Source organism: Cnephaeus nilssonii (genome assembly GCF_951640355.1).
Source record: "Cnephaeus nilssonii genome assembly, chromosome: 12".
Taxonomy (NCBI): Eukaryota; Metazoa; Chordata; class Mammalia; order Chiroptera; family Vespertilionidae; genus Cnephaeus; species Cnephaeus nilssonii.
Window position 1 is genome coordinate 66278696 of NC_137083.1, and position 116562 is coordinate 66395257.

General features: G+C 38.6%; 1 protein-coding gene and 1 pseudogene across 2 annotated transcripts; both read left to right on the forward strand.

Moving 5' to 3' along the window:
* Positions 1 to 13713: 13713 nt before the first annotated feature.
* Positions 13714 to 16465, forward strand: LOC307107853 (large ribosomal subunit protein uL11-like; annotated as a pseudogene). The gene is made up of 2 exons (XR_013815275.1): positions 13714 to 14040; positions 15173 to 16465. The product of XR_013815275.1 is annotated as a large ribosomal subunit protein uL11-like (transcript).
* A 6251-nt stretch (positions 16466 to 22716) lies between these two features.
* Positions 22717 to 111973, forward strand: WASL (WASP like actin nucleation promoting factor). Its single transcript, XM_079786437.1, has 11 exons — positions 22717 to 23226; positions 59819 to 59953; positions 62754 to 62840; positions 65940 to 66036; positions 73359 to 73382; positions 82422 to 82590; positions 84055 to 84097; positions 85300 to 85453; positions 91153 to 91676; positions 101707 to 101815; positions 109405 to 111973. Exons 1-11 carry the CDS (start codon positions 23113 to 23115, stop codon positions 109464 to 109466), a joined length of 1518 nt encoding a protein of 505 aa, XP_079642563.1. The 5' UTR covers positions 22717 to 23112; the 3' UTR covers positions 109467 to 111973.
* Positions 111974 to 116562: the final 4589 nt, after the last annotated feature.

The window sequence follows — 116562 nt, forward strand, 5'->3', positions numbered from 1 at the left end:
ATGGGTCTCTAAACAAGAATGCACTTTAGCACACAAAAAGGAAATCATTAAAAGAATGAGGAAGCTCATAAAGACTTTACACAGGACAGAAACAAGGGCAACAGGAACTAATGGACAATCTCAGCTATGAATCTCCTCAGAATGAATCAGTTCCTGTTTTGCTTATAGAGTAACTCCTCTTGAAACTCAAATTTCAGGGAGGAATTGTTTGATGGCCTGGCTTAGGTCACATGCCTACCTGTTCACAGATGGTGGGACACCTAGACTTACCATCCTACCAAGACTGCCTATGTAGGAAAAGATGTAGCTCTTCAAATGACAACTGCAGTGGTATTACTAAAATCAGGGTGGTAAACACTGATTAATTCACCTGTCTTACACAAGGCTGTCACATGACATAAACAAAAGCCATCCTGAGAAACCAAAAGTCTCGGGATGAATCAAAGAACCATTGCTCAATAAATGCATTATAGTTTCATATATGCAGGTGTGCTAAATAAGTGGAACTATATTAATAAATGAGTATTTATCTTAAACCAGAAAATGGAAAATGGAGATGCTTAAATGACATCAATTAAACCTACAAAAATAAAATGAGGGCATATTTCTTGAATTATTGGATCATTATTCAATTTTTTTGTTGTTAATCCTCAGCCAAGGATATTTTTTCCATTGATTTTTAGACAGAGTAAAAGGGAAGCAAGGAGGGGGAAATAGGGAGAGAGTGAGAGAGACAGTTTGATTGGTTGCCTCCCACATACGCCCTGATCTGGGGCCAGGGATCAAGCCTGCAACCCAGGTACAAGTCTTTGACAGGGAATCAAACCTGAGACCCTTCAGTTTGAGCTCCGACACTCTAACCACTGAGCAACATCGGCCAGGGCAATATTTTTTCCTTTGGATAATGAAAATTTGATTTAAATATATGCTATTTTTACTATAGTGATGTAATCTTTACAACACCTATTATTCTGGATGTATTAAGTGGCTAGTATAAAATTACTTATATCTTATTTCTTTAAAGTGAACCTTAATTGTACATGCTTTGTTCTTTTTCTATTGAATTTATTTACATACCTTTGTGGAAGAGTTGTCCAGTTAAATATAAATTACTTATAAATAACAAATAATTTTTTAGTATGAGCAGTTCCAAATATTGCATGTGATGCACTTATACTAAAAATGACTCATTGTTTATCTGAAACTCATATTTTACTTGTTGTCTAGCCTTCCCCAACCCCCACCCCTCCCACCCCACATCTGGCAACCCTACTTTATGGTATACACCTGATGTTTTTTCCTATTTAGCACTCATTTCCCCTACCACTGGCATGTTAGTCAGTTCAAGCTGCTATCACAAAATACCACAGACTGGGTGGTTTATAAGCAACAAAAATGTATTTCTCATTCTCTGGAGACTGAAGTCAGAGATGGATGCCAGCATGGTTGAGTTTTGGAAAGGCCCTCTTTTGGTAGCAGAGTGTTGACTTCTCGTTTTATTCTCACCTGGCAGAAAGAGGGCAAGGGAGCTCCCTGGGGTCCCTTTCATAAGGGCACTAGTCTCATTGATGAGGGTTCCATTCTCATGACATAACTACCTCCCAAAGACCCCACTTCCAAATACCATCACATTGTGTGGGGTTAGGATTTCAACTTATGCGCCTGAGGCAGAGGATACAAACATTGAGTCGACTGCACTGGTAAGCACACCCCTTTCCTTTAGAAACTATCTACCTACCATATAGATGATGTGGGTGGAACTGACCCATGATCCAAACTTTACCCATCAGAAAGACTGCAAACTCCATGCCATAGTGATTGGTTCAGAAATGAGTACATGATGCTGGTCAGGGCAGTGAGGACCAGACATAAAACTTTTGCTTTAGTTGTAGGGAAAGAGAAGCTTATTTGCTTTTTGCTGAAATTATTGCTAAGCTGGTAGGTGATAAGTCCTGGGGCTACAGGGAGAAGGACATAGAGAGAGCCTACCCAAGAATCATGGCTACAGGATTCAAAAAAGCTGAAAGGTGAAGAATGAAAGGCTGAGACCTACTGATTATTGAGCCCTGGATCCATTAAGATGTCTATCTTGTACTTTCAGTTATGACAACCAATAGACCCAATTAATTACTGTTATCATTTACATAAGCTAGTTGCATTTGATTTCCGCCAACTGCAGTTAAGAGTCCCTCTTAGCAAAGCTATTTTGAGGCAACAAAAGACATATACAATGAAGTTATTAAATAGAAAATGAACCAAATATATGGAAGCAATATAAGCCAGTCCTAAGGTTCATACAGTCCAATGTTTTTCAGTGTATAATATGTATACCACTGATAGTATGTGAGATTGTTTAATATTTATTTTAATGTGAATTAAAAATATATCAAGCACATCAAACCCAACTCTTCTTTTATAAAAAAAACAAGTTTGTTAAGTTAAAAATGATTTTATTAAAATTAGAATATAAATTCTTCTAGAAGTATGAGGAAATGGCAAACATCGTGAAGGCCTAATGCAAATGTCTGAAATTTTGAAAGCGTTGACATAGTTGATATGATTGATCATCAAATGCTGCTCTGAGTATACCAGCAGGCTGAGGTGGAGCAGGTGGGCCAGGTGGAGGTATGGAGAGAGAAAACACTTTGCAACTATCATGAGAAAAGAGACGTTATGCCAATGCTCTGGAGAGCCTGTTCTCTGCAACTAGGTTCCAACCAAAATTTCTCATTTAGCACTTTTAATAGAGAAACTATTAACTTATGTTACTTAAGAAATATATACTGAACAATAGTTTTACAATCAATATGAAAGTGAATTCATAATATTTTTCTTGCTCTTCTATTAAACTCACGAGTTTTTAAACTATAATAGTGCATTTGATTCTACAAGAGCCTTAAGTTAATAAGCACATCCATACAGCCTTCCAGGGATCTAAGTTATGCAAAAATAAAAGCTAGGTTGCCCAAGGGTTTCAATGGAGAACATTTCCATTGACAACTTTTCTTTTAAATCCCACATCTCTTACTGGGTTTTTGAGAGTAGCTGAATAGCAAAAAAATATGGTTTATGCTGCCTGAGATGGTTTTGGAGTACTGGTGTTCTACATTTTTAATTGTGGGCAGACTCGTATGCTTTGAAAATCAAGGGAACAAAAGGCAACAATTATTGACGAACAACAAAAAATGATTTTTGCTATTCAAAGAGTTCTATAGCAACTACAATTAGGAACCTTCTATATGGGGAGAGTAGGTAAGATATGAACATAATGTCCCTCAGAACAGAATATAAGTTATTAAAAATCCAAATTGAGTAGGCCTTTTCAATTAGGAACTAAAGAAATAGAAGTTGGAGAGTGGAAAATAAAAATCTATTTGTTGAAGAAAGAATAAGTAGTATAATGGAATAACAGCAACAAGCAAATGAGAGAAACATCAGGAATTGGCCTTGGAAAGCATATCTTTGGAAGGAAATTCAAATAACTTAAGGAAGGGTGAAATGATAAAAAATGAAACCTGATGAACATGAGAAAGTGATAGAACATATCCAGAGAATCAACTGTCTTGAGACAATGTTTTGCTGTAGTAAGAAAACAGGAAGAGTATATTGTTTACTATTTTTAGGTATGAAATATTTTCAATCATAGCCTTCATTGAAATAAAAATGAAGACTAAGATAAAAGCTTGCACTGTTTTGGGAGTGAATGAGTTGAAAGCAGTTGTTCCCTTAAGCCATAGTTTCTGATAATTTAAACATTTACAAGTTATTTTTTCTTTTACTTACATAAATATTTCCCGTCGAATGGATTAATTTTGAAAAGACAAACTATTTCATTAGCAGATATCATTTCTGAAAAAAAAATTATGAAAAGAATGGAATAAAGGGCAAAACATGAGAGTCAGAGACCAGAAGTCCCTTTCTCACCACATTTCCCATAGAATGAACCGGTACCCAATACCCTTGACATGCAAAAATCCCTAATATATTGTACCCCCAAAAAAATTGTATACTGTCAATTTCTCACTTTACTTCTACTGACATGTCCCTCTTCCCTACCCATGTCCCAGCTTGCTTAGACAACAAGATTGTTCTGTATAGGCGATAGCTTCTCTTGGTTATCATCTTTCTTCGCCTCAGTGACAATTTACTTTATCACTTGTAGCTTTGTTAATTCCAAAGAAATAAAATGCAAGAAATTCCAGAAAAATCTATATCAATTGTTTCCTTGACAAATTGACATTTTAAAATTAGTATATATTTTGAAGGATGAATAAAATGTAAAATGTTTTGCTTATAAGTCTTTAAAGGTGCATTCTGTAGTAGAATAACCTGGGCAAAAGTAGGTTTACAGTTGTTCCTATGGCTTGATTTGGGGCACAGACAGAAGAGATGAGAAGATATGGGTAAAGAATTAATAGGAATAAAATTGACCGGATATGGTGACTGGAGATTAGAGGGCAAAGCAGTGTGAGAGACAGAACAGGATGGTTTTGTGGCTTCTGATTGGCAAAGAGTAGAAGGCAGTGTTATTCACTAAGAGAACACCGGAAGAGGAAAGATTTGCAACAAAGATCATGAGTTCAGAAGCATGCATGATGACTTTGAGGAGCTTATCAGTCGCTCTAGATCTAGGCCTCAGGAGAGAGATTTGTGATTCACAAAGGTGACGGTAAGAGCCGTAGTGTCATTGTTAAGGGTATAGAGGCTCTCTGTCAAAAGACCCAGGTTGAATCTGGTTCTCTCACTCACCTTGTGCAAGTTGTCTACATGTGAAAAGTGGTGATAATAATACCTCCCATAAGGCAAGGAAGAATTAAATTAAATGAGAATGTATCTAAAGCACACAACAAGGCAATAAGTGCTCAGTAAATGCTAGCTTATATATTCTTATGAATAGGATTAACAAATTAGATTTAATCTATTCACTAAATCTTGTTAGGATTCCTAATATATTCAACACCAAAGAAAAGAGCAAAATGATAAAACTTTGAGTGGGTCAATATTAAAGCTGCAGAGCCCACAGATAAAATGAGTGGGTGAGTGATCACATAAGTAGGAGAGAGACAGCATCTTAATTGATGGTAGAGCGCCTTCAAAGAAGAGGAAATGTCAAATTCCACCAATATGCCATAACTAATCAATGTTTTGGGGATTTAATAGTTACTAAGTCATTGGGGAACTTAGTCACTGAAATGTTGCTTGATGAGTGAAAGAGAAAGAAACAATGAGTGTAGGTTACTCTTTTTAAAGCTTGACTGCGAGGAGGAGATACATGTTAGTGACTAAACAATCAAGGTAGTTTTAATTTGAGAGATAGTTGAGCAGATTTATACTTTGATCAGAAGGAGACAATGTAGAAAAAATATTTATAGTATAGAAAAGGTAAATCATTGATGGAGCAAGTTTACAGAGACCTGCCGAGCACAGCAAAGCAGACTTTAGAAAAGACAAAGTTCGGTGCCTCAGTGAGCACAGAGATACCAGAGCTAATGGGTGCTTGAGTAACATCCTAAATTCAATGATTCTTATAAGAAATTTACAATAAAATAACCAGTGACTTTATTTTTATAACTGATTTTAGTGGTCACCCTCTATCTCATTACAAAGTATTTAAGATACTATAATCCATAAATCATTAATTCAGCAATTCTGAACACACAACTATCCAAGGTAGTTTTTTAAATATATTTTTTATTGATTTCAGAGATGAAGGGAGAGGGGAAAAGAGAAATATCAATGATGAGAGAGAATCATTGATCTGCTGCTTCCCACATGCCCCCTACTGTGACTCGAGACTGCAACCAACCCAGGCATGTACCCTGACCGGGAATAGAATCCTGACCTCCTGGTTCATACATAGATCAATGCTCAACCACTGATCCACACTGGCCAGACTTTTGATTTTTTTTTTTTCAATTATCACAGAATGTCCCTGACTATCAGGCTATGCTCTGAGATAGGAATTCATAGACTAGAGTTTGTCATTCTTCCTGGTTACTTTATCCATTGTTATCTAACAGTTCTTGAATTTCTCATACCTTTATTTGATGTTGAAAAAATATGCAGTTACCTAGAGCAAGTGTCAGCAAACTTCTTCTCTGGAGGGCCAGATAGTAAATATTTGAGGCTTTGTGGGTCTTATGGTTTCTGTTGCAAATTTCAGCTCTGCCATTGTAGCATGAAAGCAGGCAAAGACAATACTTAAAATAATGAACATGGCTGTGTTTCAATAAAACTTTATTTACCAAAATGGGTAACAGACCAGATTTAGCCCCAGCCATAGTTTGCAGACCTTTGCCCTAAAGCATTCTCTAATTTCAGTAGATGCTAGATTTTTATTTTCCAATTACAGTTAACATATAATATCATATTGGTTTGACATTTATATAATTTATGAATTGATGACCCTAATAAGCCTAGTACCCATCTGACACCATACATAATTATTACAATACTAGAGGCCCTGTGCATGAATTTGTGCATGGGTGGGATCCCTTGGCCTGACCAGTGATTGGGGCCGATTGGGGCCAATTGGGGCCAGCTGGCCAGGGGGAGGGACCGCGGCAGGTTGGCCAGCTGGGGGAGGTTGGCTGTGGGAGTGCACTGACCACCAGGGGGGCAGCTCCTGCATTGAGCATCTGCCCCCTGGTAGTCAGTGCACGTCATAGCGACCAGTTGACTGATCGTTCAGTCAACCAGTCGTAACTGTCGCTTAGGCTTTTATATATGTAGATTTAATAATTCCCTATTCTATACTTCACATCCCCATGACTATTTTGTTGTTGTTGTTAATCCTCACTCAAGGATATTTTTTTTCCATTAATTTTTAGAGAGAGTGGAAGGGAGGGAGATAGAGAAACATCGATGTGAGAGAGACACATTGATTGGTTGTCTCCCACACATGCCCCGACAGGGACCGGGAATCGAACCTGCAACCCTTCAGTCTTCAGGCCAACACTCCAACCACTGAGACAAACCAGCCAGGGCTCCCCATGACTATTTTTATAAGTGACAATTTGTACTTCTTACTCCCTTCACCTTTTTTACCCATCCCTCAGCTCTGCTCCCATCTGGCAACCATCAATTTGTTTTCTGAATCTATTAGTTTGTGTTTTATTTGTTTGTTTGCTTTGATTTTTTGATTCCACATGTAAGTGAAATCACATGGCATTTGTTTTTCTCTGACTTATTTCACTTTGCATAATAACCACTAGGTCCATTCATGTTGTCACATGGCAATAATTCATTCTTTTTTTTTTTTTACACCTTCTTTATCCATTCTTCTAGGTAGATTCTAAATGATAATAACCAGAGAAATAATGTAATGCTGTTTCACTGCTATTGCCATTTTGAATATGAATGGCAGCTTCGCTCTATCTTGTCTCATCACAGCCAGATAACCAATTCCAAATAATTTAATCTCCCTGAAGATCTGCTGCTTTCAAGCACCTTCATGGTACAAAATTCAGACTCGCCTAATTTTTCTAGTTCCAGAAACTGATCCTGGAGAACTAAAGCAAAAGGAAATTTATTGGGAGGATATTGTGGGGCTCATGGGTCGGCTCATTTCTCAAACATAGGTCAGCTCTCTTAGACCATCTTCCCATTCTACTTGATATCATGCTAGTTCCTGGCATAAAATAACATCACGCTGAAATGGCCTGAGATTAGGAAGTTTCTAGTATTCTAAGTGCCTTGGTCAGATAAATGAATGCTTGGGGAGATAGATACTACTATCAAATACAGGAGCCTGATACTTCAGGGATACTTCTGGGGGACATGTACATATACCTCCTTCAAAATGAAGGATAGGTTGCTATTCCTTTTGTGTCTTTCTAATGAGACTTGGTGGATCTCTTTGGATTCTTATGCCTATAGATACGAGTGCCTTGTTTCAATCTAGTTATCCCATTATCTCAGAACTATATTGGAATGGAACCAAGAGTAAAAGAAGTTTCTCGAGTAAGTATGGACTGAGGTGAAGTTGTCTGTCAATTGTCCCTTCTGACACAGTAAACGCCATGGTGCTTGGAAAGCCTGAGGAAGACTGGGATGTTGTCTGCGTCTGCATTAAAACAGGAAATTGTGACAGGATGACACATTCGCCTTATGTGTCAGATCCTTAACATGTGTATACGTGTAGATACCATCATTATGTAGGAACTGAGTCAACATACCAAGTCAGTTTTAATGCTTATTGATGAATTTTCCTCCTTCGTAAAGTCAAAGTCCCAGTCTAATTGAACATACTTTAAGCATGCAAAAGCTTTAGTATGAAGAGTACCCAGGGGGAAAGAAAAGCACCGATATTCCACTGTTTAGATCTTCATAACTATCTGAAAGGAGAAGAAATGGAAATGCAAGAAAGCAAATATGTAACTTAATTTCATCAGATTAGTTTTACATGTTAACTTAATCAAAGATCCTTCTGTTGCAGGTAATAGAAACCCCCTGGAATAAGCCAAAAACTAGGAATTTACACAGGATAATGGAGTATTTCTCAGAATCTAAGAACAGGAAGTGAAACTGGCACCTCAAAAGATGAAAACTAGTAAGGGGAAAGCTAGTAGGATGCAGACTACTTTTCCTGTGTCTCTCTCTGCGGGGGGTTAGGGAGGGAACGAGGGGGTCACATGTCTCCCATCTATGCCTCTTGCTGTAAGTCTGCTTCATTCTGATTTCTCTCTGAGAATTATTTTATCTTTCGTGCACACAGTAGAAAATGGCCACCCCACATTGTTTGTGTTTATATGTCTTTAGTTCATGCAGTTAGCATACATGAACATTTAGAGCGTATGGTTCTCAGATCTCAGGAGACAAATTCAATTGGTCTAGCAGACACTAGGTATTCACTCCCAGGCCAATCTGCTATGGCCAGAAGGCAAGGTCACAAAATATACCTGGTAAATGTGGCTGCCACTACTCAGGGGCATGAACATCAGATTTTGTGGAAGAGGAGGTATCTATTACAGGAAAATGTAGAAGAATAAAGATGACATGTGGAGTCCAGTTATAGGTAAGTCATTTGAAGGCTAGTAATGAGCAGAAACTCTGAATGGGAGAAGTATAGTCAAGAGAAAATGAATTTGGAAATATACCTATGTTGTTCTTTCTGAAGGAGATATATGCTGGGATTGGAAACTCAGAAGACCCAATACAACCTTTTAAGGTTATGTCAGCAACTATTGCATCTGTCCTTGAGAATTTGTTCTCAAACCTATTTCTCACCCTTCCTCTGCTCTGTCCTGCATTATAGAGATTGGGGAGTGACCCCTCCAATGTAAAATTCCCAGCCTTCAAATCAGCTGACTTCCAGCTGGGTTTGGCCAATGGGAGGCACTGGCAGGACTGGAGGACGGGAGAGAGAAATCAGGAAGTGCTCCCCTCTTTCCTGTGAGGGCCTGACAGCATAGAATAGGCCAGCTGTGGTTCCAGCTACTGCAAGGTGACCGGTTCCACCTTCTCTCTTTCCGCCTCCAGCCTCACGTCTGCAGAGACTTTCTACTGTTGATAGTCTGTTTTTTATAGCTTCCTAGTTTTTCAGCATTCCTATCACCTGTGGGAACAAGTTCCTGAATTAAATTCATTCTGTCTTAAAATCTTAAAGAAACTTCTGATTTCCTGGTTGGACCAGAGCCTTTGAGATTTTTTTCTTTTTTGATTGCTGACGTTTCTCTAGTCTCAGGGCACTACAGAGTCAGAGCTGAAGCAAGAATCTAAACCTAAACTAACACAAGCCTGCACGTGCTTTTGGGACTAAGAAGCGACAGGTTTTGTTTTTTTGTTTGTTTTTAACGTATCCCTAGTTGTAAGTGAAATCAAGATTAAGTGATGCAATCATTAGACTTAAGTGACAGAACAGTTTGTATCCGAGTATTATTTTTCCTTAAACATTAGTATTGCCTTCCTTACCCTGCTGAGCAGCATTGAGACCTTTCAATCGCGGCTTACACTTAGAGTTGTCACTAGTCTATTCAGTGCTTTGTAGGAATTAGCCAAAGGTCTCTCCTCTGAGTGCTAGGGCCCGCACACAACTTGGCCAGCACAGTGTGAACTAGATTTCAGCTCATATAAGCCTAGTTATTGCCATTTGACATGCTGTGAGTGCAAAGGAAAAATCATAGACTTGGAAACCTTCCAGTAAAATGAACGACAACCCCTGGACCAGTCCTTGCACCCAGCTCCCCGCTGCTGAGAGTGTTGCCTGCTAATGGCTCACATTTGCTCCCTTCTCCAGAGATCTGGCACTGTCCTGGCTATCGGGAGCCACCACCCAAACCGCTCCCTCCTCCCAAAGCCAATGGCTGTGTGATAAATGGCATACAAAAAGTTAATCCTCTTGCCTCAAGGTGACATTTCTGTGGAATGACTTATGATCCAGAGCCTCATTTTCTGTGATCAACCTAGAGGTAGCCTTCACCTGAGACATAGCAGATGTCATTTGCGTGACTATTTCCTCTCCCCTATGCAGTCTCCTTCATTCCCTTACAAGTGTTTCCGGAAGAACATGCCCTCAATGAATCACATGGGCCTGAATCCCTGTCTCGGGTTCTGCTTCTAGGAAAACTGGTTTAATACAAACACTAATTATGATTTCTTTAATCTCTAGAGAAGGACAAATAAATAGACTCTGGAGAAAGATAGTCACAATTATACAAGAAGTTATATTCAGTAAACTAGTATTAAGATTTAGGGCTCCAATCTTAAAATAATAGGCAGATTTGTAATTATTGATGAGATGGCAAAATATGTTTTTTATTTTTATTTTTTTTAAATATATTTTATTGATTCTTTACAGAGAGGAAGGGAGAGGGACAGAGAGCCAGAAACATCGATGAGAAAGAAACATCGATCAGCTGCCTCCTGCACACCCCCCACTGGGGATGTGCCCACAACCAAGGCGCACACCCCTGACCGGAATCGAACCTGGAAGCCTTCAGTCCCAGGGCCGACACTCTATCCACTGAGCCAAACCAATCAGGGCCAAAATATGTTTTTTAGTATTGGAAACTCAAGAAATGAGAGAACAGAGCAGGGAAATAAGCTTGAAACTTTCATACATTTTCAGGCTAGACATGTTTGTGTGTTTAAAGTATATAAGTATGGCTGAATAGTTTGATCTAATATTCTTGAAAATCATTTTTGTGGGAAATCCTTGGACTTTACACTGAGTGGCCAGATTATTATGATCTCTGAACAAATAATAATCTGGCCACTCAGTGTATATCCTATATAATAAGAGGCTAATATGCAAATTGTCCCCTTGACCAGGAGTTTGACCAGCAGGCAGGCCAGCCAACTGCCCATGTCTCCTCCCCCTGGCCAGGCTGGCCAGACCCCACCCATGCACGAATTCATGCACCGGGCCTCTAATACACACACACACACACACACACACACACACACACACACACACGCTGCACACTGAGTGGCCAGATTATTATGCATTCAGAGATCATAATAATCTGGCCACTCAGTGTAGTTCTATTTAGTAGTAACAGCTACAATTTAGTAGTAATAGCACCTTTAAGTGCCAGGCTTTGCAGTAGGTACTATTACATACATTATTTCATGTTTATTCCCTACAACAATCTCATGAGATGGGTATTATCACCATTTTACAGAGGAAAAACTGAAGTACGGTGAAGCTAACTTGACCACTGTAGAGCTTGTCTTCAATGTAGGTCTGTCTGACTAGAATGCCTGCATTATTTTCATTACATTATCCTGCCTCTCAATGAAATTTTATTCAACGCCTGTTGCAATGTAACACACCAATATATCCATATATTGTTTTACATTTTTGCCTTTTCCATTTTTAGGCATAGGTGAATGAGACATTTGAACTGCATAATTGCTCTCCACCTCTGACACACTGACTCAAAGCAAAGCTATTGAACTGAATGACTTTCAAACAAGGAACAATGAATTTATTCTAATATGACCACTGACTCTGGCTAAATTACTTGAGTGTTCACTGTTTTTCCTTATCTAGTAAAAAACCTAATAATATTAACTATTAGCCATGGAGAATTGAGAGGCATAACAAATATCAAGTATTATACAATCCAGTTTTGAATATAAATGATACATATTAGATCAATAATTTCATGAAACTATAGTCACCAATTATGCATTCCTGTATGCTGAGGTAATTCATAGTAGGATTTTTATGCTCAGGGGCTTATAATTTTTACCGCTCCCTATTCCAATAGAAGTGGGCTTACCACCAAAATGGTATTTGTCATAACGAAAAAAAATAACATTGTTTACATTCTCCTAAGCACTGCCACTTTACCCATTACTTTTAAAAGAAATAATTTTATTTATGCTTTTTTTTTTAAGAGAGAAAGAGGAAAGGGGTGGGGGAGAGAGAGACACAGAGACAGAGAGAGATTTTGTTGTTCCACCCATTCTTGCATTCATTGGTTGATTCTTGTACGTGCCCTGACTGGGGATAAACCCAAAACCTTGGCGTATCCGGACAGCACTCTAACCAACTGAGCTACCCAGCCAGGGATACACATTAGTTTTTAAAATGCTGAAAGTCTTTTAAATCCAAAAAGGAATGAGATTATATCATTTGAGCTGAAAAGAACCGTAGCAATCATTCATTCATTCCTTTCATTTCACAAATCAGTAAATCGAAGTATTCAGAAGTTGTGACTCTACTAAGGTGGAATGGCTAGTTAATATAAACTCAGAACAGCTAATCTGCTTGCCCTAGAAGCTGTTTTGCCAGGTGTGAACAATGAACATACTGTGTGTACAGACTCTACCTTATCTTGGCCTTAAATTGACAAGAATAAATCCCAGTGGTTTTTATGAGTTCCCTCCCCAAAAAGAAATAGAGGAATGGGATTCACATACAATCTGTATAATGCTATGTCTTCTGTGCTGGGGGAGAGGGAGGAAGGTGTTTGTTGGTACAGGTGAATTTAATCACCTGGAAGGTCAGTCCATCATACTCACCAGGAGGGCTTTTTAAACATAAATTGTTGAATCCTACCACCAGCGTTCCTGATCACTTTCGGACTCAAGAGTGGGGCCTGCACATTTGTAGTTCCAATAAGTTCCCAAGTGAAGCTACTGCTACTCATCAGTTGGGGGAACCACATTTTGAGAAATACTGGTCTATCTTCCCCAGTTCCTATGGATGGCCAGTCTGCTTTTATCCTGGTTCTTCTTTTCACTCCAGTGTCCAATACTCCTGGGTACTGGACTTGCTTTCAGAGTTGCTCTCCCAGGTGAAGTCAAGCCTTGATTTACTATTCTGGCAATTGTATCAGACTGAAAACTATTATTTGCAGAAGTTCCTGACAATATACCCCACATTTCTCCTCTCAAACTGGGTCCCTGGATACCTAAGCCTGCTCGAGAAAAAAAAATCGTTACATGTTCTGGAGTTGAATTAGTTTGCTGGGCCATCTAAAGTGGACACCAGCCCTAACCGGTTTGGCTCAGTGGATAGAGCGTCGGCCTGCGGGCTGAAGGGTCCCAGGTTCGATTCTGGTCAAGGGCATGTACCTTGGTTGTGGGCACATCCCCAGTAGGGGTGTGCAGGAGGCAGCTGATCGATGTTTCTCTCTCATAGATGTTTCTGGCTCTCTGTCCCTCTCCCTTCCTCTCTGTAAAAAATCAATAAAAATATATTTTAAAAAAGTGGACACCATCCCTGTCTATTGCTATTAGCTACAGCCCCCTTTTCTGCTCCCATTAGGTTGTGTGAGGTTTCTGCATATTGTATTTTCTATCCAGATGCTCTCAGAATTATTACATGCTTAGTACTATGTGGAAGAGTTTGGACGTGGTTATACGTTTTCTTGACTTCAGAGCATATCTAACTAAATGTGTACCTTATAAAAATATATATTTTGTTCCTAAAATATGTATATTAAATCAGAAATGATCACTTGACATACAAATATACACTCAATATTGTATAGGTTCAATATTAAGAAGAAGATATAAAAATGAATAAGACCTGATTCCAGCAGTCAAAGAACCTTCAGGCTAATGGGGGAAAGAAACATTTAAAAGGTAATTTTAAGTTCCAACTGGTAAATCTGTATATCACTGGCTTTGACAACATATTAAAATGACATACTACAATTTTAATAGATCAGCTAAACAGCTATTCATAGATAAATGACATAAAAGTGTATGAACTTTTAGTGTTATCGGTGGGGTGCCCTCCATGTCCCCTCCTGTTGCTGGTGGGAGTGGGCTTCTTGCAATGTCACGAGAAAAGGGATTTCTGAGACTCGCCTGGGAGAATGAGCGGTATTCATTTGCATGGAACTAAACCCCCGAGTTCCCAAGGCCTTCTCTCCTTCCATCGCACCCTGGAAGAAGTACAGTGCGCTGTGTTTTCAGCAGAGCCGCAGCCCCTTTTCCTGACTAAAGCCACTGCTCAGAGTTTCTGTCCTATATTCGCACAGTCCAGTCAAGAATGACTCGCTTAGCTTGTTTCTAGCTGCAGTCCATTGTGTGGGGGGTCTGCATTGCCATGGATCACGTGGCCTCTAGCACCACATGGTTATGGAAGAAATACAGGCAAGTGCAAGGAAGCAGGAGCAAAGCCAGAGGAACAGAGAGAGAGAATTCTTTGGGGATTTTAATCTAAGATTTCTTCGTGTACTTGCAGTGGCTCCATCCCCTTTAGCCAATCCACGGTTTCCCAGGCTAGACTGACAGGCAAGTGTTTTTCCTCAACTTTACTGTGCATGTGCCCACCCTCCCCTTTGTCCAGTCCCTTCCCGCAGTGATTTGCAGGCAATGGACTCACGGTTCCCTGGGGAGGGTAAAGTTGCAGCTCCCCGATAAAGGTGCCCAGATGGCCACCCTTATAATGCCTGGCCTTCCCTTTGCTCCTTTCCAATTACTATTAATAACTAGCTAATTACAGTAGTAACAATAGTCCCAACCCATTTAACCATTACTAACTTTCCAAAGACAAATAACCTAGTTGATGTACAGGAAACAAAACACTGCTAGCTGTTATTAAATTCAAAAAAATGAATAAAATGACTGCTTACTTCATAGAGACAAAGTTTTACAATTCTTTCATGTATGTGATATGCATGTAATGCAGTTCACAAAACACTATCACCTTGATAAAACTAAAAAGCAAATTTATTTATGTTTAATATATTACTGTTTTGCCTTTAAGAAAGACATCCCAGTCATTTGAAAGGAAGCAAAGTCTGCCACCCCCAAATTTTGAGATATTATTTTAAGCTGGTTATTTTTAAGAAATAGAAGACTCAGAAGACTCAGGTGCAACTTTCTTCAGCCATCCTGAATCCGGGTTCATCTGACATCAGTTGCCTCCACCATGCCGCCGAAGTTCAACCCCAATGAAATCAGTCATGTATCTGAGGTGCACCAGTGGGGAAGTGGGTGCCATGTCTGCCCTGGCCCCCAAGATCGGCCCCCTGGACCTATCTTCAAAAGAGGTTGGTGATGACATCGTCAAAGCAACCAGTGACTGAAAGGATCTGAGGATTACAGTGAAACTGACCATTCAGAAGAGACAGGCCCAGATTGAGGTAGTGCCTTCTGCCTCTGCCCTGATCATCAAAGCCCTTAAAGAACTGCCAAGAGACAGAAAAAAGCAAAAAAGCATTAAGCACAGTGGAAATATCACTTTTGATGTGATTGTCAGCATTGCCCGACAGATGCGATACCGATCTTTAGCTAGAGAACTCTCTGGAACCATTAAAGAGATCCTGGGAGCTGCCGTCTGTGGGCTGCAATGTTGATGGCCTCAATGTTGATGGCCGCCACCCTCATGACATCATAGATAATATCAACAGTGGTGCAGTGGAATGTCTGGCTAGTTAAGAACTACAAAGGAAAATGTTTCAATTAAAGATTATTTGACAACAAAAATAAATAAATAAATAAACAAACAAACAAACAAATAATTCAGAAGAAACATTGACCCTACCTAAAAGAATTTATATAGAAAGACCTGCTTAAAGGAAGGGAGCTAGCACCTTATCATCGTAATATAAACTAAATGTTACAGACAGGGAGAAACCAAACAAAATCTGCTAGACTTCCATGTCCCAGTGTTTTTGGGTGGCCAAGCAAGAATTTGTTTACCAAATATTTGCTCCTTTGTCTATCCGTTAATTGACTGCTTTCCCTCTGTAGTCCCAGACCCTGCCTCCCTCTCCATAGTTCAGAATGGCATATAAGCCTTACCTACCAAATGCGTCCTAAGGTCTCATATTCTTATGGAATCTCTGTAGTGTACAAGCATAATAAATTTGGTCATTTTCTCCTGTAAATCTGTCTCATGTTAATTTGATTATTACTCCAGTCAGAAGAACTTAGAAGGGTAGAAGGAAAATTAATTTTCTGCCCACACATTCAATTCCTTGAAGTTCTTACTATTTGTTGCCATCCTCTCCCCAAACTTAATGAGTGCCTATGAATAGCCTTCCTATGTTCAGAGAATTTCTGATCTTGTGAATCTGTAGATCCCTAAAGTTGCACTTGAAATCTCAGGCTATCTTGCAGCTAGGATACAAGTATTTGACTTTTCTCTAAACAGTCAACCCCATGGGCAATTGTGATTTCTAATACATAAAGAAGCAGGTGGCACAAGGAATCCATTCTGGCAAAGACATACGCAGCTTTTAGAAACCCAGGAGAAATTCTAGTTTCTAGTTCCCAACTTTAACAGTGAATTTATGGTGTCTGTGTCTAGAGATGAGAGTTCACTGGTGTAATTCCAGAGTGAAACTCAGGGGTACTTTCCAGTTGCATAGAGAATGAATCAGGAGGTCTAACATTTGACAAACAGGCATCTGAGAGAGAGAAATAACACGAGAGAACTTTCCAATACTAAAATACATGAATTTTAGATAGAAGGGGCCTTAGGAATATCCAGTACAATGAACGTAAAAAGATCCCAATATGGAACATCATCACATTTCATAATTCCATGAACAAACAAAATATTCTTAAAACTTCTAGAGATAATAAAAAGTCATACACAGAGGATCAGAATCAAAATAACATCATCGTATGTCAACAGCAATGTTCAAAATTAGAAATCAATGGAATAACACCTTCAAATTCTGAAGTAAACTGATTTTCAATCTGAAATTATATATCCTGTTAAACTATCAGTCAAGGATGAGAATTAGAATAAGACATGATCTGATATACAAGATCTCAAAATGTTACTTTGTATACATCTTTTCCCTAGAAAAAAGTATATATTACCAAAACAAGGGAATAAAGCAACATATATAACATAGATCCAAGACATAGAGGTACAACACAGAATAGAGGTTACACAAAACCCCAGACAATAGCCATGTAGCCAAGACAGCATATCTAGATTAATATAGCAGCATGGAGGGCGTTGGGAAGTCTCTGATTAAAAAAACAAAAAACATAAGTGGATCTAACATATTTCTGATACATTTGATTACGTGGAAAATATATGAGATGAGAGTTTATAGTTGTTGAAAATATAGAAAAAAATGAAAAAATTAAACAAAAAAAGATGATATCAAGGGGGAAAAAGAACAAAATACTAAAGTGGTACAAGAATGTAACTATAGTCATAGTGCAAGACTTGTATCACTAGAGAATACATTGTTCTATGTAATAATAATTAAAACGCAAATTGTACTATAACTTATACCAGGGGAGGAGAAAAGAGGAAGTGGTAGTTTAAGGAGAGAATTCTCACCACTTATAATAGGAAGTTAATAGGTAATGCTTTAAATTAATTGGTCAATACATAGCAACTTACCATATTATTTAGAAGTGCCTAGGTAAATTCTAGCAGAAAGTATAAAGAAGAAGTGTCTGGGGAGAGTAAATGGAGCTTCTGTTTGTTTTGTGGTTTTTTTGTTGTTTGTTTAAGTTTTGTAGTACTATTTTATTTTTAAAGTTATGTGCATATATCACTTTTATAAATCATCATGAGTATTCACACTGCCAACTCCTCCATAATGCAAATTGTCCTTGAGCACATTATAATAAAGAAGCCAATGTTTTTCCCTCTTATCTGGAATAATTAAACTGAGAGCCATTTAATATTCATTAAAGTTAAGGAGCAGAGATGAGAAAACCAGTAAGTAGCATTCTGGGAACTATAACATACTTAATAACATACTTAGTTCTTCAAATCATTTCTTAAATAAAGGTACATACTAGGTATCTGGAGACTAGGCCATATACTAGTAGTAATTGGTGGTAACTATCACTGGTAATGAACTAGCATGAGTAAGAATTCAATTTTTCACTAACATCAATAAGAAATCAGAGTGGGCTGTAAATAAGCTATGTATTCCTAAAAAAGAAAGCCCCAAAGAGGCTTTGTGAAATGAATTACAAAGGGAGAAGGAGAGAAAAAGTTTGGTAGCTTACTTTTCAAGATTTTAGTTAATGAAAAAGAAAACATTGAACATTTAACTTGGGAAAACAAGTACTAGGACAAATTCTCTAAAAAACTGCCATATGCAACATTTACATAAAAATGTACACAGATATTTTACAATGTGAACATTTTAAACCCACGGCACTCGGAGGGTGCACGGGAGAAGTGACATCTCCTGCTGTCTCCAGGTTTGCTGGCTCTATAGCTCAGCTCTGTCTCCAGGTTTGCTGGCTCTATAGCTCAGTTCTGCCATAGTCAAGCCAGTATCAGTAATTATGGCTACAATGGCTGCTGAATGGCATAGATCCCTGGGTGTAGCTGCCTCTACATTGCCCTACAATGAAGGGCGTCACTACCTTTTAATTAACATTAGCAAGGGGAACAGGGTGTTTCGGAGGACTTGTAACAGTACATAAACAATAATATTTGTAAAGAAGAAAAGTGTGCTGTATTAGCAAAGGATCAGGACAGAAGAAAGTGCACGGTATAATGATAACAGTAGGAATGCATCTGAAAATTTGCCCTCATGTCTATAAATAAACTACCCTAATGTTTTCTGTTAAAATGAGGACTTCACCTTAAAGGATTACAGCAAAGAAAGAAGACAATAAAAGTCCTAAGTAGATTCTAATTGAGTTAAGGAAAGTCAAATGGAAGAAATAGTCATAATACAGTATATTCATTTTATCCTATATAATAAAGAGGTAATATGCAAATTAACCCTCATGCCCTCACAAGATGGCTGCCTATGACCAGGCTGGCAGGGGGGTTAGTGAGGGACAACCAAACAATTGAACAAGCGGGCTGCGTGGGGCAACCAGGCCAGCAGGGGTGGGGGGGGGCAGTAAGATGTGACCAGGCCAGTTCGGGGGGGGGGGGCAGTTGGGGGCGATTAGGCCGGCAGGGGGGCGGGGGCAGTGAGGGGCGACCAGGCCAGCAGAAGGGGACAGTTGGGGGAGACCAGGCTGGCAGGGAGGGAGCAGTTGGGGGCAACCTGGCTGGCAGGGGGGGCAGTTAGGGGCGACCAGGCAGGCAGGCAGGTGAGTGATTAGGAGCCAGTGGTCCAGGATTGTGAGAGGGATGTCCCGGATTGTTGAGGGTGCAGGCTGGGCTGAGGTGGACCCCCCGCCATGCACGAATTTCATGCACTGGGCCTCTAGTATGTATATAAAGATAAAAATTCCTAGTCTTCTTAATCTAGCGTACAAACTTAGTTGAAGGGAAATAGAAACCTTATTTCCTGGATCAAATCCAATCTCTAAAAAGAATTTGAGATAAGAAAATAACTTGAGAAAGGAAACAGAAAGATGTCTTATGTTCTGACAAAGAGAAGATATGCTATCAAAAATGAAAGGAAGAAAGGACTTGCTAAAACTTTTGAAACAAATACAGACAGTACTGCTTGGTCTCAGGATGGACATGGAAAAATAAGATGCTTGTATGCATTGTGAGGGGGAATCACCCCAAATATTGCCTGTTCAAGTGTTCCAAAGAGGAAGGAAGTCTTACTTCCAATATAGGGTTCATGCTTACATTTTCCACATTTTAAGAACAAGGAGCTGGAAAAAACCCAGATAAGTGCAAAAATAACGACTGAGCAGGAAATAAGAACTTAAATTGCAATTTTGTGGACAAAATACCATATTTAAAATTTTGAGGAAAAGTTAAATAGTTTGGGCTTGAGAAAAAAAAAGTCTCTGGTGGTTATAATTTTCTATCTTCATTTCTAAAGAAAAAAAACAAATGGCAAATAGTCATAAAATTCACTTAGAAATAGATAAGACATTTAAAATTTCCGGGGGGTGTTGGGGGGAGTAATGAAAGCAAATAGTGTCAGCTAACAAGAGGTTATGAAATGATTGGAACCCAATAGTTCTCTGTGTGGGAGTCTTCAACTCATAGCTACTGTCATTCACCCATCCTCCCACAGCTTTTTTTTCCTTAACCCTCTTCCACATCTTTCAGTGGACAAGTTTTAAAGCTGGCATTGTAGCATAAAAATTGCTATCTTTCGGTCTTTATTAATTAGAAACTAATATGATTCTGTCTTTAGCTTTCTAGTTTTAAAAGGCTTTGTACTTTTGGAATGCTGGGACATATAGCCTATTGGCATAATATATTGCCTAATCAGAAATTCTGCTGGCAAAGGAATTATAGCCCAAAGTAATCACTATGTATTTGGAGAATTACATAGAATTCTAAATATGAAGGACAGTTTTCAAAGTATCAGGTTTAGATAGAACAAAGGTTAGAAAAAATAAAATCCCCATTTCAACACAACTTTGATCCTTTAGCCAAGGGGAGGCAGAGGCTATAGACAATAATGGTCAATGACAGATGAGTAATATTTGAGAACCATGATATATCAGGTATTTTACATGTTGTCTTGGTAAATCTTACAACTTTGAAGTAGAGTTAATTATCTCTATTTATATTATACCTTTATTAAATAAAAATTATTTTCTATTTTATGGATGAGGAAATGAGACTCAGAGAAGCACTTATCCACAGTCCATAAGGTTGTTAAGTGGTAGAACAAGAACTCAAATTCAGGCCTATCTGAAGCCTGTATTTTTGTTACTATCCTGGTTCACAGGTTTGATATTAGGGATCTAATTCCTATCATCCCACAAGAATCTGTAATGCTTTCCACTGTTACTGTGGTTTGAATGTATAAGGACCTCAAGCTTGATTCAAGAGACAATCTGCTTTAGCTTCTGGTTTATTTATTTAGCTCTGTAATTTAGAGAAAACTCCAGGTTTACATTTCTACCACTGCGTTTATAAACCTAATTACTTAATAAAAAGTCCATTTGCTTTTGTAAAAAATTGATTTTAGAGAGGAAGGGAAAAGGACAGAGATAGTAACATCAATGATGAGAATCATCCAGATCTGCTGCCTCCTGAACGCTCCCCACCAGGTACCCTGACAGGGAATGGCACGACCTCCTGGTTCATAGGTCGATGCCCAACCAACTGAATCACACCAGCCTGGGCCCACTTGCTTTTTTTTAAAGTCATCTTTCCCCTAACATTATTAATCAAGTGTAATTTTGAAATATCCATATTTTATGTGAGGGCTCCAAGGATTACATGATCTCCTATTCCTTTGCAGATTTATTCCTACTTGGCTAATGTTATTAAGGACAGCTTTAATGTTTAATTTTTATACTTTCACGAAGTGCACTGATCAATGGTTTATCAATCCCTGTAGTACTTTCAAGATTTGTATTGTATCGGAGATGTTACAATCAAATAGTTTTACCAAATTTGATTTGGCATAGGATAGATGTCTTAAGTTTAATACATGGTAACTTTTTTATTGAAATTGAATAATTAGCAAACATGATGGTTAAAGTTTATGCAATAAATGCTCATTTGTTTAAAGCGGGTTAAGTCAGATGCTTAGTCTAAAATTCACTGCTGTGGGTAGTATTTATATACCCATATTCCAAAACTTCCGTTTGACAACAGTTGTTTAGTATTTAATTTACTGAACAAAAGGGTTCCTCTTAGGTAACCTTTAATATTCTGAGACATACAATTTTTTCTTTTTTTTTTAGTTCTTGAGATTTACTTCTAAGTATTAAACCAGATGTTATTTTCCTGTGTGACATTCCAAAACGGGCACAATCACTTTGGATAAAAAGAAAACAAGGTCTTCGGGGTTTAAGAAAAACAAAAAGATGAAAAGAAAAATAATGAATATTTTCCAGTTCACCAGACAGGGGAGGGAAACGTGTTCAGGATCCTTAAGAGAAGAGCCTGAGTTTAAACGTTACAAATACTTTTCCCCTAAGAGAGACGCGGGAGGACTCCTTCCCGGCCGCGTCTGTTTCTGCAGCAGCACCAGCCGCAGGATCGCTCACCACCCGGGGCGAGGCCCGGCGCCCCTCCACGCCCGGCACCCAAGTCCGGACACAGTGGAAGGAAGCCCAGGCACCTGCGGCTCCGACCGAAGCCCGCGCGGGGCGCAGGGCAGCGCGCTTCTCCCCGGCGTCCCGCCCGCCTCCGGATTCCACGGCGGAGTGACGTCCCGCGGCCGCGCCCCAGAAGCAGGAGCCGCGCCGGGGGCCGCACGGGCGCTTCGCAAAGGCGTCCGCGTGTCCGAGAGGGGCCCGCAGCTCCGCGGCGGCGACCAGCCTTCCCTCCCGGCAGCAGCCGCCAGCCCGGAACGTCCCAGAGCGGACCCCACCGGGCCGGCCCCGCTCCAGGACCGCAGCCCCCGTCGGACCGCGCGGCGCACGCCTCCGCCGGAAGGGGGCGGGGCCCGGGCGGCGCGGCGAGACCCGCGGCGCACGGGGTGGTTCCTCCCGGCCGGCCCGCAGCCGCGCGTTTCCGGCGCGCTCCCCCGCGCCCTGCGTCCGTGGTCTCGCCCGCCCCGCAGCCATGTTGGATCGTGCGGCCGCCGCCGGCGGAGGAGGGCTGGCGGAGTTGGGAGTGTAGCGCGGTCGCCGGAGCGCGAGGACTGCGGCCCACCGGCCAGAGCCTCGCCGGGCGGGAGCTGGGGGCTCCCCCCTTTCTCCGCGCGGCCCGCCGCCGGCTCCTCCTTCCCGTGGCCGCCGCCGCCTCCTGGCGCCGGAGGAGTGGCGAGATGCTGAGCCTGTGACTCCCCTCCTCCCGCCCCTGTCACCGAGGGGAACGCGCGCTCGCCCACTCGCCGGAGGAGACGGCCCTGGACTCCGAGCCGCGCCGGCGGAACCATGAGCTCCGGCCAGCAGCAGCCGCCGCCGCGGAGGGTCGCCAACGTGGGGTCCCTGCTGCTCACCCCGCAGGAGAACGAGTCCCTCTTCACCTTCCTCGGCAAGAAATGTGTGGTCAGTGGCCGAGACCCGCGACGCCGGGAAGTGGGAGTGGGCAGGAGGCGGGAGCGCGCCGAGGGTCGGGCTGCCGGCCGGGCCTCCCCCGGCCTCTGGCCCCGCGTCGGCGCCCCGGCCCCGCTCCCTAGGTCCGCTTGCCCGGGTGCGGGCGGTGCGGGGCCGCGGCCCCGGACGCCGCCTCCGGAGCTGCCCGGGAGTGGGGAGTGCCTGTCCCGGAGCCCCGCTCGGCCGGGTCCGCACCCTTGTTGCCGGCTCAAACTTGATCGCAGGGAGGTCCCGACGCGGTTTCCTTGCAAGAGCGGCTGGGTCTCTCTCACCGGGCCCCTGTCCTGGCCCTCGCTTCACCTCTTACCGCTTGGTCTGCACAATACCAGAGGTCTCCGCAGTGGGTCGATCGGAAAAAGAAGCCCAAATATGAATGAAACGGACCATAAAGTTGTTTTTAATCCCACTTTAGGGTTTCAGGAGGCAAGTGAAGTCGAGTGCATCGGTTCAGGACGAGGGCAGGCAATGCTCCTGCTTCCCATTGCAGAGCAACGGGGTTTATTTCTCTAGGAATCTCGCCGAGGCCTGGTTATTACTCTCCTCCCCACTGGTTTTTCTTTTCTTTTCTTTCTTTTTTTTTTTTACCTTGGTGGTAGGAGGGGCTGCTCTCCCCACAACCATGTGCAGGGGAACCGAACTCTAGTAGTTCTTGACCTTTGGGGGCCTGCGAATGGTTCTTAGGTTGGTGTTGTGCGGCCTGTTCAGACCCCAGATGGCTGGTTGGGAGCAAGCAGTTCCGCTGTGGGAAGGGGAATGTGTGTTGTTGACGGAAGCATTCATTACATTGGCTGCTGGCACGTCTGGGGGTGGGGAGGCTCTGTTCCGTGGTGCAGGCCTGGTCCAGCTGCTGCCGACTGCGGTGGCTGGGTGAGCTGTGGCTGAGTTTGCTGAAACGCTGCGTGGGTCCCTTTCTCCCCCTCGCTGCTTGTTAGCACCTGCAGGGTGGGTGCCGCTGGAACCCAAGAAACACCTACAAAAAATGTCCATGGAACAGGTCTGCATCTTTGCAGAGTAGTGGTCAATGTGTCAAAACAGGCTACACCTGCCTAGGAGTAGTTAGGCTTTGACAGTTTCCGGAAAATTACTGCATTAATGGTTAACTTCATAGGAGTCTCTACCCTTTGTATCCCGTCCTATCCAATTGGACATTGAATCAGTACATTCAACTCAGATGTGTTTCGTATTTCAGAAGTTAGATCTTAAAGGACAGACGTTGAGTTTACTTATGGAAAGAATGAAATAAGAGAGGTGGCTTAAAATGGGAATTTTGGGAAACTAAAGACAATCAAGTTTCCCCCACCCCCCAGCTTTTTGTAAACAAATGAGAAAACTGTGCCAGTGAACCCTAAGTCACACAGCAATTTAGTAATGTGGCCAGAACTAGGAAACCAGGACTCCCGATGCCGAGGCTCTTGTCCTTTCCACTACATCACGTTGTTTTAGAAGTGGTTTTTCTTTCTTGTTATTGGTTTATTTCTGGAAGTGGTATTAAAAGATTAATAACTTTTGTTTAACCCAAAATTGATGTAAAGTTTAAGATTCTTATTTAAGCCCTAATTTATTGCATATTTTCAACTTAGGTAAATCACTAGCACTTTAAATGTTCAGTTATCTGCAAATGAAAAATAAAAACATTGTTGGTTTATTACATTTGCTGTCAGAAAGTAGTTGTATGTACTTGGTTTTACATACCAAACACATTAGCTTTAGGCAGGAAGGACATTGCAAGTATACTGACTAATTGCTCTGTGCTTACCTGTAAGGAGTACTGGTTTCAATAAATGACAGATGTGGAAGAATACGGTGATAAAGATAATATTTTTTACTAGTTAGCATAAATGGATTACCAAATAAACTGTCTGTATTCAGTGTTTAATTTCTTTATGTCATTTATTATTAATAAACTTTACCTTTTGAATTTCTATCATTTAAAATCACACTGCTATAGTTACCTGCTCTCCTGGTATGAAATTATTGCAAAGATTACTTTAATATTTGACATTTCCAGTTACTAGAGAGTAAAGTAAGAATGATATTTTAATTTTTGGAACAATCTCCCCCACTGCCCCTCCCCCACCCCCTTGCTGACTATGCAGGTTTTTTGTTTGTTTTTTTGGTAGTTTAAGATAATACTGAAATACATTGTTTCATTTTTAAAAAAAAGTTCAGCAATAAGATTTACAGGTCAGACCAAATTTGTTAAGCAACTGTATTCAGAGGAGTAGTTATAGTGCCAGCTCTCAGGCATTTCAGTCTTTCATTCACTCAACAAATATGTATTGAGTAACTAAATGTTGAGGTCAACCCAGGGTTCATGCCTACCCTCAAGAAGCTTTGTGTATAAAAAAGGGAAGCAAATGTATAAACTGATGTGTAAGTCAATACTTCAGAGTGATATGTAAGAAGCTGCATGTTACAATGGAAAATGTGTTGCTTTGTAGTCAGGAGACAGGGGTTCAAACTCATGTGGTCACTTTGGACAAGTTAAGCTCCCTGTCCTCAAATTAGTTTTCTTATCTCCGAAATAGGGATACCATCTTATGGGGGCAGTGGGGTTGTGGATTAGAAGGACTATATAAATATATGGGCTATTATTTTTATAAAGATTTAGGGGACCAAAAGAGGATGAGTAAAAGCTTTTTTAGAATGGTGTATACTTAAATATTTAAGATTAGTGGGTACTCCCCCAGGTTAATGAGAGGTCTGAAACAGCTTGGAAAGTCAGGGGACCTACTAATAATAGTATGTTATGGAGCAAAGAGGGTTTCTGCTTGGGTTCTCAAATTTAGTTTGCATTGGATTTATGTGGAGATGATATTACAAATGCATAGAACTAGGCTGAATTCCTAGATAATATTCAAACTCAGTGGGTCTGATGTGGAACTTGGGCATTCGATTTTTAGCAGGCTTAACAGAAGACTGGCATCTATCACAGTTTGAGAACCACTGCTGATGTCCACAGTTTTCTGATAGGGTAATCCTGAAGCACATTGGAAATGTTAATAGGTTTCCCCTCAATCTTTGGTCTATATTTTGTGAATTAAGGTTAAATTAAGTTAAAACAAGTTATTTTAGTATGGCATTTCTCCATCCCTTTAAGATATCAATGTGTATTTATTTCATAGATGTGAGAGAGATACAGTTCAAGTATTACACTGCAAGGTCAGATTTGGCTTTTAGAAAGTTTAGGGAGGAAGGGGGAGGCACCATAGGAGGTGGATTGAGGATTGTGAGAGTGAAGACAAAGGAGGTCAGGTAGGTGTTTATATAGTCAATGTGAAATATGTTGAGGGCCTGAATTAAGGCAGTGCTGGTAGGAATTTAAGGATAATTAAAAGACCTCAGTAGGATTTCCTCCCCTTCAGATAAAAGGAGTTGGGGAAGGGAATTGGTATAAAGACAAGTATAACCACCAGCAGGAGTATGCAGAACTTTCTCACTAGATGAAAATATACTCAGATGTCAGTTGAGACTGTATTGATGACTGGTTTCATGGAGAAGGTGAATCTTCAGTAAATCTTTGTTTTTTTTTAGTTTTTAAAAATAGATTTTTTGAAAGTTGAAGTTTCATTTAAAGTTATCCTATATAATAAAGATGTAATATGCAAATGGTCGTTATGCCCTGAAGCATAAGGACTGACAACGTAATGACCAGATCATGGATCAGCAGGAAGGTGGGGCAGAGAGCTACAGGAGGGGACAGGGCAGCAAGCTATGAGGGGGGAGGGGAGGGGGGAGCTACAGGGCAGCAGGCAGAGAGCTACTGGAGGGCGGCAGCGAGCTACTGGTGCATGGATTCGTGCACAGAGCTACTCATATGTAATATATGTGTTATGTACTTCCACATAAAGTAAATAGTTCATTAGATGGTAGTATTTTCTAGAATAATTAAAAAGGGTTAAAACAAGATTATCAGGTTTTGTTTTATAGTTAGTTTTGTTGTCTTTCATGTAGTATGGTTTAACTTATATTCTATAAAGAGTGAGTATGTGCTCTCTTGCCAAGTGGAGTTTAATATATAGTCCTGAGTAAGAAATTAGGTAAGGGTTGGAAAAAATAAAAACCTTTTACTAGCCCTCTGCAACCAACCATCTCTGGCCTAAAAGGATTGGGGTTTAGTAATGTTGTTGGCAGTTACCTTTCCCTGTCCTACTCACCTGGTTTGTTTGTTTCAAGATTTAATGATACCATTTTTATTAACCAACTTTAATCTTCATTTCATTTAATTCCTAGCACTTGCTTATATTCTTTAGGTGTTTGTTTTCTCATCCTGTATATAATTCTGGGAGATTGGACTTCATGCCTGTGTAGTTTTCTATATAATTTTTATAACATCTAGCATACAGATTACTGAATACTCATTGAATTGTTCTAATTGCTAACTTGTTTATTACTTAGGAGCTCATTCAGCATTTCTTATTGCTTCATCAGGTTGTTAAGATCTTCCATTTCTAATGTTCTACTAATAAAGTCTTTATTTGTTAGGGAAACAAAGTGGTTTAATGTTGCTACTGATAGAGGTAGTATCAGTAAGTGTCCAACAATTACTTGTTTCTGTTCTAAATCCTTAAATAGGTCTAGACTGAGGGAAGGGTGCTTAGAGTGGTCATTGTGTTGATGAAGGCCTGAATTAAGGGAGTTAGGGGTGGAAATGTATTTCACCTTGAGTAATGTGGAAGGAAAAAGGTTAAAAATTCATGGGCTTTGGAATATACAAAGCTGAGAAAGCAATCTTGCCTAGTATAGAGGAAAAAGGTGACTACAAAGTGCCAGAGTAGACATTTAGAAGAATCCAGATCTGGGTTATAAATCCTGTTTCTTGTTATTCTTAGCTGTATAACATTGGTTTTCAACCTTTTTCATTTCATGGTACATATAAGCTACTAAAATTCTGCAGCACACCAAAAATAGATTTTTTGCAGGTCTGACAAAAAAAAAATAGGCATAATTTTGATTTCTTTTATACTGGACTAGAGGCCCGGTGCACAAAATTTGTGCACGGGGGGGGGGGGGAGGGGTGTGTCCCTCAGCCCAGCCTGCACCCTCTCCAATCTGGGATCCCTCTCACAATCCAGGACTGCTGGCTCCCAACTGCTCGCCTGCCTGCCTTCCTGATTGCCCCTAACCGTTTCTGCCTGCCAGCCTGATCACCTCCTAACCACTCCCCTGCCAGCCTGACTGATGCCTAAACGCTCCCCTGCCAGCCTGATTGATGCCTAAACGCTCCCCTGCCAGCCTCTTTGACCCTAACTGCCCTCCCTTGCAGGCCTGCTCACACCTAACTGCCCTCCCCTGCAGGCCTGGTCATCCCTAACTGCCCTCCCCTGCAGGCTTGATCGCCCACAACTGCCCTCCCTTGCAGGCCTGGTCCCTCCCAACTGCCCTCCCCTGCTGGCCATCTTGTGGCGGTCATCTTGTGTCCACATGGGGGCAGCCATCTTGTGTACTGGAGTGATGGTCAATTTGCATATTACTCTTTTATTAGATAGGATAGAGGCTTGGTGCATGGGTGGAGGCCAGCTGGTTTGCCCTGAAGGGTGTCCCGGATCAGGGTGGGGGTTCCCTTGGGGTGTGGGGCAGCCTGGGCGAGGGGCCTGTGGTGGTTTGCAGGCTGGCCATGCCCCCCGGCAACCCAAGCGGAGGCCCTGGTATCTGGGATTTATTTATCTTCTATAATTGAAACTTTGTAGCCTTGAGTGGAGCCAAGCTTCCTGCTTGCTCCGTGGCCACAGCCATTTTTGTTGGGATTTATTTATCTTCTATAATTGAAACTTTGTAGTCTTGAGTGGAGGCCTGGCCAGCCAGGGTGTGTGGAAAGCTTAGCTTCCTCCATTGCCCAGGAAACCCAAGACTCCTGCTCGCTCTGTGGCCGCAGTCATCTTGGTTGGGTTAATTTGCATACTCACTCCTGTTTGGCTGGTGGGCGTGGCTTGTGGGTGTAGCAGAGTGATGGTTAATTTGCATACTATTCTTTTATTAGATAGGATGGCTATTGTTGTGTTGGCTGTTGTCACTTTTTTTATTTGACAATCTAATTGAAAAGAGGTCATTGCCCTTGACTAAATAGTCAGGTATTGCATGTTTTAAAAATTCTTGTGGCACACCCATTGAAAATCACTGCTTTATAATACATGAAAAATTCTTAACCAGTATGAGCCTTAGTGTCTAGATTTGTAAAATGGGCTTAGTCAAGGATTTAGAAAATAATGCCGTAATATATGTAAAGCACTTAGAGTGCCTGACACAAAGTGTTCGGGGAGTTTGGAAAAGCATATGAAAGAATGCCATCATTAGTACCATTCCTGTTACTGGCAAGAAGGTTTTAAAGTAAAAAATTTGAACTCTATATTGTATTTGTTTTGATTTAGGCAAATTCTCACAATTGTATTTAAATGTCAATTAATTACAGAGTTTATAAATTAGAGTTAAGCCGTAGCTGGAACTGAACTCTGGGGAATTCTAGGCAGCCTTAGCACCCCTGACCAAAGAGGAAAAAAGGGATTCTGGTATAATATAAGAGTTAGAGTTCCTGGGTTTTAGTCTGTGCTCCACCACCAGTTAATTGTGAACGTGAACAAGAATCTCTGCCTTCCTAAACTTCATTTTCCTAATCTGAAAATGAGGGCTTGGACAAGATAACACCAGTCTTTCCAGCTTTAATATTCTATCATTATAACTATTCTAGATGCCAGGGACTCTGTAGCAGGAAAAGAATAGCCTTCTGTTAATTTTGGCATACATGTGTTTTGCACACTAGAGACAAAGATAATATATATCTAAGTAAAAGGTAGATAATCAGAAATTTCATTGCAAATTCCCATTTCTTACTAACCTTTTTCAAAGCATAACAATTTAATAAATGTTTTACTTTGAAAAGTCGGGTGAATATCATTAAAAGGCATTAGTAATAGGATTGTCAGTCTTAACTAATTTGAATTATTATGAATTATTTCTTGTGATTGCAAGGAATATTTGGCTTATTAGAAGTATGGTGCCTTTTAATTAAGATGGAGTTGTTTCTAAGAGTTTCTCTTGTTGACAAATTAATTCCAACTAGAACCTTATTTCTTACATGAAATTTTATTAGTGATATGATATTTAGCTGTTACATTTTGTTGCTTATTTAAGGTAAAAACGGTTTTTAAAATTTTTAGTTTGTGCTAGATTCAATAGTTACAGTGAACAGACTTTATTTTAGAGACTGATTCAAAGTTAAAGTTTGAAAGAGCAGATAAAGTTGAGCTTCGTGTAAATTACTCTGTCCAATAGATGAGAACCCAGCATTATTAATAGAGTTCACTTTTACTGTAAAGCTTCTGGAAGCAAAACAAGTTCATACATTCTTGTCTACAGTAACATATATTACTAACTGTAAATACACTTTTTATTGGTGTATGACTGAACAGTCTAGTATTTTTAAGTGTTAAGTATTTTTAAGTGTTTAGTAATTAGAAGATTTTGGCATATTTAACTTTATTCATAAATACAGTGTAACAAAAGTATATTCTGCTTTTATCCATATCAGTATTCTTAGAAGAAGTAGAAGATTACAGCACTATAATAACAGTATAAGAAAATGAAATTAATAAGGAAACATCAGTTTCATTTTGGAATCAGTGTTAGAGAGGCAATCTAGAAAAGCCCCCTTTAGAAAATAGAATCAAATGAAAGGTTTATAGTCACTTCATATTTCAATTACTATGATTATTTGTTACTTTAATTGTTCCTTAATATTCTTGGCCACTTGCTTCCTCTGCCATAGTGATTTTCTAAAACTTATTTACTACAGAAATCTGTCCCTGTAAAAGGAGTATTCACTAAATATCAGATAAAGTGAAACAACAAGGAAATAGAAAAGACATTCAGCAATATAATGTGCTATTAAAAATGATATGAGGAGATAGAAATTATTATGAGCCAAATATACAATAACTTTAGGGCAATGAAATGTTTTTCAAATTTCATTGTAAACTTTTATATTAGATTTGGAGAAGTTAAAATTATCTAGTATTTTTAAGAATTAAAAAATAGGCAAAATTATTTATTATACCTCTGGTTCCAAAATTAAAAATTTTAAGTGAAATGCTTCCTCTAGTATGGTGAATACTTTTATTGCCATAAAAATATCAGAGGATACCTAAATATCTAAGAAATTTTCATAATAATGGAGCTGATTGATTTATAAGCAATGCATAAAGCTAGTCAGAAACTCAAATGATTTTCTTTACTTTTTATTAATGAACTATCATCATGATCAAGTATTGAGGACTTACTGAGTACATAATAACCTCCCAGTACCTTGAAATACATAGAAGGGGTAAGTAAGGTTCAGTTCTTACCCCTTCGTTGCTTGCTACATAGCTGCGGAACACAAAAACTATGCACACAAAAAAATATGTTTTACAAGCTAGTCTATAATAAAAATTTGAATAGAGAGGAAAGAGGGGTCACTGGGATACATCATTGTGAGGCTTGTCATAAGCAAGGGAGCAGCTCAGTTGAAGTATGGGGAAATGTGGGAGCAAGTTTGAAGTAGAAAATTTGCATGGAGTATTTGGAAGTATTGAATAGATTGGCTTGGCTAAAACTGAGAACTGTATTTGCTTGAGGAGATAGTGAATGATGAGGAAGCGTAAAATGAGTACAGGTTTTGGAAAATCAGACTTAGAGGCTGAGCTTTAGTCCCTAAGTAGTAAGGGAGCTAAAGTTTTTTGATTCAAAAAATGTCAAGATAGGAAGGATCTAGAGATGGGAAAAACTGGAAATTATTATTCACTAGAGGCCCAGTGCATGATTAAATCATGCACGTGTAGGCTGTCTGTCCGCTGGTCGGGACCCGGTGTGGCCGGCAGCTCCGAAGTCCCTGGGCCCCTAGGGCGCGGCAGGGCGGGGGCGTGGTCATCCAGCGGCTGGAGCCCAGGCCTGGGTCTTGCCTTCACCTCCCGCTGCCTCATGAGCCCTCCCTCGGCCGGCCCGGGCTGTGCAGAAACCCGAGTCCTCTGCGGACACCGCCGCGTGCTCCTGCGGCCCAACTGCCACCAGACTCCTCCCCCAGGAACCGCGCCACCTGCCCGCGCCGCCTCGTCAGCCGGGGCCCAGAGGCCCCTTCTGTGCCGCAGCACAGCCACTGCGCGCGAGCTCAGCGTCCTGCCGGCCCAATCACCACCCAGGCCACCCCGAGTCCCGCCCCCTGTGCCTCCCGCTGGCCCAATCGTAGGCGTAGCAGAGTGATGGTAATTTACATATTACCTTTTTATTATGTAGGATAATAGAAATGCTTTAAAGTTTACTGCGCACTTTTAAAAAGTATTTTTATTGATTTCAGAGAGAGTGGGAGAGAGAGAAACACCAATGATGAGAGAGAATCATTGATTGGCTGTCTCCTGGGGATCAAGCCCGCAACCAGGGCATGTGCCCTGACCAAGTGACCTCCTGGTTCATAGGTTGATGCTCAGCCACTGAGCCATACTGGCCGGGCATCTACTAAACACTTTTGTACTTATTATCTCAGCTGGCCTGACCTGGCTAAGGAACTTGAATTATAACAGCATCTGCAACATAAAAAGGATTATGAGAGATACAAAGTCCTTAGTCTTTGTTTGTACTCAAGGCACACACCATCTAGCCCTCACAGCATTTTTCCTTACTGCTTCCAGGAATGGTTTTTGAATACTCAGCATATGCCTAAAGGCAGCCACTACTAATCAGTCCAGGTTCATAGTAGATGAAATCTAGTTGCCATGTCAAAGCTATACTCTACAAAACACTGTGAAGAAAAAGAATTAGCTGTGTGAATTCTAGATGACAATAGAACCTCCTAGTGGAAATGGCTAGATAGTAAGAATTGCAGGACTAGAACTTTGGAATCCTTGCAGAGTGTTGTTATTGAGGTCTTGGGAGTGGAATTAGATCTGGGATGGTGTCAGTGCAGGTCAGGATTACAGAGGGAGGCAGTCTGGCTCACATTTGTCTTGGCCAGCATTTGAGAAGGATAGATTTCAATGAGGAGTTGAAAGGGAAGAAAGATGTTCTCTTTAATTTATCAGAAAATGGTATTATACGTATTCTGTAATTTAAACTTTTTCATATATTAATGTAACTTGCATATATTTTCATTCCCATTTATATCTGTCGCATACTTTTTATTACTTCATCCTGTATTTTATGCATTTCTTGTAACTTCTTAACCTCTATCGATGGGGTGTATTAGTTTCCTAGGGCTGCCGTAGCAAAGTACCATAATCTGGGTGACTTAAAACACAAATTTATTTTCATACTTCTGGAGGCTAGAATTCATAATTAAGGTGTCACAGGGTTGGTACCTTCTAAGGACACTGAGAATCTGTCCCATGCCTCTCTCTCAGCTTCTAGCATTTGCTGGCAGTCCTTAATGTTCTTGGCTTATAGATTCATGACTCTGATCTCTACCTATATAATCCCATGGTGTTCTCAACTTGTCTGTCTCTGTCTTCTTTCTTATAGGACACCAGTCATTGGATTAGTGTCATTCCTAATGACCTCATCTTAAACACTGCGGACGAATCACGGGAATTCTCATGTTTTCATATTACACAGTGTTTTACAAAGCTTCATACTTTAAAAAGATATTAGCTTGTAAGAACATGTAATAAATAACTTCAAAATGCAATGGATATTTAATTTTAAGGCATGCCTTTAATATTTTTGTAAACTGTTTTTTGTACTCATTCAATAGAAACGTATCTGGCCACTGGGTAAAGCTAGCAATAAAACTACTGGTCCGCAATGTTAACTTGGTTGCATCTCCAAAGACCCTCTTTCCAAATAAAATCACATTCACAGATACAAGCGTTATGACTTCTTTTAGGGAGACACAGTTTAGCTCAACAATGGGTATGTTTACTTTCCAAGTTTTTGCCTTTAGAAACAATGCTATAATGAACATTCAAATACATATTTTTACGTATCCTTTCCAAGTATTTCTATAGAATAAATTCTAAGAAATGAAGTTAGAGGGCATTAGAAATGAACATTAGAAATACTAATAGATATGGCTGGATTTTCTTTTGAAATAGTTGCTACCAAACTATATATTCTCATCAACACTAGTTAATTTTTTTTTGTTTTTGACAGTTGCACTGGCCAAAAAGTCTCATTGTTCCATTTGTAGTTAGTTATCTTTACATGTCTGTTGGTCATTTATATTTCTTACATGAATTGCTTTTCTTGTCTTTAGACCATTTTTCTACCTGTTTTTTTTTTTTTTTTCATAGTAACGGGAAGAACTCTTTAGGGATAGTAATTAAATTACAAACTACAATATTTTTGGCAGTTGTTTTGTTTATCTTTGATAGAACTATTTTTGGTGTTTTTGGTCACTGTATTGGTTTTAAATTTTTGTGTATCAGGTTTTTATTTAATACTGTCCCAGCTCAGAATTGCAAAAATATTTACTCACATTTTCCTAGTACTTTTATGGTTTTATTTTGAACATATTATCTTTGATATTTTTGGAAGTGACTTTGGAAAATGAGTATAGTAGAAATCCAGCTTGATAATTTTACAAATGGCTAGTTATTCCAATACCACTTATTTTCTCCTGCCTATTTGAAATGCTACCTTTATAATTTACTTAATAAATTACCAGATTGTTTAGATCCACTTCTGCATTCTCTTCTATTTATTTTATTTATTTGCCAGGATACAGAGTTTTTAATTAGTGTAGCTTTATAATGGTATTATTTGATTAGCATTAAGTCCTTCATTACTCTCATTTTCAGCATTTTCTGGCTATTTTTATATGCCTATGCATAATATTTTTTGAGTACAAAAGTAACACCCAATTATACTCATTGTTTAAAGTGTGCACACACACACACACAATGTACTGTACAGAGTTAAAAGTTAAAATCACCCTTTACCTCTCTCATTTCTCAATACAATTAGGCTCCATAGGAAGCTCTTCTAAATTGTTTGATGTGACTCTTCCCCTTTTTATATGCATAGGATATGTGTGTATTTTATATTTACATTTACATCTGTTTACATTTCACCTAAAAGGGGACATATTCTGGGCAGTTTATATGAGGTACATTTATATCTACCTCAGGTTTAAAAAAAAACACACACAACATTTTTATTATGGAAACTTAAACACATACAAAGTAAGATAGTATTATCACCTCATAGCTAATCTTGTTTGCTTTATATTCCTACCCACCTTCCCCATTCTGAACCCCCCCACCACCACCACCACCTGAATTATTTTTAAGTAAATCCCAGGCGTGTGAGATCCCTCCCCCCCCCCCCCCCCCCGATCAGTCTAGCTAGATGTTTATTAATTTTATTTTTTTTAATGGTTTTTGTTGAGTCCTGGACAGGTGACTTAGTTGGTTGGACGGTAATCCTGCACACCAAAAGATTGCTGGTTTGACTTCTGGTCAGGGCACATACCTAGGTTGCAGGTTCTATCCCCAGTTGGGGTGCATATGGGAGGCAGCTGATCAGTGTTTCTCTATCTCTTTCCCCTCCCTTCCTCTCTCTCTAAAATCAATAAATAGTCCAGCTCAGTGGTTGACCACCTGGTAGTTGAGTGGTCAGGAATATTCCCCGGGTTGCAGGCTCAATCCCTAGTAGGGGGCGTGCAGGAGGTAGCAGATCAATGATTCTCAATGTTTCTATCTCTCTCCCTCTCCCTTCCTCTCTGAAATCAATGAAAGTATATTTTAAAAAATAATAATACAAATATTTCTTGTTTACTATAGTATTTTATTGGCTTCTACGCTGATCTTTATTATTTACTTCTGCTTAGTTTGGGTTTAATTTACTTTTCTTCTAGTTTTCCTTAAGGTAGTAACTACTAAGGTGATTTGAGACCTTTTTTCATTTTCTAATATAGATATTTAGTGCTATCCATATCCTCCTAAATATGCTTTACATATTGGATATGTTGTATTTTCTTATTTTTTTAAAAAAATATATTTTATTGATTTCTTACAGAGAGGAAGGGAGAGGGATAGAGAGCTAGAAACATCGATGAGAGAGAAACATCGACCAGCTGCCTCCTGCACACCCCCCACTGGGGATGTGCCCGCAACCAAGGCACATGCCCTTGACCGGAATCGAACCTGGGACCTTTCAGTCCGCAGACCGACGCTCTATCCACTGAGCCAAACCGGTTTCGGCGGATATGTTGTATTTTCATTTTTATTTTTTAAGTTGCTTTCTGATTTTCCTTTTCATTTCTTTGACCCACTGGTTCTTATAGATGTATGCATTTTAGTTTCCAGAGATTTATGGTTTTTTTCCTGATGTCTTTTTATTATCAATTTCTAACCTAATTCCATTTTTTTGGAGACTATATATAAATTCTTTTTATTGAGCAGTGTTTTATAGCCCAAAATGTGGTCTAAATTGGTGTTCTTTATAAACTTAAAAATATGCATTCCAGTCTTATTGGGTGGAGTGTTGAGCAAATGTTAATTGTATCAAGTTAGTAGAGTTTCTATTGGCTCTATCAATTATTGAGAAAGGAGTACTGAATTCTTCCGCTATAATTATAAGTTTGTTTCTCCTTGCAATTCTATAGTTTTGCTTCATATATTTTAGATGCATAAACATTCATAATTATGTCCTCTCAAAGAATTAACCATCATGAAATGACCCCCATAGTCCCTGATAAACTTTGTTCTGAAATCAACTTTGATATTAGTATAGCGACTGAAGCTTTCTTTTGATTAGTGCTATAATCATTTTTGCCCAACTTTTAGTTGGGTTGTTGGTTTCTTATTGTTGAGTTTTAAGAGTTCTTTGTCTAAACACATTCTTTATTAAATGTGTGTTTTTTCATATATTTTCTCCCTGTATGTGGCTTTTCATTCTTTTATCAGTGTTTTTTTGTAGAGTAGATATTTTTAATTTTAATGAAGTCCAAATTGTCAATTTCTTTCATGAATTGTGCATTTTTTGTTTGTTTGCTTGTTTGTTTTTGGTTGGTATTTCTAAAAAGTGAATCCCAAGGTTACCTACATTTTCTACTACGTTATCTTTTAGAAATTTTATAGCTTTGCATTTGACATTTAAATCTGTAACCAATTTTGCATTAATTTTTATGAAAGATGTTAAGATCAGTGTCTAGATTGGGGTTTGTTTGTTTGTTTTGCATACGGATATGTAGTTTTTCACCATTTTTCAAAAAGATATCCTTTCTCCATTGGATTGTCATTGATCCTTTGTCAAAGATCTGTTGAATATGTTGGTTTACTTCTGGGCTCTATTCTCTTCCACTGATCTGTTTGTCTCTTCTCTTGCCAAAATTATACTGCCTTGATTACTATAACTTTATAGTAAGTCTTGAAGTCAGATAGTGTCAATCTTTGACATTGTTCTTTTTCTTCAATGTTGTGTTGGCTAGTATGGGTCTTTTGCCTTTCCATATAAACTTTTTATTTTATTTTATATATTTTCCCATGTAAACTTTAGAATCAGTTTCTTGATACCCACAAAATAACTTTGATATTCCCTTGAATCTATAGATATAATTGGGAAAAACTGACATCTTAACAATATTTTGTTTCCTGATCCATGAATATAAAATGCCTCTTTTTATTTACATTTCCTTTTATTTCATCAGAATTTTGTAAATATAAAGCTCTCATATATATTTTGTTAGATTTATACTTATTTTTCTTTTTTGTGTGTGCTAATGTAATTGGTATTTGTTTTTAAATTATAAATCCCAGTTGTTCACTGCTATATATAGGAAAGCAATTCACTTTTGCATATTAACCTTGTAGCCTACAACTTCGCTATACTTGGTTATTTGTCTCAGGAATTTTGTTGTTTTAATTCTGTGGGATTTTCTACATAGATAATCATGCCATGTGCAAGCAAAGACAGTTTGGTTTCTTCCTTTCCGATGTGTATTTTTATTTCCTTTTCTCCTTGCATTAGCTAAGACTTCCAGTACAGAGTTGAATAGGAGTGGTGAAAGGGGACTTTGTTCCTTGCTTTGTACTTGATACTGAGTCAGAAAGCATGTAGTTTGTTAGTAGTATGTATGATGTTAGTTTAGGTTTTATAGATGTTCTTTATCAAGTTGAGGAAGTTCACCTCTATTCTTAGTTTGCTGAGAGTTTTTATCATGGGTGTGGGATTATATCAAATGCTTTTTGGTATCTTATTCATGTGATCATTTGTTTTTTTCTTCTATAGCTTCTTAATGTGATGGATTACTCTAGTTCAGTGGTCGGCAAACTCATTAGTCAATAGAGCCAAATATCAACAGTACAACGATTGAAATTTCTTTTGAGAGCCAAATTTTTTAAACTTAAACTATATAGGTAGGTACATTGTTATTAATTAGGGTACGTGGTATTTTGTGGAAGAGCCACACTCAAGGGGGCAAAGAGCCGCATGTGGCTCGCGAGCCGCAGTTTGCCGACCACTGCTCTAGTTGATTTTTAAAAACTTTTGTAAATTTTTTGTTGTTAATCTTCACTAGAGGATTTTTTTCCATTGATTTTTAGAGAAAGTGGAAGGGGGAGGAGAAAAAGAAACATCATTGTGAGAGAGACACATTGATTGGTTGCCTCCTGCACATGCTCTGACCAGAGCTAGGGATCCAGCCTGCAACCAAGGTACAAACCTGCAATCCTTCAGTCCATGGGCCAACACTGTCCACAGAGCCAAATCCCCTAGGGCACTTTAGTTTGTTTTTGAATGTTGAATCAAATGCTGCATACCTGGAATAAATCCAACTTGATCATGGAACATAATTCTTTTTATGTATTGTTGGTTTCAACTTACTGAGAATGTTTACATCTATGTTCATGAGATGTATGCATCTGTAATTTTGTTGTTGTTATAGCTTTGTCTGGTTTTGGTATTAGGGTAATTGGCCTCAAAGAATAGTTATGGAGTGTTCCGTCTGCTTCTGTCTTCTGGAAGAGATTGTAGAGAATTTGTATCATTTCTTCCTTAAATGTTTAGCAAAATTCGTCAGTGAAACCACCTGGGCCTAGTGTTTTCTGTTTTGGAAGGTTATTCATTATAGATTAAATTTCTTTGCTAGAAGTTTATTCTGATTAGCTAGTTTTCCTTGTGGGAATTTTGGTAGATTGTGTCCTTCAAATAATTGGTTCATAACATCTACCTTTGTGCACATAGGTCCTCTTTCATTTTTGTTATTTGTGTCTTCCCTCTTTTTATCTTGGTTACCTTACCCTGTCTAGAAATATATCATTTTTATTGGTCTTTTCATATCTCCCTTTGATTTCCTGTTTTTTATTACATTGATTTATGCTATAGTTTCCCCCCCCCCCCTGCTTATTTTGGATTTAATTTGCTCTTTTTCTAGTTTCCTAAAGTAGATGCTTAGTCTATTGATTTTTAGATCCTTTTTTGTTGTTTTTTCATATATGCATTCAATGCTAAATTTCCCTCTAAGCATTGCTTTTGCTGTATCCCACAAATTTTGGCCCAGAATGTGGTCTCTCGGTAATTATTCCATGTGAGCTTGAGAAGAATGTATTGTTGGATGAAGTAGTCCATAAATGGGAACTAGATTCAGCTGATTGATGGTTGGATGGTGTTGAGTTCAATTCTGCCCTTACTGGTTTTCTGCCTGCTGGATATGTCAATTATTGATAGAGGGGTGTGTGAAATCTCCAGCTAAAATAATGAGTTCATTTGTTTCTCCATGTGATTCTTTCACCTTTTGTCTCAAATATTTTGATGCTCTGTTGTTAAATGCATACACGTGAAGGATTCTTATGTGTTCTTGGATAATTAACCCCTTGATCATTATATAATGCCCCTTTTTATCCTAGATAATTTTCCTTGCTCTGCAGCATGTTTTGCCCACAGTTAATATAGCTACTCCAACTTTTTTCAGTTATTGTCAGCATAGTATATTTTCATTTATCCCTTTGCTTTTAATTAACTTATTTTTAAAAATGTAACTTTATTAATTTCAGAGAGGAAGGGAGAGGGAGAGGGCGTTAGAAACATCAGTGATGAGGGAGAATCATTTATTGGCTGCCTTCTGCATGCCCCCTACTGGGGATCAGCCCACAACCAGAGCATTTGCCTTTGGAATAAAAAATGAGACCCTTCCTCCCACAGGCCAATGCTCTCTATCCACTAAGCCAAACCACCGGCTGGTGCCCTTTGCTTTTAATTTATATGTCCTTATAATAAAAATAGGTTTCTTGTAGACAATATATAGTTGGTTGTTTCCTTTAATCCACTCTGTCAATCTATCTTTTATTTGGTGTTTTTAGACCATTTACATTTAAAGTGCTTATTGATATAATTACATTAATATTGACTATATTTGTTAACTTTTTTATTCATGGCCTTTGTTTTCCACTCTTATTCTGCTTTGTTTGGTTTTAATTGAGCATTTTATATGATTTCATTTTCTCTCCTAAGAAGTAATTTATACTTTTTAAAAAAGATTTTGCCATTGTTTGTAGCGTACACTTTTTATTACTTTATGCTTTTAGAAACTGTACTATTCTATTTTCAGTAAAAGGTCTACTTAAAGTGAATTAGTTGGTACACAGTTACAATCAATCTATGTTCAATTTTAAATGGGTAGTAGCAGTACCTTGTTTTTATTTTTAATTTTTATTTATTGATTTGAGAAGGAGAAACATCAGTTGGTTGTTTCAGCATAGTATATTTGCTGAAATGTTTAGTAAAATTTAGTTTCACTTTATTTATGCATTCACTGATTGAATCTTGTATGTGCTCTGACTGGGATTGAACCTTGGCATAGCGGGACAACTCTCTAACCAACTGAGCTACCCAGCCAGGGCAAGTAGCAGTACCTTATAACAGAGAATGTACATTGCTTCCCCTGATAACATTGCTGTTATTCATTTCACTTATCCATAAGCCATAATCGCCAAATGCATCTACTTTTAATTTACGTATTGGCTACTAGAAATTTTGAAATTGCTTATATGATTCACATTGTATTTCTATTGTACAGTGCAAGTTTGGCAGTTTTCAAAATAATATGACAGAAGTGCAAAACATCTATAAATCCCATCACCCAGGAATAACTAACATTTTTGTCTATATCCTCCTGGGTTTGTTTTGTGTGAATTTTTTGCATGAATTCTTGAGTAACGTACATATGTGTTTACTCTCAGCAAACACACCTCACAAGCACAGACATGAATTTTTTGTTGACAGTGTTTCATGTCAGTGAGTATGTCATTTTCAATGGGTACCTATGGATTTACCAATCTCCAGGGATGGACAGCATCACTACTCTTTGAAGTTGGGGATATTACTAAGAATAATAAGGGTTACTTGAATACAAGCACTGGAATACTGTGATAGTTGATCTGATAACCAAAATAGCTATTTAGTGACTAATGGGTGGTTAGTGTATACAGCATGGATATACTGGACAATGGGATGATTCATATCCGGGTGTGATGAACCTAAAATGAAAAGTATGGTATGTTTCGGCATCTGCAGATTACCACAGGTTAAGGAAGAGCTTGAATCCTTGCCAAAGAGTTTGGACCTTATTCTTAACATATAGGAACCTATTGTTGACCTATAAATCAAAAGGCCTTTCAAAGTGAGAGGCAACACGCATTTATTTGAGATCAGTAAGAATAGTTATTCCGGAAAGCACTGATTCAGGCAGAAGCAATTGTTCTGATTACGAAACAAAGGCAATGGGTATTTATGAGAAAGGGAAGGATAACAATTATATCAGTAGAAGGAAGGCATTTCTACTGGTGTAGATAACACAACATAGTGATGTTAATTCTAAGCAGTGCTTTTAATTTTCAATCCAGTAGTATAACTGCTTTCTTGTTACCTTTCCAACTAGTTTGTTACACAGTGTTGCTTTAGGCAAATTCAGAGGTTATTTCACCCTGTATTAACATTCCAAAGATTTGGGGCATAAGACATGCAAGGCAGTTCCACTAGAATAGCAGCTCCAGCTCCATTTTAAAGTAGCTCTGTTTATTATTGTTTACACTAGAGGCCCGATGCATGAAAATTCGTGCAAGAGTAGGCCTTTCTTCCCCCGGCTGCCAGCACCAGCTTCCCTCCGGCACCCGGGACCCGGGCTGCTTCCCTCCTCCAGCTGCCCGCAAGTACCCGGGAACTGGGCTGCTTCCTTCGGGCTGCCTGCAGGCACCCGGGCCCCGGGCTGGCTTCCCTCAGGCCGCCCAGATTATTATGTTTTTAAGCATGAATCTATTAAAAGGTAATTGGCAAGAAGAATTTATAGAGAACAAAATAGATGTAAAAGGTCTACTTAAAGTGAATTAGTTGCCAAATAATTTACACATTAAAAATGTAGAACATTCACGTTACTAAATGTATACATAGGATCTAAGAGTTACCCTTTCCATTTAAAGACAACATCATTGGTTCGTTTTTGTCTTTACAGTACATAGTATAATTTTATGGAGTTACTGTTATTATATAAAATCCTCTCATTCCCTCTCCACCCCCAAGTTCATGATTTATTGATGGTAAAGATCTTTTAAAAGAAAGAAAGAAAGAAAGAAAGAAAGAAAGAAAAAAAAAACACATGATCTACCTTTTATTTTATCAGTTAACTTCCTACTCCTTTGTGGCAGTTGCAGTCAAACATCTAGTTATGGGTATTCATTCAGTGATAAAAACCAGAGCTAGAAATGCTCATGCATTTTGAATAAAAGTTGCTTTTTGAAACTAACAACATTGAGCTTTCTGAGGAAATACATAAAACCCGATGAGTTGAATTTTTCAAATTATTGACTAGGTATTTATTAATGTTTTACACGACAATTTTAAGTCTGCAATTGTGAATAAAGTGCCAGTCTTAAAAACAACTTCAGAAAGGTTCTACCTCCCCCCTTTCTTTTTTCTTTTCTTTTCTTTCTTTCTTTCTTTTTTTTTTTTTGTGCCTGTCTAATTCTTATGCATAATGTATGGGAGAGTCTCAAATGTTGTACCTAATGTCCTTAGTTAGGTTGTACATTGAATTTAAACTTATTTACTCTCAGATTAACCTTATCTTTGCATGTCCTTCCCCCCACCTTGATTGTACATATAAAAGTCAAACAACTTAAATGTGTTTGTTTGTATATATAAACACATATCCCTGTGAGTATCTTTAAAATCTTGGATAATATGAGTTGCTACATATGAAATAACAAGTATGGAATACAGAGCCAATTGAATTTTAAACTTGCTTATCTTGATTAATCATGTTTAAGAGTTCAGAAGACGACAGTTTGTGAAAGAAATAATAGACTTTGACCTTCATTACAAACATAAGCTATCATTGCCAAAGTTTGCTTTTTTATTACTTTATGCTTTTAGACACTGTACTATTCTATTTTCAGCAATGTTCACTTTTAATTTTTAAAGGGAAACTTACAAGTTACTAGAAATTCTTCCTGGGTTACAGTTTCTAGATAAGAAAGATGTTTTTGCTTTGTTTTACTTTTTTCCTCCCAGACTTGTACCATAGTGTGACTTGAATTGGTATTTTTCGTGTGTGTGTGTGTGTGTGTGTGTGTGTGTGTGTGTGTGTGTGTGTTAAAAGCTAAAATATTCACCTGGTTGAAAATCAGAAAGTATGTAAAGCAATTGAAAAGTTTCTCTTCCATCTTGTCCATATCTTTGCCTACTTCTTCCTTCCCTGACAAAGCACATGCACACACACAGAACCCTTAACAGCTAGCAACTGTTACTAGTTTCCTATGTCCCTTTCTAAACAGTTTTATTTATACTTGGGCAAATGCAAGTTATTTATTTTTATTACTGCTTTTGTGCCCAAATGTAAGCATATTATTCCCTTCATTTTACATCTTGCTTTTTTCTTCTGTAAAGTATCTTAAAGAGCCTCTTTATTCTTTTTTTGCAGCTGTATAGTATTGTATAGCTGAAGTGTGTTTTAATTGAGTGGGAATTTTTCTTGATGATCTAGGAAACTTCACTTGCCTGAGGAATTTTGGATAATTTTCAGCTTCTAAAGATTTGAATTAATAAATGTAAGATTTGAAATATTTTAATGGTTTTAATAGAAGTCTTTTAAAAATGTTACCTTTTACCCAAGTTTAATTAAACACATTATTGAACTTATTTCAATTCACATATGATAAACTAGGTCATCTGTGTGAACAGTTTGGGTACCATATATTTTATTATGCTATATTTCCTCCAAAGTCCATTGTCACTGTAGGATGCAAATTGCCTTATCATCATGCTGCACCTTTTGAAATTACTCATTTTGACCAAGGTGAGAGTTAAGGCTATAATAGCTCTTTTCACACTGTATATTATAGTTTTAATTATGTAACATTTCTCGTCCCTACTAATGATCAGAAATTTATACCTCAGTATTTTATAGATTTATTACTATTATGCATAGGCAAGATTGTTTGAGTAATGCTTGCCTATATTTTCTGATTATGTGGGCTCAACTGCAGAGAACTTGTGGCAGTTGTGCTTTTGAGAAAGCACTCACTTCTGCTTTCTATCAGGAGAGTTGTTTATTGGTATTATGAGTCCTAGTGGGAAACCCATGTACTTACTAGCTGTATCAGAGATCATACATTTTCCTGTTCTAAGCTTTTTGTTTTTTCTAAATGAATTTTAAATTTCTCAGCAGGTTTGCTTCTTGTCAATGGTGTGATTATGTATTTCATCTTATTCTTTAGCAATTCCTGTTCGTTAAAAAATAAAAAGTATAACCCAACCATTTGTGTAGTTTGAGAGGACCTAATTACCTGACTAGTCCACTGACCTTTTTGAAGGTAATTTTCTTAGTAAGGCTGGCTTACTGAAAAGAGGAACTGCTGCTGCTTCCCTCTGATTTGGATGACTGAAGCTGACCAGAGTGTCTTGTTAGGCAAGCTCATGTAGCTTATCATCATAATTAGTAGGATATAACAGGTTAAGTGTTAACACTTTGGGGGTGGGGGGCGGGTCAGTTAAGGGATCCTATAGATGAAAACTGAGATTTGAAAGGTGAGCAGTGTTAACCAAGTAAAAGGACGAGAGAGGGAGGATGGAACTGAAATGGAAGGTCAGGATCTTTTTTAAAAATATTTTTTATTGATTTCAGAGAGGAAGGTAGAGGGAGAGAGAGATAGAAACATCAATGATGAGAGAGTAATCCTGCATACCTCCTACTGGGGATCGAGCCCGCAACCCAGGCATGTACCCTTGACTGGAATCAAACCTGGGACCCGTCAGTCCACAGGCCGATGCTCTATCCACTGAGCCAAACCAGCTAGGACAAAGGTTAGGATTTGAGAGGATAATGAGTTAGAGAAAGACTGTCCCATGCATCTTCAAAATTTAATGAGACAGAGGAGACCTACATGGCGACGGGAAGGACCTGAGTTAGGGTGAGAGTGTGAGTGGATAAATGTGTGTGAGGGAGAGTGTGCATGGGTGTAGTGTGGGCAGGCATCTATATGGAGTTGGAGCTCCGGGGGGGAGTGGTTCAGGCACTTCTGTCAGAGGAGCTGCCGACGGCTACGTGATGCTGGGCCTAGGAGAGTGCTCAATTTGCTGCTGGGCCTGGGAGAGTGCTCAATTTGCTGCTGGGCCTGGGAGAGTGCTCAGTTTGCTGCTGGGCCTGGGAGAGTGCTCAGTTTGCTGCTGGGCCTGGGAGAGTGCTCAATTTGCTGCTGGGCCTGGGAGAGTGCTCAATTTGCTGCTGGGCCTGGGAGAGTGCTCAATTTGCTGCTGGGCCTAGGAGAGTGCTCAATTTGAAGGAGCAGGAGGGTATTCCACAAGAGGGGGCTGCGGGGAACGGCTCTGCACCAGTGGCCCTAGGCCACAGACAGATGCACCTGGCCCCACTGCTGGGACCTTAAGCACCAGACACACCGACCAGACAGACCAGACATAGCAACTTGTTGTGCCTAACTAAGGACCAGCTGGCTGCATTGACAAGCAGTGCGTGGGGCCTCCCTTATTGATGAGGGGAGGCGCCCTGCCCAACCTGCCCTGACTCATCCATGAGCAGAGCGATCAGCCCGGTCTGCCATATTGCCCCAGCCCCTCCACCAGTGGAGCAGCGTTAAGCCTACCTCACCCCTTCCACCAGGGAATAGTGCTCAGTCCTCCCTGCTACCTTGACACGTGGCCCACCTGGACACAGGGACCTGCTGCCCTAACCATCTGACACCGCCTGGTAGATGTGACCTGGCACCCCCAGACACACAGACCCACCACAGCAATCCTGTGTATCTAACCCGGAGCCACCAGATTGGACCCACTGCTGCAACCCAGCATGGCCAGTCACCTCTGGATGCATGGACCTGCCCCCACTACCCTTGCCTGCCTTGCCAGGCGCCCCAGACTACCAGACTGCTAAAATGAGGAGACGAAGAAGCAACCCCAAATGAAAGAAAAGAAGGATTTACCAGAAAAGGTACCAAATGAAATGGAGGCAAGTAGTTTGTCAGGAAAAGAATTCAAAGTAATGGTTATAAGGGTGGTGAAGGAACTTAGAACTACAAACAGCTTAATGAAAATTTTAAGTAACTTAATGAGAACTATACCAACATGAATAAAGCGGTTGAGCATTGACCTGGGAAACACTGGTTTGATTCCTGGTCAAGGCGCATGCCTGGGTTGCAAGCTCGAATACCAGTGGGGGGCATGTGGGAAGAAGCCTATCAATGTTTCTCTCTCATCAATGTTTCTGTCTTTCTATTCCTCTCCTCTCTCTCTTTAAAATCAATTTTGAAAAACATTTTTTAAAATGAGGTTGAAACAATAAGAACCAATGGGTAGGAAGAGATCTGCCAAAGAACTTGTATGCATATATGCATAACCCATGGACACAGGTGATGAAGGCCTGCGACGGGCTGGGAGAGGTCAGTGGGGGGAAAAGGGGACCATATGTAATACTTTCAACAATAAAGATTTATAAAAAAAAGAAGAATCAATGAGAAATGAACAATGACATAGTTGAAATAAATAATATCCTGGGAGGATTCAACAGTAGACTAGAGGAATCTGAGGGCAGAATCAGCTAATTAGAAGAGAAGGTAGTAAAAAACACATTCAAAGTAGCATTTGGAAAAAAAATATATCAAAAAAACAGGAGGAGCTTTGGGACAACATGGAATATAACAACATCCACATAATTGGGGTACCAGAAAAAGAAGAATCTGAGCAAGGACTAGAGAACCTGTTTCAAGAACTAATGACTGAACACTTCCCTGGCATGGTTTCACACAAGTCCACAAAACACAGAGAGTCCTAATCAACATGAACCCAAAAAGGCCCACACCAAGACACATCATAATTAAAATGCCAATTGTTAAACACAAAGAATCTTAAAGGCTTCAAGAGAGACAGAAAGTTACCTACACAGGAGCTTTCATTAGACTGTCAGCTGATTTATCAATAAATCACTTCAGCCCAGAGGGAGTGGCATGAATTATACAAAGTAATGAAAAGCAAGGGACTGAATCAGAGACTATATCCAGCATGGCTATTATTCAAAATTGATGGTGAAATTAGGAGCTTCACAGACAAAAAAGGTTAAAGAAATTTATTACCACCAAACCAGCACTGAAAAATTGATACAGGGACTGTTGTAAGAAGAGGAAATAGAGAGGGAGGAACATAGGCATAAAGAATAAAAATGGCAACAAATAAGTATCTATCAGTAATAACATTAAATATAAGTGGCTTAAATGTTCCAATCAAAAGACCTAGGGTAGCTGAATGAATATGGAGACATGATATATATATATATACATGATATACACACACACACACACACACACACACACACATACATACTGTCTATAAGAGACCCACCTCAGAACAAAAGATTTGAAAGTGAAGGGATGGGAAAAATTTTCCAGGCAAATTGAAATGAAAAAAAAAAAGGGGGCTGCCGTACAAAAATACTCATATCTGACAAAATAGACTTCAAAATGAAGACCATAACACGACACAAGGAAGACCACTAAAGGGGTTGATCCAAAAAGAGGATATAACCCTGGTAAACATAAATGCACCCAATCTAGGAGTACTCAAATATATTTTTTTAAAAACTCAGGAGGAATTAAAGGGAGAGATTGACAGCAATATAACCATGATTGGGGGCTTGAAACCTCACTGACATCACTGGATAGATCCTCTAGACAAAAAAAATCAGTAAGGAAATAGCAACCCTAAATGACACACTAAACAAATGGATTTAATAGACATTTTCAGGTCATTTCACCCCAAAGCTGCAGAATATACATTCTGCTCAAGTGCATGTGGAACTTTCAAAGATAGACCACATGGTAGGACACAAACTAAGTCTCTACAAATTCAAGAAGATAGAAATCCTATCAAGCATTTTCTCAGATCACAATAGCATGAAACTGGAAAGCAACTACAAAAAACAAAACAAAAACACTAAGTAGCATGTTATTAAGCAAGGAATGCGTTACCAATGAAATCAAGGAAGGAATCAGAAACTTCCCAGAAACCAATGAAAGTGAACACACAACAACCCAAAACCTATGGATCACAACAAAAGCAGCCCTGAGAGGGAAGTTCATAGCACTACAGGCCTACCTCAAGTAATAAGAAAAAATGCTAATAAACTGTCTAATCCTATAGCTTGAATAACTAGGAAGAGAACAAGAAAAGCCCAGAATGAATGGATGGAAGGAAGGAAAGGGAGGGGAGGGGTAAGTAGAAGGAAGGAAATAATAATGATCCGAGCAGAAATAAATGACATACGGATCAATGAAACCAAAAGCTGGTTCTTTGAAAAGATAAATAAGATTGACAAACTTTTAGCCAGGCTCATCAAGAAACACAGAGTGAAGACCCAAATAAATAAAATCAGAAATGAAACTGGTGAAGTAAGAGTTGACACCACAGAAATACAAAGGATTCTAAGCAAATACTATGAAATATGGCAATAAGCTAGAAAACATGGGTGAAATGGACACATTCCAAGAAAAATACAAGCTTGCAAAACTAAATCAGGAAGAATCAGAAACTCTTAAGTAGGCCAATAACAACTGATGAGATTGAAGTAGTAATTAAAAAAAAACACAACACACAACAACAACAACAAAAAACAGCGAACAAAAGCTCTGTCCCAGACTGCTTCACAGGGGAGTTTTACCAAATATTGAAAGAAGAATTAACACTTACTTTCCTCAAACTATTCCAGAAATCCAGGAGGAATGAACATTTCCAAGCTCTTTTCACTAGGCCAGCATTATCCTAATCCCAAAACCAGATAAAGACAAGACAAAGAAAGAGAATTACAGACCAATATCTCTGATGAACATAGATGCTAAAATCCTCAACAAAATACTAGCAAATCAGATCCAACAATATATTAAAAAAAATCATACACCATGACCAAGTACATTTTATTCAAGGGATGCAAAGCTGGTGCAACATTTGCAAATCAATAAATGTAATACAGCACATAAACAAATTGAAAGACAAATCACATGATCATATCAATAGATACAGAAAAAGCATTTGACAAAACCCAGCACCCATTTTTGATAAAAACTATCATCAAAGTGGAAATAGATGGATCATACCTCAACATAATAAAGGTACTATATGACAAACCTACACTCAACATCATACTTAATGGGAAAACACTAAAAGCATTTCCCCTCACAACAGGAGCAAGACATATTTGTCTTCTTTCACCACTTTTATTCAACATAGTATTGCAAGTTCAGCAATCAGATAAGAATAATGAATAAAAGGCATCCAAATTGGAAAGGAGGAAGTAAAACTCTGATTATTCACAGACGACATGATATTGTACATAGAAAACCCTAAGACTCCACCAAAGAACTGCTAGACTGAACAAATGATTTAGGCAATGTAGCAGTATAATTAACACCCAGAAATTATTTTTATACAACACTAATGAACTCTCAGAGAATCTAAAACATCAATCCCACTTGCCATTGCGACAAAAAGATTAAGATACTTAAGAATAAACGTAACTAAGGAGATAAAAGACCTGTACTCGGAAAACTCTAGAACGTTACTAAAAGAGGGGAAGATATAAACAAGTGAAAGAATATACTGTGTTTCTGGATTGGTAGAGTTAATATCATTAAAATGTCCATACTACCCAAAGTAATCCCTACTAAAATACCAATAGCATATTTCACAGATCTAGAACACACTCTCCAAAAATTTTTATGGAACTAAACAAGACCCAAAATAGCTGCAGCAACCTTGAGAAAGAAGAGCAAAGTTGGAGGAATCACAATACCAGATATCAAGTTATATTACAAAGCCACTGTACTCAGAACAGCCTGGTACTGGCACAAGAACAGGCATATAGATCAATGGAACAGAACATAGAACCCAGAAATCGACCCAAGTCATTATTCTCAATTAATATTTGATAAAGTAGGCAAGAGCATACAATGGAGTACAGTTAGTCTCTTCAATAATGGTTGGACAGGCACATGTAAAAAATTGAAACTAGACCACCAACTTGCACCATATATAAGGATACACTCAAAATGGATAAAAGATATAAATGTAAGTTGTGAAACCATAAAAATCCTTGAAGAAAATGTAGGCGGCAAAATATCAGGCATCTCATGTAGCAAAATTTTCACTGATACAACTAGGGCAAGAAAAACAATGGAAAAAAAATAAACAAACGGGACTACATCAAAATAAAAAGCTTCTACACAGAAAAAGAAACCAGCATCAAATTGAAAATGGAACCCACTGTATGGGAGGACATACTTGCCAGTATATTTGATAAGGGGTTGATTTTCAAAATATATAAAGTGCTCATACAACTCAAGAGGAAAACAAACAATCCAATAAAGAAAATTTTAAAAAATGGGTAGAGGACCTAAATAGACATCTCTCCAAAGAGGACATACAAATGGCCAAGAGACATGAAAAAAATGCTTGAAATCACCAATCAAAGAGATGCTAATTAAAACGACGAAGAGGTACCACTTCACACCTGCCAGAATGACTACCATCAATAAGTCAGCAAACAACAAGTGCTGCTGTTGAGGATGTGGAGAGAAAGAAACTCTAGTACACTGCTGGTAGGAATGCAGACTGGTATAGCCTCTATGGGAAACAGTGTGGAATTTCCTCAAAAAATTAAATTGGAACTTCCATTTGATCCTGTGATTCCATTTCTAGGAATATATCCTAAGAATCCTGAAACACCAGTCAGAAAGAAAATATGCATCCCTATGTTTATAGCAACATTATTTAGAATAGCTAAGATCTGGAAACAGCCAAGTGCCCATCTGTAGATGAATGGATACAAAAGTGGTGGTACATTTACACAATGGAATACTATGCAGCTATAAAAAAGAAGGGTCTTACACCCTCTGAGACAGCATGGAGGGACCTGGATAGCATTATGCTAAGTGAGATGAGCCAGTCAGAAAAAGAAAAATATCACATGACGTCCCTTATATGTGGAATCTAATGAACAAAATAAATTGACAAAGCAGTTTATGGAAGCATGCCACAGGCGGGATTCCCAGAGGGGTGAGGGCGATGGGTGGGAAGAGATCAACCAAAGAATTTATGTGCCTATGTGCATAACCCATGGGCACAGACAATAGTGGATGAAGGCCTGAGAAGGGGACAGTAGTTTGGAAGAGGGAAGTCAGTAGGGGGGAAAAAGACATCTCTAATACTTTAACAGGCAAGATTGGGTCTAAATGTATCATGTGCTCCAAGAGAAGACGGTATTGCTGGATTTGGGCAGATGTAGAAGTGTAATGCATCCTTGATGGAAGTTCCAGTATCACCTTCAGGGATTGCTGGTCAGGAGTGCCTAGGCATGAGGCTGGTGTTGGTGCTACCTCATGTGTCCCAAAGGAGAACAAGCCAGACCTTATAAGGGGCTCTCCCAGGTAAAGGACCCTGAAACGTACATTTAACTGACTTCATGGTAAATCTACCATGAATGTATACGTTACATCTGTTTGAACTTTTTTCTCATGCACCAGCAAGCCTCTACTTCCCACCACCACCTCTGCCAACCTTCCTCTTAGTCCAGAAGGGATCAGTAGAGGAATAAAATTATGTCAAGGACATATAGTTCTTGTAAAATCATTTAGATGGGATATGGCAAAATTTTGACAAATTGGGAACTGGGTTGAATCAATGAGTAAAGTATGGTAAATATAAAATGAGTAGCTGATTGGGAAGTTTATCCAGAGCTGAGCAATATATGACCTTTGAAAATGAATTTATCTCATTTGTAAAGTGAGGGAACTGAATTATATGCTTGATCAATTTTTTGTGAAATGGTATCAGATGGTATTTGGCTCTAGGATTCAGGAATACTCAAATCCTATCAATGACCAAAATACCTACTTTTTCACATTCTTATCCCAAACTATTACTTGCACAGGCGTGTGTGTGTGTGTGTGTGTGTGTGTGTGTGTGTGTGTGTGTGTTTTGCTGTTATTGTTATTAAGGCTTGGGTCTCAACTGGTAATGTTAAACTTCCATGAGCTAAAGTGGGAATCCTATGAGAGCTCTTTTCTATGTTCATAACCTGAACATTCAAACCCAAACATCAGGTTTTATCAAATTTCAACTGATTTTGCAAGAGAGAGTTAGACAAAAAGTAAAGAGACAGAAGAAGAAAGAAAATAGAAACTTTTAAGCAGGTCCACTTGAGCTACAGAGAAGGGAGAGGCAGAAAAGAGCAAGCCATAACTCTGTGCTACCCTTTAACAGTGTCCTCACCTGCTTATAAACATGACCCAGTCTATAATGAGATCACCTTTATCTGTGTATGATTGTCTTTCAAGTTGAAAATTAAGAATACCATTTGCAGTTTTAGCATCTATAAATTATATCTCTTGTAGCATCTATAAATTTGATTGTTTAGAGGTCTGTGTCACATAATTTACAATTTTCTAAATGTATGAATTTAAATCACAGTCACCATGTGAGATTGATGTGTGGCTATGGTTTAATGACTGAGCCTTCTCAGTTGCCCAGCACATACCTTTAATAAGGTTTTTGGATATGAAATAATTTTAAAATAGTTCCAAAAAAAGAATGTGTGCTGGTAATGAGAGTGTTCTCTAAAACTTTTATGAGTTCTAGTTTAAGCATTTTTGTGACTTTAAACATATGTTCAATGTAAATGGAACAGAGGAAAGAGCTAGAACCATCTATGGTTCATTGTTTTTTAGTATATTTAAACAATCCTGTATATCTGTTAATCTGTTGCTGCAAACAAACCACCTCAAAACTTGTGATTTAAAGGACTATCAGCTTATCACAGTTCTGTGGATTGGCTGGGTGGTTAGTCTGTTTCTGTCACCTAGGTTCACTCAGTGCAGATGCATTCAGCTGGCATGTCTAATGGGAACTAGGCTCAACAAGGATAGGTAGGATGACTCGGGTCCTGCTCTCCATGTGGTCTTTCACTCCAAGTTTTAGGGCAGCGCTTAGTAGGTTCGTGAATGAATATGCCTGGCAGCACTTCCAAGAGGGCAAGCCACAATGTGCAAGTACTTTTCAAGCTTCTACTTACATTTCCTGAGGTCCTGTTGGTTAAAGCAAGTCAGCTGGACACACCCAGGGTCAGTGGGGGCGGAGAGTATACAAGAACTAGGTTACTGAGACACATTAAATACCACTGTACCACATCTCCAAACAAGGGTTTCCAAACTGTGAAATATGATTGTTTTATCTTTCAAAACCACAGAGTTGAGCCATGTTTGATGTGACTTTAAGTCTGTAATTTCATTCCATGCCACTAATCTCTTTTCCACCCTATACAGCTCCCAAAACTCCCCTAGCACTTCCTCATGGTTGAGTCTTTATTGATGCGTCTACCTAGGATATTACCTTCTCTCTACTTTGCTCACCAGACTCACCCCTTTTTATTCTTTAGGTACATTGTCACTTTAGGAAAGCCTTCCCACCCTAGGTAGGTTTTACATTTTCCTCGAATACTGGATTTTTCCATTATAGCATCAATAATAGTTATTGATGTCTGTCTGCCCATTAGAAAACATGTTTCATGAGGACTCTGTCTAATTCATTTTTGTATTTGACCCCACTTTCATTTCCACCTCACCTTCATTTATTACAGTCCTGTGTACATGGTAGGTACTCAGTAAACATTTGGTGAATTAATATGCCTGGCACAGTAGTTTTCTTAAGTAACGACTAAGACCTAAAAGACTGTTGATGTGTTTGTTTCCCAAGACAGCAGCTATTTTTTTTATTAAGCTCCATTTCCCTTCACTATTGGAATTGTTTGTTACTTAAGGCTTTTGTCATCCTCTTCCAATCTCCCAGCTTTGCTTAAAAAAACAACAACACAAAAAACTGTTTCTTGTGATGTCTTCCTGTTCTTGATGTATTTTTAAAATTTCTATCTTTTTCTTTTTCTTTGTTTTTCTGATTATTTCTCACAGTGGAAATTACCAGGTTAATAACATTCCTCTTTTTCAGAGTGAATTGTTTCTGTTTTCTTTTCCCGGATAATTTTCAGTGATACTCACCACTCAGGAGTTTTGTTTCTGTATTTTAAATTGCTGATTTCTTTATAGTTTTTTAGGTTGCTATGTAAGTGAGGTGTTATATGTTATTTGGCAATTGCTCCTTGAGATCACTGCATAATTAAGTAATTATAAGAATTCAACCAATTTTTTATCTTTATTGTTATAATTCCTTCTATAATGTTTCATATTCAGGATAATAATGGGACACTTCAGGTGACTACGTTATCAGAGCATCTAGGAACATGTTGAAAAGTTTGCTTTTATATAATGAGAACATTTAGGATGAGTGTTCCCAGAATAGATTTCAGAAATTTGGGGGACGGACACACACACACACACACACACACACACACACACACACACACACACAAGCTGGAGTGTTTTGACCATTAATCTAGATCCTTGTAATCATAGAAAAGACTTTATATTTTAAGTCAACTGATTTTTATTTATACATTCACTATATTTTAGACATTCATTGAAATTATATTTTTTTAAAATTAATTTCCTTTAACTACGAGAGTCTCCTTCCGAAGACTGCCATGGCTGTAGAAGGAGACTGTCTTACATTTAATTTGAGTCATTTGTGCTCTAAAATATTTTTATTCAAAATAATTTCATATTTATAGAAAAGCTGCAAATAAAATACATAGAATTCCTATATGTTTTTAACCTAGATTAGTCTAATGTTTATAACATTTACCTTGGTTCTCTCTCTTCATATGTACATACATATTATTATTTTTTAGTCACTTGAGAAGTAAGTTGCTGATAGGATGCCCCTTATAATACTTCAGGGTGTGTATCATAAAATCAAGGTCATTCCCCTATTTCTTATCAGAATCAGAAAATTCAGTTTTTAATTTGACTAATATTTGCTTACAAGGGACCAAGGTGAAATGAAAGTGTAGGCTTGCAGAACTATTTTAGGTGCTTAAAGAAATAGCAATGTATTTAATAGGTAATAAGTTAATATAGAAAAGTATTCTATTTTAGAAGAAGACGTGATGTAATACGATTTATACAAGACTCATGAAAAGGCACTAGAAACATGAAGGAAAAGCAGACAGTAGGAACTTAGGGAATCAAGGCTATACTTCTTGACTGGTACCGAGTCAACCCAGTAGAGGTAAAAGTGCCCTGCCAAAGGACAGTGGGACAGATTTCTGTCCCTAAATCCATCCTCCATATATATATATTTATTTTTTTTTGAGAGAGAGAGAGAAAAGAGAAACATGGATGTGAGAGCAGCACATCAATTGGCTGCCTCCTGCACCCCCCTGCAGGGATGGAGCCTAACCCGGGCATGTGCGCCGACTGGGAATCTTGCAGTGCATGGGTTGACACATAACCAACTGGAGCACACTGACCAGGGGCATCCTCCATCTTATTTGAAAATGAAAGTTCTGAGGATGCATGTGTTACTGTAATAACAGTACTGTAATATCAAGATGTGTAAAATAGGCTCTATTTCTACAAAAGTTGATATAGTATTATTTTTCCTTTTAATTAACAAATTTTAACCCTAACATTTTTGAGCTAATAAGAAATAGATTTCCTTTCCTAAGCACTTCGTCCTTAGGTTGTTTTTCAAGTAATACCTTTTTGATTAAGAAAGACAAGAAGTAATGGAGTAAATTAGCTGTAATTACTTGAAAGGAATGGAAGGAATGTTTTTAAAAACTTAAACCCCTTGTCAGTCTAGAGTTTAAGGGATAGTCAATTTTTATTTCTAGTATTTATATCTCAAATTTTATGTGTGTAAAGCTATTCTCGCATTCGCTATAATTATTCTGAATTAATCAGAAAAAGCTTTAAAAGCTGTATAATTTTCAGACTTTGCCAGTTTAGATAAGAAGGAGTGAAATGGACTAACACAAGGTTGCAGCAAAATTTTGAAAATCCACTTACTGAAAATTGCTTATGATTAGTTGGGTTCTTTAATATTAACATATTATAGGTTGTTTTAGAATAAGGTTATAATTCCAACTGTATTTGCGTGGAAAATTATAAAACTGTTTCATGGGTCTATATTTTTTAAGCAAATATTTTAAGAATTTGTTTTAAACTATATCAACGTTTAAATACGGATTTTTAGTTTTGGGAGTTTGTTTTAAAATTACATACACATCTAGACAATGTTTTATAATGTTAATCCTATGGCAAGAGATTTCCATAATAGAAGTAGACTCTATTTAATAAGACACTTTTTTCTTTTGCAAGCTGTTACTTCTTGTTTTCTGGTTAAAAAGTAAAATACGAGAATTTTTAGATCTCTTTAATGGTATCTGGTTTCCTAACTGCTTTTCTTTTTAGAAATGAATGCATTTGGACAGCACCATATTAAAAAGGCTATAATTTACAGGAGTTTTCTTTAGAAAACAAATTTTTCCATCTGATTTTTGAATTCTTTAACCTCGTCTCTTACACCATTGGATAATATATGCAAAATCCATTTTTCTGTAGTTTTTAATGCTAAGGTTTAGGGTTAGAGAGCCTATGGAGCTATCATGCTGGGACTGTACTTACAGAAAGCGCAGTATGTTTTGAGCAGGCCAAAGCCATACCCACATTCTTCAATCTCCTTTTTAAAGTCCAATGTCCTAGTTTCTAAGCTATCTTTATAACTTTTAATGTCTCTTGTGGACATTTTCCTGCTGCTTTGTGTCCTGTTCATGACTATCTGTGAAATTCAAAGATGAGTTTGGTCTGCAACATAAAATGGAGCACTGTTATCTGGGAATATATGTCTTCATGAAATTTTGGTCCCCAACAGTATACTGATCTTACTTTTTACTATATTATTTTTATGAAGTACTTGTACATATATATATTTATATATAATAGTTCTTTACTTTTATTATTATAAGAGACTTGTACATATACATATAATAGTTCTTATCATAGGGGGTCATTTCCTAGGCATAATTTGGTAATCAAAATAGCATTACCTTCAAATCTTAATGTAGTTTATTTTTTATTACAGTGCCCAATATTCATTGAATGGATATACCATAACTATTTAATCATCTCCACTTTTTGAATATTTGAAGTCTTTCTATTAAAAATAATTAGCATATATTTATATACATATTTTGTCTTTTTATATTCATAATAAAATAAATTTTGGTTATATTTTATTTATTTTTTCTCACTTAAGGATATGTTTTTATTGATGTTAGAGAGAGGAAGGGGGATAAAGCAAGAGAGGAACATTGATGTGAGAGAGAAACATCAGTTGGTTGCCTCCTGTACGTGTCCTGACCAGGGATCAAACCCACAACCTAGGCATGTGCCCTGACCAGACAGACTCGAACCCACAACCATTTGGTATACAGGACTATGCTCCAACCAACTGAGCCACCTGGCCAGGGCCATTTTTTGGTTATGTTTTAAATTATTTCATAATTTTTTAGTTTAGGAATGAAATTACTGGATCAGAAAACATGATTATTATTTATAAACGACTAGAGGCCCAGTGCACAATATTCGTAACCTGGGGTGGGGAGGTCCCTCAGCCTGGCCTGCGCCCTCTCACAGTCCTGGAGCCCTCGGGGAATGTCCGACTGACTGCCACGGAGGCGGGAGAGGCTCCCACCACCACAGCTGCGCTCACCGGTCATGAGCCCAACTCAGAGCTTCTGGCTGAGTGGCACTCTCCCTGTGGGAGCACACTGACCACCAGGGGAAGCTCCTGCATTGAGCGTCTACCCCCTGGTGGTCAGTGCACATCATGGCGACTGGTCCTTTCGCCGTCCAGTCGATTTGCATATTACCCTTTTATTCTATAGGACTAGAGGCCTGGTGCACGAAATTCGTGCACCCTCTCCAGTCTGGGACCCCTCAGGGGATGTCTGACTGCTGGTTTAGGCCCGATCCCTGGATCGGGCCTAAACCGGCAGTCAAACATCCCTCTCACAATCCAGGACTGCTGGCTCCCAACTGCTCGCCTGCCTGTCTAATTGCCCCTATCCGCTTCTGCCTGCCAACCTGATCGATGCCTAACTGCTCCCCTGCTGGCCCGATTGCTCCCAACTGCCCTCCCCTTCCAGCCCAATGGCCCCCAACTGCCCTCCCCTGCCGGCCCAGTCGCCCCAAACTTCCCTTCCCTGCTGGCCCGGTCACCCCCAACTGCCCTCCCCTGCTAGCCATCTTGTGTGAGGGACTGAAAGTCAATTTGCATATTACCTCTTTATTATATAGGATTTGTAAGTTCTGTACCAGTATATGTATGTACCACTCTTATAGAAACTTAAAATCCAATAGTTGCATTCTAGATTATGCTATAAAATGACTTAATTTAGAATTAAATGAAAATTTCCATTGTTTTGTGATACAGTTATGAGGGAGGTGGCAACATTGTGTACTGGAAAACCTGAATGCTGGGGACTAAGGTGTCCATTGCATGTAATGAATTAGCTCTCTCCTATGCATCTAAAAGGGCACTGCACTATAATTAGTAGCTTGTTTTCAAGTTTGACTTAATAGCTATACGAAAGTGGTTAATTGCTATATAGAAGTCAACCTTTACTAATACTACTTCTTAATTGCTTGAATGTTCACTTTATTGGAAAACAGTTTATTACAGGGAATAAGAATATAGGATTTGAACTCACATTATCTGCATGGGAATTTGAACTCTGTCACTTAGGTTTGTGGTATTGTACAAATTACTAGTATTTATCCTCTTTAACCTTGGGTTTCTCAAGCATAAAATGAGGATATAATAGTAATAAGAATTAAATGGAGTTATATTTGAATGTGCTTAAGCACATTTTCTAACACATTTTAAGCATCAGTACATGTTAGCTTTCAATAATTATTTTTATATTATTTATTACTACATAAGAAATTGCTTCTAAAGTAGTGACCTAAAATAACAATAACTATTAATTCCTTTTTCTATGGGTCGGGAATTCAGGGGCAGCCTAGCTGGGTGGTTCTGGTTTAGTGTCTCTTAGGAGACTGCATCAATATGTCAGCAGGGGCTGCAGTCAGTTGAGTGTTATTTTGAACCTAATGGCTATAAATTTTTTATATTGCAGACTATGTCTTCAGCAGTGGTACAGTTATATGCAGCAGATCGTAATTGTATGTGGTCAAAGAAGTGCAGTGGTGTTGCTTGTCTGGTTAAAGACAATCCACAGAGATCTTATTTTTTAAGAATATTTGATATCAAGGTGAGTTTTGTTTTACTTCCTCTAAACTGCAGGTGATTAGATTTTCTACCTCAATTATAATTTAATATAGATTTATTTATACCATATATAATATTTAAGTTATACTTAAATTATTAGTGTTACAAGGGCAAAGCTTGGTTTTAGATATCGAAGCCTGGACACAGACCAAATGGGAACATCTCCTAAACCAGACATGAATAGTTTCCTATTTTATCTTCCTACTACTTTGTTTATTCTATGCCTTTGGGTCTTAGGCTTTCTCCACATTCTCTTCTTTTCTAATGATATTCTTTTATTCCAGCCTGTCTACTACAGACTAGCATATATAGTCCTTTCAGGGAACTACAAAAGTATATTTTAGTTTGGTATATACTGTCATTTACTCAGCTCAGGTTTAAAGCATTATACAGTATATATAATAATGTATTTGCACCCAACCGGAGTACCCAGTTGGTTGAGCATTGTTCTGTGCACCGAAAGGTTGCTGGTTCAATTCCCAGTCAGGGCACATACCGAGGTTGTGGGTTTGATCCTGGATTAGGACACATCTGGGAAGGCAGCCGATTCTCATTCTCTCTCTCTCTCTCTCCCTCCCTCCCTCCCTCCCTCCCTCTCTCTCTCTCTCTCTCTCTCTCTCCCCTCAAGTGAGGATTAAAAATAATAAGGATGATAATGTATTTGCTGCCCACTTTCCCTTATGTTCCTCTCAAGATGGGTATGTTCACATTTTTGCAGCCTTGTATCCCTCACTCTGAAACATAATCCACATTCACATTGCCCTAGATTGTCTGTTCTTTGTCAGGTATCCATCCATTATAGCTATTACAAAAGTAATTCTCTTTGCTGAGATGAAGTCTCCATTTACCTTTTGAAACCTTTTCCATAGGTAAGCCTCTTTAATATTTGTATGTGACAATAAGTATAATGGAATTATAATTACAGAAAAGTAAAATTGACTTTGAACTCTTCCATGATACTTCCATGATTATAGTCAAACTGTTTTACTTCTCTAGGCCTCGGCTTAATTATTTGTAAAATGGGATAACCATCTGGCTCTGTTGCAGAGTATTTCCCTGAGATTAAATAAGATTTAAGCTACTGCACTTTTGTTTTATTGGGGAGGGGAGTATTGTGTGTGTGTGTTGTTGTTGTTTTTTAAACAGCCATATATTGCCTAGTGAAGTATTTTTTGTTTGTTTATTGATTGGTTGATTGATTTTAGGGAGAGAGAGAGAGAAATAATTGATTTGTGTTCTACTTATTTATGCAGTCATTGGTTGAGTCTTGTATGTACCCTGACACGGGGGATCGAAAACTCAACCTTGGCGTATCTGGACGATGCTCTAACCAACTGAACTACTTGGCCAGGGAACTGCACTTTGTAAATTAGTGTTTTTTAGTTTTTTTGTTTGTTTGTTTTTTAGATTTTTTAATTGATTTTAGAGAGAGAGGAAGGGGTGGGGAGAGAGAAACATCGATGTGAGCATGAAACATCAATTGGACACCTCCTGCACACCTCCCACCAGGGATCGAGCCCAAAACCTGGGCATGTGCCCAGACCGGGAATCGACCTGGCAATTTAGTGCACGGGACTATGCCCAACCAATTGAGCCACCCCAGCCAGGGCTGTTAGTGCGTCTTAACATCTATATTTCCATACCCCAGGACAGCTGAGAGATGTGGCATACTCCTGTTACTAACAGTGGCTTGCTGTGGCAGTGATTATGGGAAGTGGGAGAACACCTGCATAGTTTGAAAGAAATTTCTAAGTACTTTGATATACAGGGTGGGGCAAAAGTAGGTTTACAGTTCATTTGGAAAATACAATAAGTTATAATACAAGAATAAACTATGCTTTGCCTACTCACAACTGAAAACCTACTTTTGCCCCATTTTATTTCTCATTACCAATGAGAAGTACTATTTAGAAATGGAATGTACATATAACTTCACTAAGAAGAAAGGAATTCCTGTATAGTGATCATCGTGTATGTACAGTGTGTTGTAAATATTTTTAAATTTTGGTATAGGTATAACCTTGCATTTCAGAATTGGGCAATGATTGTATTTCCCTAACTACTTATTTTCAATTGTAGATAACCATTGCTGAATACTTGCAATTAGTAACCTTTGGTATTAAGGTTAATTATATTTCTTATACTAGGGCCATAGGTATGACAATCATCCATGGCTCTCTTAACCATAGATTAACTGTGGTGCACTCTAATAATTGTTTTTTTTTTCTGCACATGATTGATACTGCTTATACCAGTGTCTAATTAGGAGGCTACTCTGCAAAAGTTAGGAATTCAGAGATTATTAATGAGCAGTACAGAGAAGGTATATTTCACCCTTCTAGCATCTAGAGAATTGAGAAAAAAGAACATGAACTCTTCCTGTAATATTTAATAGTATACAATCTATAAATATTGCTGATGAAATTATGCATTGATAATCAGTGCATGTACAAAAGTATTTTACTCCTATCTAACATAGATCTAGTAATTGTTCTAGTTATGTTATTGAACAAGTATAACTGTATTTGGGAATGCTTGGCTAATGAGATTATATCATAGCACTCTGAATTAAACTCACATGGTACGTACTTTTTATGAGAGAAACATTATCTAATATTAAGAAATTACTGATTAAATTATAGTGTGTTACTTATGTATTATGTATGTTTTATGTTTATATGTAAAAGCTATTAATATAAATTATTCCCTTAATACTAGTCATCTTCTTTGTTTTATTCCTACAGATTATCTTCTTGGTAACTCTAGCTTTTACTTTTTTCTAGGATGGGAAACTATTGTGGGAGCAAGAACTATACAATAACTTTGTATATAATAGTCCTAGAGGATATTTTCATACATTTGCTGGAGATGTAAGTTATTTTTTTTTATTGCCTTGTTTAATGTAATTGCTTTTACATTTGTCTGTGGAAAGCATTTATGCGTTTTCTGTGTAAGCATTGTATAGAAAAAGAATTATTTTACTTTTAAAAACTTTATAGATATGAAAGCTACATTGGAAGAAATGGCTAAGATTTTTTTTTAATGTGTATATTTTTATTGATTTTAGAGAGAAAGGGAGAGGGGGAGAGAGAGAGAGAGAGAGAGAGAGAGAGAGAGAGAGAGAGAGAAACATTAGTGATGAGAGTAATCATTGATTGGCTGCTTCCTGCACAAAATTTGTGCACGGAGGGGAGGGTTCCCTCAGCCCAGCCTGCACCCACTCCAATTGGGGACCCCTCGGGGGATGTCCGACCACCAGTTTAGGCCCGATCCCTGTAGGACACCCCTGTCACAATCTGGGACCACTGGCTTCTAACCATTCACCTGCCTGCCTGCCTGATTGCCCCTAACCTCTCTGCCTGCCTGCCTGATCACCCCTAACCTCTCTACCTGCCTGCCTGCCTGATCTCCCCTAACTGCAACCCGGCACGTGCCCTGACTGGGAATCGAACCATGATCTCCTGGTTCATAGGTCAATGCTCATCCCCTGGGTCATGTTAGCCAGGCAGAAATGGCTAAGATTTAAGGGCAAAAATAAAAGGTTTTATAGAGAACTGTAAATGTAATTTGCTATGTAGAAAGGAAGTTTGATCTTTTTCTTTAAAAAAAAATATTTTTATTGATTTTGGAGAGGAAGGGAGAAGGAGAGAGAGAGAGAAACTTCAATGATGAGAATCATTGATCGGCTGGCTGCCTCTTGCACACGCCACACTAGGTACTGAGCCCACTGTCCGGGAATGTGCCTGAACAGGAATGGAACTGTGACCTCAATGAGGCATGTGGGCTGGGCTGATTTTTTTTTTTTTATCTTCTCTCTGTTTGGGGGCAGATAATTTAATCTCTCTGTGTTTTCTTATGTATAAAAATGAAATCTTAATTGTTCACTAATCCATGGTAGTTTTTAAATATTGAATATTTTATTGACATTCAAATTATTTTCTGAAAGAGGAGTTTATGACCTAGAACCGTGGTCGGCAAACCACGGCTCGCGAGCCACATGCGGCTCTTTAGCCCCTTGAGTGTGGCTCTTCCACAAAATACCACGGCCTGGGCGAGTCTATTTTGAAGAAGTGGTGTTAGAAGAAGTTTAAGTTTGAAAAATTTGGCTCTCAAAAGAAATTTCAGTCGTTGTACTGTTGATATTTGGCTCTGTTGACTAATGAGTTTGCTGACCACTGACCTAAAAGAATGCTAAAATACAGTAAATGGGGCGAGGGGGGGGCAATTTAAAAAATATATTGAATATACTTGGGGAAAATGTTAGAAGGATTTTTATACCATACTAGAGGCCCAGTGAACAAAATTTGTGCACGGAGGGGAGGGTTCCCTCAGCCCAGCCTGCACCCACTCCAATTGGGGACCCCTCAGGGGATGTCCGACCACCAGCTTAGGCCCGATCCCTGTAGGACACCCCTGTCACAATCTGGGACCACTGGCTTCTAACCATTCACCTGCCTGCCTGCCTGATTGCCCCTAACCTCTCTGCCTGCCTGCCTGATCACCCCTAACCTCTCTACCTGCCTGCCTGCCTGATCTCCCCTAACTGCCTCTGCCTGCCTGCCTGATCACCACTAACTGCCCTCCCCTGCCGGCCTGATCGCCCCTAATGCCCTCCTCTGCCGGTCTGATCTCACCCCCAACTGCCCTCCCTTGCCGAACTGATCTCGCCCCTAACTGTTCTCCCCTGCTGGCCTGATGACCACTAACTGCCCTTCCCTGCCAGCCTGATCTCGCCCCCAACTGCCCTCCTCTGCAGTCAATTTAGTTCTGATTGGTCAGTTTCTCTGCCAGCCAGCTTCAAAAGGTCCACCTCCTAGGCAGCCATTGGCTCCTCACAGTTGCCCAGATTTGTTTCAGTTTCTATGCCAGTCAGCATCAAAGGGTCCACCTCCTAGGCAGCCATTAGCTCCTTACATTCACCCAGATTTGGTTCTAATTGGTCAGTTTCTATGCCAGTCAGCATCTCTGGGCCCATCAACAGGGCCTGATTAGAAAGGTGGGGCTGATCAGCAGCCCCAGTGGAGGCCTGGAGAGAAATGGAGGCGCGGTTATTGGCCAGGCCAGGAGAGAAAGAGAGGCAAGTTCTGATCAATGGCTGCCACAGAGGCTACGGATCAGAACCTGCCTCTCTCTCTGCAGGCATCTCTCCAGGCCTGATCCGCAACCCCCTAGTCAGTCAGTGCTGGGTCAGGGCACCAGCAGTGGCCCCAGTCAGTGCTGGGTCGCCCTGGCAACCCAGCACTGACTTCCGGTCTGATCGAGCCTTCAGTCGTAATGGTCGTTATGACCCTGGCTCTTTAGTATATAGATGCTCACAGGGATTATCTGAGTGAATGAATTATAGGTGAATTAATTTTTGTTTTTATACTTTTATTTTGTAACTGTTCTTCAATGAAAAAGGTTTGGATTAGATGGTATATCTATCTTTCTGGCAGGTTTTTTTCCTTTAACTATTTTTCATATTTCTCTTGATAGGATATAAGTATGTACATATTTAAAAGTGTGTATTAATTTCCATTAATAATAATGTCAGTATGTTTTTATATTTTTAATGATTTACCTGAATTAAGGTTATAATTTAAATAATGCCTATAATTAAGCTGCAAAATAAAAACAAACTAGTAAAGATAGTTGATCTGCATTTTACCAACTTTTCCAGTGTTTGCCTTTTCTAATCTAAATTGTATACAGAGCTCTATTGAAGGATCAAATTCAATTTGTCTCTCTTGTTTTTTGAAGAAATTCAATTTAATATTTGAGTATCTACTATGATGGGTAACTTTCCTAACAGTAGTCTTTTATTTTACCTTTTTACTTTTTGCCTTAAGTTACTAATGTCATAAAATGAGTTCTTTTAATAAAGTCAAACTTTTCTTCAGAAATGTACTTCTGTTGGTTATCACCTTTTTGATATATAAAACTAAGTTCATGTTTTTTGTTGTTTATCTTTTTGATGAAAAATATTTTAGACTTGTCAAGTTGCTCTTAATTTTGCCAATGAAGAAGAAGCAAAAAAATTCCGAAAAGCAGTTATGGACTTGTTGGGCCGACGACAGAGGAAATCTGGTAAATTTTTTTTTTTTTTCTAATTCCTTTTAACAGGAGCTAGCAAGCTATGGCTTACAGGATAGATCTGGCCCATTGCCTGTTTTTGTAAATAAAGTTTTTTTTAAACACAGCTAAGCTCATTGGGTTACATATTGTCTATGACTGCTTTTTGCCACAACACAGTTGGATAGTTATGACAGAAAAAAAACACTGAAAATCTAAAATATTTACTATCTGATCTTTTATTTTTTTTAAAGTTGCTAATCCTTACCTTAAAAATTATTTACTGACTTTTAAATTTGCATTTTTATGGCACTATTTGTAACTTACATTTTAAAAGTATTTCATACTTTGTGAACAAATATTTTAGGCAAGTCTTGAAGCAAATAATCAAAGTTACAAACAAGATCTATAAACACTATCGCCTTGTCTTTATTTTGTCCCTAATGTTGTAAATGATGAAACCATAAGGAACTTAGTTTAATGCATAAGATGCTAATACACATAAAACAACTAGAGAATGATGCATTGCAATACAGAGCTTTAAATTCTTTGGTATACAACTATTTGACAGCAGTGTGCAAGGCCTTTCTGTTGTAAAGTAGGAGAAGGAGGGTCATTAAGAAAGGTGAACCTCTCCAGAATTATCTTAAGCAGATCAATTGTAGGAGAAATAACACATGGAGTTGAGATAAGCAAATAAATTCCTTTAAAACTAGCCATTCCCATATACTCCTTGAAAAGTCTTTCTGTACACCCAGGGGTACATGTTAGCCCAGTTTGAAGATTACTGTATTCAAGATTGTACTTTACCAATAAGAGGAAATAAGCCATAAAAATGGTAGAAACTGGATTGGGAAACAGGAATATAAAAGCATATATTCCAGTTTATACATCTTTATTGTTCTCTTAAAGAGTTTCCAAGTGGGAGGTGAGGTAACACTGAAAAGAAAATGAACTAGGTTGTTGCCTCACTTATTATATCCCACTTGTAATAAGTGAATAGGAGAATTACTAGGGGCCTATTATTTTTGTTACTTCTTTTGGCAGCTAAGGCATTTACCACTTGATTCCATGTTAGGAAAGGATTTAATGCTTTCGGAATTATTTCTGGTTCAGTGCGTAATTCAGTGACATGCTCTGGTCATAGGCCAGGAGCTCCTTGGGACTTCTTTTAGTCAAAATATGTGACATTTTCAATATGCAAAAGAGTAAAAAATACTTCTTAAAATATATAATAGTGACTTTGAAATTAGTAGGTCACTTACTCTTTTACCTGGTACAAGAATTCTATTTGATACTAGAGGCCCGGTGCACGAAATTCGTGCACTGGGGAGGGTGTCCCTCAGCCCAGCCTGCACCCTCTCCAATATGGGACCCCTCAGGGGATGTCCAACTGCAGGTTTAGGCCAGATCCCAAAGGGACATCCCTCTTACAATCTGGGACCGCTGGCTCCTAACCCCTCACATGCCTACCTCATTGCCCCCTAACTGCTCCCTTGCCGGCCTGATTGACACCTAACTGCTCCTCTGCCGGCCTGATTGCCCCCAACTACCATCCCCTGCTGGCCTGATCACCCCCAAGGCTTTTATTAGTATAGATATGACCCTTCACAGAAAATTTTACTAACCCTGCTTTACAATAAGGGCTTGACAATTGAATCATTAGGATCAAACACCAAGATTTCCTTTCTTTGAATAGTGGGAGGAATAATTATCTTTAAGTTGCCCTGAAATTAAAATGAGATAATGACTTAGAAAAGTGTAAAAGCACCATATAAAGACAACTGACTTTTTCATGTACTGAAAAGATAATGAAGTGGTAAAATGAAAAACACTTTTTATTCTCCCCCTTCCTTCCTTTACAGCAGTGATGGCGAACCTATGACACGCGTGTCAGCACTGACACGCATAGCCATTTCTGATGACACACGGCCGCTGAGCTTTATTAAATACAATCCTATCTAATAATAGACAAATATGCAAATTGACCATACCTCCGACACACCCACAAACCACGCCCACCATCCAATCAGAGCGAGCATGCAAATTAACCCAAACCAAGATGGCTACAGCCACAGAGAGCAAGGTTTCCTAGGTAACAGAGGAAACCAAGCTTTCCACCTGCCCTTGCCAGGCCTAAGCCTCCACTCAAGCTACAAAGTTTCAATTATAGAAGGTAAACAAATTCAAACAAATGGCGGCAGAATGGAGCTTGAGAGAGCAGGCCAGGGTTGCCGGCGGCAACAGGGGAAGCAAAGCTTTCGCACACCCTGGCCGGGCCCACCCGCTTAAGGCAACAAAGTTTCAATTATAACCCCAACACAAATGGCTGCCGGCCTGGGAGGGAGCCCCAGGCTTGGCTCCACTCCAGGCTACAAAGTTTCAGTTGTAGAAGGAAAATAAATTCCAGATACCAGGGCCTCCGCTTGGGTTGCCAGGGGGCGTGGCCGGCCTGCAAACCACCACAGGCCCCTCGCTCAGGCCGCCCCACACCCCAAGGGAACCCCCACCTGATCCAGGACGCCCTTCAGGGCAAACCAGCTGGCCCCCACCCCTGTACCAGGCCTCTATCCTATCTAATAAAAGAGTAATATGCAGATTGATCATCACTGCAACACATAATATAGCTGCCCCCATGTGGACACAAGATGGCCACCACAAGATGGCCAGCAGGAGAGGACAGTTGGGAGGCACCTGGCCTGCAAGGGAGGGCAGTTGAAAGGGACCAAGCCTGCAAGGGAGGGCAGTTGGAGGTGATCAACCCTGCAGGAGAGGGCAGTTAGGGGTGACCAGGCCAGCAGAGGAGGGAAGTTGGGGGCAAACAGGCTGGCAGCAGAGTGGTTAGGGGGTGATCAGGCTGGCAGGCAGAAGCGGTTAGGGGCGATCAGGAAGACAGGCAGGCAAGCAGTTGGGAGCCAGCAGTCCTGGATTGTGAGAGGGATGTCCGACTGCCCGTTTAGGGATCCGACTGCCCACCAGGATTGGGCCTAAACGGGCAGTCGGACATCCCTCGAGGGGTCCCATATTGGAGAGGGTACAGGCTGGGCTGAGGGACAACCCCCCTCCGTGCACGAATTTCGTGCAGCGGGCCTCTAGTTATATATAACAATTATACATTTATGTTATTTAAACTATAAATATCGCGAAATAATGTTTTTTTCCTCAAAGTGACACACTACCCGAGTTATGCTCAGTCTTTTGGCGAAGTTTGACACACCAAGCTCAAAAGGTTGCCCATCACTGCTTTACAGCCTTTATTTAAACTTTGAAGTTTATAAAAATTACACTCCAATTTTCATTTCTTTATATTCAACATTATTTTGTATTGGTTTCAGGTTTTATATTAGTTACAGAATAGTGGTTAGACAATCACATACTTTACAAAGTGTTCCCCGATATTTCCAGTACCCACCTGGCATCATACCATCATTACAACACTATTGACTATATTTCCTATTTAAGTGACAATGGGTTTACATGTTCCTTCCAGTCTTTCTTTTGTGTTGTTTGCCTTTCCTTTTCTTTCTCACTTCTTCCCTCATTTTCCTTATATAGTATCTCAATTGGCCATCAAAGCTCAGTGAAGGCACTGGGACACGCTTAATCCATTTTACAGACCAGGAAACAGGCCAATTCCAGTTGGCTGTGGAACTTGACTCAGCACACGGGGAGCCCTCAGAGCCATGCAGTTTGCCCTTTCTAAGGGACAGCCACCTGGCAAACAGAACAAACCTTCCCAACAGGCTTCCGAGCCTCTTTCTCAAGCACCTCTTCATTGCGGACGCTCCACATTCTTTCCTCTCCCCGGTCCCCTGCCCCCGTTCTTTACTGCCCCCGCTTCCCCGGAGCAGGTGGAAGGCTTCGCACTCATGGCCTAGGCATGCTCTGCTGTGGGGCAGGGTGGCGTGGGGCAGGGTGGCACGGGCTTGCTTTTGGGTCAAGGAAGGACCAGGAGTCACCGCCTTTGAGGGGCAAAGGCCACCTGGATGAGGCCGGTTAGCACTGGGAGCTTCTCTGAATCACATCAGTCAGTCTGATACCCTGCAGTGTGGCACCCCTCCACTGAGGTGGCACCGCCCCTCAACCCCCGCCTTAGGGCTGAGGGTCCTTGCCCCTCTGCCCGGGAGTCCTTCCATGCCCCTTGATCCCTGGCTGGGCCCACCTGCGTCTTTGGGCCACTGCAGAACCTCTGTCTCTCTGCAGGTGAGGCAGATCCCTGTCCTTGGTCTCTGCGAAGCTGTGAATCTGTGGCCAGAGGCCCAGTCTGGGTCTCAGCAACCCCAGGGCAAAGCGGGTGTGGATAGGCTGGCCCAGCCGTGCCTCCGCCTCCCCGGGGCAGCGATGTTCCCGGGGTCCCACGGGAGTGGCTAGGCGGCCCAGCCGCACCTCCCCAGTGCGGTGATGTTCCCAGGGCCCCACAGGAGTGGCTAGGCGGGCCGCCGCCCCTCCTGGGGCCTGCAATGGACCCAGACCCCTCCGGTGGCATCTAGCGCTGCCCACCCGCCTCCCCGGGCCAATGGACTGGTACCTTGTGGACAGTGTCTGGCGCGGCCCGCCGGGCCTCCTCCACCCCCGATGGACCCGTACCCCCAGGAGCGGGCCATCGTGCTGCCTGCCCTGCTTTCCTATGCAAATTAACCGACATCTTTGGTTGGTTGCTTTGCATGCTCACTCTGATTGGCTATGGGTATAGCAGAGGTACACTCAATTTACATATTTGTCTATTATTAGGTAAGATGGTTCCTAAGATTTTAGACAAAGTGTTTTAAAAAGAGAAAGATCACAACATTAGGGAGGGAGCTGATTCATCATTTAGTAACTCTTCATGCTAACTCAAATTCCAACCTTACTTCTCTTTAACTGACATGTATGGGGTTCAACTTTTGGGGCAGGAATAGTATCATCTAAGTAATTGCTTTTTAGAATTTATGCTCTCAACTTCATATTTATCTCAATACTAGTGACCCGGTGCATGAAATCCATGCACATTAATCCTTTGCACTCGCTTGCTTTTTTCTCGATTCCTTTATTGCTAACCGTGTCGAGTCACACTTGACATCCGAGTACAAAAGGTTAAAAGGGAATTAATTAGAGGAAATACTTTAATATTGCTATTTGCCCTTTCTCTATAATGGAAGTCTCAGAAATGAAAGAAAATTAGTAAAATGTATATGAAAATCTTCCTCCTGTCAGAGTCTGGGGCCCGCCATGGGAACCAGTCAAGTCCCTGCCCACCCACGTGCGCCTTGAAATCACGAGAGACCCAGACCTGGCCGGCCCCACCCATGTCTGAGTCCCGCTGGGTGAGGGTGTGGCCTCAGGTGGCCTGGCCCGGCGCCAGGGCGGAGCGTGCGGCCTGAGGTCCCCCGCCCAGGCCGGGGGGCACACCTTGAGGTTCCCTAGCCCGGGCTGGGGGCACAGCCTGAGGTCCTCCAGGTCAGGGCTCATGCCTTGAGTTCCCTCGTCAAGCCCCGCGGGCTGGGGGTGCGGCCTAAGGTCCCCCATCAAGCCCCGATGGGTGGGGGCATGGCCTGAGGTCCCCTGTAAAGCCCCACTGGGCGGGGGGCGTGGCCTCAGGTCCCCTGGCCTGATGCCAGGGCAGGGGTTGCAGCCAGAGGTCCCCCGTCAAGCTCCACCTGGCGGGAGATGCACCTGAGGTCCCCCGTCAAGCCCTGCCAGGCGGGGGCACAGCCTGAGGTCCCCCAGCCTGGGGCAGGGAGAGTGGCCTGAGGTCTTCTGTCAAGCCCCACCAGGCGGGGGGTGCAGCCTCAGGTCCCCTGCCCTGGCCCAGTGCCACACAGCCTCAGGTCCCTGCTGATTGCTCATTAAGGCTTGTTACGGGAACTTGGCCTCCACTGTGGGTTCAGCCATCTTGTGTTACGGAATCCCCACCTCTGCTGTGGGCCATCCATCTTGTGTTACAGAATCCCTGCCTCTGCTGTTGGCGCAGCCATTTTGTTATGGCGTGATGATTAATTTGCATATTCCCTCTTTATTAGATAGGGTATTTCCACATCTGTGTTATCACCAATTTTAAGAAGTATTTCCTCTCTGGATGCAGAAATAACATCATCTTGGAAATTGGAGATTGACATTCATTGACATAAATAGGACTAAATTACTTTAACTGTTTCAGAAAGTTATTTCATGAGATCACCAGATGGAGTAATATATTTATATTTACTGTTGCTAGAATTCTTAATTTTAATTTATAATCGAATTATTTTATCGTGTGTGTGTTTTTCTCTTATAATTTTGGAGAATTTTTAATTTTAAAATGTCTGGAAATTATATTTGTTTAAAGTTCTTTAACTACTTTGAACTTTTTAAACCAAAATTGTCTCAAACGTGGTATGTGAAAGTGTGAATACAAAGGATTGATAGCAGTTCTCTTTGTATTACTCCTACCTAATTGGCTACAGCTTTTCACTAATTTTTTCGTTTGCCCCATTGCTCAGACATTTGAGTATTCTCATTAACTTTGTGCTTTAATTCAGTCCTCTAGCTTTGAAACTGTCTCTATGCTGATGATTCCTAAAGTTTTATCTTCACTGCTGATCTCTCATCAACTTTCAAATTTGTCTACTTTAGTTGGGTTTCAGAATAGCCTTCAAATTTAGCATATCTGAGCAGAACACTTGATCCATGTTCCCCAACCCCAATCAGACCTGTTCCTTCTCCTTGCCTAGTCTTCCCATTTCAGTATGAGGCCTTGGCTCCCTCTCATCACTCTGGCTCACAATGGTCCCTCATAAATCCTGTCAGTGAGTCGCATTGGCTCCACATTCAAAATATGTCTTGGATCTGTTTCTCACCACCTCTGCTGCTATCACCTTAATTAAAGCCATCATCATCTGTCATCAGGACTATAACTCCCTCACTAGTCTCCCTGCTTCCAGTCCATGCCTCATACTATCTTTTTTCTACATAGTAGCCAGAATAAACTTTTAAAAATACAGATTAGATCATGTCTCTTGCCATTTTCCAAACCTATAAGAGCTTTGTATTATACATAGAATACAATCTATATACCTTAACCGTGGCCTGTGGGACCTTACATTATCCAGTCCCTGGTTCTCCTTCTAACTTAATCTCATTCTACTCTTCCTTTCTCTCACTCCAGTCCTGCCTTCATAATGTTCCTTCATGCTATTTCCTTCTCAGGGCCTTTGAATATGTTCCTTCTCTCACTTTATTCAGATGTCTGCTCAGTTGTCAGTTCCTCAGAGAAACCTTTCTTAACCACCTGTAATCAATCCAGACAGGAGTTTAAGTAAATGTTTTATGTTGATTTTTGTACTACATATGTCTAATAATATTCTTTTATTTTCTGACAGAGAAAAGACGAGACGCCCCTAATGGTAAGCTTTTTTATAATTATTGATCAAAAATATCTTAGATTATAGTTTAATCCTTATAGAAACATATATCATACATTAATATCTAATTAATATCTGATCTAATACTATGATCTTAATCTTACCTAATAATAGACAAACATGTAAATTGACCGTACCTCCGCTATGCCACCAGCCAATCAGGAGTGATATGCAAATTAACCCAACAAAGATGGCAGTTAATTTGCATACTCAGCCGCCGAGTGATGGGGGCGGGATGCTTGTGTTGTCGCCCTGGCGACGACACAGGCATTCTGCCCCACCCCCAGTCTCTCAGGGCCTCTGGCAGCATGGGAAGGAGGGGCCGGAGCGGAAAGAGGTGGCTCCGGGACCTGAGCAGAAAGGGGCTGGGCCGGAGTGGAAAGGCGGTGCCGGCAGCCAGGGAAAGGAAAGCCCGTTCTAGCATGAATCTTCATGCATCGGGCTTCTAGTTTTAAAATTACAGATGATGGATGAAGCTTAGAAAGGTACTATTTGGCTTTTTTTTTTTTTTTTTTTTTAGGATGAAGGAATACTACATAGATCACTAATCTTATATCTTAATTCTGTATTCACAATTAATTAAATTTAGAAACTGCACAATCTAGTTTTAATATCTTCCTTAAAGGCACTAAATTTTGCCTAGCATGTTGATTCATTTCTTACTTTAGATTTATCTTCTTGTCTTATTTTGAAATATTTCACACTGATAATATGAAACTAGCTCCTTTTAGTGTTTAGAACTAATAAGAGCTGCACATAACCCTTCTTAATTTGATGAAGTATTATGGATTCATATATTTAAAAAAATACTGTATATTAAAAGTAATACCAATATATAAATGACAAAGTCCCAGACCTCTAGGGCAGAGATAATCATTTGGACTCTATAAATCCCCCTTTAAATTGTGTGCTAAATTTTATAAGTATATATGGTTTTTACTCTGGGGAGAGACAATCCATGACTTTTATCACATTTAACTGGTGTTCCTGGCCCTATGAAAGTAAATAACTATTGCCCCTTCATTATAATGGAGAATATAGCTGCTCCTTTTTAAAAGTATCTCAAATCCTCTCATCAGAATTTAGGAATAATTATTCAGAGAAACACAACATAATACAGAGTTCTTACTATATAACAAGTATTAGTGATTATTGGAATTTGCTTCTTTTAAACAGATATAATGCCTTCTGATTTTTGTCCTTAAATTTATTTTCCAATATAAAAACATGAACCAAATGTTATTGTATTAAATTTTGGGTTATTTGCCTTACCAGTTTTGTTTTTGTTTTTGTTTTTTTAATATATTTGTATTGATTTCAGAGAGGAAGGGAGAGGGAGAGAGAGATAGAAACATCAATGATGAGAGAGAATCATTGATTGGTTACCTTTTGCATGCCCCACACTGGGGATTGAGCCCGCAATCCAGGCATGTGCCCTGACCGGCAATCAAACCGTGACCTCCTGGTTCATAGGTTGACGCTCTACCACTGGGCCACGCCGGCTGGGCCTTACCAGGTTTTTTTAATGTCTGACTATCTTACCATGTGCCAAGTATTGTATACTTTGACTTCCTCTTAGTTAGTTAGTTAGTTAGTTAGTTAGTTAGTTAGTTAGTTAGTTAGTTAATTTGGTTAATCCTTACCCGAGGGTATTTTTCCATTGGTTTTTAGAGAGTGGAAGGGAGAGGGAGAGACAGAGAGAGAGAAACATCGATGTGAGAGAGACACATCAATTGGTTGCCTCCGCACAAACTTCCTGACCAGGGCCTCAGTGTTCGAGCCTGCAACAGAGGTACGTGCCCTTGACTGGAATCAAACCCAGGACCCTTGAGTCTGCAGGCTGACACTATATCCACTGGGCCAAACCAGCTAGGACCGACTCTCTTTTAAATGAAAAATTTAATACTAAGTTTATAAGGTTTCTGTGGAGAAATGAAGTACTCAAAGTGCTTAGCATAATGCTTAATAACCTAGTTATCATGATGAAGATTTTAACAAAGATAATAGCAGCTGCTATTTAACCATCATTGACAACCTGCCAGGCATTGTCCAGCAACCTTATATCCCCATTTTATACATGAGCAAACTGGGGCACAGATAGGTAACTTGTTCAAGATCACCTAACTATTAAGTGGGGGAATAGGATTCAGTCTCAAGAGATCTATATCCAGAGTCACTTAGCCACTGTACTATGTCAAGATGATTTTTAAGGAGAAACTGAGACCTAGAGGGGGTTAATAACATGCTTCAATTCACACAGCTAGCATGTTGCAGAGGCAAAGGAAGTAGAAGCCGCTGAATCAGAAGTCATTCATCTGTGAGCCTTTAAAGCAGTATTGTAATTATTTTTCCTTGATATGTGCTCAATATTTTCATCACTTTTTTATTTTATTATTTTGCATTCTGTGAGCATATATCAAGTACCAGTGGGGAAGGCTTCCTAGTGGTGGCCTCTTTGGAGAGAGTAACCTAAGATTTGATGTTGTACAAATAATAATACAATAAAAGGATATAAATACTTTATGGTTTTTCAAAATTTTAACCTTTTCAATCCATATAAAATGTATTTCTCAAGAGGTACCTAATCCATGAATAGATAGAATTTGCATATCCTTCTTTATGTGACAGTAGCGTCTCACAATTTTATTATCTCTACTAAGAGAGAGACTCATAATTAATGTAGTTTCATTCTCTGAGATTGATCTTGGTTTTAAATCTTTAGATCTATAGCTCTGACCCCTTGGTGCAGTTCTCCCAAACTAATTTTTTCATTAAGTAAATGGAGAGTTTAAAAAATAGAATCGTTAAAAGGCAGAAATACACAGCATATATTGCCAATATTTGTATATTTATATATAAAATATATATAATATGGTAGTAATATAACACATTACAATAAATAATGAAATAATAATTAATAGAAATTTTAATTTTTTTTCCTGCTTTGCCTTGTTCTCCCTACTGTGTGGAGACCCCTGTTTTGGAGGCAGCGTATTTTTCTTTTCTGCATTTGGTGCAATACCACTAGGTGGCAATGGATACCTTAACCACTTTGCATTGTCCGTGCTGTGTCTCAGATCCTCATTTAGATTATCAGTGTAGCAGACCTTTTCAAATGTAACTATTAAAAGGATACTTTATGTAGGAGTAACATATATTCCTGAAATGCAATTCAGTGTCTTCCTCACTAACTCCTAATCCATACATCTTTCTTTTTTCTTTATTGGTCAATCTCACCTTTTAGCTTAGATGCTTTCCAATAAGATTTGTTCTCAACTTCATGCCTGCTTGACATCAGAGGCCTCTGGGCCACCTGTTTCCCAACTATTTTACCTTGGTGAGAGTTCCTACTTTTTATGTAATTAAGGGGAAGACTTTAGTTTATTCTTTTAATTTTAAAACTAGAAATGCTGTTTAATGAGAATATTTTTTAAAAAGCCATTTCTGTGACAGTTGTCCTTAATCAGAAGATGGTAATTTGTCCTTTGACTTGTTTTTGTTTTCAAAAAGAAGGGAAATGGCCCTCTCTATTATTTATTTAGTTACTACATGTTCTTAGGATGAGTGTAATTTCATTAACGGCAAATTAAATTAAACTTCTTAGAAATGATTCAAGAGTATCTCTGTTACCAGATCTCCTATAAACATACTTATTAAAAAAGACTCTGCCTAATACCCATTATCACTTTTTTTACTGTCACTTTTGAAACAAATATTTAATTGGGCTTTAGAACACCATTTTAAACTTATTTCCTAACACCTTCAAAGTGTGAAGTAAATTACTATTGTCAACCCAGATAACCAAGTACCTCATTTCTTGAACATGTAGAAAACCTTTTATCTAAATTGTGAAAGTTAGTAGTAAATATTTATTGAATAATGAATTATTGGACTACAAACTTAAGAAAACTGATAAAATGATAATATTTGTAGTATTGTTATTATTAATCACTTTATGGTTTGAAGTTTGTGTAGCAAGCATAGGAGTTAAGATGAAGTCTACTAGGAACCAAGTAGACTTTATCGTTGCTTTTGTCACTAACTGTGTCACTTTAGACATGTCACCTGATGGTTCTTGCCCTTAGCTTTCATATATAAAATGAAACATTTAGAAAAACTCTAAATTTCCCAGCTAATAGTAATTTTCTAACATGTTTTTAATCTGGGTATTCTTATATAGACTTAAATAATATCTTAACAAGTCCTAATATAGTTTATATATTATGACATTAAATAGCTAATGCCAGGGCTTTATAACTGTGTGGCAGATATGTTACAGTATATCCATATCTGATTTTTGGGTAGAGAGAGGAATGGAAACAGTGCACCTACAGTACGAGTTAAACTGTGTTATTCATTCCACATAGTGCAGCTACAGTGTGAATTAAACTGTGTTATTCATTCCACATAACACTTTTATTTCTGTCTCTTTGTCTTTGAACTTTCCTCAGAGATGGCTATGTTATTTTCTCTAGTGAGTTATGAATTGGGCTTATAAGAACCTTTACTTTGTTATTTCCCAGAAAATAATTTAATAGCTTGGATAATTTAAACTGTTAAACTTTACCCAATTCTTACCTAAGAACATCCATAGTATAATAGATTATTATATATAAGCTAAAGCAGCATAAAAATATTTTTTGTTCTTTTATAAAAACTAATTACAGTTGACCCTTGAACAATATGGTTTAAATTGCTTAGATCCACATCTATAAGGATTTTTTCCAGTTAATATGTACAGTAATACAATGTATTTTCTCTTCCTTACAATTTTCTTAATAACATTTTCTTTTTTCTAGTTTACTTTATTTGTAAGACTATCCTACATAATAAAAGGGTAACATGTAAATTACCATCACTCCACTACACCCACGATTGGGCCAGCGGGAGGCACAGGGGGCGGTGGCCGGGGTGGCCAATTGGGCCGGCGGGACGCGAGCTCAGCGTCTGCGCCATGGCTGTGCTGCGGCACAGAAGGAGGGCCTCTGGGGCAGCGAGCCCACGTCCTGCTGCGGACCATCAAAAGCGGGGAGCGAAAGCTGGGGAGCTGGCTGTGTGTCCGCTTTGGCACCAGGTCTTTCGAAAGCCTCTGCCACGCCGGAGGCTTTTGAAAGGCCTGGTGCACCAGCGGACAGACAGCCAGCTCCCCCGCGATCGAAAGCGGGGAGCTGTATGTCCACTCGAGCACCAGCGGACCCCCTGCCATCAAAAGCGGGGAGCAGGCTGCCAGCAGTGTCCGCAGAGCGTGCTAGGCTTTGCGGGGCAGTGGATATGGCCTGGATGGCAGGTTAGGCCTAGGGGACCCTACACGTGCATGATTTAATCATGCACTGGGCCTCTAGTAGTATGTAATATATAGAACATACAAAATACTTGTAGATTGTTTATGTTTTTTTATATATATATATATATTATTGATTTTTACAGAGAGGAAGGGAGAGGGATAGAGAGTTAGAAACATCGATGAGAGAGAAACATCAATCAGCTGCCTCCTGCACACCCCCTACTGGGGATGTGCCCGCAACCAAGGTACATGCCCTTGACTGGAATCGAACCTGGAACCCTTCAGTCCGAAGGCCAATGCTCTATCCACTGAGTCCAACTAGTTAGGGCTGACTGTTTATGTTCTTGATAAAACTTTTGGTCAACAATAGGCTATTAGTAAGGGGAGTCACAAGTTATGTACAGATTTTCGACTGTGTGGAGTCGGCACCTCTAACCATTATGTTGTTCAAGGGTCAACTATGTAGTTGCTAATTTTCTTTTTTGTTTTAATGGTGAATTTGTTGCTTTTGTAAGGGTGTGGCAAAAGTAGACTTACAGGTGTTCGTATGGAAAATAATATAATTATTAATAAATAATAATACAAGAATAAACTCCGTATTTCATGTACTCACAACTGTAAACCTAGTTTTGCTGTATGAACACCTATTTAGGAAGGGTGGTATGTATAAAGAAGGGTGGTATGTATAAAGGGTGGTATGTATAACTCTGGTACTCCTAAATCTGTCTTAAGTCAGTGCTTACGTCCTATTTTACTTATACTATTGAGTATCAAGATAAGAGTAAATATTAATTTGCAGTGTCTCACTGTGGACAGTGTTGCTCTTACTGATTGGTAAATTATAAGAAGGAAGAAAGCAGAAAGGGGAGAGTGAGAAGTAAAATCAGGTCACTAGATACGTCTATGAAGGTATGGGTATGACCCCAATTCAACCCTCTTAACACACAAATTCTGGGTATTCTCAATAAGTTTTCTTATTTTGTGAAGTTACAACAAGCATAGAAATCTGATGTCTGAACAACTTTGAAAATCCAAGTCTTTATCTACTGTTTAATAAGCTTTCTGTATTGTTTAACCTTTGTCTTTTTTTAATTGAATATATCGGGGTGACATTGGTTAGTAATATTATATAGGTTTCAAGTGTACAATTCTATAACACATCATAGCTTGGATCATTTGCATTGTGTGTTTACCACTCAAAGTCAAATCTCCTTCATCACCAAATATTTGACAACCTCTACCCTTTTCTAGCTCTCCAACATGCCCCTTTCCTTCTGGTAATCACCATATTGTTGTCTGTGTCTGCAAGTTCATTTGTCTTATTTGTTCATTTGCTTTCAGTTTTATGTCTCACATATTATTGAAATCATACGGTTCTTGACATTTTCTGTCTTTATTTCGCTTAGCATGTATTCTCAAGATGCATCCATGTTGTTACAAATGGCAGTATTTCATCTTTTCTTATGGCTGATTAGTATTCCACTGTGTATATATACCCACATCTTCTTTATGCAATCATCTATCAAAAGACACTTTAGTTATCTCCATGTCTTGGCCACTGTGAGTAATGCTGCAATGAACATAGAGGTACTTATGTCTTTGCTAATAAATGTTTTTAAATTTTTCAGGTAGATAACCCAGAAGAGGGGTTGTTGAGTCATATGGTAACTCTATTCTTAACTTTTTGAGGAATTTCCATACTGGTTTTCATAGTGGCTATACCAGTTTACAGTCCCATCAGCAGTGAATGAGGGTTCCTTTTTCTCCATAACCTCTCCAACTCTTGTTTATCGAACAATTTATAAACTTACGTGTTTATTACATATTATTTGTCTTACTGATAGTAGCTACTCTAACGGGTGTGAGGTAGTATCTCATTGTAGTTTTGATTTGCATTTCCCTCATAAATGGTGAAGTTGAACATATTTTCCTATATCTATTGGTTTTTTGTATGTCTTCTTGGGAGAAGTGTACCTCATAAGCAAGGGAAGTAAACGCAAAAATAAATGAATGGAACTATATCAAACTAAAAAGCTTCTGAACAGGAAAAGAAAACAAAAAGGCAACGAACCGAATAGGAGAAGATACTTGAAAACAATACCTATCTGATAAAGGGTTAATATCCAAAATATATCAAGAAACTCATGCAACTCAACAATAGCAAAACAAACAATCCATTTAAAAAATGGGCAGAAGACTTGAACAGACACTAAATCTTTAATTCTTGAGCTAGTTATTTTCAGATTATTCCTTGACATTTTAAAAATTGTCATTAATATAATCATCTCAGAGGAATTTGGTCTGTTAGGAGATTTTGTTCAAGTCTCATGTATTATTTGGAAACAGCCCAAGTGTCCATCAGTAGGTGAATGGATAAAAAAAGCTGTGGTACATACTTACATAATGGAATACTACTCACCTGAAAAAAGGAGAAAATCTTACCCTTTCTGTGACAGCATGGTTGACCTGGAGAGCATTATGCTAAGTGAAATAAGCCAGTCAGAGAAAGACAAGTACCATTTGTGGACTCTAATGAACAAAATGAATTAAGCAAAATAGAGACAGACTCATAGATAGATAGATAGATAGAGAACAGGCTGACAGCTGTCCGATAAGGGAGGTTGCGGGGAATAGAGGGGTTGGAGAAAAAAAAAATTATGGGCTCTGGCAACTGGTGATTGCCAGGGAAGCAGGAGTGGAGGGGCAAGGGAAGGTGGAGGAGGGTATTGGGGGGATAAATGGTAGTGGAAGCAGACTTGACTTGGGGTAGTGAGCACTACAAAAAATTGTACAGATGATGTGTTGTCGATTTGTGCACCTGAAACCTGTATAATTTTGTTAACCAGTGTTACCTCAATAAATTAAAGGAGAATCACATATTAAAATGAGACTTGTAAGGAACATGTATTACCCTTCTAGTAACTTCATAGAAAATTTTACATTGAATACATTTTGTTCAGACTCTTATACTTTTAAGACCAATAATATTTTTATGAATCATAAAACAGGTTTTGTGCTATATTTAGTGCAACTCCTAAAAATGCTATTAACAATATTTAATAGGTGCCTAAGATAATTTTACAGTTGGTTATTGCAGAAAATTAGAGTTTTGAGAATTTTCTTTCATGTTAAGTTTTTGAGCTCTACTTATGATAGTCAAAGTCTATATATACTGATGGGGAAAATATTACCAGACTTAAATATGGAAGTTTTGGAAAAAAGCAGCAGTAATTGCAGTACTTTTTGCTCTTAAACTAAAATTGAAACAAAGAGGTAAGACTAGATTTCTTTGTTAGATTTAAAAGTAAAATAAGTGGCAATTTTACTTTTTTTTTTTTTTTTACTATTCTTGTTATGTGATATATACCACTCTATCAGTGACTAATGTGTTGGATGTGAGGCAATTACTGTGAAAATTTAAGGGACTAGACCAATTAGATTTAAATTCTTGTTGAAAATTTATATTCTTCATGAGATTTAATGTTATAAAAGCACAAGTTTGCTTTGAAATAATGTATGTATGCTGATATGTTTTAAGAATTTATTATATAGTCTTTTTAAAATTTAGGCAGTACTTTTTTCATTATTTATAAAAATTAGCCCGCAGTTTTAAAATTTAAATAATTTATAATAATGAAGTGGTCCTACTTCAGAAAAAGACATTTTAATTATATATTATGATTATAATAATTATGTTAAATTACATCCTTTTAATACTATTTAAACTTTATTTGCAGGTCCTAATCTACCCATGGCAACAGTTGACATTAAAAATCCAGAAATCACAACCAATAGATTTTATGGTCCACAAGTTAGCAACATCTCCCATACCAAAGAAAAGAAAAAAGGAAAAGCTAAAAAGAAGAGATTAACCAAGGCAGATATTGGAACACCAAGCAATTTCCAGTAAGACAGTTCTTTTGTTGTTTTTATCTTTATTTTTTATTTAGTCACTAGAGGCCTGATGCATGAAATCGTGCATGGGTAGGGTCCCTAGGCCTAGCTGGTGATCAGGGCCAATCTGTGGGGCAATCGAGGGGCCCCCGCTGACACCCGCCTTGGCTGGCCTAGGGCCTGTGGGCTGGGAGCAGCTCCTGCATTGAGCGTCTGCTCCCTGATGGTCAGTGTGTATTATAGCGACCAGTCGTTCCACCGCTTGTTCTGCCGTTCAGTCGATTTGCATATTAAGCTTTTATTATGTAGGATTATGACTCTAGGTTTTTAACTTGTTATAAAATTTTCTTTTACTAGAACCCTTACATTTATCACTTGCATACCTTTTACAGATTTTGCTGCAGTTTTCTGTTTGTTTGTTTTTTAAGCTAACTTTCTGTGGATCTTACAGTTTATTTTACCTTTTCATTCATTAGAAAAGAAAAATTAGGTAAAGTTTCTTTAATTATTGGACATAAAGGTGATTTCTCACTTTTCTCTATAAAAATATGGTATTTAGCAATTCCCTAGAAGCATTGTCCTAATCTGTTTGGGGTGCAATAACAGAATACCATAGACTGGGTGGCTTATAAACAACAGAAATTTTTTTCTTACAGTTTTGGAGACTGGGAAGTTCAAGATAAGGCACAGGCAACATTTGGTGTCTGGTGATGTCCCACTTCCTGGTTCATAGACAGCTGTTTTCTTGCTGTGTCCTCACATGTTAGGAAAGGGTAAAGGAGCTCTCGGGGCTTCTTTTTTAAGGTCACTAATCCAATTCATGACTTAATCACTTCCTAAAATTCTCACTTCTAGATACTATCACTTTGTGGATTGGGTTTTAACATCTATGAATTTTCAGGAAGCACAAATAGTCTATATCAGGCATTATTTTATTAGCTCGTTACAAAATTCCTTTCCTCTCATGTATGTATATAAAAGCCTAAGCAACCAACCAGTCGACCGGTTGCTATGACGTGCACCGACCACCAGGGGACAGATGCTCAACATACAGGATCAGGCTCCCTCCTGTCTGGGTTGGGCCTGCGAGGATCGGGCCGAAACCGGCTATTTGACATCTTCCGAGGGGTCCCGGATTGCAAGAGGGTGCAGGCCAGGCCGAGGGATCCCACCAGTGCACGAATCCATGCACCGGGCCTCTAGTGTATATATATATAAAGCTTGTATTAATATTCTAGTTTGACAGTTAAGGAAATGAATGCTCAGAAAGATTGTGCGAAAATGTTAAGACTCATTTAGTAGCAGAGCCTGGGCTAGAATCTTCATCTCCTGCCTATTTGTATAGTTTTCCCCTGAATATCGTTATGTCTATGAGAACTATTAGTTAAGGCCAACAATTCAGTGGGTAGATTGGATTTTATATATATCATGGTGTTAATGCCCTTTGTGTGTTTTTTCCCCTATCTTCTACTTTAGGCACATTGGACATGTTGGTTGGGATCCAAATACTGGCTTTGATGTAAGTGTCTTTTCAAGCCATAAACATTACTCTAAATACGTGGGAATATTGTGGCCTATATTTGGATTTTTGTTCTTATTATTTTTGTGAATTTTAGTGCTTATTTGAATGTGCTATGTTTATATACATATCACTAAGGTTTGGAACCATAGTATTGTTCTGTAATTCATGGCTAAGTCTCTAAAGAGAAAGTTTTTGTATACCTTGGCTTTATTTTACTGTATAAGTAAAATCCTTGTGTTTTGAAAGCAAAGAGAAGAAAATTATTTCTGCTCAGTTATTTCAGGGAAATAAACATATGCCAAATTATTGGAAAGTACTATAATCAAATTCTGAATATTCAGTTGTTGAATGATCTAGGTCTTTTCATTCTATTATTCTTTTTGGCAATTTCATCATTCATTAATTTATAGCACTGTGAGCAAGATAGGTGAAACTTCAGGCAAAAAAAGGTGTTTAATATTTCATCTCTACTTTGGTTATTTAAGTAATAGGTATTTCACATTGACAGTCAGGATTTGGAAAAATTAATTTGAAAATAAATATTTCTGATTGAGTTTAAAAATCCTTTTGGTTGTTTTGTTAAAACTACAATGTTAACTCCATAAGTGTTGAGTGCCTTTTTGTGTTGGACACTGCACAGGGTGCTTGGGGTCCTCAAATTTTCTAATTGATTTGTATTTTTTGTGTGGTTATAACTAAATCTTATTTAGGATAATGTAGTAAAGGTGAGCATTAAATATATCTGAATCATGAATCGGTTAGAAAATATCTAATTGACATGCCTGTTTTTTTAAGGCAAAGAACAAAAAAAGAGAAGGAGATAAAATATAAAACCAATTCTTTTTAAAATATGTATATATTTATTGATTTCAAAAAGGAAAGCAGAAGGAAAGAGAAATAGAAACAACATTGATCTGCTGCCTCCTGCACACCCTGTACTGGGGATGGAGCCTGTGACTTCCTGGTTCATAGGTCAATGCTCAACCACTGAGCCACACAAGACAGGCTAAAATCAATTCTTACCCTTTTTGTATTTTTTTTAAATAAGAAAGTTTAGTTCGCATACAAACAATATAACCATATTAAAAGTTTATGAACTTAAAAGAAAATAATTTCATAATTAGTACAGATGGGAATTAAATATTATGCTTTTTTTAAAAAATTGGGATAGATTTTATTAGTTGTTTTATCTGTTGTAGCTGAATAATTTGGATCCAGAATTGAAAAATCTTTTTGATATGTGTGGAATCTCAGAGGCACAACTTAAAGACAGAGAAACATCAAAAGTCATATATGACTTTATTGAAAAAACGGGAGGTGTTGAAGCTGTTAAAAATGAACTACGAAGGCAAGGTAACTTTTATTTCTATTTAGGAATCCTGATCTATTTGTTCTTTTGAATCTTTAGGTTAATTTCTTGAAAGACAACTACACACATTATTGTGAACCTTCCTTAAGCAAATGTTTGAGTTTATTCATAACTAGTTTGGCCCAGTGTACTATGTTTTACATTATTTTGGTATAACAAAAAAATTTGACAACGTTTTGCTTATTATAAAGATGTCTTATATTAAATTTATGAAAATTCATACAGAATCTCCTGGCTATTCTATTTTAAAATGAAAAGGTATGATTATCTAATATTTCACTTAATGAATCTTTGAAGCCATTAAAGTTTTTTTATTACAATACAGAAGTAGTAATTTAAATACAATCACTATCTAATCAGTAAATTGTAAGCATATTTAGGATATAAATAACAAAAATATTTATTTTTAAATACAAACTTTTTTTCTTAAAGTATAAAATTTGTCTTTTGATACCTGGATGCACAAATAATTTGCAACCATTTAAGATCAAAGCACCTTGTATTTTAGTTGTATCTTAATAATTATCACAATAAAATGCAAAGACAGTAACTCTAAATTTTCCAGTATGGCAATCATTTCTTTGCCACCTTATTTATTTGATGCTGCTTTTCTTTGTTTTTGATATTCATAATAAAGTTTAGCAAAGTGAAAGCTCTAGTTAATCAAATCATTCTTCTGAAGAATTTACCTGTCATTTTAACTTAGGTGTTTGACTTACCTGAATTTTTAACCAGTGATGTCCACTTAATCTTTCATTCGTTCATTCATTCATATATTCAGTAAATATTATACTACCACTAGTCGCTACTCAGGTTACTAAAATATAAAGATATGGTCTGTCTCTGGCCTCAGAAATTTTATAGACCATTGTGGAAACATATGTAAACAGGTATTCAGTCATAATTACTATTGTGGAAACACAATGCTAGTTCCACTGAAACTAGTATGATGCTAATTGATCTTACTTTGTTAATAATTACATTTTCAGTTTTTGTAGATTTTTAATAAAACATTGTGAGCCACTGTACCATTGTTCTAAATGCTCGCAGAGTAAGTCAGAGTTACTATTAGTGTACAGATGGTGGGAAGTCTTGAGGACCCTTGTGTGTTCCTTGAGTCTTTTTGTTCACTGTTACCTCAGACCCTCACCTTACACCACCAAATGGTTCTCAGGGTCTGAGCTCTCTGAATTTATAAGTATAAGTTATTGTTGACACTTATTAGACCACCCGTACTACAACCCTTTCACCTGAATACCTGTAACTAAGAGATTACTATATTATCTTGATTGGGTTTGTTTGTGTTTTTAAACTTTATTATTACTGCTTGTCATTTTAACTGATTTTAAAACATTAAAATAAGTAAGGCTTTCCCTCAATTAAATGACCTAAAACAAACAAAAAAAGACACAGGCATTAAAAACAAAACCAGTGTTGGAAACAGAGTTATTTATTATCATACTCAAGAACCTAATTCCTAGTGTAGAACTTTCTTGACACCAAACGGTGGTTTTTATAGAAGATAATTTTTTTAAAAGGAAGAATAAATTGGAATTTATTTTTATTAAGGAAATATTTTCTAGGCTGAGCAAATAATGGTTTTAGAAGTATGAAAAAATTAGGGAAAAGTTTATGAGTTTTTCTGTAAAAATCTATTGAATCAAATGTCTTAACACTTAATTTTGTAAAATTATGTAATCAGGATTATAAAAAGTACTAGACTTGTGATTTCCAGTGTATCTTTCTTTGTGTGTTTGTGCAATTGTCTGAAATCCATTAACTCATAATAATCTGCCCTGTAGGTCCACCACACTGGAGCGGTATGTATGTGGGATGTTATTTGACCCAGTGTACTAAATTATGCATGCTGTGGTGTGTTTATTTTCAGAGAAGCTAGAGTTCATTTACCCTGCCACCAAATCTAACATCCAGTGAGGTCTGTTGTCCTCTACAAAAACTAATGTTTTGGGCATATAGGTGCTTAAAGTAAAAATAAAATTTATTTCTGTATGAGTCAGAGCTCATATTTTGTCCACAATTTATATAATTTTATTGGAATTCTGTGGATTTATTTTAAAAATTCTGTTCCCATAGCACCGCTGTTGTTTTTATTACTTACTAGAGGTCCGATGCATGAAATTCATGCAAGGGACTCAGCCCTCACAGCCCCAGCTTTGTCCAGAAGGTCATCTAGAGGTCATTCTGCTGTTCAGTCTAATTAGAATATTAGCTCTATTATATAGGATTATACTTACTTTTAGTCAATGCTTTTCATACTTGGCATTATTTAATATCCTATGTAAAGCATATTTACATTTGTGGCAAGAAAGGAGGACCAAACATAAGCTCACACTTAGTTCTATAATTGCCTACTCAGAGTTGTCAGTATTCTCATAAGTTTTACTTTGTGGTTAATAACATTTTTCTGAGTGCATGAGAGCAGTTCTTTAATGTTTTCCTGAGTTCTATAGTACTGCATTTAAGTATTATAATATTTTATAATTTCTATAAATATCAAATATCTAGAGAATTATCTACTAATTACTCTTAATATGAATATTTATTTGAAACAATTAGTTTAAAAGTATATTGACTTTCCTTAATAGTGTACCATCAAGACAAGGTTTTTTTTCTGTAAATATTAAAAAAATTTTTTCATTTTAACTAAGCTTTGATAATAATAGTTTTCATTTGATCTAAGAAATAGTATGTCATTCTCAGTCTAGTGTTTGTGATGACTCTTAGAGTTTTGAAAACCTATAGGCCATCAGACTTTCTCATAGTGTTGTTGTGTGGTATCTGCTTAGCAGACATTTTTGTGCATATAAACCTAACTAACATTGGGCCAAGAATCAAATGTGAATTTAATTATTTAACTCACATTTTTACGTTGGGATGTGGCATGTTGTTTTCCTCACAAAAATATAGATGTTTCTCTTATTTTCAAGTTAATAGAAATGCTGACCTCGTGCTATACCCCAAACTGGATGCAGCTGACTTTTTTTCACTATAAATTAAGGCTTCTTCCCTGAGCAATGATTTAGTGTCTATTTGAATGGGTATTAGCTGGATCCTAAATTATTCTGATAAATGTACTTACTGCAAGTTCTCTCTACTGAAGAAATATATCATTTTACATATAAAAGATTATGGATGGAAATTCCTCAGTGAAACTATGAGAATGAACTAATACTTTTTATGGTAGAATAGAGTGGGTCCTTTTCTTCTTGATTAATAAACAACTAAAACATAAAAGTGCCAGTCTAGACAAATATCATTAGTATTTGAAATAAAAATCTTAAATTGGTTAAAATGAAATCTTTATACCTGCTTGAAGGATTGTATGTACTGTCTTATTCAGGGAGTATACATAATACATACATACCATGTATCCTCTTGGTTTCGCCCTTTTTTACAAAATATGTTAGGTCTCCTTGCTTAGGATCTGGTCAGAAAATTAGGCATATCTTAGCTCTGCAGCCCTTATGCCTTGAGTGCAAATCATAGGAGCCTACATCTCTGATGGCCTACATCTAAGTAGGATAACACTCCTGTTTTCAGCTGTATATTATTTTTAATTATAAAAGTTTGTATGCCAGGAGACAATACCCTTGTGTATATTGGCCTTTCTGCATACTTCATCGAATGTTTATGATTATATTTGATAGCATATTTGTAATAGCTTGTTTCCCATGAATGTCCCAAATTAAACTGGAAGATGCCATTTAATTTCCTTTGAAGTGAGTCTTTTTTTTCTCCTTGGTACCTTTGCATTATTGTTATCTGTAATTAAGGTAGGTAATTGTATTCATGTAAATCAAGCATGTCAAACTCAAAGGCTAACACAGGCCAAATAAACAAGATTGGAGTTTATGTGGGCCGCAAAAAAACAAAAGCTTCAATTTTCATAGAAATGTAGGTTTATTTCGATAGAGACATGCTGAATACAAAGGGCTGAAATAAATGAGTAATCGTTAAGGTAAAATAATAGAACATTTTAATAAAAATTAATATTTTTTCTTGAACATTAGTATTTGAAATAAAAATCTTAAATTGGTTAAAATGAAATCTTTATACCTGAAGAACAGCACAAATTAATAAGTGTAACGCAAATAAACCTATTTTTCTTGTCCTCCAAAAGGGAAATATTTCCTGTTGAGCACACCAAACAAGTCAGTACGAAACTATTGACATGGTAATCGGCTGCTAAAATGTTTGTGCTAGTATTAGTGGAGAGAAATGGTGCTCTGTGTGTATGGTGCATAAGGGAAATGAATGCAACACGATTATAGTGATCAGTCATTAGTGAATGTTGTAGCTCGTTATTAAATGTATAACAGGATATTTAAAAATTAAGTTACAAAATTTTTATTAAAACGTTCCTTACATACTGTTATATTGGCTGGGCCGCAAAAATATTTGTTGCCGGCCGCGAGTTTGACGTGCTTGGTGTAAATTATAGAAGTATCCATCAATTTATATATTAGAATTTGTATCAATAAATATAAATAGCTATATATGGATTCTAGGATTTCTCTACTCCTAAAAATAGTTAATTTTTGTATTCACTTTTTAAAATGAGTGGAGAAATAATGAAGTTCATTATTATATAAATATGTGTATACTGTTGGTAAAATCATATCTCTAGAAATATAATAAATTTATACTTTCAATTGGTTTCTCTATTATATTTTATATTTTCACTTCATATAATAAGAGTAAAAATATTACTACAAGAATAATGTTAATATTTTATTAATAGCTTTTATTTTGTGGTATATAGAAATTCTCAAGTTAATTTATTAATAGTTCTTGTCTCCTGAATAAGTAGTTGAACATTTCAGCAGAGCAACCAGCCTCCCTAAGGCCATCACTAGAATTACTGACCATCTTTTAGAAATACAGGACATTCTATATGTTATATATTATTATAGTATGTTGCATTAGTCATTATTTTATATTATATACAATCTGTGTATTGTTATGTGGCCTATATATAGGGTGTCCCAAAGAAATGTTTGCACACACTTGGAATAATTATAAAGGCAGTGTTTATTAAAATACATTTTGCTTTCAAAATTGAGCTATCAGCTATTAAGTGTGTATATATTTTTGGGGGACACCATTTATAGAAAATACAGGACAAAATGTAAGTTAGGTATCAGAGGTTTACATTTTAAAAGAAAAAGTATTATATTTGGGTTCAGCTCAGATTACTTTGAATGAATTCTAATGTTAGGCTACATTAGCTATTTAATTCTGAATATGAATTGATTTTATAAAACAACTAAATATATTCTTGATTCTTTAAAGAGAGAAAGTATTCATTAATTTCTATTAAAATGTAAAATAATACTATTGACAAAAATATTTAATTGTTGTTTATTTTGTTATCGTATTTTAAAAAATGTTTATTGCCTTTCAGAAGTGGTGCTGATTCCTAAAAACTACACTTTACTGTTTTAGCTAATATTTTTTCAAGAAACAATAGGAAGGTGATCTTAATCAGAGTATTCCTAAATAGAATTGTAAGATACCATCTGTGGTCAGATATCTTTATAAAATAAAAAAGATGAGTGCTTTTTTTGTCTTGTATAGTTTTTTAAATATATGTTAAAGTAAGTTACTTTTTCACTGATGTTTATGGGAGGAAAACGTGCTTTCTTTTTTGTTTTTATTTCAGCACCACCACCTCCTCCACCATCGAGGGGAGGGCCGCCTCCCCCGCCGCCCCCTCCGCACAGCTCAGGCCCTCCTCCCCCTCCTGCCAGAGGAAGAGGCGCTCCTCCTCCTCCACCGCCTTCCAGAGCTCCCACAGCTGCACCTCCACCACCGCCTCCATCCAGGCCAGGTGTAGGGGTCCCTCCACCGCCGCCAAACAGGATGTATCCTCCTCCACCTCCAGCCCTTCCCTCCTCAGCACCTTCGGGGCCTCCACCACCGCCTCCACCTCTGTCTGTGGCAGGGTCAGCAGCACCACCCCCACCGCCTCCGCCTCCACCACCACCCGGGCCACCACCTCCCCCTGGCCTCCCTTCTGATGGTGACCATCCAATTCCAGCTCCTTCAGGAAACAAAGCAGCTCTTTTAGATCAAATTAGAGAGGGTGCTCAGCTAAAAAAGGTGGAACAGAACAGTCGACCAGTGTCTTGCTCTGGGAGGGACGCACTTTTAGACCAGATCCGACAGGGTATTCAACTGAAATCTGTAAGTAATCTTTTCTTTTCGTTTAGACTATCTATCATTATGGATTTTTAAAATAATTTGTAAGAGATCCTTGAAAAGTATTTTTTAATTTTTTTCTCTTGGTATTCATTTTTTAAACTGAATTTCTGATATTTTTATATACCATAAAATGCATTAATTAGACCTATACTTCTGTAACTGGTACTTCTATATCTAATTATCACCCCAGAAAATTCTCTCATGTCTCTTCCCAGTTAGTCTTCCTCCCCAAAAGAATCACTGATATGGTGTCTGTCACCATTGATGAGTTTTTCCTATTCTAGACTTCATATAAATGGAATTTTACAATTCATTTTTATAGACTTTACTTTTAAATAAAAGGTACTTTAGAGAAAAACCTTCATTAAACTATGGAGAAGTAAAATAGCCCTACTTGAAATCAATTTTGATTTACCTAGGTAAATTCAAATCACTAACTTTGTGAAAACAAAAGCATACTAAGGTTTCTGTGTCTATAAATTTAGCTGAGTAGTGAATCAAACTCCACAGAAAATTGAAAGAGTTCCAATAAACTTTCTGACATGATAGTAGATCATTTTGAATTCTCTGAATTGAATGAGGTGATCATTTTATTATATAGAGCAGAGATTTAGCAAACTTTTTTCTTTAAAGGACCAGATAGTAAATATTTAGGCTTGTAGGCCATATGGTCTCTGTCACAACTACTCAGCTGTGCTATTGAACCACAAAAGAGGCAGCCAGACACGTATACTACAAAACAGCCACAAACAGTACATAAATGAGAAGGCATGATTGTGTTGTATAAAACTCATGGACACTGAAAGTTGAATTTCATATCATTTCAAATGTCACGGTTTTCTTTCAACCATTTAAAAATGTAAATGTTGTTCTTAACTTTAAGATTATACAAAAGCAGAAGACGGGCTAGATTTGGCTCATGGGCAGTAGCTTGCTGACCTCTGCCTACATTCGGAACTTCCTTCTGGGTCTATACATGTAATCTCTCAGGGCTGGTAATCAATGGTAGAATTTTCTATGCAGTAAGTGGTGATGAAAGAAGGAGATTTTAACTGAAGATTATTTTGGAATATAGAAAATTATGGTAACTTTCTCAAAAGAGAATGATGCAAAGAGAACATACTGATTGAATGAAAACATTAGCATATCACAGATTTAAGAAGCTTCTGATTTCTAAAATATATCTGAGTCTTTTGTTGCTGATACTTGTATCAGCCTGTGAGCAATCATCTCTGCTCCCTCTTCCCATTTAGTTCAGACTAAAGGTTCCTCAGGAGCAGTTTAAGAACTTTGAATAGTTGTTAGTGGGGAGAATTAATGTCAAAATGACCACAGGCCCAGGTGAATAGCAGGTTTTATTAATAGGGTCCTTTACTTTCTGATTTTACCTTGTAACCTCTGCTAGTTCCTGTGTCACTCTCACTCCCATCTCCTACTCCTAACCTACTCTTGGTTTCTCTTTTCTATTTCCTCTCATCTTTACAGCAAGCTTTTGTTTTTTTCACTCATTTAGTGAAAGTAAGGTGTTGATTTTTATATACAGTTGTGTCCTCTTTTTAACAGTTGGTAAGATATTTCCTAATTTCTTTCCCCATCTCCTTTTTTTATCACCACCACCAAAAAAAATGAACAACCCTATAAATTGTTCTCTAAATTTATTTTTAGGAAACATGTTTTTTTTCTAAATGTAGAATAGTAGGCTATTTTTATCCTAAATGATCACTTTCCTTTTGATTGCATTTGGAGCATTTTCTCTTTTTTTGGCTTTTAAAAAAATGTATTGATTAATTTTTAGAGACAGAGAGGAAGGGAGCGAGAGATGGAGGGAGCAAAAGAAACATTGATTTGTTGGTCCACCTATTTATGCATTCATTGGTTGCTCCTTGTATGTGCCCTGACCAGAGATCGAACCCACAACCTTCATGTTCTGAAACGATGCTCTAACCAATTGAGCTACCTGGGCAAGGCAGGAGTATTTTTGTGAAGTGCATAATCAGTGAGTCATTGGCATGTTATACATGTGATTTGAGTCCATAATTTTACTTCATTTAAAAAAAATAACCAATCTTGGTTGAGATTTCTCTGGCCCTGTTTCTTTAAATATTCTATATAAATCATCAATTTAGTATGTGAATATGATTAACATAAAACCACAGATTTAATTGAAAATGTTGGCAGGAAGTGTATAGGTATTTATTTACATACATTTGGAATTCTGTGTTCATAGTACCTCAGAGAGCATCATGTCCAAGAAAGTGCTTTAAAAAAACAGTGCTTATGACAGTGCTGTATTATCAAATTGCTCAAAGGGAGTCAAAATGATTCTCCTTGCTATTGTTATACTTCTTATAGCACCTTGTTCTGCAATTTAGAGTTCTGAAACTATTTATTTTTTTCATTTGTGTTTCTTCTATACCAGAAATACTTAATATACAGTCTCTGAAAACCTAAATACTAATGAATGAGCCTGTATCTTGTGGGGAACTAATTTGAATATTTTTTCTTTATTTTTTTCCCTATTACCATTCCTCCCCGCCCCCCCCCCATATTCTTGCCACCTCCACCCACCCCATTCACCTCGCAATCACCACACTATTGTTCGTGTCCATGAGGTCTTTCTCTTTTTTCTCCTTTTTTTGTTTAATCCCTCCCTCTCCCTGCAGAGCTGTCAGCCTGATCTCTGTTTATGAGACTGCCTCTGTTTTGCTTGTTAGTTTAGTTTGTTCATTAGATTCTACATATGAGTGAAATCATATGGCACTTGTCTTTCTCTGGCTTATTTCACTTAGCATAAAGTTGTCCAGGTCCACCCATGCTATTGTAATGGGTAAAATTTTCTTTTTTTGGCCAACTAGTATTCCATTATGTAAATGTACCAAAGCTGTTTGTTACCCAGTCATCTATTGATGGATACTTGGGCAGCTTCCAAATCTTGGCTGTTGTAGATAACGATGCAGTGAATATATGGGTGCATATATTCTTTCAAATTAGTGTTTCGGGTTTCTTCGGATAACTTTCCAGAAGTGGAATCACTGGGTTATAAGCAGGTCCATTTTTAATTTTTGAGGTAACTCCATACTGCTTTCCATAGTGGCTGCACCAGTCTTCATTCCCACCAACAGTGCCCAGGGGTTCCCCTTTCGATATATCCTCGCTGGTACTTGTTTGTTCATTTATTGATAGCCATTCTGACTGGTGTGAGGTGATACCTTATTGTGATTTTAATTTACATTTCTCTGGTGATTAGTGATGTTACGCATCTTTTCAAATGTTTATTGGCCATTTGTATGTCCTCTTTGGAGAAGTGTCTATTCAGGACTTTGCCTATTTTTAATTGGATTGCTTGTTATGTTGAGTTTTATAAGTTATTTATAAGATCTATAAGATCTGTCAGCAAATATGTGAATTTAGTATGTGAATATGGTTAACATAAAACCACAGATTTAATTGAAAATGTTGGCAGCCCCATTCAGTGGGCTGTCTCTTCATTTTGTTGATGGTTTCCTTTGCTTTGCAAAAACTTTTTAGTTTGATGTAGTCCCAGTTGTTAATTTTTCCTTTTGTTTCCCATGTCCAAGGAGTTGCATCAGAAAAAACATTGCTACAAGAAATTTCTGAGATTTTTACTATGTTTTCTTCTAGGATTTTTACTTTTTAGTATAACTTTTTAAGTCTTTAATCCATTTTGAGTTTATCCTTGTGTGTGGTATAAGAAGGTGGTCTAGTTTCCTTTTTTATTTTATTTTTTTTGCATGTATCTGTCCAATTTCCCTAACACCATTTATTGAATAGACATCTTTAACCCACTGTATATGTTTTTGCCTCCTTTGTCAAATATTAATTGACAGTAAAGGAGTGGGTTTATTTCAGTGCTCTCTATTCTGTTCCATTGATCTATATGTCTGTTTTTATGCTAGTATCATGCGGTTTTGATTACTATGGCATTGTAGTATAGTTTGATATTAGGTAGTGTGATTCCTCCAACTTTGTTCTTTCTCATGATAGCTGTTGCTATTCAGGTCTTTGTGGTTTCATATAAATTTTTGGAATATTTCTTCTAGTTTTATTTAACATGTCATTGGTATCTTGATAGGAATTTGTAGGTTGCTTTGGGTGGTATGGACATTTTAATGATGTTAATTCTTATCCATGAACATTGTATATCCTTCCACTTATTTGTATCTTCTTCAATTTCTTCATTCAGTGTCTTATAATTTTTCGAGTACAGGTCTTTTACATCTTGGTTAAAATTATTCCTAGATACCGTATTTTCCGGCGTATAAGACAACTGGGCATATAAGACGACCCCCAACTTTTCCAGTTAAAATATAGAGTTTGGGATATACTCGCCGTATAAGACTACCCCTCTTCCAACGCACACCAAATAAAAATGAAGGCATGTGCTGGGGGGTAGGGGAGGCTGGGGGAAGGTCAAGGGGGAAAAAAAAAGGAGACATATGTACTACTATTTGTAATACTTTAAACAATAAAAGAAAAAAGAAAAAAAAAAAAGACACCCGGCGTATAAGACGACCCCCGACTTTTGAGAAGATTTTCCTGGGTTAAAAAGTCGTCTTATACGCCGAAAAATACAGTATTTTATTCTTTTTGAAGCAATTGTGAATGGGATTGTTATTTTAGTTTCCCTTTCTGATAGTTCATTATTGATGTATAAAAGTGCAACTGACTATGGATATTTATTTTGTATCCTGCTAGTTTACTGAATTCATTTATCAGTTCTAGTAGGTATTTGGTGGATATCTTTAGGGTTATCTGTATATAGTAACATGTCATTGGCAAATAGTAAGTTTTACTTCTTCCTTTTTTATTTGGATGCCTTTTATTTCTTCTTGTCTGATTGCTGTGGGTAAGATTTCCAGTACTATCTATAATAATAAAAGGGTAATATGCTAATTAGACCGGACATCTTCCAGACGTCCTTCTGGATAAAGCCATGGTGGCAGGGACCAACACAGAAGTGGTTAGTGGCGATCAGGCCAGCAGGGTGGAGCAGTTAGAGGGCAATCAGGCTGGTAGGAAAGCAGTTAGGGGCATCAGGCTGGCAGGCAGGCAGATGAGCAGTTAGGACCCAGCAGTCCCGGGTTGCAAGAGGGATGTCCTGGATTGCAGAGGGTGCAGGCTAAGCTGAGGAGGGACCCCTCCCCCCCCCCCAGTGCACCAATTTCATGCACCGGGCCTCTAGTCTATATATATAAAAGCCTAAGCAACCAGAACGACCAGTTGACCAGTCGCTATGATGTGCACTGACCACCAGGGGCAGACGCTCAATGCAGGAGCTGCCTCCTGGTGATCAGTGTGCTCCAACGGCCAGCCAACCTCCCCCAGTCCCTCCCCCAAGCCGGCAAACCTCCCATGGTCCCTCCCCCCAGGGCCCGGCTGGCCCAGCCGCAATCAGGACTTGGCAAGACGGCCCCGATAGACCCTGATCACTAGCCAGGCCTGGGGATTCCACCTGTGCACAAATTTTGTGCACCAGGCCTCTAATGTTGAATATGAGTGGTGAAAGCATACATTCCCTTACTTGTTCCTGATTTCAAAGGGAAACTTGTAGTTTTTTCCCATCTTGTATGATGTTGGCTATGGCTTGGTTATAATGGCCTTTATTACATTGAGGTATGCTTCCTCTTTTCCCACTTTGCTGAAAGTTTTTACCATAAATGGATGCTAGATTTTATCAAATGTTTTTCTGCATCTATTGATATGATCGTGTAGTTTTTATCCTTCATTTTGTTTATGTTGTGTATCATGTTTATTGATTCGTGGATATTGTACCAACCTTGCATCCCCAGAATAAATCCCACTTGATCATGGTATAGGATCTTTTTAATATATTCCTGGGTACAGTTTGCTAATATCTGTTGAGGATTTTAGCTTCTATGTTTATCAGGGATATTGGCTTATGACTTTCTTCTTTTGCAGTGTCTATCTGGTTTTCAGATTAGGATAATGCTGGCCTTGTAAAATATGCTTGGGAATCTTCCCTCCTCTTGAATATTTGGAATAGTTTTAGAAGGTTAGGTGTTAGTTCTTCTCTGAATATTTGATAAAATTCGCCTGTGAAGCCATCTAGTTAAGAGCTTTTGTTTATTGCGAGTTTTTTTTTATTACTACTTTGATTTCACTAGTTGTAATCTGTGTATTCAGATTCTCTGATTCTTCCTGATTTAGTTTTGAAGATTATATGTTTCTAGGAATTAATCATTTTTTCCAGATTGTCCAATTTGTTGGCATATAGTTGTTCGTAATATTTTATTACAATCCTCTGTGTTTCTCTGGTGTCAGTTGTTACCTCTCTTTAATTTCTGATTTCTAGTTTCATAGCATTATTATCAGAGAAGATGCTTGCTATGTTTTCAGTCTTCTTTTTTTTTTTTTGTCTTCTTATACCAATTAAATTCATTTCATCTAGTGTGTCATTTAAGACCATCATCTTCTTATTTATTTTCTTTCTGAAAGACCCATCCATTGATATCAATGGAGTGTTAAAATCCCCTAATATGACTGTATTACTGTCAGTCTCTCCCTTAATAGCCATCAAGATTTACTTTACATATTGAGGTGCTCCTTTGTTGGGCACGTAAATGTTTACAAGGTTTATATCTTATTTGATTACTCCCTTTATCATTATGTAGTGCCCTTCTTTGTCTCTTGAAGTCTATTTTGTCAGATAGTAGTATTGCTATCCCAGCTTTTATTTATCTCCACTTTTAACTATGTTCCTGTTTGTTTGTCCTTTCCCTCCCCCCGACCCTTCCCCCCATTTGACAAATCTTGTAATACTGATTTGGTGGTAACAAACTCTTTTGGCTTTTTCTTGTCTGGAAAGCTCTTTATTTCTCCTTCAATTTTAAATGATAGCCTTGCTGGGTAAAGTAGCCTTGGTTGTAGTTACTTGCTTTTTCATTACTTTGAATATTTCATGCCAATCCCTTCTGGCCAGAAACATTTCTGTTGAGAAATCAGCTGACAGTCTTAAGGGAGGGTTCTGTGTAGGTAACTAACTGCCCTTTATCTTGCAGCTTTTAAGATTCTTTGTCATTAACCTTTGCCATTTTAATTATATTCTGTCTTGGTGTGGGCCTTTTTTGAGTCCATCTTGTTCAGGACTCTGTACTTCCTGGACTTGTGTAACAGGTTAGGTAAGTTTTCTGTCATTATTTCTTCAAGTAGGTTCTCATTTTCTTGCTCTCTTTTCCTCTGGTACCCCTATTATGTTGTTACACTTCATGTTGTCTCAAGGTCCCTTAATCTTCATTTTTTTTAAATTCTTTTTTCTATTTGCTGCTCTGATTGGGTCTTTTTTCGACCTTGTTTTCCAAATTGCTGATTCGATCCTCTGCTTCATCCCACCTGCTGTTTATTCCTTTCAATGTATTCTTTATTTCACATATTGCATTCTTAATTTCTGACTGCTTCCTTTTTTATGGTTTCTGTGTCTTTTTTCATACTCACCATCCTTATAATTATTACTTTGAACTGTATATCTGATAAATTGCTTGCCTCCATTTCATTTAGCTTTTCTTCTGGAGTATTCTTATTCTTTCATTTGGGGCTTGTGTTTTTTTCTTCCCACTTTGGCTGTATTTGTTTCTATGTATTAGGTAGCTCTGCTATGCCTCCCAGTCTTGGTAGGATGGCCTTATTTAGTAGGTGTCTTGTGGGACCCAGCAGCACAGTCTCCCTGATCCCCTGAGGTGATTGCTCTAGAAATGTCCCTTGTGCATTTATATGCACCCTTTCCCCGCCCCCCTCCCCCCCCATTGTAATTGAGTCTTAATTGCTGTTGGCTCCTTCATGAATGAACTCAATCCTCACACTGACGGACTGTGAGGCTCAACCACCAACACAGCATGCAAACTGCTGTGTAGGCGCTGATCACAGGAGCAGAATTCACCTCGGCAGGGTTTGGTGCTGGCTGAGATCTCAATGGGGATATGCTGCTTGTGAGGCTTATTGGATCCTGCTCTGTTGTTGTTTGAAGCTGGCTACTGGTTGTATTGGTTCTGGACCTCTTCAGAGGGACTCCAGTGCAGGGCTATGTCAGATGCTGCCTGGGGCGCCCTGGGGCAATCTATTTGGAGCTATCAGCAATCCACCACTTGTGGCTTCCTCTGCTGGGCTTGGGTGCATGCAAAATGGACCAAGCTGTATACCAAAGCCAGCTTTTACTAGCAGTGGGCCTTGGAGGCAGGTCAGCAAAGGGCTCAAATCACCTAGAGATCTGCCTCTGCCTGCAGGTTTCTTGTTAGGCTTAGTTACTGAAAGAGCTTCTAGCTGTACTCCTCAGCAGGGTGTAAGCTCTACAGTGTGGGGCAAGAGACATTCCAATGGGTCGGGCTATTACTTTCCCCCAGGCTGATGCTACATGGAAGGGAGTGCTCTGCCTGAAAAAGATGGCTTCTGCAGTATGGGGGAATGACTCAACATAGGGATCATGGTGGCTGACCCTTCAGGTCTCTTCTCAGAGCCACCAACGCCAGACTCTCCTCACAGGGCTCTAGTCTGCTCTACACTCCTGCGGTAGGCCAGGGTGAGTGGATGCACATGAAATAATATGTGTTGGCCCTTTAAGAGGTTGCCTACCTTTCAGGCAGACAGAAATCCCACTGCTTTTCACAGCTGGATGTTATATGGGCACCTTTCCCAGTTCTGGGCTCTAGTGTTGGGAGCCTGGCTTGGGGTTTAGACACCACACTTCTCAGGGGAAACCCCTGCAGCTGTGTTATCCCTCCAGAATGTCAGCTCCCACCCAGCCCTCTCACACCTCCACACTTCTTACCAGTCTCAATGTGCCGCCTTCTGTAATCCATGGTTATAAGGTTTCTGTCCAGCTAATCTTCAGTTGGTTATTCAGGGTGACTTTTTTTTAAATTTAGTTTTAATTCCAGTTTGGTCCTGGGAGGAGGTTAGTGTAGTTTCCACCTACTCTGCTGCCATCTTGGATCCTCTAATTTGAATATTTGTAAAGTAAAAAATCTTGAAGTCTAGAAAGACAGTGATTATTAAGAAAATATTTGTGAAGGCCAGAATGCAAAGTTTATCCTAATAGTGTAATTTTTCATTGGGAAATTTATTTAAAAGTTTAAATTATCTACTTATATTAAAGCTTGCATAACTATTTATTACAGCTTTGCCATTTCATTTTTACTTATAATAATATTATTAACTTTATGTGCATAAGGCCAGAGACAAAATTAACAACATAAATAGCTGCTCATTTTAATAATAGTATACTTGAGCCGTACTTTCTAAAGTGTATTTTTTAGTGAATCTCTCCAGACTTCTGTATCTTATCTTTTTAAATGTGAGTGTTGGAATTAAGAATAATCTTATTTAGAAATTAGATTTTTAAGGAGAGTCTGTGATGTTGATTTCTCACTCTCCACCCCCAAATATACTTTGTAGCAGATAAGAATTACTTCAATTAGGGGTAGTTAGTTGCCTTGTGAGATAGGTACATTTTGAAAGCTACCCAACTCATCATCTTAAAGAAAAGCTACATGCTATGAGAAAAGGTTCATCTTAAATTATTGGTAAAACTGAGTTTTTCTAGAAAGACGGAAATCTCTTCAGTTGCTCTTAGGCATCTTAAGTGTGCTTCTTGCCTAACAACTCTAGGAATCTTAGTTTATAAAATGATGTTCCATTTTAGTTTCATCAGCTACGACTTTGTGTACTGGAATAAACAGAAATAACCCAAGCTGCAAGGGCAAGTGTTTTTCAAGAAAGGATTTGATTGTTATTCTAAAATTGGAATTACATTGAATGGCTTATACATTAAGAAGGAGCAGAAATATGTCTTCAATAATTCTTTTAAGGTAGTAGCTTATTTCTTTTTAATTTAGTTAATGCTGTCCTGGGCTTGGTTCGTATTTTTATCTGTTTGTTTTTTATTTAAAATAAGAACTGATTCTAAGAAAGTAAAAACCTTCGAGAGACAAAATTTTTGCAAAGGATTTATTACTGAATTTTGCTAACTTTCTTTTCCAAGGTATCTGATGGCCAAGAGTCTACACCACCAACACCTGCACCCACTTCAGGAATTGTGGGGGCCTTAATGGAGGTGATGCAGAAAAGGAGCAAAGCCATTCATTCTTCAGGTACATTTCCATGTGTGCATGTATATTTAATAAATTTGAATGCTTGAGTTCTATTTTTTGTTGGTTTTATGACTCAGTCTTTGCTAGATTTTCCCTGCTATTGAATAACTTATTGTTATAGATTCCAGGGAGTATTTTAAAAGTTGTTCGCCACTGCGACTAGTCTATCTAAAGCTTAATGGATATCAGAACACCGCAGCCATAACTGTAACTTGGAGGAACTACTTTAGAAAAATGGCAATTTTGCTTCTTATACTGGGCAATTCTGACAGAATGCCTGGCAAACAACCTCCAAACAGGCTTGAGATTCCTGGATCTCATTCTTAACATTCCTGTGACATAAAAAATTTAGGAGGTTTTCCTGATTTGTGGGAGTTTGGACTAAGAAATTAGATAATTTACACTGTTTCTGGAGTTTGCTAAAGAATCCTATTGTGTGTTTTTTTTTTTTCCTTTTTTGTCATTTCCTTAAAAGGTTTATATGAATAAACTACTACCAATCCTGAGCTTATTATTAATAAATATTAATATTAATAAATATTGTAAATAAATACTGCTTTTTAAAAAGAGCAAGCATATGGGTTTTGCTGATATAGAAGTTGAGGTTTAGCTTCCCCAGCATGATGTACTAGAATCAGATCTTTGTTCTTATTAAATCTATTATTTACTCTCAGTGGAGCTCAATTTTCTTGTTGCATGAAGAGAATTCATAAATCCTATGACTGATGTGAAGATTAAATAAAATAAGATCCTTGAGCAACATTTGTTTTACTTAAATTGGCATATTTATTCCCATAATGTGTTACAAAGATAGGCTAATTCAGTCCACAAATACTTATTGTGGAATAATTATAAAATAAATAAAAAAACAACAAAGATTCATGTTTTCATTCTAGTGAGAGACAGACAATAAATAAAATAAATTAGAAAAAACATAGCATGTTAAATTATGATATATATACACACACACACACACACACACACACACACACACACATATACTAGAGGCCCGGTGCATGAAAATTCATGCATTGGAGGGGGGTCCCTCAGTCCGGCCTGCCCCCTCTCACAGTCAGGGAGCCCTCGGGGGTATGAGGTGACCCGCGATCAGGGGAAGGCGATGCCCCATCACACCTCTGCTGCTGCCACTGCCCGCAGCGCAAGGCTTGGCCGGCCCTGGTTACCTGAGCCTCAGGCAGCCCTGGGCGGCTGGGCAGCCAACATCTGAGGCTTGCCTGTGCCTTGGCTGGCCCTGAGCAGCTGGGGGGCTGAGGGGACTGGGGGACTCTGGAGGCAGGTGCCTGGGGGTGGGCCCGGCCGTGCTGTGCGCCTGCAACCCTGGCAGGGCTGAGGGGACTGGGCATCGCCATCTTGTGGCTGTGGGTGCCGCCATCTTTGAGGGCATGACAGTCAGCATATTCCCTCCTTATTGGCTGTGGGCGCCGCCATCTTTGTGAGGGTGTGACAGTCAATTAGCATATTCCCTCTTTATTAGATAGGATACACACACATATGTGTGTTGTGTGTGTGTGTGTATATATATGTATGTATATACATATGTGTGTGTGTGCTAAGGAGAAAAGGGAGATAGTGCGAGTTATATGCTATGGGAGTGAGTTTATTTTGAAATAGAGTTATGAGGCCTAGCTGAGGTGACACTTGAGAAAATACTAGAAGGAGTTCAGGAAGTGAACCATGTAGAAAACTAGTAAAGTGTGCTTAGGTGTCAGCCAGTACAAAGTCCCTGCAGTTGACAAACAACAAAGAAGTCAGTATGACTAGAGCAAGGGTGGGAGGGAAAGAATACTGAGGAATGAAAATGAGGGGTAGTAGGGGGCCAGTAGTAAGGCTTTGGAGGCCATGAATGTGATGGGAAACCATTGGATGGTTCTTAACAGAGGAGTGGCAGTAATCCAAGCAAAAAACGATAGAGGTTTGAATCAGGTTGCTAGCATTAGTAAGAAGTAGTTGGACCCTATTCATATTTAGAATGTGAAGATCACTGGGTTTGCTTATGGATTGAAAGTGAGGTTTGAAAAAAATCCCAAGTTTTGACCTGAAAACTGAAAGGGTGAAATTTTCATTAACAGAGTGGGCAAAGATTTAGTGGAAGCAGCAGATTTGACAGGAAAGATTAGGAGTTTGGTTTTATACATATTAAATTTGCAATACTTATTAAAAAAGCAAATGTTGATATCAGTAGGCTTTTGATTATCTGGGATTCAGGGGAGAGGTCTGGACTGTTAGTACAAATTTGCATGTTATTAAGATATACAAGGTATTTGCCGAAGCCGGTTTGGCTCAGTGGGTAGAGCGTCAGCCTGCGGACTCAGGGGTCCCGGGTTCGATTCCGGTCAAGGGCATGTACCTTGGTTGCGGGCACATCCCCAGTAGGGGGTGTGCAAGAGGCAGCTGATCGATGTTTCTCTCTCATCGATGTTTCTAACTCTCTATCCCTCTCTCATCCTCTCTGTAAAAAATCAATAAAATATATTTAAAAAAAAAAAAAGATATACAAGGTATTTAAAGTTATGGAATTGGATGAGATCAGCAAAGAAGTGGAAGTAAATAGAGACAGTCTGTAAGGTCTGGGGCTGGAGAATGTGATATATTAGAAGCCAGATGAAGAAATTTTTGGCCTTGACTAGTATGGCTCAGTTGGAGTGTCATCTTGTGGCAGGTTGATTCCCATTTGGATACTTACAGGAGGCAGCTGATCGATGTTTCTCTCTTTCTCCCTCTTCCTCTATTAAAAAGAAGAGAGAGAGAAAAATATTTTGAAGGAGGATAGGCTAATCATTTGCGTCAAATGTGTCTGATAGTTCAAGAAAATAGGAATAGGGGGTTAAGCTCTACCTCTAGCAGTGGTAGGTCATTGGTGACCTGGAAGGAGCAGGGTCTGTGGATTCAAGAAAGAATAGGAAGGTAGAAAGGGAAACTGGGTTTTGGAACTGCTTGCTCTGTTTCTTTTATGGTTTAGTGTCAATGAGATTCCTGCCTGTCACTGGAATTGGTAGCTTAGCAGTATAGTATGCTGATTGCAATTTTATAGCCTTTCCTTTAAAAATAATGATTAAAAAGATAATCTTTTCCTAGACTTTTTTCTCTGAATGTTTATTTAGAAAACCTTCATCTGCTAATTCACATTCTTTTAATCAGCTGATGACCTAATTTTTCTCTTGAAAACATGACATTCTGACCCGTTTGGTCCTAAAAAATTAGCTGAACTGTTCTTCAAGACATAGCAATTAATAGTAACATTACTATAAAAAGTATGATTACTGAAATTGATATTTGTTAGAATATTTTCTCACTCTTTATTACCTGGTTGGTGTTAGATAATAACTAGCAATAATTTGAACATCTGTAGTAAGTCTCAGATTATCTACTTATGTATTCACACCACTAAGGTCACTTGTTTTGCTAAAAATTACCCAATAGTAAGTTTCTGTAAAGATATAAATAACCATTATGTAATAGCTATGTTGATGTAATGAATATATAACATGGTTTTTACTTATTTGGGGGACCATCTCTTTTAACTATTATTTAACTGTGGTAGTACCTGATGATAGAATTATTAGCTACTTTTTCCTCACCATACATACTGATAAATGCCTGTATTTGTCACCCTGTAAGTGCATGCATAGTTGGGTGTACTTGATGCCTTCATCCAGATGAATTCTGTGAAGCATGTCTAGCAAAAGCTTTTGGGAGCAAATTTTTTCTCTTATTAGTAATGTAATTGGAGAGATTAACTAACATAAAGTCGATTGAACTCCTTTCCAAATAAATTCTGTAACAATTTAGAGCTAAGGCTTAATTACTTAAAATCATTGTTGTTATTATTGTACTAGAGGCCTGGTGCACAAAATTTGTGCACCAGGGGCGGGTGGGTGGGGATTCCTCAGCCTGGCCTACACCCTCTCCAATCCAGGACCCCTTGGGGGATGTCCGACTGCAGGTTTAGGCCCAATCCCTGTCCCTCTTGCAATCCAGGACCGCTGGCTCCTAACCACTCACCTGCCTGCCTGCCTGATCACCCCTAACCACTCTGGCTACCTGCCTGATCACCCCTAACCACCTCTGCCTACCTGCCTGATTGCCCCTAACCCCTCTGCCTGCCTGCCTGATTGCTCCTAACCCTTCTGCCTCCCTGCCTGATGCCCCTAACTGCTCACCTGCCGGCCTGGTCGTCCCTAACTGCTCTCCCCTGCTGGCCTGATTGCCCCTAACCACTCTGCCTGATTGCCCCTAACCGCCTCTGCCTCGGCCCCTGCCACCGTGGCTTTGTCTGGAAGGACATCCGGAAGACGTCTGGTCTATCCGGTCTAATTAGCATATTACCCTTTTATTAATATGGATTCTTATTGTTGTAAAAGTAAAAACTTAGTTTGGGGCCCAGGGAATATATCTTTGCTCTTATTTGGCTTTTGTTAATTTCCAAGTTCTAATTCTGGAGCTCAAGTACTTCTTTGTAGAAGCCTTCAAACTATCTATTTTATAGGCAAAAAGGTTATTCTGTCTTCTTTACCCATAGCTCACATATGTCACATATTCAGTTTCTATTGGTGCTTTACTAAGTCATTATCAAATACAATTGCTCCACCACTATTCTCACAAATTTGCCCTCTGTGGGTTTTATGAGGTATATAGTTTTTTAAAGTAATTATGGGAAGTTGGTATATAATATAAAAGATTGTTCATAGAATTTGATGACATCTTAATATTTATTCATTCACTCAACATGCATTTACTGAGCAGCTTTGTGAAACATTGTTCTGATGCTAAGAATCTTACCTAATAAAAGAGAAACATGCAAATTAACCAACACTCCACTACACCCACAGCCAATCAGAGTGAGTATGCAAATTAACCCCACAAAGATGGAGGTTAATTTGCATATGCAGGCGTGGAGCAGTGTGAAGCCTGCTATGAAGGGAAGGGGGGCGGTGGAGGGAGCTACTGGAGTGGTGCTCCAGACAGAAGCGGGGATATGCCAGCTCCCGGGGAGCGGGGACATGCTGGCTCCCAGGCAGCAGGGGAGCGGGGACTTGCCGGCTCCTGGGCAGCTGGGAAGCAGGGACTTGCCGGCTCCCTGGCGGCTGGGGAGCAGGGACTTGCTGGTTTCCGGGCAGCTGGGAGTGGAGCCCGGGGAAGGAAGGCCTATTCTTGCATGAATATCGTGCAATGGGCCTCTAGTCCTAATATATAAAAACCCTGGGTCATAACGACCAGTAACGACCAAGGCTCAACCAACCAGAAGTCAGTCCTGCAGTCAGCACTGGGTTGCCGCAGGTGCGGTGCCCCAGCACTGACTGCTGAGGGGGCTGTGAATCAGGGCTAGAGAGAGTCCTGAAGAGAGAAGCAGGGACTGATCCGTTACCTTTGTGGCAGCTTTTGATCAGCACTTGCCTCTTTCTTTCTCTCCCAGTCTGGCCAGCAGCCACACCTCCATTACTCTCCAGGCCTCCACTGGGGTTGCTGATCAGCCCCGCCTTTCTGATCAGGTCCTGTTGATAGGCCCAGAGACGCTGACTGGCATAGGAACCAACCAATCAGAACCTAATGTGGGTGCTGTGGGGAGCCAATGGCTGCCTAGGAGGCGGAGCTTCTGGTGCTGACTGGCATAGAAACCGACCAATCAGAACCAAATCTGGGTGCTGTGGGGAGCCAATAGCTGTCTATGAGGTGGAGCTTTTGACACTGACTGGCATAGAAACCAACCAATCAGAACCAAATTGGCCAACAGAGGAGGGCAGAGTTGGGGGCGAGATCAGGCCTGCAGGGGAGAGCAGTTTGGGGCGAGATCATGCCAGCAGGAGAGGGCAGTTGGGGGCAACCAGGCAGGGAGGGGAGGGCAGTTGGGGGTGAGATCAGGCTGGCAGGGGAGGGCCATTGGGGGTGAGATCAGGTCAGCAGGGGAGGGCAGTTGGGGGCAACCAGGCTGGCAGGGGAGGGCAGTTAGGGGTGATCAGGCAGGCAGGCAGAGGCAGTTAAGGACAACCAGGCTGGCAGGGGAGGGCAGTTAGGGGTGATCAGGCAGGCAGGCAGAGGCAGTTAAGGACAACCAGGCTGGCAGGGGAGGGCAGTTAGGGGTGATCAGGCTGGCAGGCAGAGGCAGTTAGGGGCCATTAGGCAAGGCAGGCAGGCAGGTGAGCAGTTAGGAGCCAGCGGTCCCAGATTGCGAGAGGGAGTCGGACATCCCCCAAGGGGTCCCCAATTGGAGAGGGTGCAGGCTGGGCTGAGGGGACCCCCCCTCCGTACACGAATTTCATGCACCAGGCCTCTACTTCAGTGATAAAAAAGACAGGCAAGACCCTGTTTTAGAGCTTATATTCTAGTGTGAAGACAGATTTGTAAACCTAAGAATTTCAGGTAGTGATGCATATTATGAAGAAAATCAAGAGGAAGGGTTACTGATTGTGGTGGAGGGTTATACTTTATATAGGGTGGTCTGGGTAGTCTCTCTGAAGAAGTGGTTTTTGAGTAAATCTAAATGATGAAAAGACTCACCCACACAGAGGAATATGTACTCCAGAAGCTCTAAAACAGGGGTCCTCAAACTTTTTAAACGGGGCCAGGTCACTGTCCCTCAGACCGTTGGAGGGCCGGACTATAGTTTAAAAAAATATATGAACAAATTCCTATGCACACTGCACATATCTTATTTTGAAGTAAAAAAACAAAATGGCAAAAACACCCGCATGTGGCCCGCGGGCCGTAGTTTGAGGACGCCTGCTCTAAAACAAGAATAAATTTGGCATGTTTAAGGGACAGAAAGAATGCCATGCATCTAGCAACAGTGAATTGCAGGAGACGTCATATGAAAAAGTTTGGGGGAGGGAAGAGACAATAACTGGGCAAATCATGTAGGGTCTTGTAGAGTGAGGTAACATCAAATTTTATTCAAATAACAGTAGTCAGCCACTTATATCAATAAAAATTATATTTTTAAAACTTAGAATTTAAGTATCACTCCATTTACTTTAAGGCGAATGGACTACAGAGTTGTAATATCCAAGCAAGGTATGATGGTGGTATGGGAGCAGTAGTGGAAGTGGAGGAAAGGAGCAGCCTTGATGGATTGGGTGGGGGTGGGGGTGAAAACAGGATTAACTTCTAGGTTTGGGGCCTAAACACCACAGAGACTGGTAATCATCAGGGTACAGACTAGGGTGGTGGGGGAAAAGCAGGTTGGAGAGGAGATAAAACTTTAGAACTTTTGAGTTTGAGAATCCATGTAGAGAATACAAGGCAGCATTTGGATTTGTGCTATGCGAATCTAAAATTCAGAGAGGCCCAACCTAAATGTGACTTTACACATAGAGAAACACACAGGTTGAAATTTGTAAGGTAAATACTAAGGGACCAGAATCTGTCTTCTGACTCCAGTTCTCATCTCTTACTCGTCACTACACTCTTTAGATGCATTTTATTAGATTCATTTTTAACTATCTTAATAACTAGATTCTTTGGGTATCAAGTGGTTTGTGTTTCAAAAGTTGAATAATTGGAGAAATCACCTAAGAATTATGTAATATTTTATTTATACATAGGTTTTAATTGTCTTGATGATTTTCTTTTAGATGAAGATGAGGATGAAGAAGAAGAAGAAGATTTTGAAGATGATGATGAGTGGGAAGATTGATCTATATATTATATATATATTTTTAAGGTGAAATACTAAACACTACTTTCTGTCTATGGATTCTGTAAAATTATCATGTAAATGTTCTACCAATTTGCTGTATATTTTTGTTGCCTTTTTTGCTTTTTTTTATTAATCTGTGCAATACCTCATTTAATCTGTAAAGGTTTGTCATAATCCTCTACAAAGCTACTCCCTGTTCTTGTGTGCAAGTTTACACCAGGATGCTCACTTAATTTGTGAATATTTTTCATTCCATCAACAAGGGAGTTTAAATATTATATGTGAGACTGACAAAAACCTTAATGTAATTTAGTTATAATGCCAGAAGGAAAACACTATTTTCATACCCTACTTTTTCTGTACCTAAATTTTCTTATTAAAATCTAGTATAGCACTACATTCTTTTTAAGTGATGCAAACCTTAGTTTATTTAGCCCCTTTATTTTGAACACAATGCTATATGAATGTTGAAGCTGATACATTGCACAGTTCTCTAGACATCACTACACTGATGTAGTTTCTCAAATTTTAGCAATATGCTCTACATAAAATCACCACAGAAATGCTAGTTAGGGAAATCAGTAACACACCTCTTACAGCAATATTGCCTGTTATATAAAGCAGTGGCATTTGGAGGCTGGTATCATTAGGAGCCCTTACATACCTGTACTTGATTGGCTCTTTTGGCAAAAATTTAAAAAATATTTTTGGTATTATTCTGAAATAAATGTTATTTAAATTATTGGACTTTGGGGAATCTTGTGAATAATTTTCATATGAACTGAAATCAACTATATTATGGTTACTTCAGCCTTTGGTTATGTATAGTATAAAAATTAGAACATTATAAAAATGATACGAGATTAGCAACTGTTATTTTACAGTTTATATCAATTGAGGTATTAAAAAATAGCAGCCATAAGAATCTAATCTAATGTTGAACCCATTATGCTTTTTTTTTTTAATTTTTTATAATTTCTTAAGGTTTTTGTCAAATGTCAGGTGAAGGGTTACATTTTTCTTATAAGATTGCTTTTCCCAATGTCAAATTTCTTGAAAAAATGTAACTCAATGACAGATTTTTTAAAAAATAGAATAAAACTTTGCAACCTGTACATTTGTTATGCACAGAAAAATTATATGTTAAAATTAGGGTTTCCTTGCCTCTACAATACACTAATTGCCTAAAGGTGGTTTTCATATTTATAACACTAATCATAATACCTGCCTACTTTAAATTTTAGATAGAAAAGTTATCTGATTTAAATGCAGACATTTTTTTCTCACATTGAGTCATGCAGAATGTAGTTCCAAATGTATTTGATTACTGTAGTCACAGTATCCAACTAAAAATTAAGCTCTTTAGAATTATACCGACCCAGATCTAGTATTGGCATGATCTTGACAGGCTGGACCTGCAAGATGTGGCTTGAATTTTAACCAGTTATCACATTAACTTCTAGTGATCATGCATCTAGTTATCATTAGAAATAATTTCAAAGGTTTTGTTGCTGAAAGCAGTTAAGTGGTACAGTAAAACAGTTAAGTTATTCAACGAATGTTACCTTCCTCGCAAGAGTAATTTAAGCACGTGGGAAAGATTCTAGACTTTTTGTTCTTGCAGAAACAGTGCCCTCTGCTGCTGGAAACCTTTTTCTGCTTACTATAATTTTTGTGGCTTGAGCTCAGTTGAACCTGGTATAGATGAGGCTAGACAACTACTAACCAATAAAATTAGGAATTTGTGCAAATGGTAAATAGAACATGATACTTATTTTAAGTAATATCAAACATTTTCCATTTTTTTCTTTTCAACATTATAAAAAACATTTTAAATATTCTAGAAATGTCTTTAAGGTAATGCCAATTTAAGATCTCTCTAACTTTTGTCCAAGGAATTCAGGGTTTTCCGCTAACTGTGGTATGATAACTATCAGGAGCTGCTCTGAGCAGAGGCTATGAATTCTTTGAGTTGTAAACACAATTTTAAACACCTAAGATGGGTAAAAAATTTGCCAAAGGTATTTGAGTTCATTCTTCCTTTATTAAAGAAAAGAACTTGTTGTTGTTGCACAAAGTCTAAGTTACTATTGGTTGAAACACTGCAGCTGTGGAGTTCAGTCCGGGCATGAGGACTGAATCTGCATTAAATGTAAAGGTTGCATGTTTCAGTCCTCCACCTTGCACTGTGGGCAGCACTGTACCTGTGCCTTGTCTGGAAGCCTCCTATATATACTCCAGCTAAGTGATTGTCTGACAGCCTTCGCATTTAACAAACTAGCATGAGGCTTTTTAAATCTAAATGCTACGTGATAGACAATTTCAGCTAGCCACATATTGTATGTATGAGATTCAAAATGACTTTCAATCATTCATTTCCATTTATCAACTGAAATTTTGTTTAGTATGTGAATTTTTTTTGAAATGTATAGTGAATAGGATGTTGCACTGGTGGCAATTCATCATGGAACATAATAAAATTAATTTGACCCAAAAATATAAAATAGTGTGTTTTCATTTATTGTTAAGAGACTAAAAAGGGGGGGGGGGTGTGAAAGGGTACACAGCCATGAACGATAATGGTTGTAGTTTTCAGCAGACCGCATGTCCTGAGAGCTAGTGTGCCACTAAGTAAACATGGAAAGAAAGGAATGTTACACCCTGTTCTGCTGGGAGAAGTGGCAGCTGCTCAGCAGCTCCTGGGCGGCTGCTGCTGTGGCAATACAGAGCATTCATGTCACAAGTCGCACTGAAAGGAACCACACAGCAACAGTGTTGAGGTTTCTAAACTAGAATATTGGAGTTTACTGGTAGTTTCAGTAAAAGTCCAATACAGCAGTTCATGTGGAACTTAAATAGCTCTTAATGAATGGTATTAAAGATGGTGCTTGCTTTAAACAGGAAGCTCAGTTTTTGATAAATGGAATTTTTTGCTCCGCTGACCCTGGCACGAGTGGGTGTCTTAAGATTAAACTAAGTTATGGAATCCAGTGTGTAGGATGCTACTGAAGACCTTTTAAGACCTTTCGCCAAATTTAACAAACATGTCAAGAATAATATGTTCTATTAAAAAGTTGTTTGTGTCGTACAACTGTGAACACTTAAGAATGTATTAACCAAACTTTACCAAAAAGTTTTAGAGAAAAGTGCCTCAGAATTGCTCTTGTCACATATTTATGTTATCAACAGAGAAATTCCTGAAATAACTTGCTCTTTTCAAATAAAGTTCTTAAAGGACAACTATAGAGATAAGGCCTATTTATAGTACAATAGAAAATACTTATGGAAAAGTGGAGAAATTTTACTTTGCATACTTATTTTATTGCCACTGTCACCTCTACCTCCAAATCATAGCATTCTCTGACAATATTTTGGTCTCTTATTCATGGATTTTTTTTAAACTTTGTTTTTCATGAAGCCACTGGGAAAAGGTGTAATAATTTGGTTGTTGGGACTGTGATGGGGAACATACTTTGTAGCTTGTGCCGTGCCAGCACGGCCAAGGGTGAACCTGAGGAGGGGCAGTGAAGGATTAAAGACAGACGAGAATACAGCTGGGGCTCAGTGGATCTCCCATGCCTGGATGAGGACACAGAAAGACCCAGCCTGTAAGCCGAAGCTTTATTTTATAGTTGGATCAAAACAAGGGAGGTGGTCAACATGTTTACAATGTTCTTGTGAGTTTGTTTCACCTTGTTTTGGTAGCACTTGCTGCACCTCCCACAGTGCATTAGCTATTTAGGAAGGAACTAGGGAGGGCTTTAAGGTTAAGCTTAATGATGCTAAGAGGTCTCTGCCCTCCAAGCTGGGACTTTGCGGCCCGGCCACAAGTCAATCTGAGGCTTGACCCTATAGCCACTCCCTACAGTAGCTAATAGTAAGACCGCCTTTACTTCTATATGTGGTATATGGTATCCTCCATTGCCAGGAGGGAGCCCAGTGAAAATTTTGGCTTTATAACAAAATATGTCTAGATAAATCAGCTGTAATTTTTTGATTTTTAAATATCCATCAGTGGTCATAGTAACTATTGATGAGTATTTCACTTCACACAACTCCATTTAAATCTAAACTGTTCATGTGTACCACCACCATTAAGATTGACAGATCAAGATATGAATAGCACACAATTATTTTGAGTAAAATATAATAGTACCTTATAGGTGGTTTTTAGTTTAGATATTTTTGTATTGGTGAATTTCTAGTAAATTTGAAATGGCCCCTTAGTTTTTAAATAAGGATTTTTTTAACCTTTCTATTTAAGAGTAAGTCTATTTTTAACAGTATCGAATTGCATTATGGAACTTAAAATTACAAGTATCACATTGGCATAATTTTCTGTCTTAAATTGATTGACGTATCTTGACCTAAATTCAGTTTTATCTTAGTTATTGATTGATGTGTGAGGATTTTCATCAAGGCTTAAGTATAAAAAAATTTTAAGCAATATCACCATATTTAAATAACTATTAAGACTAAATATGTAATGTACATTAAAACAATGGAGTAAGATAGGTTCCCCTCCCTCCTTAAATCTAAAATCCTTATTTCACCACTAAAAGACAGTTGGAGATCATTGAGTTATATCAAGCCTACTCCCATTTCTCAGGCAAAGGTACCCATGTTCCGAGTGGTGGAGGGGCTTGCCCCAAGGTTAGAAGGAGCTAATACTAGAAGCCAGATCTGACTAATAATTCAGTTGCTCTTTATTATGTACCATAATACTGTTTTTCCCTTGTTTTCTCTACTTTTCGTGAGTTATGGATAAATTGCAGATTTACTCTTTCTGAAAGACTTGTGGCTATAAATTTCACTCCCACATGTCATCTGGGTGTGATAGAAGCCTATCCCTGTGTTTCCCGGGAAACCTGGCTTGCTTTGAGGAGCCAGCCTCTGACTGAAGCATGTGATCATATTTTGGCTCAGTGATGGCAGTCACCCTACATTGTCCAAGCATTTAGTCATCACCAGACACTCCTGTCATTTAGTGCTCAGTTGAAATGGTTGAACTTTATATTCTACATCCAAATTATGTGTTAGTTTCTTATAAATGTAAGTGGTCATTGCCTTTATTTAAACCTAAGTATTTTGTAAACCCTTACAATAAATTTGCCAAACAAAATTAGTTTGAGACTATTAATCTTTCTGTATAATTTTCAGTCAACAGCTGCACTGCCAATTTACTGACTGGAAATTCTTCCAAGGAGCATGAGGACAAACAGAACACTTTAACTCCAACTTTCTGGTTTCCTTAGTAAGAGAGGGGAGCTTCTAATTTGGTTGCATGTACCTTACCCTTATTAGAAAACAGGAAGGAAAATAAAACACATCTAGTGTTTGTGGTACTGAAAGGAAGAAATTAAGTGAAAGGAAAAGGCATTTTGTCCAATTAACTATAGTGAAGCAAAGCTAATGTCTCAATTCTGGAGTTGTCCATAAGCCAATGCTAATTGGCCCCTCAAATCAGCTTGTGAACCTAAGAGAAACAACCTTTTTTTCTATAACTAGGATGAGGATTTAGGGCAGAGAATAGAAAGGAGGAGAATTTGTGTTTGCAAGTAGAGTTTTAAGATTAGCGATAGGGAGGCCCTGACTGATGTGGCTTGATTGGAGTGTCGCCCCAATACACTAAGGTTGTGGGGTTGGGTCCTGGTCTCTCTATTTCCTTCTCTCTCTAAAATCAATAAATAATTATTTTAAAAAACAACAATTGCCAATTGGGAGGACACTGCAAGTAGAAATAAGAAGTGGGAGTCTTAAATTTTTTAATCCTATTTTTCTCTGGTTTCATTTTTTAAAAAAATACTTTCCCGTTGCTATTTATCTCTCTTAACCACTGTAGTTCCCTGCCTCCCAGATGCATTAACACACCAGTGATGGTCTAGATGAAAAATAAAAATATTACTCCAATATATTTTCTTCAAATGTAGAAGGCTTGGGGTTTTTCTGCTCATGTATGCACATGCAAAGACCCAAAGGGAAGTGTCATTCTGTTGTCAAAATTTTTAAAATGCAACATAAAGGAAAATGTTATAGTAATGTAGCTAAACCAGCAGCTACTAAAGCAAGACAAGTTTTGAGATTAGTATAACTCCAGATTTGTGCAGTATTCAGTGAATAGGATAGGATTTGCTCATCCCCATTCTTTTCCATCATCATTAAAAATTTTTTTTCTATTTGAAAGATTAGGTAACTTGCATGTTTGAGTAATCCCAAATGCTTAATGATTAAGCAAGAATTTATTTGGAATTACCTCAGAATCTTCTCTTCTAACTTCAAGTAATCTCTGCTGGTCTGTCTTCTTACCTTAAGCATTTTCCATTTATTTCATATCTTTATCACCCCAGTGGTGACTTTTAATTTATAAACTAGAGGCCCGGTGCACAAATTCCTGCACCAGTGGGGTCCCTCGGCCTGGCCTGCAGGATTGGGCTGAAACCGCTCTCAGACATCCCCCAAGGGGTCCCGGGTTGCAAGAGGATGCAGGCCAGGCTGAAGGGCCCCACGGTTGCACGCCGGGACAGGACCGTGGGAGGGCTCCAGGGCATGTCTGGCCTGTCTTGCTCAGTCCTGATTGGCCGAACCCCAGCAACAAGCTAACCTACCGGTTGGAGCGTCTGCCCCCTGGTGGTCAGTGCACATCATAGCGACTGGTTGATGGGTTGAGTGCCCCCTGGTGGTCATTGCACGTCATAGCAAGGGGTTGAGCTGCCTTAGCATATCATTAGCATATTATACTTTGGTTGGTTGAACGGATGACCAGACACTTAGCATATTAGGCTTTTATTATATAGGATACATGTGGACTGGAGAAGAATCTGATGTTCCTGGATAAAAGATTCTGTGTCAATTATGTCCATTTGGTCTAGTGTTTCATGTAAGGCCAACATTTCTTTTCTGATTTTCTGTTTGGTTGATCTGTCTAGAGCTGTCAATGTAGTATTAAAGTCCCTAACTATGATTGTGTTCTGATCTGTTTATCCATTTAGTTCTGTAAGTAGTTGTTTTATATATTTTGGTGCTCCCTGGTTGGGTGCACATATACATATTAAGAAGTGTTATGTTTTCTTGATGTAGTGTTTCCTTTATCATT

Excerpts from the sequence above, each read along its gene's own strand:
- WASL (XM_079786437.1), top strand. The coding sequence starts at position 23,113 with ATGAGCTCCGGCCAGCAGCAGCCGCCGCCGCGGAGGGTCGCCAACGTG. Across the intron at positions 59,954-62,753 it reads TAAGAATATTTGATATCAAG|GATGGGAAACTATTGTGGGA; the intron begins GTGAGTTTTGTT and ends ACTTTTTTCTAG. Across the intron at positions 73,383-82,421 it reads AAGACGAGACGCCCCTAATG|GTCCTAATCTACCCATGGCA; the intron begins GTAAGCTTTTTT and ends CTTTATTTGCAG.